This window comes from Coffea arabica, chromosome 6e (assembly GCF_036785885.1).
Source record: "Coffea arabica cultivar ET-39 chromosome 6e, Coffea Arabica ET-39 HiFi, whole genome shotgun sequence".
Taxonomy (NCBI): Eukaryota; Viridiplantae; Streptophyta; class Magnoliopsida; order Gentianales; family Rubiaceae; genus Coffea; species Coffea arabica.
In genome coordinates this window covers 12775554-12895524 of record NC_092321.1, presented here as the reverse complement: position 1 = coordinate 12895524, position 119971 = coordinate 12775554, and the positions used below count along the sequence as shown (strand labels likewise).

Genomic DNA, 119971 nt, shown 5'->3' with positions numbered 1-119971 from the left:
TTATTTATTTTTTGTGTTTTTATTTGTGATAATTGGTGCACATTTGGATTGTATCTATTTATGTTTATAATGAATTTATGAAAACTTGTGGTGAATTATGATATTTTAATTATATTTATCATTCCATGTTTTGTGTATAACTTTTAGAAAATTTATTATTATCATAACTTAAATTAAGTTATGTTGGTAAAGTTCAAGTGTAGAATGAAACCTGCTTAGTACTTAACACTTAAAAAAAAAAAAAAAAAAAACAGTGAACCTTTGAACCGGCCGGTTGGACCGGTCGGACCGGTCGAACCGCGAACCGGCCACCTCTCCGGTTCACTGATCGGTCCGAGTTTAAAAACATTGACCAAAACCCCCCACTCGCTCTTATTCTATATATGTTGATGAAGAAGGTCCTAGTTACAACGACTTTTATACATGAAGATAGAAGAAAAGTCAACCACTGCAGTGACTCAACCGGCAATCACCATGCAGGATAGGAGAAAGGTCAAGACTTCTTCTAATATATTATTATAAACCACTGCCTATCAATGGACGTTTCATACAATAATATATGCGGAATTCACATTGATATAAAATGATCCGCGGTCCATATTAGCCCATGGTTCGTGACCGAATGTCCTTTTCTTCTTTTTTTTTTTTGATTAATTTTTTTTACACTGACAATATATACACTGTCAACGTTAAATAAATAACAAATATACATATTTTGAATTTAAAATTTAACTTTTGCACATATATTATAAATCTAACGATGATAATATATACACTATCAATTTACGTAAGATTTACTTTTTTTTTTTTTTTTTTGGTTACGGAGCATCCTAATTGAAATTCCCTTATATTGATTGGGTTCTAACTTCTGAGTAGTTAGTTAGAACCGGGATGTTGGCTAAAGACAAATCACAATAAATTGACTATAAATATATGATAATAATTGTTATCTTGTCATTCTCAAGCAGGATGGAAAGTGGAGTTGCATAATATTGCAACAGCAGACGGGGGATCAGTGGTTTAACGGATACAAATGGTTCTCGTTCCTGACCTCTCAATTACAGATGAAACATCTAATTACCAACTAATATCTGCTTCGTTGTCCTCGTGAAAGCTATTGGCTTATTTTATACAAACAAAAAAAAAGTTATTACAGGTGCATCTTTATGTCATCCTTTACTTGTTGAAATTCGTTTCCAACTCAAGAAATAGGATAGCAAACAAAATGTTACAAGAGTAGAGGTGCAATTTTTTTATTTTTTTATTTTTTTACGTTCACTTTCGCTTTGAACAATTTTGCGAGAAAATAGCATCTTTAAAGTCTCTAACGATTGCTTCTAAGATTTAACCTAGTAAGTAGAGATATAGGTCAAATGTCATCTAGTGACCAAAATTGAGATTTCAGGAGTTAAAAATCTTGAGTTCAGCTCCACTTTTCCCCTCTCTATTAAAAAAATTTTTTTCTTAAAAAACAGGATAACTATGAGGCCTTGGGTTTCACTTTTAGACCCTCTCCTTTCCTCTATTTCCCTTGTAAGGTTTTTTAGTTTCCCTTGAAAAAAAGACAACAAAAAAGAAAGTCACTGAACGCTTTAGATGAGTTTTTTTATTTGTGCTATCAGGGACTATTGTCGAGCCCACCTAGTAACAAAAATGAAGTTACGAACGGTTTCAATTTCTACAAAAAAAAAAAAAAAAAAAGGGGGGAAAATCGTTCAATCAGCAATCAATTATTGCAAGAGACATGTTTCACATCTCTCAGTTCTCAGCCTGTCCATAATGGTGGTAGTTACATCATCAATCCGCATTAAATTGATATCAAATGTGAGACATGTATGTGTACCTTTCATCACTGGAAAGTTCCATTTTGATATTAGAAGGAAATACAAGAAAAACAAAATTAAAGAAAATGTGTTTTTACAATATATTAGATTAAAGTTCTCGTCTTCCACTCTTTTTTTTTTAAAAATTTATTACTTGTGCATTGTTGTTCAACTGTAACTGATGTAACTAAGGCCTTGTTTGGATTGTATTTTTTTAAATTTTTTGTTAAAAAATTACTATAACGATTTGATATATGTGAGATAAAAAAGTGATTGATAAACGTGTTTACGGAAAACGTAATAATTTTTCTTTGAAAAATTACTGTTCAAACAAATTTTTAAATATGCCAAAATAGCTCTCTGTAAGCCAAATTGGTTTGATGCGTGGCACATAACGTGCTCATTCATCAACAGCTTGATCGAAGGAGATGAAAAATAAGTACGCATTGGAAAAAGAAAAGAAAAAAAACAAAAACATCAATAATGTTTGTGATTATTATCGGTCTGAGCGTAAACAAGTTTATGATATGACGTTTGGGGCCATATTCAGTAGTGGGCTTTGGTTGACGTGGGTCAAATTGAATTAAATATGAACTACTAGTATTAGTGGTCCACGTCATGTTGCTTTTGTGGTCCTATGATACGTCCAATGTCTCTGACGGGTGAAAGTGATGTTTTACCTAAAAGTCCGTGATGGTGCGGTAATTGTGGTGGGGGAAAACATCAAAAAATGCGTCAGTGGAGTTTTGTCTATATATACACATATATATATATATATTTAAGTGACTAAAATTAGCCCCAATTCAATTCATTTTTGGGGACTATTATAGCTTCTGATAAATAGTTTAGAGACTGACTATTTTGACCTTTTGCTCAAGCGCCTTGTTTGGATTGCTTGTTTCCGTCGGAAAATATTATCGTTTTCCGTTATCACATTTCCCTATTACCTTTTTCCCTCACATATATCAAATCGCTACAGTAATTTTTCCATGAAAAATGTTGGAAAATGCAATCCAAACACAACCTTAGAATAGAGGGTGTCTGCAATTAAATGCTAAGTGTAACAATTAGCACTCAATTCCATCCCTCCTCTGCTATAAAACATTAGTTAATATAAGTACTCAATTGACGACGCCTGATAGATCACCCATTGTTTTATTTCATCACCCATTATTTTATTTCACAAGCACAAATTGGGTGATGCGAGAAGAGAAAGAGGAGATGAGTTGGGTGATACGCAGAAATATAAAGACTGGACTGGACCAACCAGCTAGCTGTGACCTAGGTGTTGATTGCATAATAGGTAATGCGGGCAATGTCTTCATATTTGTCAGGTTGATTATCGGTGTAATCCCTTTGTCGGAGTTGCATGTAATCATCATAGAGAAACCCTCTGTATTTGGGTGGCTCTCCAACCTCTGTAGTGAATTGTGGCAGTGGTTCCACCCATTTGTCCGGCTTCAGGCTGTAGAAAAATGCAAACGAGTCGCGTTCTGTGCCTTCAGTTCTGAACACCCGATGAGTTGCACTTTTGAGTCTATTATTGCTCAGTACCTTCACAAGTCCACCAGACAATCAATCAGAGAACTGACAAACAAAACTTGGGAGTGTGGGATAAAATATACTATATGAATGCGATTTTGTGTTCCATTCTATGGCTTTGTGTGCAGTCATAAATGACTTGGAATATGATGCCCATTTGTGGGTACATCACATCTCACAAGAAATACAACAATCTATATAAGATGCACTAAATTTTGTAAGAAGTACAACATTAAATCATAACAGCAAACTTGTAGTACTAGATAATAATTGTTGCAATCCACAAGAAATTCATACAAGTTATCCATCCAAGTGCAAGAATTGATGACTTACCTGAAGAATATCACCTATGTTCACGACTAATTTTTCGTCATCAGGTATCACGGGTATCCATTGACCATTGTTCAGAACTTGCAGCCCCCCGACATGATCCTGATAGACAAAGGTTATAAGATTGACATCTTCGTGCGGGTATCTCCCAATATTTGCCAAGTTTTCGGCCGCAGGGTAATGCAAGCCTAGTAAAAAGTCACTATTCCTATCATCGTTGTACTCCTTGAGGAAATTAGGAGGGAGGCCCGAAGCCGAATTGATAATTTCCTCTATTGCGGAGGCTAATTTCACGAGGTAGGGAAAAATCTCCTCCAATACTTGCCTAAGAAATGACGAGAATAAAAACATATTAACAACGCAGTTACCATCATAAAGCACAGCACAAACGCGGTCTAGTTAAGAAAGAAACTTTCCATTGTTCTTGAAAAACTTGTGATCTATATATATATATATATATTTGCAGGCAACAAGTTTGAGTACTGAGAAGCATACTTGAATTCAGGAAAATCTTTGGGGTAGACGTTCAAGCGGCCTGGAGCAACAGTCAAAAAGTCCTCATGCCCCTCCTTGGTGCCGAATTGTTGGCTTTTGAAATAACCAGGAGATGGCCTTTCATCAACCTGTGGAACGCACTTGAGTTTCTCTTCATCTGGGCGGTCAAAAAATTCCCTGTAGATCCTCCGAGTTTTCTTCAACAGCTCTACTGGAATCCCATGGTTTACAGCTTGGAAAAAACCACATTCTGTACTTGCTTTCCATATTTCCTCCACGACCTTCTTCCTCCCCTTCTCGTCGCCCTCTCTTAAATAAGGACTCATGTCAATGGTTTGCAGAGAAATCACCTTACTAGCCATTTCGAAAGGTACAGGTTGGATTTGGACACCCCTTGTTTTTTGATGCATCAAGGACCTGACCACCTTAGGATTTATATAGAAAGCCAGGTCTCAGGAGGATAGGTTATGAGTACTTTTATTGACCCAGTGGAAGGCCAGATAGACAGGACGCCACCGACAAGATTGTACAATATATAATTGCATAATATTTACACATCATCATCGATAGCATGTGGCTTCGTGAAAATTTGGGTTGAGACTTTGGATTGGAGGTGTAATAGAAAACATCTGTGTTTGGATTTTAATTTTTTTGGAGTTTTTTACAAAATGTACTGTAGCAATTTGATATATATGAAATAAAAGGATGATTGAAAAATGTGTTTACAAAAAATATAGAGATTTTTTTTGATGAAAAATCCCTTTCCAAACAAGGCCTAGGATGTAGTCAGAAATCGTTGATGCAAAGCAAAATTTTGTGTTTGGATTGCATTTTCCGTCATTTTTCATGGAAAAATTACTGTAGCGATTTGATATATGTGAGGGAAAAAGGTGATAGGGAAATGTGATCACGGAAAATGACAATATTCTCCGACGGAAACAAGCAATCCAAGCATGGCCTTCTAGACAAGTTTTTCCTACTATTGCTTTCACTCTGCTGCTTTCCAATGGTTGACATATTTAAATCATGCAAGTTTTAGAAATTAAGTAGTTTTAGAATTATATTTTTTATTTGGTAATTAGATTAGAATTGGTGTCAAGATACACTGGGAATGTGTTTAGATGTTAGTATGGACATAAGTTACATGATTTTATTCGTCACTTGCAGAGTCATATATTTGTAGTAGAGGAAAATCGGTCTATTGATAGAATACATTTTCTAATTACTCCAACACTTTTAGTTCCTTCGTACTGTTCTTATCGTGATTTATCTTCAAGGTTTGCGGTTGCATCTTTTGTGACTGATCAACCGTGTTTTAGTTTTCCTTCATTAAGTTGAGTGGCTCATCGGAGGAAAATCTTTCGTTTGACTTTTCCTTTATTGAGTGATGCTATTCAAAGTTTCATGGCTTGACTAAAAAATTTGTGTTTGGATAGAGTATTATTTAAAATATTATTGGGAATAATTACTGTAGCACTTTTTGTAATGTGATGTATGTGAGATAAAAAATAGTTAAAAATTTGATAATGTTTCGTTTTACTTTTCCTTCACTGAGTGATACTTGTCAAGGTTCCATGGCTTGACTAAAAGATCAGGAAAAAGAAAAAGGTTTTGGCTGCTTGATTTTTTGTGCTAGTAAGTAATATTAAAACCCTAGGTTCAAATGTTTGATTTTGGAATGTTTGATTTTGGAGTGTTTTTTGGCGGCTGGAAGGTGTACAAAATTTATAATAAAGGAGTCTGTATCATAAAAAATATAGAAAAGTTGAAATAAAGTACTCTGTCTGTTGGAAAATTACATCACGAGAGTTGGAATTGAGATACTCATTCATTGATAAACAATTAGAAAAAATTTGACTCTAATTGATCAGGGTCTATAAAAGATCTTGAGATGCTCCGTCAACAGTGTTGATGTAAACAGTGTTGACAGAGACAATAAGAAAAATTCTATTAAATAATTGCGTAGTGCAGTGATAGAGGAAGTTTGCCCTACCCACCAAATAGTGGTCGTTGAATCTGCAATGAAGTTTGATTGAGGTAAAAGTCCGGTAGGCGGTCCCGTTTGGATTGCATTTTTCGTCATTTTTCATGGAAAAATTACTGTAGTGATTTGATGTATGTGAGGAAAAAAGGTAATAGGGAAATGTGTTCACGGAAAATGACGAAATTTTTCTACGGAAAACAGCAATCCAAGCAAGGCCTTAGGAAAGTCAAGAAATTCAAACAGGGAAGATATTTAAATTTTGTGAAGGTAAATAACGCCTTATTTGGTAACGTAATTTAGCACTTAAACTTAATGCATACAGATCTTAATATATTCAGACGCGTTTGATAACAAAAAATTGAACATTTGAATTAATTAAGTGCAACTGAAATTTCTAAACAAAACATATTCCTAAAAATAAGTGATAAGTTATTCACTTATCACTAAATGTGATATACACAAATACACAAATGTATTTGATATAATATTTAATAATTCAATAATTTAATGAATTCGGATTTCAGATTTCAGTTTTATCAAACGCATCCTAAGTTTATTTGTTAGTTGCCATGTATAGAGATTTTGTCGAAGAAAGTATATATATTTATTGGAATGAAGATTTGAATAATTTGGTTGATTTTATTGGCGGGATGGATAAGTTTATTAAGAATTGTGAAATTGCAAAATTTTGTGGCGAAAATTATTGACAAAAGAAAAGATATATTGATTTGTTGTTTTTTGAAAATTGTCCGGCTCTCTGATTTTTTTATGTGGAAAACATGTGGTCTATACGGAGGAATTCAAACGTGGTGGCTATAATGACGAACACGTCACTGAATTCTTTGATCAAGTCTAATGACAACAAAATTGGATTAGTTCAATCCATTGTCGCATGTGAAGAAGAAGATGGGGAATAACAATGAAAAGCCAAAACACAAGATGCTCAAGAAGCCAAATTGGTTTTTCAGTTCCCCATCTGCACCCCTTAGGAGATGATTAATTTTTATGGGTTCGTCCAAGTCCAACTGCTACCGTTCCCAAGGTACACCCGTGAAGCGGCGGTGCTTTTGGTGTTAGTCAGGATTTCACAAAAATAAAAATAAAAAAGTCTTCAGTCTTAGGATTTCGGAAACATTTTATAAACTAAAATTCGAAAAGTGTCAAAACTTAGAATAGAGAGCGTATGCAATTGAATGAAAAGCGTGACAACATGTGGTACTCGATTCCATCCTTTCTCTGATATAAAATTAATTAAAAAAAAAATGATACTGAATCGATACCCAATAAATTACCCATTTTTTGTTGCATTACTTGGGGAAAAAACGGGGGGGAAAATATTAAATAAAGACTGGACCGGAGCATCTTCGCGCAAGGACAAACGGACAAAAATGGAAATACCAGCCAGCTAGCTACAGGACAAAAATGGTGATTTAATAATAGGCAACAGGCACGACCCCAAAAACACACGTACAGAAAACGTAGTCGTTTTGTTTTCTAGTGTCACGTGGGGGCAAGGTGCAACCGGACTGGAAAGATGCAGTGCCAAGCGGCCCACACCAATCGTGGCTGCAAATAAATGCAAAAGAATTGAAAGGAGGAGGCTGTCGAAGTGATGTTGACGGGGGAGAACAATATGCAGAGAATTTTTGGAAATTAATTATGCAGAGATGTCGTTTTCAAATAAAATTGATATTTTGATGATGCATCAGTTATTGATTTCGTCCTCGCTGCAGACACAAATTATTCTCCCATTTTTTGCAGCAGCATTTCAAGTTGTGTGATTTTTTTTTTTTTTTTTTTTGTCGACACAGGGGTGTCCGGGTCAATCCTTACGGGGCCCGACTAATCCCCTGCGGCCCGGGCCCGGCGCCCCAACCCGGTCCGAACACGTTAAGTGCGCGGAGGAATCCAGCGTAGTGGAGACTCGAACTTGTGACCTCAAGGGTCACTGGTGAGAGGCGCTGCCGCTAGACCATTCACGATTGGATAATTGCCAGTTGGGGCGCTCTTAGAGTAACTTAGAGTAGATAATTGACAACTGATAAAAAAAAAGAATAAATCTTATATACATTGACGGTGCATACACTATCACGATTGCTGGTCTTAGCATATCTTCAAATTTTCAATTTAGCATGCATGCCTTTAGTTATAGGAATAGATTTCTGTTCATATTTCATACGCATTTATTCAAAATCAGATTTTGTAATATGTCGTTTGCAATTTTTTTTTTCGAAAATGATAATAATTGCCGCTGGACCATTCACGATTGGATAATTGCCAGTTGGGGCGCTCTTAGAGTAACTTAGAGTAGATAATTGACAACTGATAACAAAAAAGAATAAATCTTATATACATTGACGGTGCATACACTATCACGATTGCTGGTCTTAGCATATCTTCAAATTTTCAATTTAGCATGCATGCCTTTAGTTATAGGAATAGATTTCTGTTCATATTTCATACGCATTTATTCAAAATCAGATTTTGTAATATGTCGTTTGCAATTTTTTTTTTCGAAAATGATAATAATTGTATAATCTATTTTATCTTAAATTAGAGGAGAGGAGGAGTTTAAAAAAATTTGTGTTAGAAGTTAGCAAATATACAGACTTCATTAGACTAAAGGAGTACTTTTACACCACCCTTAAATTTAAACCCTTACCTACAGTCTAATGAGAGAATTAAGACCCCCTCCTTGGTGGCAAGCTCAGTGGTTTATGCCGTCTGCAATAGGTCTTTAGAATTTCCTGTTTATTGGTACTCAAAGCTTTGTCCATAAACGTCCGCCTATATCCAAATACATTTCGATCTGTATACATACTTTTGCGTTTTCTTTCTTTTTTTCGCCCCTATTTCAAATGCATATTTTAGATATCTTCGAAGTTGCATGATTTGAGAAATTAACAGATCACATCGGAAAGAGAAATTAAACAGATTTTATACGAGAAGCAGCCTGCCCAAGGTTGGCAACGTGTAGTTAAATCACATGTACTGATATCTGTTTATTCATTTTCCATATTTGTTTCTAGTTTATTAGTCAGATGAAGCGTTCTTCGAAACAGGTGTCTTAAAAGTACTTGACAAGATTCAAGCATTAACATTTTTTTTTTTTATTTTCCCGTGATCCACGCGTCGGCTTGATTTTCCCCTTCTTCTTCTAACGTTGGTAGAAGAGGAAAAGTTGGGTAGAAAGGGAGGGGTAAAAAAAAATGCTTGCACCATTTTGGTTACTGTTCTGAAGTAATTGACTTGTCTGTGGTTAACCACATGAACAATAGTTAATAGTCCAAATTTACCATAAGAGATCGAATGGTTCGTTGAAAAATTGCATTGAACCGATCACTATTGGACCCTTATGGCCAATCATGGGATAAGTATAATAATATATCATCAAATGGGTTATGACAAATTTTCCACAAGCAACAGGTTTTGTTTTGGCCGAGTTTAATACTACTTTAACTGTGTATACGATTTAGTCATAATCTTCCTTATTACAAGATTTAAGTACGATCCTGATCTGTCTTTTCCATTTATTTTGTGCTTAATTGTCAACTTCGACTGGCTGTCCTTGAGTACTAGCTGTCATCACATGCGCCAGCGTCTGATTCCGAATACTGGTTTGGGGAGTTCAATTCTAATACCAATCCAATGGGTATAAACCGCTTTACCATTCTCAAGAAGCTTCATGGGTATTGCAGATAAAGTGTTCATATTTTCGTGGTGGATGCTCCTAGCCCCTAGGTAGGATTTCCATGTGATCATATATTATATTATAGATAAGGGATAATATCATAAACCTGCCTTGAAATTTTTCTTAATATCACTTGACATTCCTAAAATTTTAGAAATATCACCTACCTCTTCTAATAATTATAAAAATACTATATTAACCCTCATTTGACACATAATTCACAGCATATCCAATAAATAGAGTTAAAAATTTTTAAATAAAGAGAAACAATGATAGGGTGCATTTCAGTGGGTTATTTCACTAATATTCCATAGTTGTTTGGACTAAATATTGCACTATTTGATAGATTCTACTTAGGTTTTGTGCTTGGTGTTAATTGCAAAAATTGGTGAAAAAAATGTGCTGAAAATCAATTGCAAAAGACTTTTTAACAGTTAGGCACGGGCACGTTTAATTCCAGCCTTCAAGTTCGAATTCTCGGAATTTATTGCACGTGAGGTGAGAGGCTTCCAAAAAGGCATGAAGTAATAGGCTACAAATTAGAAAGCTAGTAGTAGGCTATAAAATATGAGGGACTTTTAGAATGATTTTTCCATTCAGAATTGTGGCAGTGGTCGTCCGGCAGGCTTGAGGCTGTAGAGAAATCCAAACGAGTGGCGCGGTCTTTTCCTTTCATTCTTTTCACCCCATGATTTGCACATTTGAAATTGTGACAGAAGAAAATTGAAAACGAGTGACGGTCCGTTCCTTTCATTTCCTTTCTTGATCTCCTGCATACAATTTTTTCTAGGGGTGAAGTCATTCTTCCTAATTACCAGCATCATTGTCCAGAAAATATTCACACCCTCTTTTTTTCTTTGGTCTAATTTTGGAACTTCATTGAATTTATTGTATAAAGAAAGAAAAACTTCGATGTATATTAGGATTTATTGTCCAATGACATTTACCTCAACCAAATCTACAAGATATAAAAGTACCAAGCGTGGGTACTGTTTCAATTGCAATTGATTGTGGATCGGTTATTGGTGTAATATTGGCCAATTCAAGGGACATTTTGTTAGGTTAATGGCTGCTGAGTTGTCAAATTTGTCGGGGATTGCATGGTGCCACATTGGACCGGTTATTGGTGCAATATTGGCCAATTTAAGGAACTAATCATTCCTAATTAGAATTAGAAATATATGATATAGAATCAAATAATATAAATATATATATAGAAGTATAAAAAAAAAAAAAAGAATTCCAAATGTCATTTGAATTCAAAAATGAAAAACTTAACTAATTTAACTATACTAAAACTATTTACTATCTAATAGTAGATGATAATTAGAATTTAATCGAGTGATAAAAAAATTGAAATTCTATATCGCTACATTGATCGTTGTGCTCTATAATATTCAATAATTTACTTGAAATTCTATTTTATTCTCTTCTAGATCCATATCGATTATGAATAGATAAGAAGTAATAGTGTTACTAACTCTGATTCTAATAGTTTATGGAATTCCTATCCCTATAAAATGGATATTATATGAGCCCAAAAAAATAGGATAACTCATAAAAGAAATCATAACATATGAACGGAACAATAAAAAATAAAACAAAATAATCCTTACCAAATTATCAGCAAAAACATACAACACATATTTAGGCATAACAAACCATAAAGCCCACGCTTTTATAGCAGCAAAAACAAAAACTAATTATTATCCATTTAGGCATAACAAACCTAATACAATTAATTATCTCTCCTGTAAGTATATCTACTCTAGATTCAATGGCAGATATATCATAATTATAGACAAATATGCATATGAATTTCCATTTGAAAACCATTACATGCATATTGGATTATGAGTAGAACCCTAAAATTATAAATGGTAAGCTTAAACCTGGGCATTGGCGTGGCACCCGAAAACTAGTTGTAGTTTAGGGTACACTAACTGTTGCTTTTGAAACAATTGAGAAATTAGTCAGTTAGAAGATCAATCAAATATGAAGTAACTTATGCTGATTCCTGAACTTGTACAATTAGTTAATACTTTGACTACTACTCTTAAGTAATGTGAAGCAACTAGTTTCCGCACAAAAGAAGGAACATTTTGCAAGAAAAATTACAGCAAAATCACGAATTTATTACATTATTTGGGAACTAATTTCAATACAGAGAAAGTAAGCAAAGAATCCCAATTTGAATATAATCATTTTACACAAATCCTCTGTATTTGGGTGATGCTCCAATCTCTCCAGTGAACTTTGGCAATGGCTCAACCCATTTATCCCCTGTGTCAGATTAAGGGAAGATGCTGAAGAGTAACGGCCTTTGCACTTTGTTCTCAACACCTTGCGAGTTGCACTCTTAAACTTGTCATTGCTCAATACCTTCTCCACATCAATGATGATAAGAACATTATAAAGTGTTAAAAAGGAATGAGAAAACTTGATAATGATTAATTAGTATTTTAGTATGGAGACATTTAGACGCATTCATGTTTTACAGTGCCAGAGTAGACAAAATTAAGGGTAAATTACACTTTAACCTCTTGCGAGTTAGCTTTTTTTTTTTGGCCTCACTTTTTCATAGTTTCAAAAATTATACATACTTCGCTAGCTAACGGTTTGTTTTAAATTGTGAAAATGTCGAAAGTACTCGGTATCAAAGATGGAAATTATTTGTTAACTACAGGTGATTATGTATACATTTTAAAAATTATAAAAAAAATTGCGTGGAAAAACACGGCTAAAGATCAAATTCTGGTTATTTAAGTTTTTAAGTAGAAGTAATTTTGATATTTTAGGTAGTTTCATTAGAGATGACTATTTCTACTGTTTTGATACGTTAAATCAAACTACGAACAAATTATGTAGTGTAACTTTTGAAATTATGAAAAAATTACGTGAAAAAAGATTAAATCACATGAGCATAAGGGGTCATTTATCGAAAAACTAATGACTTTATTATTTTTATTAGTATAACATACTCGAATGACATCGCCTACGCTGACTACAATTTTGTCTTCTACGGGCTGGGATCCATTGCACATCTCGGAAAAGTTGCAGGCCTCCAATGTCATCCTGATAGAGTAATGTTAGGCAATTTACATCTAATTTTTCGTCTCCTTTTTTCTTATCTCCTTTGCTTTTCCTGGTATGAAAAGATATCAAAGCATATCCAGAATCAGAAATTGGACTATGGTAGCCGCCAGCCATGATTCATTTTAGTAGAGGGCAGTATCAACTTCATGAACAGTTGAATGCTTAACTTGTACGTACCAGGACATCCAATCCGACTCCTTTAAGAGAATCTTAGCGGCTACTGGCTAGCTATCATTCGTCCAAAGGTCCAAAATGAATGTCTTTATTCTTGTGCAGAATTCCGTCACTTCTCAAAGTTTTGATAAGAGGTTAACGTTAATGGAACTTTGTGCCATCAGCTAAGAAACTGGGTGAAGAAGGTTTCAACAATGGTAACTGAAGATTAATGTGATCGTACACGACGACAATAATCAAAGTTAGCAATCTGTGATTCCCGTGCTTACCGCTTACTATCTTATTGTTTGTTACTCCAACTCCTTGAAAGAGTCTGAAAAGTGAAAAGTAAAAGAAGCTAACTTTCCAAGCTCTGGGTGGGAAGGGAACTAAGCTCAATATTTACATATTTGGCGATTGGACATTTTGGATCACCCAAGTTTGATATTCATGATGCAGATTATGGGCGGGGAAGGTCAGCAATGGTACGAGACCATTTGCATTTTAAGGACTAATGTCCTTTGAAAAGTGCAGGAAATCAGAGCGGGGAGTGGAGGTTGGGCTGGTTTTGCCAAAGATTAAATGAATGCTTTTGCAGCCATCTTCAATGATGGCCTCAGGGATTTAGACTCTGTAATCTTCTGAAAATTCTATTATAACAAGTCCCTGCAACACAACTTTAAGGTAGCTGTACATTTGTTTCCATTGAATACTCTTAAAACACTTGAAAGATGAGAAGTCATCAGTAATTGTCTTTTCTACCATGGAGCAGTTGAGATTCTCTAGGACAAACTTGCCTAATGTCCAAACATTAGGTAGTGTAAGTTCAAACCATAAGACATCAATAAGATAAGGGGTCAAATGTCAAAATTGGTAAATGTCTATTAAACTGAAAGAAGTCTACAAATGGCAGCCATATCTTAAACTTGAAACTTAAAATGGCTGGTAGCTAAATTTGTAGAAAAATCTCAAATAAAGCCAAAGCTATAATTTGCCCTACTACAGTTTTCTACGTTAGTGTCTCTCTATGTCTAAGATTTCAAGTGCCGATTTCACGACCGGCAAACTACTATATCTTCACATTTACAAACAACGTATAATTTCAGTCGCATGCAATCATTGAAAATCATGATGATTACATGTTAAAAGGATACTAGCCATTCAGCCATGGGAAAAGCAGGGTATCACGGAATTTACCAAAAATGTAACTCAAGATGGAAATCTACAAGCTCTATCTCGGAAGCAACGCTACTGCGGTTAGTATATATATGGTGGAAATAAAAGCTTCACCAGCCAACCGGAAGTAAGTTTAGATTCAAATTCTCCTCAAAGTTTGGTCAAATAGTTAAGATTCGAAAAAAACCTGCACAAGGGGAATTAAAGTGGGAACACAAGATGGCATAAGTAATTAGGCTAGTATAGACAGTACGTTTAATAATTAGAAACAATAAACAGACTTCTTTTCTTCTTGGCGGTACATTTTCATTAAACTTGCAAAGGAATATCCATCATTGAGTTGATTTAACATCAGATTGATGCCAAGACCTCAAAGTAACATTCTTCCACACTTGTGTGGTTTGAGGCAGTTCTATAAAATTAAGAGACTTTAATGAACATAGCGACCCTCCCAAATAAATTCAAGTCAAGAAGAAATCTAGTAACAGAAAAGTACTAAGCGACACGTTACAGGTTATTTGCACTTCTCCTTCAGCTTTTCTGGAGTAAATAAACCAAGCAGAAAGAAACAGGTTTGATGAAAGGGAGGCAACCACTAACGAATTCCTAGACAATACTCGGCACAGCAATCTCCACACTTGCACAAGAGAGAAATAAACTAGATCTAAAATGGTTCAAGAAGCTGGAGAATATTAGCATATCGCAAAATAACACAAGCAGAAAGGATCAAGAATTTCTAGGCTAAAGTTGAAGATCAACACCCAACCCCCAGAAAGCACATGAAGAAAAGACCAACACAAATAAATCACTAATCATGAGCAAATATATGATGTCTGTACATGGAATGGAACTTCAAAACTTCAGAATCCAGATAGCAAAATCAAGGGAAAAAAGGAACAAGTGGACCATGTGCGGATAAATATTTTTGGATCTTTACTAGGGCAGAAGGGGAGGGATGGTAGAGACAGAGAGAATATTATTCTAACAGATAAGCTCACCACTGAATCTGAAATGAGAGCACCACATGTCTATCAGATTAAATATCTAATGTCGGTGCACATCTCTTTAAAACTGACATTATTATATAGAGTTGTTACTGTCTTACAATTTGTGACAGCAACCCTTCCGTTTATTTATTATACCATTAGAGATAATCTATGCCCATCTTCTTTCCGGCCCTGACATGAAGGGGGAGTCAAGGGAGAGAAAAAGACTTGCATATGATAAATGAAGCAATTCTCCAAAGAGGAACTAAACATGGTTGAAAATGCTTGTAACTTGTTTTCAGTTAAATCAATATAAACCATCAAAGCAACAGAGATCAGAGGATGATAAAGTTCATATCTTCATACCTTTGAGCTAGCACTCCGTTGCTCCACAAGAAAGATTTCACACTAAGACAGTACAGAAAAATTCCTGTTGCATTAAGTTTCATAACCTTCACGAATTAGCACATCTGCAATCTTCTTTCTGGCCTCACTGCACAAGAAATCAGGATCCTTTCCTTCGATGGGTGGGTGAATGACAACTTTAATTCCTCCTGGGTTTAGTCGACTCTCCATTCCTGCAGGCATTATCTTGCCTGTTCCAATAAGAGTAACTGGAATCACGGGCACTCCAGTTTTCACAGCAACACTGAATGCACCTTTCTATAAAACACCAGAATGAGAATGGCATTATAGCTCGGAATGTTTGCATACCTGAGACTAATTAGCAAACTTGGGTAATAAAAAAATGGAGAAAAAGATATATATAAGATTCATTCCAAGTGTCTAACATTCAAAAGGTGAAAGCTCTAATTCTGTCATACTCACTATTACTAATTAAAGAAGCAAAGTACCTCATCTATCTAAATGCAAATATATCATTCCACAATCAACATGACCAGAATCTCTAAAAGGGATGCTTATAGTATTGTGCTTTTCTATAGAAGCAGCAGAAATTTCTAAAATGCAGCTCACCTTAAAAGTGCCTAATTTCCCGTCCTTACTCCGAGTTCCCTCAGGAAAGAAGAAAACAGATGCTCCTTTCTTAACAAGATCCATGCATCTCTTAAGACAATCCTGATGTCACAAACTAATTGATCAGTGTGCCAAAATTGCAAGTTTTAAATCAAATTAACGGAAAACAAAAATGGAAAGACAATATAACTTCAAAACCAGGAGTAAACAAACAACAGTTCTATCAAAAATAGCAGAGCTAACTCCAAGAACATTAGTTATAAGCAGAAGGAAAAACAGACCAGTTGACTTCTGCTGTCCAAGCGCTTCAAAGGAATAGTGCCCAGGAAATACATTGCCCATCCAATAATGGGAAAGAGAAAAATAGAAGTTTTGCTTATAAATTTGAAGCTTTTCCCAAGAGTAAGCAGAGTATATATGTCTAAAAAACTCTGATGATTGGACACATATACAGCAGGAGCATCCTTGGCAGGAAGATTATGCAAACCCTCGAATTCAATCTTCAAAAACGGAGAAATAGTCAAGAGTGCTCAGACTTTAGCAATGAGGTGCTGTGCTTTACGACGATACTTATCAAATAAGAGCACAAAAGGATGTGCAACCACCATCAGCACAAACAAAAAAATGGCAACAAAAGAAGTTACAGCATAAAAGCAAATTCCTCTGAATTTTGAGATTGCTTGAGATTCTGCAACCAAAAACAAAAGAATGAAGAAAAAAAGGTTAAAGTTGAAAAAAAAAAAAAATATAACAGAAGACGTTGAAAGTATACCTGATAGTGGATAGGAAGCACTAGCAGAACCACTGGCAGAAATATCAGATCTAATGATGCATCTTGACAATTTACACCTATCTGAAACACATTCATCATATACTCCACAAAACTTCTCGACAGGGCAAAAAGATAACCGAGATGCATGAGCACACCTTCTTTTACTTGTAAAATCATCTGTAAAAATTTAGTATGAAAATAGACAAATTATTAGATCTTCAATGCCCAAAGTTCAGTTTTATTGCAAAGAAAGAATGCCGAAGAGATGGTAAAGAAAGGATGGAAAGTACGATAACCGGACTTTGTTATGAACAAAAAAGAATGATATCACATCTACACATATGCACAAACATAAATATATATACCTTGAAAATGATATGTAAGGCAGTGGATACGATCTCTAAAAGTCAAAGCACAGGCAGAGAGACAGAAGCAGACAGGACACTCAAAATTATAAGAATACTACTGTAATGACGAACTTACTACATGCTTAATATCTCTACATTCATACTTTCAGCAATTTCTTTACTCTCCAACGAGCCATATTTCTATAGATAATTAAATTTTTAGGGAAAGCCCCAGGTGATATGTGATACAGAAATCAAATTTTATATCTAGTTACAAGCAAAATGTTTCGTACTCATGATTTTTTAATATTTTGAGCCAGTATTACTCTATAGAAACAGCAAGTACTCTTCACAAAAACCTTAGTACTCACTTTCACTGCTCCATGACTAATGCCTCACAAAGAATATAACTTTCAGAAGAAACCCTTATAATAGTTCAAGATTTCATCCAGATATGCATGGGAAACTCAGTACAATCATTGGTTCAATACATGACCGAGACTTTCAGAGTGAAGACATCATTTTGGGCAAAAATGACGTTGCAATCTAATATATTTCCTATTTCCCAATTCACCATCCAATTTCAAACATTCCCCAATTAAACAATAAAGTTTTAAAAGTTTGACTAGGTTTGCTATCACCATCCATCTCCCAGTCAAATTTTCCAAGAGGTTGGATCAAAATCAACTTTATAGCTCTTATGGAATTTATGATTTATCATAAACAAGAGTTTGCAAGATGTTTCCAGCTAGACACAAGCAAAAAGATCAAGTATGACAACTTCATGAAATTTATCTTATTCGGATGCAAAATCTAAACTCAGACTTTAGTCTGACAAATAACACAAAGTAACTCAATTAATGATTCTTAGGTAATTTAATTCAAAGATGCAGCTGAATAGCAAATTGAATGAAACTATCATGTTGTATTCCAACAGGGGACTATCATGAATTTATATGGTAAAAATTAAAATGGAAACCTTATTGCAAGCTGCTTTTCAACTTATTGCAGTGTATTTGTTATACAATTCATATAATAATAATTAAATCAGCTGTAAAAGCAAAGAATACTGTACTATTCAGACAAAATATTTTCAAATAGGAAGATAAAGGTGTCACTGCAAATTTCAAGAACTTGACAGCAAAATCCACTGACAAGAAAAGAAAGAGTAGAAAAAGCCTTGGCAGCTCACACAAATTAACAAAAGAAAATCAACATTATTGAAACTGACATCATAAATAATCAATAAGTAACACGACAAGGCTGTTAATTTAGGGAACAGAAACACAGTCACGACATACATCAATCAAGAAGATGCATTACAGAACGTGAAAGTAATAGTTAAGGAGTGTTTGACAATTATGTATGTCCAGAATGAACTTACATATGTTTGAAATTCTCCAAGTAGAATGTTTGAGAGGAAAAAGACCAAAGCGGAATCTATCATGAGCATTTGACTTCTGTAGATGAATGCAGTTAAGACAGTCAAAAATCTCATTGACAGCAGTATCTTTGCGTGGCAGGAAATTGGGTTTCTAAATAGCATTAGCACCTTGTAGTAGTCATAGAAATGAGAAGTTATACATTTACCTTTTGAATGAAATATAGAGATTGCATTTGCCAATAAATTGCATAAAGAATCAAACAGGATTTAAAGCAGAGATCCTCTCTCTCTCTCTCTCTCTCTCTCTCTCTCTCTCACACACACACACACACACAAAACACAAAGCCCAAAGCAGAGATCCTCTTTAATTTTGAAATTGGCAGACATCCAAGTCAGTCGAACAAAAGGCTTGCTCTAAAAGATGGATTAGTATTAAAAATCCCGTGTGCCTTATCAATATGTCATTTATAAGGTGCCATTTAAAGAGTAAGTGCTTTCTGGTTCCAGCTGGGAGTAAATGTGACCGGATATAGTAAATTAAAGTGACAGCACAGCCACCATAGCAGCAGTGCACAAAGCCTTTGGCAGGCTCCACAGACAAAATAATTCTAATGTTGGCCAAGGCACGAGGACCCTTAGTTCACATCATATCATATGTTTGACATAGTCCACATGCTCTCCAATAGGAAAAACAAAAGGCCATGGAACATGTTACTTTGATTCTACATTTACAAACAATTTTAATCTTCTCCGTGTAGGCATTCAAATTTATAACTATCACATGTATAGGACAAGGGTTTGGTCATCAAACAAGCTGAATCAGATTTTACAAAAGAGAAAATAAAGGTGTTCTTCTATATTTCTTCCACATTCTCTCCAATAGAAGAGCACTCAGAGATAAAAGAATGAGGAAGGATCACAAACAAATTCAAGTGAACTTGGTTTGCAGGGCTAAAGTGCTACTAATCAATCCAAAACTTATGCAAATACCAGATTCAAATATTTCAAAATGTAAAAGGTATTCCATAAACTATTTCCACGTTAGGACAAATGACAGAAAAGTTACTTTTTTGGCCTCTGACAGTATTAATCTTCATTATTAGAATTGTTAATTTTGAATGGAATCTTGTTACCTAGACTTCTGAGGTCATAATGCAGTCAAATGCATGTCACAACAACGATCCCTCAAGTTCAATGTGGACAACACGCCTGACAAAATTGCAACTATTACGCTTCCATCATCGTTACCCGACAATATGCTGAAAATCCAGTCTTGAGAGCTCTACTAAATTCTAAAAACCACAAAACTGGTAGAATCAAACCTTATTGGCTAAATTTGAAGCACAACATTAAATATTAATCTCTAATTCTTACCAAGAAAACAGAAATCAAATGCTACATGACTAGCAAAACATAACTTCTACTTCAATTGGGAAACTTCTATCTCCAAATTCAATTTGAGAAATCAACCACCAAGCCGCCTAAGGGAGCAAGCGTCATGTCATATTAGCATTCAAAAAGCCAACGCCAACTAAATTTGTAATAATCAATGTCTAACAACTCATATTTTCATCTCTAACCAATGTATATATATACACATGTATACATATGTGTGTGTGTGTGTGTGTGTATTCACTTCCACAAATTAACATTTTTCGTTTCCTCTCAAATAATTAGTAGTAAGCATAATAATCAGCCTTTAACCCCTTCCTCATTAGCTATCTCCCCCACAGAATAGAATACATATATAGCTATCTAAACATGGGCAAAAACAATGGATTCCAATTAAAATGATTACAACACCAATAAGTGTGTGCTTGCGTGTGTGTATGTGTGTACACAGAAAAGATGCAAAATTGATGGACGAGGAATTACAGGGCGAACAGAGGTGCAGAGGAAAAACCCAGCTGGTTTTTGACCTGGAAAGAAAAAAAAAGAGCAGAAGCAAAGCCGCAAAGACAATCAAACACAAAAATTATAGAAAGAGTTGAACATATATTCACTGTATATACAACACACAGAAAAATGTGAAGTGGGGAAGGAAGGGGGCTTACGGAAATGGTGGAGTGGAGGGGAAGGATGGAACTGGAAATTAGCGAACTTGGATGAGGAAGACTGGTATGAGACTACCATTGTCCCTTTCCTTTGCACTCTCTCTCACACACACACAGTAAAGCAGCTATCTTTTTTTTTTTTTGTCAAAACAGTAAAGCAGCTATCTGAATGCGAGGTTTTGGGTAATTGATGAAATCTATGCAGCAGAGGAATAGATTATGAGAAGAGAACAGGGGTAGTGGAATAGTAGACCTTTCGAACTTGGGACATGACGAAACTGACAATACTAGCTAGCTCCAATGTGTTTATTCTCTAATTTTTTTTTTATGCCTAATGTATTTATTCATTGTATACTATACTAGTATTGTTACTATGAAATACTCCCTCCATCTCACCCTTTTATTTTTGTATTTATGTATCTAATCATTTTACTCAATTCTATTTGTACATAATAGTATAATAAACAACTACATCGTTAATTTCACCACAAACCAATGAAAATTTGAAACGACATAGATATCTTCTCATTGTCACCTTTTTTTCTCTGGAAAAGAAAATATTGAGTAGTGTAATTGATTGTAAATTTCATTCTTGTAAATGCAAAAATACTTACATATATAATTGTCAATCCTTTCGTTAAAAATTGCGGATCGCATTCATAACCTTTCCTTATAGTGATGAATTTTTTTTTTAATAGTGAAGGTATTTAGGAACGAATTATTGATAAATATTTCGATATGATAATTTGTTTCGGAAAAAAAAAGTTAATAGTTAACTCGGTTAATCTACAGCAGTACTCAACTCTTATAAAATTTTATTTTCAAGTTAGTGTACCTATTGCAACTCTCTAATTTTGCAAAAGCATGACGTGAGATTCAATGATTAACACTAATCATTCATGGCGATCGAATGTCGAGGTGAATGTGGTATACAAATGAGATTAACACATGAGATATAATATAACATATCTAATTTTGCTAAAGCACATTTTTCAATTTTTTTTATAATATATACATCACATCACAGAATATGTCATAGTATAATTCTAAAATTCATACAAATAATCCTCCTTTCTACAAACACGCATATGCAAGATTTAAGACTACCAAGATGGACAATACAAAAGAAGAAGGTGAGTGTAGGGAGATACGTGTAAAGTTGGTATGAATCAGTTTGATGCGGAAGCGTAGCATAGTGTGTAATAAGTCCCTAAATAGAACTATTCTACCGCTTTCCTGGATAAAAATCACTCGATCTTGCAATGTTTTTCGGATGTTACATTTGGTGCCAATTGTCGAAATTGTTCTTCCTGCAATTATGGTTTTCCACTTGTCCAAAAGATGAATACGTTTTATCCTCTATTTATTCTTCACACCTTGGCTTGGCATCCATCTTATTATTTTTGCCCAAGACAACAAAACCACATGCACATTTGCTAGAGGTGAAGAGCTAGAGAAAAAGTTTTCACGCAATGGCAGGAAATCCGGGAATCAATAATCAATCAGGGAGATTCCAGGCACCTCCACCACGGGGTCAGCAAGCCATGACGGCAGCTGGGGTAGCCACACCCATTCTGGGGCAACCGACCGCCGAGGCGGGGGCAGGGGCAGGGGCAAGCCAGGCATCACCAAAGATACCTTCGGCACAGCATAGTTCAGAGGTACTCCATCAGACAAGAAAGTTGCCCTATTGTCCAGCCAGAATGGCTATGGCTGGTTTTGCATGTGTTGCTACGTTGGCTTATTTTACGCTGTTTTCCCACAAGAAGCCCGAAGCCACTGCTCTTGACGTTGCCAGAGTTACTACTGGAACTGCTACTCCTGAAAACACCCGTCCTCGTACCTGAAAAGATCTTCATGATCACAGATATGATGCCTTAAAATTTAACTTGCTCCAGAGGATTTATTCCTGCTCCATCTGGCTTCATGAGACCAGATTGTTATTTTTGATTTTTTTACAGGAGTTCTTTAATTTGTTTGAGTGGAATGTAGATTGGGATCATTGCAATAAATGTCTTTATTTGCATGATAGTTTTGCTAAGACATCATAGTGTGCTGCTGATACAGATTTGCCTTCTCTCAAGTGACCTGAATAATTTTAAGGCTCTAAAGAGTTAAACGAGCACTACTATCTCTATACTGAATCATTAATGAGCACTATTATATCTTTCATTCCAACTGTATTAACACTACAGCACAATGGTATACACATTAAATGTCTCATATACACCGAGTATGAAATTTGAGAAAATTGAAACCTGATTCCTCTCATATTCATCAAATATAAATGATGCATGCAACTGCAAATCTATATAGCACCCCAACTGATATCACATCATGGATCCGGGGCTGAGCAAGATCTTACTGTTTCCAAATTCTAGACCAGCCAAAGAAAAGGCCGAAAGGCTATCTGACACTTTTCATCAAGCAAATCTTTCAGCTGAACAGGAATACTCTGCAGGAGAGATGTCAGTGCACCAAGTCTTTTGTTCCTTTAGAAGAGCAGGGCAACAATAACTCTCAGATAGCCAAGCTTTCTGCTCTGATTTTGGAAACTTGCCTTCATCTGCTGAAATACTGTAACGAAATGTATCTCAACTTCATACCACCGAGTGAAGATCAAGGGCGTATGATTTCCTTCTCATTTTTTCTTAAAATGCAATTACTAGTTCTATTTCTGAAATGGATATAATTAAAAATCAAACGACCATTTCAGCTTCTTTAGCGTCTTTAGGAATTCCAATATCCAACCTCATCGTGGGTTTGTAGTGTTCAGGCACAGCAGCACCGGCCTGTATGCATATTTCTACAACAGCAGGGGCTTGACCATAGAAATTTCTAAGCTCTCGTGCTAGAGGCTTATTGACGTCAGGAACATGCCACACATATCTTGGAGGTATCAAGTCATCAAGAACAGCTGTCTGCCATCCATGCTGCCCATTACGTTGCTGATGCTTGTAAGCTCCACAAACTTGGGCCTTGTGTCCACTAGGACCCACATGCACTTCTGGACAATATCCACAAACCCTCACAGGATACATCTTCATCAGCCTCTTGGCCCCTTTCCTCATTTTTTCCCATGCTTGAAGTGTTTCCTCAGCCAGCACAGCAATTTCTTCTGCACTAGAAGGGGGATTAATTTCTCCATCAGGTATTTCAGTCAATATTCGTGGCATGGGAGCTTCTGTCTCAGGGTCTGGCAAGTCACTTTCATCTGCATCAATGAACTCACTTTTCCCAATTCGTATGATTGGTTTTCTTCTTCGTTTTGTAGGATATTCAGGCAAATCAACCCCTGCCTGAATGCAGAGCTCCACTAGTGCAGGGATTCTGGGGATCGAGAATCTCTCATCGTGTGTGATACGCCTTTGCAGACGATCATAGAGGTGGTATGCTTCAATTGGCACCAGTATATCTTCAATTACTGCATCTCCCCACTCATGCTCTCCCTTACGAATTGAGGCTGTTGGTCCTTTGCATGATCTGAATGGATGACCAAACTGTCCCACATGGATTTCATTGCACCACCTGCATTAGTTTTGACATATTCTAACTCAAAAAGTTTGCAGGAAAAAGTTTGAAGGTGCATTATATAAGAGATAAATTTTCCAAAAACATCTTGACTTGTAGGACTCAATGGTCTCAAGAAATGTCAATAGCAAATTAAGATAGTCATTGTGAATGAAACATAAGGATAATATGGGATCAAATTCACAAATTGTATGAAGGAAATAAAAAGGCAAGCTTCAGACTATTAGACATTCAAATTATTGGAGTAATATTTATGCAGTTCTAAAAAGGCCAGTAATATGCTAGATGACAGACATGAATAAGTGGCAATTAGGCAGAACATTACTTGCAACCTTGAACGGGCACCACTTTCAACAACTTCTTGAGATTGTTAATCAACGTTATTCTTGCATTTAGCACACTGTAAGCAAGGGGAGTTAGGCTCTTAACAACCAAGCCATTTTTCGGAGGGGGAATTGGTCTTCTTGGTTGGCCTTTGCTGTTCTTGAACCTTTCCCTGGCAGCTCTCCTCAACTCAACTATTGGAACAGGGAAGGGCTTCTTCTCCTTCTTTGAATAGGAGCGAGGTAGATCTGCATTTTGAGGATGATCACATCTGATCACCGCGGCTTTGCATTGACCCAGGTTCTCTGATGGGCGTCTACCTCTTAACTCGGGGGCAACTGGGCTGCAGGCAAGCTGCAACCAACAAATGTACGCACTCTAAGGTATTAGTTTCAAGGTATAGACTCATCAGAGAAAAACACTCAAGGAGCAATCAACTCAAAGTTAGAGCAGTTTTAGTTATTCTCAAATTCAAGGGAGTCTGAAAAATGGTAACTGCCGGTCATGTGAAGAAGCAGTGTTGATTCAAAAATTGATCAAGTTCGTCCACCACCTAAGTCTTTATAAGATACCAGGGTAGTTTTGACTAATTAACTTGCCACCAAGGAAGACATTTTTCCAAGCTAGACAATTGATGAAACTCGAGGAATTATACCAGTTACTAGTTATCATTTCTTCAAAGGACAATAATTTCATACAGCACAAACAGGACCAGCAACAATTAGATGAAATGACTTAAAGTTTTGAATTAGAGGTTGCCACTTGCTTCCCTTGAGACATAATTCAAATACAGCATTAACTAATTTAAAAAGATGCCGAGATAAGAAAGGAGAAGTACATAACGTATAACTAGCAGTCATCCTACCAAATCAAGAAGTAAATGGATTCATGACTCAGTTCTAGTAAGAATAAGTATTCTCTACCTCACTCCCAATTTGATAAAGATGAGTACAGTTTCTCTCTAACTTTGACAAGTACAAACAGCCCCTGTACCATACAAACTTTTAACATTTACGTGAAGGATGAAAAACTGCAGCTTTAGAACTCTTCATTCAATCATCAAGTCATACCAATATGCAACTCTACATCTAAAATGTTCAGCAGATGATATACCTTGATTCAAAGTGAGACACCAGGAACTATCACTCAAAGTATGAAACTTATACAAGAGTCTTGCTTCTCTTGTTTTGAATCGTAGAGTTGAGTAGTTCCTGTGTATAACCTTCTAGTCTCCACTCTATAATGACATCATTATAATTAACCCAAAAATCTACCGTTACTAGCGCATCTACTTACAGAACTACTAATTTGGCCACACTCAACAATAATCCTTATTGAATATTAAAGACTGTAAGGATTACTCATTTCCACCATTTTTAACTGGGATTACAAGTAAATAGCCTGCAGTTTAAGATTCTTATACAAAAGGGAAACATGTGAAGAAACATAAACAAAAGAAAAAGGCATAAACATTATCTCCCAAAGCAGTTATCTCTGTATAGACATGCCCACTTTCCGAACATTATGGACAAGGGGTATCCTTAACAAGGCAATAAGTGACACCATAAGGCAGCTTAGTCTGAATTCTACACATACCTTCAAATTGAGCTTTACTTAAAGAAGGGTCATCAACAAGAAATTGGCTCGGTTCACCTTCAAGTCTTTATAGACAAAACTAACCAAATGCAGGGCAAAAGGCGTTGCAACTTGTGAGTTATAGTAGCATACCTTCAGGGAATCAAGTGAACTGAGAACCCGCTGAGGTTTATTTTCCAAAAGTTGTAATCTTGGAGAAACATTCTTCAGTTTAGCATGCCACAAAAGTGCAGTTCCAAACTGGGAGTTTACACTCCCCCAAGCCATTCCTGAAATCAGATGAATATGGTCGATTTATCATCTAGATTGTCAAAACAACAGAGCAAAAATCTGATAAAACAAAAAATGAAACTAACCAATCCCTCCAAAATTTACCAAAATATCTGCAACAGTTTTCTTTGAATTCTTTTACATAAATATTAGTGGAAGCTGACTGAGGTTAAAAGCGGATAACCAATCCCTCCAAAATTTACCAAAATCTCTGCAACAGTTTTCTTTCAATTCTTTTATATAACATTAGTAGGAACAGACTGAGGCTAAAAGCGGGGTCGGTTTGTGGATGGCCTTGGTGGGTAGTGGGAACTTGAGAAGTGAGAAGAGGAGCATCGGGATTTTGGAGATGATGGTTGGGAGACTTCAATCCTTTTGAGTTAATTGCATCATTTCTTCTAATTTTGACAAAAATATGGATTAAGCCCTGAAGTTTTTAAATTACTGGATTAGCACATTGAAGTTTGAAGTTACTAGCCTTTTCAATTCGAGAGAAGTAGGATTGGCAACGGGCTGGGCTTGGAGCGAGGGATGGGAATTGCCCATTACGTCTCCCCACCCACGGCCCGCCCCGCTTCCCCGTAGAGTTATCCGTAAGGTTAATAAAAAATTATCATATAATTTTATTATAGTTAAATTTTAATAAATAATTAAGTATTAAAATATCAATACATCATCAAATCATTATCTATTGTAATTTCACAATTAAAATTCAAAAAAAAAACTATTTGAATACAATCCAATATGATGAAACAAATACAACTAAAGTAATCAAATTTTCACTTTTGAAATTAACACAATCACTAAGTCATTATTGTATTTTTTTAAGAAAAAAAGTGTTATTGTATTAAGTATTATTAGAAATTTAGGATAAATGTATTAGTAAATTTAGTATAACTAATTACTAATTTCTATTAGTAGACATGTATAATTATTAGTATAATTGATAATATCAATTATATTACATATACTAATATATATTATATAATACTTATAACTAATAATTATTATAAGTTTGTACCTAATTAAATTAAATATTATATATATACATAAAATATATATATATATATATATATAATGGGTGGCGGGCAAGGGATGGGGCGGGGGTATACTCTCCTACCCCCCCTTCCCAATTCCTACCCCATTTCTTAACGGGGAAAAAAGTCCCCCCGCCCCATTGGCCCCTCGCGGCAGACAAAAATGGTGATCCTAATTTCTAGGCCAAATCTTATTTCTGTAACCAAAGTTTCAGAATAAGGATAGAAGCAGGACTTAGAGAACCTATTCTAACTGATGGAGTTTTTTTTTCCCCTTCTTTTCTAACTAATAGAGTTGTCTATGTAGTAGAAAATTTGTTTATCGAAAAATTAGAAAGTATAAGATGAATGTTAAACATATGTGTGTCTATATGTGTGTGTGTTTATCAAATGATTAATCACGATTCCACTCTTTTTCAGACACGATATATTTTATTCTACACTTACTCCTACTGTATACTAGAGAAAAGGAGGATTCAAAGGGATCAAAGGAAGAATTCGGAGAAGGTTGAACTACCACCGAACCAATCAAATATGTGAGCACCATGGTGAAATTTTCGAAAAATCCTGGGATTTTTAAAATGCAAGTTAAGGCCCTTGACCTACACCCATTGAATGTGTACTTTTTATATAAAACGGAAGAATAGGTGTGAATAAATTCCAAATCGTGAATAACATTTAATAGTACTAATTAGAACTGTTGACGTACAACATACCATACTGAAACCTCAAAATGGATTTGTTAGTGCAAATAATTGAAGTCAAATTACATTTGCGATCATGTTTCTTTGTTTTGATGTGTCTTCTAAAACAAAATGCAAATAATATGATGTGGAATATTAGGTTGAGGTAAGATTACCTAATGGTAAATTATAATCATCTCCTTACCTTGTTTATTAGTAGTTTAAAGTAAATACATTGCAGAGTAAAGATTAAACTCAATTAAGGTAGAAAGAATACTATTATACTCGGATATCTTTGCCTTTTGATCTGAGAAATGACCCTATTTCAATGCTTTTTTTTTTTTGGATAAAATCCAAAAAAGCAATTTCATTAACAAATTGTTGGAAAGTGTCCGGCATGAATTGATCTGCATCACTATCCTAATGACAAGTTAAACATGCAATAGAAATTACAGATTTGCACCGCAACACTACCTTAATGGTAGGTTAAATATGCACTAAAAATTACATATTTGCAATTTGATAGATACAACAAATCCGAAAAATTATGAACAAATCTGAAAGATACAAGAAATTTCAAAGTTGTATAAATTGTTGCAACTTCCTTCTGTGCATGCTGCAATTGCTAAATCTACTAATAAATGGTCTTAAGGTCCACTAATGATGATGAAATCAGTTGACATAAATTCAAAATTCAAAAAAAATTTTAAATCTGACAATCAGATCTGAAATAAAATACAGATCTAACCACAAACAAAAAAAATCTCCATAAGAATCTAGAATAGAAAATTCGCACTAGAAATCCCTAGGATAAACAAAAAACTCTCGCTAAGAAAACTTACGAGAGACTTTACTAAAAAATCAAAATAAAATGAAATGAAATTCATGGGGTCTCCTTCCTTAAAGGAAGGCCTTTGAAAATAAAAGAAGAAATAGAGAAAAATTGGAGAGGAGGAGAAGTAGAGAGAAGTTGTTGAATCATAATTATGACCTCTTTCTATGCTCATTTCCTTCTTATATTAGCTTCGAGATGAAGCATTTATAATCAGGATTCTGCATATTAGCAAATTGTCCTCAAGATTTTGGTTAGTGTACATTAATGTTTTGTTTCTTCATATATTGAAAACGGCCACTGAATTCACTGTTCAATACGTAACTTAAAACCTCCATCATAATTGGTTATATGATTTTTTTTCTCCCTGCTACATATCTTCTAAACTACTAGAAATTTTGAAGCGGAAGCGGAACAGCATCAATGATGGACCTCCGAAAGAAGAGGCAACAAAATCAATTATATTTCATGTTTCCCCGATGAATTTTGTGGACGATCTTTGGACAAGTACATTCAAATCTAATGATGTATATTATGCATAATGCACATATGTCCTTGGAAAATTGAACTAATTTGGACTTATCAATGCTAAATTAAAGTGACTGAAAACACTGGAAAATACCAGAAACTCCCACCTCTTGTTCTATTTCTTCTTCTTTTTTCCTCTTGTTTTCATACAAGTCAACATTTCAGGAAGTTGATAGTACATTCTTTCCTTTTTCAATTCCATTTTACAGAAAACAAATTCGTCTGACCTACTTTAGGTAATTAATTTCAATTTCTTAAAATTTTCCTGGATTAATTTTTGCTGCAACCTAGTAAGAAAAGTACATATAGCTCATTGATGGAAATTAATAGAAAAAAAGAAAAGAGAAGACAACCGCAATATTCATTATCATACATCAGAAATCAAACGACTGAAACAAAGTTTGCCCTAAAACAACCTAAAACGAAAACAAATCAAGAAAAGAGTACCATAGTCAACATGATGCATGGTCCTAAACACAACCACAAACGACCCAAATTCCATCATGATCACTAAGCCATTGCAAACACAAATATCAAACTTGCAGCCATCAAAGCAAGCCATCCCATGAATCCAAGCTTGAGGGCATGACCAGCACCGGTGGCCGCAGCAGGAGCCGGAGCATGTTGCAAGGTTGATGGAGAAGGAGCCGGGGCAGGAGAGTGGCTCCCTGCTGAAGTATGATTAGCAGCCAGGACTCGAACGATCAGCTTCTCCCCTTTCTCACAGTGTCCATCAGCTCCACTGATGAAGTAGAATGGCCCTGATCGATCCAGCTGAATCTTGGTGTTCCCATCATGGAATTCTTTAACAGGGTTCCCTCTGCTACAGCCGTTGTAGTCTGACTCCACCACCTCTAACACTGAATCGCTGTTTTTATCGTACTCCAATACTGTTCACGACAAGAATGTAATGAAAAAAATTTAGCCAAAAAAAAGAAGAACGCGACAATTTTATTCCCATCATAAATGAAAAAGTAAAAGCAATTCATGGGCTTTAATTTTATTTGTTTATTTTTTTTTTTGTAGAATACGAGGATGGGAGTTACGAGTTGGAAACGTAATAAACTTGGGATTCGAGGAAGACGACAAATGTGTACTCAAGATACTTACAAAAGTTGGTGTAGGAAAAAAACCAATTTGGGAAATGACAAAAGGCGAAGATGGAACTTCAAGAAATGAACAAAATCCTAGTGTTCGATTCTGTAACCGTCAGAATTTTTTTTGCTTCTAAGCTTCTTTGGTGCCAAGAAAAAATAGAAAAATGCATAAAGGAAATTAACGGAAGCAGACGATTATGGGAATGGTACAGCTGGACAAAAATGGAAGAACATCCAACAAAAGTGTTACTAGTTAAAACATGTGCAGACCGGAAACAAGCAAGAAAATGAGAAGATAAGACGAAAAAAATTGTGAGACTGGAACAAGTACTAACTCCAAGAGATGAAAAAAGAAATCCTAATCCTTGAACGGGAAATTTCGAGAATCATTTCTAGTCAAACCTTCTTTAATTTAATGCCAAGAAGAATACCAAAAAAAAAAAAAAAAAATAGTGGGAAGTACGAGAAAATATACAAGTTATATATCTTGTAACAATTCAACAGGAGAAGCGATAGAAAATAGTCGATGAAAACTGATGGAAGCAGAAAAAAATGGGAGTTTCATACAACAATAATGGAAAAGCATGCAACAAAAGAGTTACTCATGTAAACATAATCAGATTGGAAACAAGCAAGGAAATGAACAAATAAGATAGGAAATATAGGGATTGAAAAGTTTTTAGAGTAAGTAGGATAAGAAGGGATCACATATTTACCGAGATAGTCTCCAATTTGGAAGCGATTTTTTTCAGCCCATTTGTTGTATTCATCAGGATAAGAAGGGATCTTCCAAGAACCTCCTTTGCCGCCAACCAGAAACTCTCTGGCTTCAGACAAAGAGAAGAGGAAGAAGACAAGGGCAAAACATGGAAAGACAGTTTTGAGTGAAGAAGCCATTTAAGAAATCAGGAGAGAAGAAACGTTTCTGAAAATACCAAGTAATACTAGTAATGTAACAACAATGCCAAGTGCTGAGAAATCCTAGTTAATGGAGCTGTATTGTATAGGGATTTGTTCTTTGGCTTTTGGTTTGGGGGCTCTTTTATATCAGTAACTAGGTTGGCCTTGGGATTTGCTTTGGAAAATCCGAAGCAATTAAGTATTGGCACGTGAGGAACAACACAAGCTTTCAAACTTGATACATACAACTGATATTCCTAGGATTCGCCTTATTTTTGGGGTCAAAAAATAGTACTAATTGAAATTTGACCACCTTCCATTATTCCTTCTTTAAACTCAGTAGATAATGCAGGTGGAAATTTTGGTCGGTTGGGACAGTAAATGTTAAAAGTTAAATGAGGAATTATTCTCATACAGTGAGGCTGCTAATTCTGTTATTTGCTTGTGGAACTCCAATCCAATCAAATCTGTATATTTGTGGTTTTTGTTATCTTGACATCTGTTTTTTTTTTGGGGGATAAAATTGTTATCTTGAGACAACTTGAAGTAACCACTTGGCAGGAAATCAGCAATTAAGATGCGTTCCCCAACGTTCGAACTTCAGTTCAAACAGCAAACTGATTAAGATAAACATTTGAATTCATAAAATCGCTCTTTTTTGGGACGTGAAACAATAGTGCCGAAAAGAAATAATTATGGAGTGCAGCTACTGGCTAGAGTAGCATCAATTAATCAATCTGCTTCTTCTTCTTCATTGTATTCCACCATTCCTACACACACACACACACACACACTTTTGTACTTTTGTCCATTTTTGTATAATTATTCTTTTTTTTTTTTTTATAATTGAGTGTGTTTGGTTGGTAATAGACTAGCAGTAAATTATTTGAAATAATTACTGTGATGTGATATATATAAAATAAAAAATGATTGAGAAGATAAAGAGATATATTCAAAAAATATGTTTATGACGCATGCAAGTAATACCTATCTAGGTACAATTAATGTTTGATATATAATACTAATATTTTTATTATTATATTCGTGATGACATTTACGTATATGTAACAAAATATTTCAAGTATACTAATGTAATTATATATACTATCAAATAACAAATATGCCAAGAGGAAATAACACAACTGATGTGCCCCATGTCCGAGGTGGAAGAGGAGCCAAGCTTAACATACACACTTAATTGCTGGTGATGAGCTTTGTCCTTTTGAGCCTTCAAACCTGGTTCCAGGTCTTCATAATTCAAACCTGCCTTCCACTAAAAACGGATTGGAATTTGGAACCCTCATTTCTTCCTTTTTCTCAGCCTCAATAGCACAGCATCCTTTACCATCCTCATCACCATTCCTTTTTTTTTTTATTATTATTACTACCTCCATCTAATCAACCCTTAATCGCTAGCACGGGCAAAAGCAGGTTTTCACTCTTTTAGCTAATATTATTGGCTTCGGCCTTTTCCTTAAAACTGAAAAAATATGCCATCAAATTCACTGTTGAGTGGAGTGTATGTAGACCTTAGGCTCTTTTTTTTTTTTTTTCTTTTTTGGTTGATAAATTTTGCAAAACACTTGCTTCACTGTTTCGAGTAACTGGTCCAAATACGAACGAAAGATGGGAGGTGCATCTACAAACAGTGCATGGAATACCGGGTGCATCATAAGCGTAAATATTTTGAGTATAGAATTTAGTTCATATCCCTTTTGATAATTTTAATCGTTAACTATTGTAATATTCTAATTTTTTTCCAACAAACGACAATACAGGGAATAATCTAACTATAGCTCAACGCACAATCTAACTATAACTCAACGCACACCAAAGAGAGTCTCTCTCACTCAACCTAAGGGGGATAATCTAACTATTGTAATATTCTAATCATTTTCTTAAATTTGCCTGAAATCAAAGATTATGAGAACCAAATTTGCTTTCCTCGAAACATTAGAGATCAAATATTGCAAACAAAACAACATTTTTCTCCCCATATGGTAAAATATTAATTAGATAACCTCGAGAAACACAGCTGTCCGTGACCACTCTAGTCCAGAGAGTGCTTGGTTTGCAAGCGTACGATCTCACTTGACATAAACATACATGACGTCATGTAGTATAAGATTAAGAGCGAGGAACAACAAAATAGGCCTAAATTATTCGCTACAAACAAACAGGTAATCAGAGCGAGACAGAATTACCTAAAACTTGGATTTGCTTGAACAAACTCCAGTCTCCAGTATCAAAGATAACAAAGCAGCAGTGAGTGAGCTCGCAGGAGGGAGGGGACAGAACGAGTTGTGGCAGGAAATACAAAATGCTCATTGACAGAGGGAAACCCATATTAAATACTAATAAGCCAAAGATAGGGAGCGAAGAACACAACACACTTCCATCATTTTAGTAGGGTCTTCACGATGGACTTAACATTAAGCTTCTTCAAATCCGTGTAAGATTGCCCGCAACCCACAAACATGACGGGTGATCCAGAAATGTAGACCATTGAAAGTGCAGCTCCGACCTACACCATGTTACAGCAAATAAATCCAAACATGAAGAGCCACAAAGACAATCTGAAGTACATCAACAATAAGTATTAAATATTAAAACCTCGAGCTCTCTACTTAAAACCAACAGCAGAAGTATGTACCTTATCGTCAATAGTATCAAACTTGGTGAGCAAAATCCCATCAATCAGTTGGGGATTTGGAGATGGTGAAAGGTCAGCAAGTTTCTGCAAAGATCAACATGATTAGTCAATATCTAAATGTCTGCACAAATTTCCTCAAAGGTCTTTTATCTGATTATGTGAGGCTCATTTTCAAATAGAAGAAACACACCTGATTAAACTTGGACAATTGATCTACAGCATCATTCCCAACCAATGCCTCACCAACAAACAGTATCAGATCAGGATTGTTGACATAGATAAGCTTTGAGAGTGCTCGCATCAGTGGCTCATTATCCTGTAAAGCATGAAACATAGCCATTACTGAAACAGCAGTTTACTATCTAATTTTTTCATTTCTCCACGAGGAAAGGAGCAGTGTCTGAAGAAGACATTTGCTTCTCACGCACAAACTACCTACCCACACCAGACAAGCGCTCAGCCATAAAGAGCACAAAACAGAAGCAACAAAGTCACTGCCATGTTGGTATAGTGTCAGTCTCAACACTTCAAAAAAAAAAAAAAAAATTTCTTGTGGTGAAATTTAAAACCTTCAAAAATATCTACATGCCCCACTTACATTGCGTCTTTCTTTTGCTCTTATTTTGTGTTCCCGTGACTCCTTCATTTTGAAAAAGTGTAAAGCTCTCTATGAACAAGAGAGTTATAATCCAGTTCCCTAAAAACCAATAGCCCATATCCTAGAAAAGAAAAACTATTACACATACTTGCTCCTTTTCAAATCATAAGTCCTGTTCAAGGATCTGATGACACTGAAACAACTTCTCTTATTATGACAAACAATGGAAAAGGTCTACCGAATAATGATAAAAACACAAACTTGCCATAATAGTTACAGAACCATCTGCTATTGTTGCAATGAGAATTTTATAGATATGTGAGGCAAATTCCCATTCCCACCTCCCTCCACTTATATTTCACCAAAGTTTGTCAAAACACACAGAGGAGTATATATGTGCTAATCTTCCACAGTATTTTTGGACATAATTCTGTACTACTACGAGAACATCATCTCAATAAACCAAAGCACAAAAACAAGGATGTCATCCAGTTCACATCCTATTCACAAACGTATGGAATTCAGACAACTGCAAAAGATAAAAGTCACAAGTTCAGAGGAAGCTACTCATAGTAAACACACATATTCTAATACTTTTCCTTTCAAAAATTTCCTTATTATCTAAATTGTGTTCTTCAAGAGGAAGAAATGAAAATAATAGATAATGTCAGTTTGATTGGAGGCTTTAACATTTGATCATGTAATAAAGCTTTACCTGCATCCGACCAGCAGTATCAACAAGAACCACGTCTGAACCATTTCGAGTGGCCTCTTGTACTGCTTCCTTAGCCACAATTGCAGGATCTTTCTCATACCCCTTTTCAAATATTGGGATCTGATAACAAAGTTAAACACAAATCAGTTACCATTCTAAAACTTCAATCAGATCTCAGATAACAACAGTTCAAATTTGACAATAGAAATGAGAAGGGCCAAAAGTAGCCCCTACAACATACCTGGAGTCTACGGGCATGAGTTCGGAGTTGCTCAACTGCTCCTGAACGGAAGGTGTCACATGCTGCCATCATTACACTGACCTTATGCTGCAGAAGCCAGTAAGCAACCTGTAAAAAAAAGGTAAAAAGCCATGTAAGATACACAGGCCAATACAGCCAAAAACTATCTACAGCAGAGTATCCATAAAATTCACCTTAGCAAGATTGGTTGACTTCCCCACTCCATTGACTCCGACAAAAACAACCACATAAGGTTTGCCTTGGTCCTTGGCAGCATGAACATCCCTCATAATGTCAATGGAGCGTCTAGGAGTCAAAATACGAACAAGAGCCTCTTCCATTGCAGCCTATTTCAACAATTGTAATCAATGCTATTACTTTTTATGGCCACGATAAATAGTAAAAACAAAATTAAGGGCCCTGGGGGCATCAACAAGTAACTCATTCTCTCTTCTCTCCCCAAATGATCTGTCTGTTAATTTACCCAGTTTATGTTTCAGGGGGTATTGACCTAGCATCTAATTGCACAATGGGGCTAAGTTGAGAATACCTGCACAGTTGAGGAAATTCTTGTAAAAGATGCAAGCTTTTTACCCTCAAGACTTGCCGCAACTGATTCACACAACTTTTCAGCTATTTCCTCAGCCTGTAAAGAAACCAGTAACAAGCACATTCAGCGATATATACCAGAGCAGGATTAAGCTGAATAAAACATCACTTTGAAGAAAGATTAAACACACTAACGGAAAAGATAAGTAGGAAAAATAATGGAAAGAGAGAAATATATGCATACCACATTCTTGGTCATTAGCCTATCCTTGAGAGCCTTCAAAGCAGGTTCCAGGTCGGCCTTATCCAGACTTGCCTTCCCAGCAATGCTGAGTTCAAAAGAATAAAAAAAATCAATTTGGATATCCTAACAGCTAATTAAATTAACAAAATGGAAATTCCAACAAATTTACAATGACGGCATCCTCCAGATGAATAAAGCATGACAAATAATTTTACCACATCGACTTCTCTACTTCCTATGTTGTGTTTTTTCTTTCTTATGTTCCTCTAATAAAGTCCTCCATACTTCAATTGAATATTACAAATGCAATGCTAGCTTGTAGAGAAGCACAAGCATCTGGAATAATATTTAAGGCACAGAAAATGATTAAACAGGAGGCAGAAATTACCTATTGAACATGGTTGAGAACCATCCTTTCTTCTTTGTCTCGATCTTCGCATTCTTTCCCAACTCCTCCTCTTCATCACTATCACTATCACTACTAATAATCTCCTCTCTGTCCATCATACTCTCACCATGCTCCACTGCCACAACAGGAACTTTATCAGTCCCATTCTCACTCACTGGATCAGTAAAATCCAACTTTGACACTGGAGGTGAGTCATTCCAGACTCGTGGTTTTTTCTTTAGTTCCTCCTTGGGAGCCTTACTAACAGCGGCAGTGTTAGTTTTCTTTCCACCTTTACCTCCACGCATCTTCTGGAGCTTGTCCTTATCAAAAGCCCCAGTATTGGAACTCCTATTTTCCTTACCATTAACACCACTTGCTACAGTAACTTCCCCATTTGAAACATGTTCACCATTGGTGTGCCCATTTTCATACACATAACTTTTTGTTTTATTGCCATCCTTGTCACCATTTCCATCATCACAGCTCTTTTTTTGATTTCCTCCATCCACACCACCCTTTTGTCCAAGCCCTTGCTTCTTACCCAAATTAGCATTAATAGCCTTCACAGGTTGCTTTGATTTTTTCATTTTCTCAGCAAGATCCTCTGCCTCCTTCTTAAGCTGCTGAAACGTATCATCAAAATCATTGTACACCATTCTTGTTGGTTCATAAATTTTCGAGAACTCATCCTTGACCATTTCAAGTAAATCATCCACATAGAGGAGATGGAGAATACGCTGATACACAGCAACGAACACAAGCCCGAGTTCATTATGGAACGACCATTTAAGTGTGTATGCAGCACCAGGTGCATCATAACTGTATGATGCAGAACCCGAGCGCTCCTCCAATAGGCAAGACCTAATCAGGGTCTCAATTGGCGAGCCCCTGAGAGCATTTCCGAGCTCCCTACATGTCCAGAGGATCAATCCCCCTCTAGTAAATATCAGCAATTGTTCCAACATGTTTCGATTCTATAATCCTCCTATTCCTGCAAAAAAGATTAAAAATAAAATGAGGATCTGCTATGCTCTAATGAATAAGCATCTACGAAGAATCGAACCTAAGAACTCATGATCATAAAAGGACATGGAATTAAGGCAAGCACCGATCTCAATTTTGAAATATCAAGTCTTTCCGGCCAAAATTCCTAAGTAAAGTAACAAAAATTCAATTGAGTTACGAGACAAAAATATCCATCAAACAAATGATAAAAAATATATATCTCTCTATTCGATTATGATGTTGCCCCCAATATTAACTACGCGAAAACGATCAAAGATTAGCAAAAATTGCAAATTCAAGGTGGCATAATTTTGTAGGGATAATAACGGAGGATATCTCCGATGCACTCAATTCGTGATCTGGGTCGGGTATCCGGGTAATCATGGGTTGGATCAAGCCTTAATCAAATTAAATTGCACAACAAATCACTAACATTTGAAAACCCTATAATTCAAATGGAAACCAGCTAATTTACGAACCATACCTAGATCAGGAATTTAAGATTAAGATGGAAGGAAAAAAGGAAAGGAAAGGAAAGGGAAAGGGAAAAGAAAAAGAAAAAAGTACCTGATTTTGCTGTGAATCTGGCTAGGGGCTTTGGAACTAAAAAGAGAAGAGGGAAAGGAAATGGGAAAAGGTACAAGAAGATGCAGACAATATACGAGCAGTGCGTTTTGAAACCAACTGCTTGCGGTGGGCTGCCGGGTGGATTCGTTCTGACCCGCACCCGCGAAAGACGAAACGTGGCGATTGACGAGTCCCATTTGTTTTTATTACGGTTACTGTTGCGTTAAGCTCTTGCGGTGAAAACTGAGAGGCAAAGCAAAGGTAAGAAAGTTTTCTTTGTGTTTGGACAACAAATTATTTACACAAAATTATCTACTCGTATTATTAACACATTTTTCAACTATTTTTTTTATTATCTCGCATGTATTATATTAAAAAATATTATAATTTTTTTTAAAATTATCTCAAATAATCTCCTGTCCAAACACAATATTTTTCGTCTCGTTGACATATAATGTTGGACTTTTTTCCTCTATTGAACAATAAAATAAATTGTTAAATTAGGTCATGAAGATTGAGATTCCGAAAAATTAGAGATTTTAAGTTCTAATTTCCACTTCACTTCTTAAATTCCTCCTCTACTAAAAAATAAAATAATTATGGACTGATGTGACAATTACTCATTAAATTTTCTATAGTATATATAGTACGTTGTCTTTTTAGACTGTGAAAGATCAAGCAGTTTTTGTTCCTTCAGGCTTCAACCACCCCCCCCCCCCCCCCACTCCCGAAAAAATCAAATAGTTTCTATTAGTATATTGCAGTAAAATAAGAGTAACAAAATTAAGAAAATCACATTCAAAATTGTCTTATTACTCTTAGAAAAATTCTATATTAAGCGACATATGATTTAAACAACAAAAATAAACTAATGAACAACCCACCTTTTTAATTTAATTTTAGGAATTCTCATACTTGTGTCTAACGTTTGATTTACAGCCCTTTTTTTTTATAGGTAGACTCGATTGACACCTTTTCACTCTCTTATATTACTACTTAAGACTTGTATTATTGGGAGGAATTCTTATTGTTAGACTCGATTGAGACTTTCTCACTTTCTTGTAGTAATACTTGTATTTTTTATTTTTTTTTTTTTTTTTTTTGCTGACGGAGTGGATGTCCGGGTCAATTCTTACGGGGCCTACTAATCCCACTCCGGCCCGGGAGGAGAGGCCCCGTCCCCCCGAACACGGTAACCACGGGACTCGAACCCTTGCGGGAACTGGACACCAGCTCTTAAGGAGACTTGCTGAGACCAACCGAGCTGCCCATGAGGGGCTTGTAGTACTACTTGTATTGTTGGGAGGATGAAAATGACATTCACTATGATATAATGAACCACTAAATTGGCAACTCCTAGCTCCATTAACTTTTTTCTGTTTTTCTACTGCTACAAACAAGAAATTTGAAACAAAAAAATTAGTTTATTACAAAGGTCTGACTAACAAAACCATTGTGCTCCATTCTTCTAAATTTTGTTGTAGTATAGGCTTCAAAATTTTCACTGTAGAAAGTTTAGCTAGACTCATCCAAAATTATATGCAACTTCCAAGCCAGTTAAGATAAAGCCGTTACACTGACAATATATATGTAACCTCTCCTCTTCAAGAATATATAAAAGTTGGTAAGATGGTCTTAACTTTTAACACAAATACTTGCTATCCAAAATAGTAAGGGAATTTGAGAAATTGCAATGGACAGCAACAGATAATCTCTCTTGGAGGAGTGCTTGTAATCCACTCTTTTCACCTCTGAAATCAGAATTCTCTTCATGGTCTTTACCAAGAACACTCCCATGCAGAAGCTCTCCCACAAGGTAATTGCACAAAAAAGATGATCCCAAATGATCCTAGAAATGATAACTACAGATGCTGCTGTAAAAATGTATCCACCATAAGCAACCAAGTCGAGCAATGGAATATCTCCTCCACCTCCTAGAGAATGCAATGCGGCACCGAGCAGTAGAACTTGCAATATCCAACAGAGTAATGCAGTTGTAAAATGCACTCCCAAAGCTTCAGGGCTAAACCTACAGTTTAAACAAGGGTTCATCTTAATATCAAAACTCAAAATTTAATGTCACTGCAATTTTTTTTGTTAAAAAGTAATGAATTTATCCGCCAAATCAAATACCATCACAAATTGACTTGAGAGGTATAGTCTTGTCATATGTTTGATGAGGCATCAAAACTTTGGTCTGACGATATATATCATTTTTGTACTAATATCTCTTTCTTTGCAAAGCAAAATAGTGCTAGTCTAATAGTTGGGGTGGAAAGCTGACTATGACTCACTTCCCATTGATGCCCAAAAAGAAGCCAGCAAGAACCATGCAAGTGCCAAATGCCATCATGGGGATGTATAGATCAGGCGCATTAATATCACAATATGGAGGTTTGTACAAAATTTCACCTCCTCCAACCATCTCAGTTGCTCTTATCCAATGTCCCTGTATTCACAATGCAAGGTGGCCAAACAATTAAATTCATCATGCAAGCACTTTGGAAGTATAAATGAATCAAGAAAACATCCCAAGTCATTTTGTTTCAAGGAAGGAGAAAGGAATAATCTCACCTCACTGAAATATGAACATATTTTTCTACATACCTTGTGCAGAAAAGGAAAGAGAATCATCTTGATTTTATTGTTCACGTAGTCATCGTTCACTTCAAAATAGTATTGGGGATTTGAGAGGTGTCTGCTGACAAAATTGCTTTGAAGAAATGATGAACTTGACCCAAAGATTTTCTCGCCATACGCACCAAATTCATGTTTCACTAGATTGTTTCCTGCTTCAACGAAGACATTTCCAATTGGATTTATGTGCTCGGAGGTCAAGTGTCCAAGCAATATGGTATTGGTATTACTACTGGAACTTGATTTTCCATACATTGCTAGAACAAAAAAAATATGCAAGCAGTCTGCTCAAGAATCTAAGCCAACAACAGCTAGCTCCAAAATCTCTACTTCTCAGGTTTCTTTTCTTCCCAAGTTCTTTCTTTTTTTTTTGTTTTTTCGATCTTTTATTTGGACATGATAATGTGGATGGGTACGAAACTCAAGGACACTGGTATATCCAGGTTCTGAGAATTCTGAATCTTGACCCACTGGAAATGAAATAAATATTAAATTCGTTGATTGATTATGTTGCATGTGTGGATGATCGATGAGGCTACGCTTCTGGCTATATGGACTGCGCACAGGTGTAGCGTGACCATTCTATAGTCCATACCAATTTACTTTTGGAAGATTTCTTGATTAATTGAGATCTTAATAAGCACTAAAAGATACAAAACAAAGATTGTATCTATAGAAAGTTAATACTTTTAAGAACCAGCAAATGGAGATGAAAATGGGATTTCAAGAAATTGTACAGAAAATTTATCATTCTGCCTTAAAGAGAGACTAATTGATAACGAGTCCATATGACATGTCGAGCATGTTACGATCCAGTATAGAAGTTTCCATGACGCTTGTGCGAGAACCCACTAGGCCAACTCTGTGTATCATTGATTAGGATCTGTCGATCCTGGTTCAAATGGATAGAGGGTTATCTTTTTCTGGATTTCTTTTTAATGGGTCCGTATACTTAAATATGTATTTTGGGTTTTAAATTTTTACAAAGGTAAAATTAATTAAAAAAAATGTATAAATGCAAGGAATGGAGGGTAGTAATTATTAGTGTGTGTGTGTATATATGGTAGGTTATATAGAATTGAAGTATGCTAACGAGTGCTCCATTGAACACGGTTAGAAAATCATTTTTTTTAATCTCTCATATTACCGATAGATTGAAGATTTGTAGTTTTTTTTATTTAATCTTTCAAACCCTCTTCATGCTCTTGTCATCCCCAACTGTTAGGTACAATGGCAAAAACTCTAGCAACCCTACCCTAGCCATCGGGACCGACCCGACCCCAATGGTTGGAATTGTAATTAAAATCCATTTTCGTTTTGGCAAAGCTTTTCCTTCTAAATTCTTAACAAGTTCTCTTGGCTATTAGCAAACCAAGAAAGATAACAGCCAAAATCTGATTTGAGCTCTATGGCTTCTCCTCAGTGGTCAGGGGTTTGATTTCTATCTCTATCAGATTTGTAAATATTATCGCAATTTGACAGGACGGCAGGTAGGTGGAGCTCAGGAGGAGCAGTAGGAGGCGTTCCTCCTTATAATAGAATAGGATATCCTTTCGCTTAAAACTACTCCTTGTAATAGAATAGGATTTAAAAAATAATAATAATAATAGAGATATTTTCCTTTGACATATGTTACGCTGTAAACTGTGGCTCCTTCGCTACGATTATTGCAATTACTAACCCATTGATGGTTTCCTCTAGAATTCATAAACCAAGAAGAGAACCCGGGGTTGAACCTGGGATTCCATGCCAACTTTGGCCGAGAAATCATCCATTGCTACAGCGGATGTCCTTAATATTTATGTTGTGAATACATATATTTATATTAATTTGTGTGGTATAGCATTAAATTAAATAAAGGGAGAGAATGGTAGCCTTATGCATCTTTGTCATTACAAAACTTGCTTAATGTATAAATTCGCACATGTATAGAAAAAACTTATTTTACGGTATTAATTATTAACAACTGCGACTTAACAAATTCCCATTACCTTTTTTTTATCCCGTTATGCTTTATAACTCTAATGTTGGAATTTAATTCTATATCTATTTATACTTTTAACCTATAGAATTTTTTGTGTAAGTTATACGCTTATGCTAACCTCCTCTCTAATTTTTGTAAAAGCTAGGAATGTTCTCTTTCAATTTCAAAGTAACATAGACCTTTTTATCAACCAATGCATTCCATCCAAGCAGCTTTTTAAAGAGTTTTCAGTTTACAATTTTACCCCCTACCTTTCTTGTTCGTCTTCTTCATGTCTAGCAAAAGAAAATTATTCAATATAGAATTTTAATTCTTCCCAAAAGGAAGGAAAGTAGAAAAAGAAAGCTTTATTCATGTAGTTTGAGGCCCTTCAATATTTGGGATTTCATTTTAGGTTTTGTATTTACACCTATTAAACTAAAGAGATACGCATTAATATCCGTTCCTATAATGGATTCGAATAAAACGAAGTGTTTTCAACCATAAATGTATCAAATCCTCTTAATCCAAGGTGTATCTCAACCCATATAAACATGAATATTAGATTATAGAATTAAGACATCAATTTCTTGACAAATGTAATGCATAAAAAAGCATTGTGAATTTATTTTTTTTCAATGTCAAATCTTAACTACAAAGGGGAAGGAGGAAAGGCTAGGGTTTCAAAATCAAATTAGGGACTTCCAATTACTGGTCTAATCTCCCTATCAGTTAAATCGGTATTAAAAATTTGAATTTACTCTTCACAATACAACCACTTAATCTAAAAAATAAAAGATAAAATCGATGGAGGGCCAATTTAAATGACTATATATACAATTAGTGTCATTAATTTTTTTTTTAAACCATAAGTTTGTAAGAAAAGAAAAACTAATGCCAGCCTCTCTTCTTAATTTCTTTTGAAATAATTACTTATTACTTTTAATAGCATTTGGGGACATTGAAGTGAATTTATGATAAAACTAGGTAATATTCTTCACTTGATTAGGAGTATGGCAAGTTTTTTATGTTGTCTAACTAACAAACAGGAGAGGTGGTTCGGTCAAGGAGACCTTGATCTAGTTGTTAAAATGGTTAAAATAAAGACCCTAGAACTTAGAAATTCTAATTTCTTAGTTCAAAGCCCTCTTTCTAAAAAGAGTAGTCCTTGTTATGATATGACGCTTGTGCGAGAGCCCACTAGGCCAACTCTGTGTATCATTGATTAGGATCTTTAGATCCTGGTTCAAATGGATAGAGGGTGGGTTATCTTTTCTGGATTTCTTTTTAATTGGTCTGTATACTTAAATATGTATTATAGGTGTTAAATTTTTACAAAGGTAAAATTAATTTAAAAAAATGTATAAATGCAAGGAATGGAGGGTAGTAATTATTAGTGTGTGTATATATGGTAGGTTGGATAGAATTGAAGTATGCTAACGAATGCTCCATTGAACATGGTTAGAAAATCATTTTTTTTAATCTCTCATATTACCGATAGATTGAAGATTTGTAATTTTTTTTTAATCTTTCAAACCCTCTTCATGCTCTTGTCATTCCCAACTGTTAGGTACGGTGCAAAAAACTCTAGCAACCCTCCCCTAGGGATGGCAATGGGGATGGGTGACCAAGGGCACCGGTCCCACGGGGGGTTAATGGGGAGGGTGTTGGGGCGGGGGGAAAAGCTTAGAAACGGGGCAGGGGGCGGGGGAGTGTACCCCCGCCCCACCACCCGCTTTTCTCCCCCGCCCCGCCACCCGCTTTAAAAAAATAAATAAATATAATTTAATTAGTTACAAACTTATGATAATGATATTATTAGTTATATGTATTATATAATGTCTATTAGTATATATAATATAATTGATATTATTAATTATACTAATAATTATATATGTGTACTAATACAAATTATTAATTGGTTATACTAAATTTACTAATACATTTATACTAAATCCCTAATTACACTTAATACAATAATATTTTTTTCTTAAAAAAAGCACAAGTACAATAATGAATTAGTGATTGTATTTGTGCCAAAAGTGAAAACTTGACTACTTTAGTTATATTTATTTCATCATGTTGGATTGTATTCAAATATTTTTTGTTTGATTGTTTTTATAAGTTTCAATTGTAAAATTATAATTAATAATAATTTGATGATGTGTTAATATTTTAGTACTTGATTATTTGCTAAATTTTAACCATATTAAAATTATATAACAAATTTTTATTAGCCCCACGGGGGCACCCGCAGGGGAAGCGGGGCGGGGGATGGGGCGGGGGCGGGGGGAGTTTGTAGGCAGCATCCCCCGCCCCGTTGCCATCCCTACCCTCCCCTAGCCATTGGGACCGAGTCGACCCCAATGGTTGGAATTGTAATTAAAATCCATTTTCGTTTTGGCAATGCCTTTCCTTCTAAATTCTTAACAAGTTCTCTTGGCTATTAGCAAATCAAGAAAGATAACAGCCAAAATCTGATTTGAGCTCTATGGCTTCTCCTCAGTGGTCAGGCTTTGATTTCTATTTCTATCAGGTTTGTAAATATTATTGCAATTTGACAAGACAGCAGGTCGGTGGAGCTCAGGATCAGGTGGAGGCGTTCCTCCTTATAATAGAATAGGATATCCTTTCGCTTAAAACTCCTCCTTGTAATAGAATAGGATTTAAAAACCCATTGATGGTTTCCTCTAATCTTCTAGAATTCATAAACATGTGAAATTAACCAAGAAGAGAACCCGGGGTTGAACCTGGGATTCCATGCCAACTGTGGCAGAGAAATCATCCATTGCTACAGCGAATGTCCTTAATATTTATGTTGTGAATACATATATTTATATTAATTTGTGTGGTATAGCATTAAATAAAGGGAGAGAATGGTAGCCTTATGCATCTTTGTCATTACAAAACTTGCTTAATGTATAAATTCGCACATGTATAGAAAAAACTTATTTTACGGTATTAATTAACAACTGTGACTTAACAAATTCCCATTACTTTTTTTTTTATCCCGTTATGCTTTATAACTCTAATGTTGGAATTTAATTCTATATCTATTTATACTTTTAACCTATAGAATTTTTTGTGTAAGTTATACGCTTATGCTAACCTCCTCTCTAATTTTTGTAAAAGCTAGGAATGTTCTCTTTCAATTTCAAAGTAACATAGACCTTTTTATCAACCAATGCATTCCATCCAAGCAGCTTTTTAAAGAGTTTTCAGTTTACAATTTTACCCCCTACCTTTCTTGTTCATCTTCTTCATGTCTAGCAAAAGAAAATTATTCAATATAGAATTTTAATTCTTCCCAAAAGGAAGGAAAGTAGAAAAAGAAAGCTTTATTCATGTAGTTTGAGGCCCTTCAATATTTGGGATTTCATTTTAGGTTTTGTATTTACACCTATTAAACTAAAGAGATATGCATCCATATCCGTTCCTATAATGGATTCGAATAAAACGAAGTGTTTTCAACCATACATGTATCAAATCCTCTTAATCCAAGGTGTATCTCAACCCATATAAACATGAATATTAGATTATAGAATTAAGACATCAATTTCGTGACAAATGTAATGCATAAAAAAGCATTGTGAATTTATTTTTTTTCAATGTCAAATCTTAACTACAAAGGGGAAGGAGGAAAGGCTAGGGTTTCAAAATCAAATTAGGGACTTCCAATTACTGGTCTAATCTCCCTATCAGTTAAATCGGTATTAAAAATTTGAATTTACTCTTCACAATACAACCACTTAATCTAAAAATAAAAGATAAAATCGATGGAGGGCCAATTTAAATGACTATATATACAATTAGTGTCATTAATTTTTTTTTAAACCATAAGTTTTTAAGAAAAGAAAAACTAATGCCAGCCTCTCTTCTTAATTTCTTTTGAAATAATTACTTATTACTTTTAATAGCATTTGGGGACATTGAAGTGAATTTATGATAAAACTAGCTAATATTCTTCACTTGATTAGGAGTATGGCAAGTTTTTTATGTTGTCTAACAAACAGGAGAGGTGGTTCGGTCAAGGAGACCTTGATCTAGTTATTAAAATGGTTAAAGTAAAGACCCTAGAACTTTGAAATTCTAATTTCTTAGTTCAAAGCCCTCTTTCTAAAAAGAGTAGTCCTCGTTATTCTAAAATCGAGAGTGGAGGCCTTTAACCTCTGCAATAACCAATTACCCAACTTTTTATGAATTGTTGGGCGAACTCTTCGTACATACCTGGAACGCGAAGTCCATTTGACTAGGAAGCTAATTTTGAAAGACTATGAGCCCTAATGGAAAACTCAGAAATTCAAGAAAGTTTTGGTGGCAAAGTCAACCTCGTGCTATAAATATGCAGCGCAACAGCAAAGCAAGCTTGGAAACTGTCCACCCAAGAAAACACACAAAAGTGATCAGCCTTTCGGACCTTCGGTATTGCTAAACAAACCAGAAAGCCGAATAGCTTTTAGGCCATCAAATTACACCACCATTTGAAGCTACACTATTTATTCTATCATGCAACAGAATCGAGTATCCTTTTCAGAACTTCAAGATGTTCAAACTTCAAAGATTCAGGGTAAAGACTACCTAGTACGAATATGTAATGTGATACCATTTAAAGAACCAAAAAAAAAAAGGGAAATTTTTACCATACAGTATTTTAAAGCTAAGGAACTTGGACTCATTCCACATTTCTTGAGATACGAGCAAAATGACATTAAGAATATCAAACTACCCAACTGTGCGCAGCATTGAAGAGAAGTCACTGCTAACTTTATCAACATGCCAGCCGGGGCACAGAAAGGTATTTACTTATTGGCTAAAAGATTATACTACTTGGATCCTATCTTGTACAAAGTATTCTCATTGCAAACTACTAAAAAAGTAACTTGGAATTATAAGCTGGTCAAATTCGCCGGTGCCGTAGCAGCTGGGAAATTAACGTGCCTCTATATCTCTGGGATCGTCCAATGATTCTTCTACAATTGAATATGCAGTATACGCTGTAGAGATCAACTGATCAAGGGGCACATGCATGCCATCTATTAGACTAAGCATTTTTTAGAGTATATCCACTCCACTCGATCTTATGCCGTCAATGAATAAGGTTCTATTAGTTGTTACGCGTTTGATATATCCGCCATCCATATTTTGCTTTTGCAGAATTTGTTTTTAATTTTTTGGAGCACTTGAATGGGAGTTTCTAATAAATGTGGATTTGATATGATCGAAGGCTTCAAATCTGCTCCGTTAATGTTTCTTTAGGTTAAAAACCATGTATATCATGTTAAATACTTGAAGGAAAATGCTAGATGTGCAGCACATTTATGACGAGTGTCATGGTATTATTTCTACACTAATATTTAAAAAAGTCTTTTTCTAGTCCTAAAATAAGTATAAAAAGGGGGGGGGGGGTTAATGGTAAAATTCTAACATTATTACCTATCTCTGAATTGCGTATATTTTTCTAATATTATAGGCAAGACAACCCTAATCCCACCTCTTATTCGGTATCTTTTGAGTACATAATACGGTAGCCCTTTAAAATATTTGAAGGACATTATAAATTATTGTCAAATCTTGGTGTGATTCTGATAGACTTGAAATTAATGAACCATAATATTCGCTGAATGTTAACAATAACAACTTTAACTCCTAAGGAACTCTCTTCTCGAACTTCTCTCTACTTCTTCTCCTTTCTTTAATAAGAGAAAATCATTCAAAAAGTCACCAACATTTTATCAAATTCATTATTTTATCTTTCGCTTTAAAAATGTTAATTTACGTCACTTAAAAATTCAAATTAATAAAATTTAGTCATAACTTAAGTTTTCAATCACTTATTAATATGAAATCACTATGTGTCTCACATGAGTCATTTTTTATGTACCAAAAAGTCAGATCTCATTTTTTTTAGTAACAAATGAATATGAATTGGGTCAAATTCCACATTTTTAGGAAAAAATGAATACGGTCCGGATCAAATTTTACTTTTTTTAGGGGTAAAAATGAATATAGGTTGCACTAGTTGTTTAATTACAAATGAGATCTAACTTTTTTGCCCCTAAAAGAATAACCATATATGGATCATGCAATAGATTCAAGGTAAATAATGGTCAAAAACTTATGCCGGAACCAAAATTTACCGATTTGATTTTGTTTGGACGTAAATTTACTATTCTAAAAGTGAAGGACAAAAAATTTCTTTTGATGAAATGTAAAGGACGTTTTAAATGATTTTTCCTTCTAATAAAATCTCTTCTAAGTTTTCTTAGCAAGTTTTTTGTTTCTCATAGGGATTCCAATGAGAATTTTCTGTTCTTCTAAGTATTCCTATGTATTTTTTTTGGATCTTAGATCTATCTCGACAGATCTCATTATTATTATTAGAACTTAAAACTGTTGATTAATAAATCTAGCGATTATTAGAACTTAAAATTGTTGATTAATAAATCTAGCGCTTGCAACATATATAGAAGGGAGATGCAGCAATTTATTTTTTTAATATAAGTGGGAAGTCTCGAACCCGAAAATTCACATTGATACTTCCTCCACTATATTATCTAACCCGTCCCTCCTTCCAAACTGCAGCAATTTATCTGTTAGAAGATAACTTTGAAATTTCTTATATTTTTTAGATCTGCTCATAATTTTTTGGATCTATTGTATTTGTTAAATTACAGATATGTAATTTGTAATACACATTGGCAATAGATCAAATTGTGCGGGACGATTTTCAATAATTTGTTAATGACATTTGCTTTTTATATAAAAAAAATTGCTGCCCCCCGCGGGTAGTCCGATTGGTTCCGTAACTTGGTAGTTACCAGCAAATCTCATGATCGATCCCTATGTGCTATTTCGCTCTGTATCCTTGGGGCAAGATTCTACACGATTTTAAGGGATTAGTTTGGCTGAAAGGTTGGAATACCCTTAAATGAAAAAATAAAATAAAATTGCCGAATGCTCATCAGAAGTGCGATTTGTTTTAGTAGTCGGTATAAAGTAAATTATTATTAGTAGAAGGGCTTCTCTAGACTCTAATCCTTACTATCAAGGTAAATTTAATGTACAAGGAAGCGTGGGCATCCCGCACGATAGGTTAGTATCACGTCTGGAAAAAAGCACCAAATACAAACCGCTCCACCCAAAACCTACCAGTTCCAGGTTGACTTATTGTGACAAATATCAACAATGTCATGGTCAATCTTATGCTTTTTTTTTTTTTTTATTGGGTTGAAGGAGGACAATCTTATGCTACTTGCAACAAGAAAGAATTGATAAAAACATCTATCAATGCGGATTTATACAGCAACCGCTTCATTCATCAGTGTGGAGTCAAGTATTATAAACATATGGGTAGAGGTCAAAAGTGTGTGTAGTTTTTGAACATCATTCCCTATACCATCCTTGGATCTAATAATGAACATGGGATCTTATCATCTTAAAAAGCCAAAAGAGAAGTTTCCAGGACCATTCCATTGAAGTTTTCTTTTCAAAGCAATAAATTGTGATGCTCATGCTGTGTGGAAGCATACGTATCGCGATCGAATCACATAAAAGAATGGATAAATCAGGAAACAAAATCTCGGAAATCTTGCCCAGATTCCAACTATTCCATTGGCATTTCGTAGTTTCTTTTTCCTTTGCATATTTTTGATACACCAAAAATGGAAGAAGGAAGACAAGACTCAACAAGGACAACTGAACACAGTGGAATACTTAGCAACGACTCAAGCATCTGAACTTGACATGTTATCATAGCTTAGAAGGCCAAGATTGCAATACTAAATTTTGAAGGGCTTGATTAGGGCATTTGCACATTCTTGAGGCTTTGTTAAAATTGACACAAGAAATATATGAATGGAAACTTAAATTAATGTCAGAGTTCTTGAAGGATCCCATTTATTCTTTCAGCTTTATCGCAATAACAGCAGAATACCAAAGTTAATTTCCAGTTTTGATGGGAAACGAAATGATTCACCTGTGCCTCACAAATATAAACAATGTAGACTTCAAATTTCAAAATGTTGCAGCCTGCTTGCTCAAATTACTTAGATTTAAATTACAAATTATGGATGTATTGATGGCCTTCCTTCCACTTGGTTGCCAAATCCATTGTCAAAGCATGCAAGTTTCTAATGAATTGGTAGGGATCAGATGTTGCAGCAGCTTGGAAAAGCTATCCGGCCTACTAGCTCTTAGCAAATACAAATGAAACTATATCAAATACATTGCCAAAAACAGAACCAAGTATTGATAAGTAGCCATCCGCAGATACTTAAAAATTTGAAGCAGCCCTTATGTTTTGCACACAATTTGGAAGAAAAAGGTCAAGCTAAAGAACCCAAATTATCCATAATGCAGCTTTAATAAGACATGGACAAGTATGATAACTGGAGTTTTAGAATCTTGCACGGTCCAAATTGCATCAGAGTGACATTATTATTATTGTTTTTTTATGGAATAACAAAACGGTCTTTCCTTGCATATTCTATATTACTTGATTAGTTTAGAGTCTACTAATTTTATTCTATATTACTCAATTTTATTCTACTATAGAATGAAATAATTGAAACCCAAATCAAAACTAATATAGTGAGTAAAATCTAACATTTTTATTTCATTCAAAGATTCTTCAATCCTTCATCAAACAATAGATGTATATATATTATTAATTTTGATACCCATTCTTGTCCCTAGTATCCATTTACCGAACACCTCCTAAATAAACCTCCACACATCCATTTCTTGATGTTTTTAACCTTCCCTCCTCAATCAATTGGACCACATTCACCTCACCTCACCCTCCCATCCCCTTGCGTTGAAACTTTTAGTTGGCACAAATTAAGTTAAGTGTAGGTAGAATTCCAATCTAGGCTCATTCTGCTCATCTAGGACCAGCTCATCTCTCTTTCTCTCTCTCCCACACAACAGTGAGAGGGAGATGCAAGGAAGGAGGGCCACAACTCTGAGCTGTCTGCAGAAGAAGTAATGTAGCTACATTAAGGATCTATACAACCCCTAGCAACCTATTTTTTTTTCTGCTCATCATCAGTAGTTTCTTCACTCAAACATATCTATATATTTTCAATAAATGACTAAATTCTTCCCCTATAATTGGTGGACATGAAACTTTCCTTATAAATATAAATATAAGGATTTAGAGGTAGCGGTGGTCACAGTGGAGGGTGCAATGGCAGCCCAGATGACTCTAATGCTACTGAGCTTTTTGAGTTTTCTAGTATCAATTTATGGTACAATGGCTCTGAAAAAAGAGCAACAAGAAATGGATCGCATCTTAGAACTTCCGGGGCAGCCACCAGTTTCGTTTTCTCAGTTTTCAGGTTATGTTCCAGTGAATGAAGACCATGGGAGGGCTCTTTTCTATTGGTTGACAGAAGCTACTTCCAGTCCTGAGAAGAAGCCCCTCGTTCTCTGGCTCAATGGAGGTCAGTTCATTCTCACTTTTTTCAACCCCAAAAGAAACCCTGCAAGAAAAGGAAACACTAAGGCAATTAGGAATTAGATCCATCTTTTGTGCATTACATTGATCTGTAACGTTCTTATTACTGAAAGTGAAAAAAGTAAAATGTGTTTTCTGAACTTCAAAATCATGGGAAAAATTGCAAAGTCTATAAACTCAAATGAATTAGGTCCCGTGCATTCTGGCATGGAATTTGGATTTTGGGACGTTAATTAAACAGTTCTCACATGCATGCATAAACATTTAGCTTGGACTTCTTTTTTTTTTTTTTTTGACATGTCTCCTAGGAAAAATGCTTTTTATCTTAATGATAAAAGTTTTCCCTCAAAATGGAAACCACCAAAAAAGAAAAAGAAAATAATACTTGGAGGGAAGCATAATTCCTTTCTAAAATTGTGTTTTGGAGTCAAAACCAAAAGTATGGATATTAGTAGAAGTGATAAAGAAAGCCAAACAAATTAAATACAATGCAAAGAGAGGGAGACAATAATAGTAGATGGGAGCAAGTAAACTAATTTTGAAAGACTAATAATTTAGTAATGATTAGATTGGCCAGTAGGTCATTTATTTGGATTTGGTTTGTCTCTTGGCCATGCCATTCTTTCCAAAGCCTTAAGAAGCTCATACGTAATATCCCAAAACTCGAAGAAGAATTAATAATTGTCCTAGCCCCACTCTTGTTCTTAACTCCTAGTCAATTTCTCGACTACAAGAACCCCACCAACACCAACCACAACTCCCTTCTTCCCTCTTCCCCAGCACCAAAAAACACCAAAATAAAAAAATAAAGCCCACTGAATTTTCTTCCATAAGCTAGCAGTTAATGTCTGGGCTCAAATTACAATTCAAACGTTAATGCAAAACCTAGTTTCCAATGAAGTAAAAAATACATTACTGTTGATAGTACCAAAAAGGGGAGAACCCTTTTGGGTGCTCGTGATTTCTCTGTGTCTCCTTCTCTTTTAGGTGTTTATTCCTTCTATTTCTGAAACTTTTTCTTTGTTTGGATTTGCTCAGAAAGCTCAAAAGTTCTGTATGTGGCCTCAGTTTTTTCGTGTCTATCTTTTTGTTAATACATCAACGATAAGGAAACAAAATCGAAAACCACCTCACCAAAAAGTTGAACAACTTTCCCTGTAGCTGTACCATAGCTTTCATCTACAAGCAAGTGGCAACCAAGCTGTCCTGTTCCCAACCAATAAAGGATCCTAAGGGTCAAAAAAAGAAATCTTGGTCCATCCAGTTTATGGAGCCACGCGCGAAGCGCACTTGCTTACTTGCTTAGATCTAAGTTTTGTAAATAAATTCCCATGACAATTTACAAGTTTTGTAAAAAATGACTCTTAAAATTTTGTATTTTTTTTGGTTAGCCTGAAAATTAAGATAGAGTACGTACATGGTCTGTTAGAAATGCAAAAAAACATTCAAAAAGCTCACTGTTTATGTTCATTCTTGCAAGCACGCCTGTTCAGAAGCTAACAAGGTTAAAAATATGACAGCGATGATGACGGTCAGGACATGTCTGAGATATTCTGAACAAAAGATGGAACGACAGGAGTTACTGTCATTGTTATACGTAGTAAACAATGAAATTTAACTTTAGGGAAAAGGTTAGAAGTTAGAACTAGAAGTAGAATATTGCAACTAGTATCTATCACTGTCTTGTGTGTTTAATAAGTGAAGTTGACTGATCAGGAGCAAAAACGATGGAAAATATTAATGATTATGTTCAATGGGTAGGTGAGTTACTGCAGATTATTATGAAGATGGAATTGAATGTGCTTCCCATAAGGATGCATTGATGTTATGATATCATGTGTTCATTTCTTTCAAGAAACTGCTTATTCATCCAATTCACGCAAATGACCATATGTTTTAACTTGCTGAAAGGTTATGCTATGAAAGTATAATAGATGCATGAAAAATCTTATCCATTTCTGAAAAGATGTAACGTTTAACCATGATCTTTGCATTTATCTGTGTAAGACTAAGACATAATTTTTTTTTTGTACTGTTGATAGATGCCTTATGCCTGTTCTTGCATATGATTTGTGTACCAAAACTGAAAACTTGTGTCCGGAATAGTGGAATGGGCATGGTCAAACCTGGTAACCCGAAAATCTTAGACCATGAACTCAAAGTCAACTCTTGACTTTAAAAAAAAAAAGGACTGGATTTTGAAAACTTATGTGTTAGCTGCACTTCTGCACCCCTACTTAATTATTTGCATCCATGGATAGTATATAAAATAACAACCAACTTTTCTTGCTTTAACCTGAGAAATGCATTGACATTTCAGGACCGGGATGTTCATCTGTGGCTTATGGGGCATCAGAGGAAATAGGGCCATTTCGAATTAGCAAAACTGCTTCATCTCTCTACCTGAACAAACATTCGTGGAATAGAGGTGACCATAGACAGCGTTGACCTAGCTATGTAAACTTGAATAAGCACAATTTATTTATTGATATTCTTGTTGTTTATGCAATTTTAGAGGCAAATATTCTCTTCTTGGAATCACCTGCTGGTGTTGGTTTCTCATATACCAACACAAGTTCTGATCTCAAGGACTCGGGAGATAAAAGGACAGGTATGCACCAATTTGTTTTCTTTTTCTTTTTCTTTTTTTCTCTTTTTTAAGTTAATTTGATTCTAGTATATTGCCCCTCCTCAATAGAGTAAAAATTTTTGTCAGTCCAATTTGCAAATTGCTTGCTTAGAATTCTCCAAACTTTGTCTCAGCTCAGGATGCTCTAATTTTCCTTCTACGATGGATGTCAAGATTTCCTCAGTACAAAGATAGAGACTTTTACCTCTCTGGCGAGAGTTATGCAGGTACATAATGCATGGAAACACTCAAAGGATTTTCTCTGCTTCTTGTCTTCTTTTTCTTTTTTTTTTTAAGCTCTTACAACTTCTTTTTTTTTTTTATCTTTTCTTCTTAAATAAAGCAGATGGTAACTAGATAACATTTTTTCACCTAATTGATATGTCTTTTGCTCACTTAGGCCATTATGTACCCCAGTTGGCTTTGAAAATAGCTGAATACAACAAAGGAGCTTCCCATCCAATCATCAATCTTAAAGGAATCATGGTGAGTCATTTCTTTTGCCTAATCAAAACTAGGCTTGATCATGATTAATTGTTGTTCCAAATCAATTGGAAATTTCAGGGTTTTATATACCTTCTCCATGCAGGTTGGAAATGCTGTGACCGATAACTACTATGACAACCTTGGAACAGTTTCATATTGGTGGAGCCATTCCATCATATCTGACAGAACTTACAAATCCATCCTCAAATCATGTAACTTCTCATCAGAAAAGTCTTCTCAGAAGTGTGATGATGCAGTAAATTATGCCATGAATCATGAATTCGGCAACATTGATCAGTACAGTATTTATGCGCCTGCTTGTAAGGCCTCGACCGCGAATAATACCGTGAAATTACTCAGGCTCAAGAACAGCCTTATACATAGAAAAATTTCGGGATACGATCCGTGTACTGAGAACTATGCAGAGAAATACTACAATCGACCAGATGTTCAGAAAGCCATGCATGCAAATTCTACAGCAATTCCATACAAATGGACTGCTTGCAGGTAAAAACATTCCATCTTTGAGTACAGCCTTGCTCCTTAGTATCAAATGGATCCAAATATGAATTGTTTTGCTAATCTCTCTCTCTCTCTCTCTCTCTCTCTCTCTCTCTCAAGGATGACACCGAATCCATTGAAATGTTGGTTGCTAGTGGTAGCCTACATTCCTCTGACTTTTTCATTTATTTGTGGGGGCAGTGATGTACTAATAAGGAACTGGAAGGACACTGAATTTTCAATCCTGCCCACCTACAAGAAGTTGATAGCTGCTGGCCTAAGAATTTGGGTGTTCAGGTACGAGTCTGCAAAATTTACTGGTCAAAAGTTTTGAAAACTTTTAGAGCTTTTCTTATTAGGTATGGAACCATCCAGTGTCATATTTATTGAGACGGTCAGTAATGCTAGGCATTAATCTACTGTCTCAATAAATTGTCATAATGCAGTAGGAAAGGAACTGGGGTCACTATTCCAACCTCAATAATTCGGACATTATGACCACTTGATTTTACTGAATTATTTGAAGGCAACTTAGGCAAGTTTTTTTTTTTTTTTTTTCTTGTCTAGGATAAAAATGTGTGAAGTCTATCTTCATCATCTTTTCCTCGTCCCAGTGTGATTATTTATTTCTGTAGCCTTTGATTCTTTGAATGAAGAAAACCAAGCAAAACATGCCACCAATAATAGTGCAAAATTTATCTTGACTGCCATTTTCTCAATGCAGTGGTGACACGGACTCAGTGGTGCCTGTCACAGCCACAAGATTCTCCTTGAACCATCTGAATCTCAAAATCAAAACTAAATGGTATCCTTGGTACCTGGGTGGTCAGGTAGGATTTTACAATTCATGCAGACTTACACATGTACTCAATGTTTCCACACAACATTGATTGATAATTTTTGCACCCAAAACTAAGATACACACACACATATTTTTTCATGCAGTATAGGAATTTTTTCTTTTTATACAAGTGAGTATAGATACATGACACGTAAATTTTCCTTTTACGTATGTCATGAATTTATAGAATTTTATGTATAAACATTAACAGTGTAGGAAACATTTAACATCTTGAAATTTGCAACTAATGCCTTTGAGAAAATTTTCTCTACAGGTAGGAGGCTGGACAGAGGTATATAGAGGACTAACCTTTGCCACAATTAGAGGAGCTGGCCATGAAATCCCTTTGCTTCAGCCCCAGAGAGCATTAGTTCTTTTCCAATCATTCTTGGCAGGCAAAGCTTTGCCAAGATCTTGAACCTTCTGCTCATATACACCGCAAAGGCTCGAATATATAGTTATAAATAGCTCGGAGAAGTTCAGATGCTCAAGCCTTTGGTCCTGATAAATTATATGTCCACATGGAAGGTTGTGGGAGAATCAACTAAAATAGGAATCATTCGTTTCAATATGTACCAAATTAAATGGCTATATTTGTTTATCATAGTTGAGAAATTTGATTCTGTCTCGAAAAAGAAAACCTTTTCTCTACTACACGAAAATTAATTGTACTACGTGAAGAATATGCCACCACGATAAGGGATGGCACTGGGAACGGGTGCTTGCTCCGCGAAGGGAGGAATGGAGTGGGGATGGGGTGTTCCCTCGTTCTGCCCCTCGCCTATATTTTAATATAGTATAATATGTATGTATAATATGAAATAAATGCTATGTTATTATTATATAAATATATTGTATGAAATAAGTAACATGTTATGTTTTTATGATAAAATGATGTACTTTTTTTTATGAAAACTTTAAAAGAATGATTAATAAAACTATTATTAGATCTATATAAATTGAAAAAAATAAAGTAAATAAAAAATAATAATAATAATAGTGGGACTGGAAGGGACGGTACACACGCGGCGGTGGTGAGGTAGGAGTGGGGGCGGGAGGAACTTTTATAGAGTTAGCCAACTCAGCCCTTGTTTGCGCTTCTCACTACGCAGAAAATATTTTGGGCTAGGCTGGCTTTTGAGGGTATCCGACCTCATTTTTCAATGGGCTGCACCCAGTTTTAATCCATTAATATCTATGGGCTCCAATTCTCCTTGATTTGTCCGAGCTGAAGGAACGACAATTTGCAAGTCAAACGAATGTTTCTGCTGGTCAAGATTTCATGTTGAACTTTTGTTCACTTGGAAAAAGGACTTGAAGAATACAGGAAATCAATCAGGAACAAGCTTCAAGTTTTCAGGAAAAATATCTAACAACTTAACCCGGAAAAAGAGAAAGCAAAAGATTTGAAGGCTAAAAGGGGTCGAGGGAGTGAAGAAATGGATAGTGGTCTACCATCTTTTGGAAACAATTGCAGTAATTACTACATTTCAATGTCCCTCTTTCTCCACACATACCTCTCTTACTAAATGGATATTCCAAATATGGGGCAACGTAAATTCCAAACCAAGACATAATCGTCATAATTGTCCATGTAAACTTCTGCAAATTGTCACAAAAAACATGAAAAAATTCTTTCAGTTGAAGAAAATTTCTATAACATGAGAAAATTATTCTGTTTGCACCTAATTCTCCTACACATTCCCTTGGCCAAAAATGATAGATCATGTTATGTAGTCAATATTGGGAAAATGGCATCAGGTTGTCTACCTACTTTCTCCTCTATTGTACAACGTTGAAGTTCCTCGATTGATACCTCTGCTGGATTATTGCTTCAGCCCCTCACTGAGACCTGGTGGCATGCCCAAGCTCTGAGCAAGATCACTCATCCTATCCTTCATGGCCTGTAAAATTAGCAGGACAAACTTTATCTCAAACCAAAATAAGAGGATTTCTAGGCTTTTCCTTGCTGACATTAGAAGGGGATTCTCACCAACACACTCTTCTGATGCGCATCTTTATATGCCTCAGTAATCAAAAGACCAAGTTTCTGCACAAGAGAGAGAGAAAGAAAGTAAGAATTACTGTGCTCACTCCCCGAGACAATCAAGAACTTTTTCGAGGTTGGCGAAAGAACGGTGACAAACAAACCTTAATAACACACACACACGACAAAATCAGAGTGCACTGAAAATAATGCAAGAGCTTTTTGTGCTTTAATAAAATCAAAGCGTTCAAAGGGGAAGAGCATTTTATTTAAACACCTGGTTTTATCGTCATTCCCATCTTAATGCCCATTTCTTAATTCGCACAAGTCATTAACAATTTTATGAAAATTTAGGTGGTTGTATTACTACTTTTAATTGTTGCAAACTTATCAGCCGCAAACATACGAGCTTAGGGACCTTATTATATATAGGAGTGGTCTGCTATACTCCTTCGAAAGGGGCCTCTAGGTTGTTAGGGAAAAGGATGCTACTTTCTTCCTCAAGGTGTCCATTGTGTAATGGTTGTTGTTAGGGCCAAAAAACAACCAAAATAAAAATAAAAAAAAGACATATTATCCTTTGTACATGTCTTATCAGCTTCACATGTAGCGATGAAGAAATTGGTCACATTAGCATCATTGCTCAAAGAACCACAGGGAAAAGAAAAGAATCATATTGTCTTTTACACTTGGCCAGAGTACAAAAGCAGCATTTTTCTAACATAGGATGTGTCATCTACAAAGACAACAAGAATGCCAACAAAACAATGATCCTATAAAGATGAGATTTTCATTGGTACATGCACCACAAACAATGCCAAATGCATCTGCATCTTTGAAAAACTTCTCAAGGAGAAAGGGCAAAAATATAAAGCCAGTGGAATGCATCTTAGTAAAATACACACTAGACACTCCCATAGACATTGGGCAGCTCAATGAAACACTAAAAGGTATGATTCACTGAAGCATCAAAATTTACTACAAATAGGAAAATATGATTTGTGTGTGTCAAGAGAATATAAGTATTCTTGTAGATAATAAATTAGTAAGGGTATTCTTGTAAATAGTTTGTTAGGTTTGTACTCCTATAAATACTAGTTGGTCACTCATAATACGGTGACTAGATGTTTTCCTCCCAAAATACCAGTTGACATGGTATCAGAGCAAAAGTCCTAGGGTTAGGGTTAAACATCTAGCAAAAGTCTTGACGCGATACTGTTCATCGCGCACTGTTCACGCGGTACTGTTCATCGCGATACTGTTCACCCCGGTACTATTCACGCGCACTGTTCACGGCGCACTGTTTATAGCGAATTTTGATTGCTGTTTTGTTTGAAGTGCTATTCGCTATGGTTGAAAGTTTTGCTAATGGGGTTACCACTGATCAAGTTAAATCAAGTTCTTCAGCACATAGGTCCCAGAAAACTGTTATTATATCCGAGGAAGATTATGTTAAATTCTTACAGTACCAAACTACAAGTCACGCATCTCTTCCCTCTGCTTCTTTAGCACAAAAAGGTAATGACTCATGGATTATTGACTCCGGGGCTACTGATCATATGTCAGGTACCTCTAAAATTTTTTCTAATTTTCAAGAGTCTACTCCCTTTCCTCATGTTACTTTAGCTGATGGATCTACCACTAAAGTTAAAGGACTAGGCACTGTAGAAATTAATCCATCACTTCCGCTGTCTTCTGTTCTTTACGTACCCAATTTACCATTTAATCTAATGTCTGTTAGTAAGCTCACTAAATTTCTACAGTGTACAGTTACTTTTTCTCCTGATTCCGTTGTCATTCAGGATTTGAAGACAAAGAGGACGATTGGTGGAGGGCATGAGCATAATGGTCTTTACTTTCTCAACTTTAATGGTCCGATAGCATGTCCTGCTACTGTTTCTCCTCTTGAAATTCACTGTCGTTTAGGTCATCCGTCTTTACAAAATTTGAAAAAGTTGGTTCCTACTTTGAATCAATTATCTTCGTTAGAATGTGAGTCTTGTCAGTTAGGAAAGCATCATCGTGTTTCTTTTGCTCCTAAAGTCAATAAACGGGTTTCTGAACCCTTTTTGTTAGTTCATTCTGATGTTTGGGGTCCTAGTCGAGTCACTTCAAAGTTAGGTTTTAAATATTTTGTAGTCTTTGTTGATGATTTTTCCAGAGTTACATGGCTTTATTTAATGAAAGATCGTTCAGAATTATATTCCATTTTTTGTGCATTTGTTACAGAAATAAAGAATCAATTTGGTGTGCCTGTGCGTATACTTCGCAGTGATAATGCGAAAGAATATTTTTCCACTCCTTTTAATACCTTTATGACTAAGTCTGGTATTATTCATCAGTCCTCTTGTCCTCACACTCCACAACAGAATGGAGTTGCTGAAAGGAAAATTGGACATTTAATCGAAATTGCTCGAACACTGTTGTTGCACATGAATGTGCCCAAACAATTTTGGAGTGATGCAGTTCTAACTGCATGTTATTTAATTAATCGCATGCCATCTAATATTCTTGAAGGTCAATTACCTCACTCCATTCTTTTTCCTCATGAACCTGTGTTTAAATTGCCTCCTCGTATTTTTGGATGTGTCTGCTTTGTTCATCAGCTTGCTCCCGGGGTGGATAAATTAGATTCTCGTGCTATTAAGTGTATTTTCTTAGGATATGCACGAGCGCAAAAAGGGTATAGATGTTACAGTCCAGTTTTAAATCGATTTTTTACTTGTGCTGATGTTACTTTCTTTGAATCCACTCCGTATTTTATCAAACAAAGTATGTCTTGTGAGTTAGACCAGTGTCCCTCTTTTTCCTCTCCTGTTTTAGACCAGTTGTTCAGGGGGAGAATCCGCGGTTGGTTTGTCGTTTGAAAAAATCCTTATATGGATTGAAACAGTCTCCGAGGGCTTGGTTTGGCCGGTTTAGTAGTGTTGTCATGGAGTTCGGTCTGACAAGATGTGGAGTAGATCACTCTGTATTTTATCGGCATTCTAATGCTGGTAAAATTTTATTAGTTGTTTATGTGGATGACATTGTGATTACAGGTGATGATGTTGTGGGGATTCAGAAACTTAAATCCAATCTGCAGGCAAACTTTCAGACAAAGGATTTAGGTCATCTACAGTATTTTCTGGGTATTGAGGTAGCTCGGTCTAAATATGGGATTTATTTATGTCAAAGAAAATATGTACTCGATATGTTGAGTGAAGTTGGGATGTTAGGTTGCCGACCTGTGGATACTCCTATGGATCCAAATGTGAAATTAGCAGGAGATCAAGGTGCATTACTTGATGATCCTAAGCAATATCGAAGACTTGTGGGTAAATTAAATTATCTCACTGTAACGAGACCTGACATTTCGTTTGCAGTGAGTGTTGTGAGTCAATTTCTTGATACCCCTCGTACTAGTCATTGGGATGCTGTTATACGGATTCTCAGATATCTTAAGAGTGCTCCTGGAAAAGGGTTGCTGTATCAAAATCATGGACACACTGATATTGAAGGATATAGTGATGCAGATTGGGCTGGTTCTGCCTCAGATCGAAGATCGACTACAGGATATTGTGTGTTTGTTGGTGGTAATTTAGTGTCGTGGAAGAGTAAGAAGCAAACAGTTGTATCCAGATCAAGTGCAGAATCTGAATACCGCGCTATGGCTCACACTGTGTGTGAGTTGGTTTGGTTGAAGAGCATATTACTGGAACTTGGGTTTGAGCATAAACAGCCTATGAATTTAGTGTGTGATAATCAGGCGGCTGTTCATATTGCGTCTAATCCAGTGTTTCATGAAAGGACAAAACATATTGAAGTTGATTGTCATTTCATTCGAGAGAAATTGCTTGACGGGGTCATCAAGACATCTCATGTACCGTCTGTAGATCAATTGGCTGATGTGTTTACCAAGAGTTTAGGGGGTTCTAGGGTGAAATACATTTGTAACAAGTTGGGTGCTTATGATATATATGCTCCAACTTGAGGGGGAGTGTCAAGAGAATATAAGTATTCTTGTAGATAATAAATTAGTAAGGGTATTCTTGTAAATAGTTTGTTAGGTTTGTACTCCTATAAATACTAGTTGGTCACTCATAATACGGTGACTAGATGTTTTCCTCCCAAAATACCAGTTGACAGTGTGCATATCTTCCTTTTGATAAGTTCAATGAAGAACATGCATTGTGTAGATACATTAGGAGCTAAGAAGAGAAGAGCTTATTATGAGACAACTAAATGATGAGAACAAGTCCAGTATGTATACTCACTTCGGGTCCTAACTCCATTGCAGCCTCTGTGATTTCAGTGCGTACAGGATGCTGGTTTCCTGATAAAGTTACCTGAAAAAATTCAGATTAAATGAGAAAGTTAAATCAGAGGAAATATTTATAGAATGCTCGTCCAGACAAGATGGAAGTAAACTTCTTGACACGAGAGATGAAGACGTTAATGGACCCATAGATCATATTACGGCATAATTTAGTGTGGTACACAGATCAGATCCAGGTCCAAACACCCACTTCTGGAAATGCATTCAATCACTGATCCATCCTTAAAAAGGTAGATCAGGACATATATGCATCATCTCTCATCTTCATTTAACACAACCACTGTATTACAGGATTTTTGGAGCTCCTAGGAAAGTTATAATAAGATTCTAAAGGTCTCTACATCCATTTTTACCCTATAAGTGACTTAGATTTGACATATGTATGCGATGATATATGTAAAGCTTAGTGGATGAATATGATTCATATAATCTATAATGCTTGCGAAATATAACATAGTCTCTAACCTACGCATTAAGCATCTACATGTCGACAATGTCAGATCTTCGTTGAATCAGAAAAAGAAGAGCCAGGCTTGATCGATTTAATAAACTGAATGACTGGTTCCGGAGAAGCAGGTATACTTAGAACTTTACTTAGATACCCTAAACAGATCCATATCAGATCCACCAGTAAAGGGAAGTTCTATGTAAAATTGTCCTGATTACACCAGTCACGGGTCCAATGAAAATATCAAAGTGAGAGAAAGGGGTGGGTAGATGACCATAACAATTTGTGTAGGTTATGCTGTTGAGTCCATGGTATTTCTAACACTCAGGCGCAGTGCAGTAAAAACACCCTAGCATATTTCCACATACTAGAAAGCATTTGGATTGGTTAATAAAGGCAATTTGCAGCACTGTCTTAATATGTCCAATTACATGAGAAAAGTCATAGACACATTTAAACACCTCCATTAATGTGCCTCGTGCAACTATATTTTGTCTAAACACACGCTCAAAAAGAACAGAAGCATTGCACAGCATGTAAATGTCAACCATATGATGGTGTTATACAAGCTAAGATAATAATTAGTGCAAAGTTCCAGAGGAATCCCATTCAATTAGTATTGGACAGAAGAAAAGAACAACCAGCCATTTGGACAAAAAATCAATCACAACCCTAAAGAAAAACCAAGGGAACAGATATCAAATTGACCTACTTGTCCTTGTTTTAGTTCATTAAAACAGATAATAAAGTAGATATTTCACCTACTTGGTTCAGCCAATGTTGATAAGGAAGTAACTGTTCTGTCTAAGAAATCTAAGTATAATTTGTAGCTACGGCTAGATAAGTTTTCCTATATGTGCAACCTTTCCATAAAATTGACTTTCATATTATATGTGACTAGTTATAGTAACTACAGATAGCTTTCAATTTGCGGAATAAACTTAGAGCTTTTGCAGTAACTATTTGTATAAAAATCTTTCGTCTTCATAGGTAACTTTAGCTAAAACTCTCCAGGCCAGCTGAATGGAACTCCAGACTTCTACACTATTGTTTTAAGTCATATCACATGGCTGACTCTCTAGTAAATACGTGAATATCAAGCAACACATTTCCTTCATGATCTTTCGTCCTTAAAAGTCGTGCTAGTTTCTGACACCATATTATTCTCCTCTACCCACTTTTTCATGTTTTAGACTGCATTTATTCTCACGTCAACTTGAGCCTTCAGTCATGGATCTATGAAGCAATTTTTGGTAAAGGTCTAAAACTGTAACTCCATCTGTAAAAATTTGTTTTATACATATCATTTCTTTCTTTTTTTGGTTTTTTTTTTGGTGGGTGGGGGGGGGGGCAGGAGAGGGGGAGGTTGGCGGGGGCTGGAGTAACTTTTTGGTTTTACTAACCAGACACTGGATGTGGTTATGTAATACTTGCTCACTGTCCTTTATGCATATATCAGATTCTACAAATTCAACTGATCAGGTACTATCAGATGAAAAGGCAATTGGAAGGCAACATACCTTCACAAGCTCACCCTCACAATAACCATCAAATTCTGCTCTGCAAAAGAGAACCAAGAGTAGGAAAAGTGAAGTTTCAGAATGAATGCATTTGCATGTTGCAAATTGAGGTTATATAAAATAAAAACTTACGCTGCAAGTTCTTTCTGCACACGTACTGCTTCAACTTGAACAACCATTTGGGCCTTCTTCACAGTCTCATACAAATTTTGCATGTTTCCTAGAATTCCTGCCTAAGATTAAATTAAGCCAAACTTTACTTTCAACAAATAAATAAGTATACTTTGTTTAGACAAAGTATATCAAATGCACCAACTTAATCATGATAGAAAATTTGAGGAAATGCTCAATTGCATCCATTGCTTGCAGCACATAATAACTATCACTTGTCAATGTTCTCCGTAAACCAGATTACATTTCTGGTAGTTTCCCTTTATCTATTTCATGATTCTGGATGCTTGAACCCATTGTAATAAGCAAAAACTGAATTTATCACCCAGAACCGACAAGAAAGAAATACAACAACCAAATTGTAGTCATAAGTTTGCATGCCCGCAAATGGTGAAATAGTTTGAAAACAGAATATTTAGAGAAAATGACTAAAGAGCAGAACAAACTATATGTTTCAATAGTCAAAGATCACAATATAGCCAAAATAAGATAGAAACTCGTCCCAAACCTTTGATGGAGCATCATCACCCTTCTCATTACTGTCCTTTTTTCCTCCAAACAGACCACAAATTTGAAGTTTTCTTTGAGGTTTCTTCTGAGAGCCAGTCTGAGATAAGTTCCACGTGCTAATAACATTTGTTTCTGTGTTTATTTTGTCTGAAAAGTTAATGACAGGACAATATCAGAGAGAACCTATTGACATGTAATTTGGTAAATGCATGCGCAGACCTAACTGAAACAAATAATGCATAAGAAGAATAACCGATAAAAACCAAGTAATGAATGTAACCACCCTTATAGGAATTATTAACTTCTTCATAAGAATAATCAAGTACGTGTTGTTCTGCACTTTCAAGCAATCTCTACTCAAGGACAACACATATTTCTTTGTGATGCTGTAGTAAATGAGACCAACAAAAACCAAAACTACGTTCCTGGAATTCGACATAACTCCAATCACTTCTAGGTTTACAAAATTAATCCTAAGAATAAATATTCTCCTAGAAAATAAGTTAGTTATTTGAATACATGCATTAATTAACTACAAGCACATGCAGTTTTAAGCTCATTTGGAGAGATGATTTGAGCAGATTTCTCATTGCTGGGGGCAATGAGACAGCCGACACAACACCAGACAAATTGTCAATGTCATTTCCAGAGAGAAATGGCGAACAGGAGTGAGAAGCTTCATAACTATCAGTTGCTAATACTTATTTTCTACCATATAACAAGCTATGATAAATCAACACATGAAAGATGGAGAAAAACAACATCTTAGAAAAGCTTTAAAAGAGTAGTTAGTCGTTCACATAGAGGTCCAATATTTTTCCATAGTTATTTCAGATCAAAAGTCTTTTGAGAAGCCTTCAAAAGGGGCTAACAAGAACAAGTTAAACTCAAGCACAAAAAAGAAGTTCTCCTGAGAATCGGTCACAGGTCACATCAAAGCCTGCCCAAATGTGTAAAGTAAAGCAAGAACTCAGAAATCCATTACATTCACATGTTCATGGTGAAAGTAAATAACATGGTGCTTGTTACCCCAACTAACTACAAGCGATGGTGTTAATAAAGAGGGACAACTGGGGGCAGCTATTTAAAGACTCAAATAGTAGCAATTCTTCCTTAAGAAGAAAATCGGAAGCCCCTTCAAAAATGTGGATATATCTCCCAAGTTGTGCCAACTGCCAATTTTACGTATACTGATTAGCTTAATTTTCATAAATGACTGACAAATCCCCTTATGACAAAGTAGTCTAGGCTGATATCTGGAAATTCTCAAAGTACAAAACAATGATCATAAAAGCACTAAACCATTTCCAAAGACTACTCTAGTTTCTCAATAAAATCATGACAACAACCAACACTAATTTGTTTCCAAAGACTACTCTATACTCTATCCTCCTAATAAATTTGCAAAGGCTTCAAAATCAAATGTACAAGCCAAAAGAAAAGCAGCATTAGCATTTGCAGAACTTAGTTTCCTTCTAAGGATTGCCAAACCAAATGTGCCTATATTTCTTATTCTTCATCTTCTAGTGCATGGGGTTACTCCAAGAATTTAAAAACACTACAGTCAGGCAACTGGTTTGAACTTCAATACATCCAATGAAATCCAGTGTACCAATAGCACCCAAAAATTCCAAGAAAATGCCCATATAGCAAGTAACTAAACCAACAAACATTAGCACAATCAAATTGCAACTATACCCAAATTTTGATTGAAATTCACGATATCTACTAACTTTTGCAGTAACCCTTTTGATAAAATCAGCAAATGAACACAACCCAAGTTGATATATCCTCTTTTAATTAGCTAAACAGCATCAAAAAGTTGATTTCTTTCCACAGATTCACGGTGGATTCCCACCATCATACAAGTACATAAAACACCAAGAAAACACCAGAGAGAGAGAGAGAGATAGAAGGAGAGAGATTACATAAGGAAGATGAGGAAAGCATAGGCTTTGTGAAGTCTGGAGGAGAAGAGAATTGAGAAGTGAGGGCAGCCATTGAAGCCATAGCTTAAGCACTCCAGACAGAGATGGAGACGGTGGTGGCCTGGTCGTGCGAAGAGGATAGACTTCTCTTTTATTTGCTTTTTGGTTGTAGTTTTTTTTTTAAATTGGGAAAAAAGATATGTTTTAATGGATAATTGGATACTATCATATTATTAGGGTTAATTACATTTACCTCCCTGAGGTTTGGCCAAACTACCAAACAAACCCTGAGGTTTGACCAAATAACAGATATCCCTTTTAAGTAACGTCTGTTAAATATTTTGGATGGAATTGGTGTAAAGACTAAATGCCCAACTGGTATCAACTGGACTAATATATTTTTTTCAATTTCATGAGGAAAGAATTTGACAATACCTAAATACCGTTTTCTACTTTTAAGAAATCCATTTAATTCTTTTTAATTTTATATTAATCTTCTTCCTCACTAAATTTTAAAATATTTTAAAGTAGCTGCCATGGAAGCGGCAGTTCCCTGCCATAACTGCCACCTCCACCTCCGGCTATCACCACTGAATAGCGAAATCTTGCCAAAGTTATAGGATGAGTTCAATTTTTAGAGCGGATCATAATTTGAACCTTAAGTATCGCAAAAATTGATTAAAAAGTTACCAAATAAGAGTAATCAATTGTGGCCTTCTTCTCCACTGGCACCCAAATCTATCAGAATTCATGAACTTCACAGGAAAATAATGCCCACGAAAAACAAACCAACCTATAGCTATAGAAGGAGACGTCAATGATTCCCTAATCAAAAGCCAAATACCAAAAACCTCAAAACTCACTTCATTAAAAATCCCTGAAAATTGAAAACCCATTTTCCTTTCAAACCACAAATTCCTAAACTAGAATTGTCATAGAGGGTATAACATAAAAAATGACTCTAAACTAGAATTTGGACCTTGATTCGAAGCAAAACTTGTCATCCTATACACCACTGCTGCAGTAAAACAATGGAGTCATGGGAAAAGTCAGTATGGACTAGGATCTTATCTCCCCATCTATTTTTCTGGAAACCTCCCAATCACGAACCCATCACCAGGCAATCTCCAAATAGCTAGATGCTTTGTTCGAGTCACCTTATCACTAGTATCAGAAGGTAATTCATGGAGGCGGAAGCTAGGAGAGGATCCAGTTGAGTAGAATATGCGTTCAAAGGCCATTTTGCAGGCCGGGTTAGGAAGACGGAGTTTTGTATTGGCAAAATTTTCCAGGGGATTTTTTTTTTCTAGATTTTGTTTCACTCCTTTCTTTTTTTCCTTGCCGTTTTTTCTATTCGTTCCTTCTTTTTGACAAATTTTTGTTAATTTGCCCCTTTTCTTTTAACAATTGCGGTTTCAAAATATAGCATTACGACAGTCTTTTTTTTTCTCCCTTTAAAGTGCAGCAATTCTATTAGTATACCATAGAGAAATGGAAAAAGAAAACGCTTTTTTATTACTTCGAAAATAAAGAAGTTAAGAGTTTGTCTTGATAAATGGGCACCAGAAGGATGTATTTGGGTTAACACAATAGCTTTGTGCTTACATTAGCAGATTCTCTAACACCTTAGGACGTTAGGAAGGTTTTTGACAAACATTTGTTTATTGCAAGGGGTGGATTGTTATTTTGCCAAACCTCAAGGTTCAGTTGGTAATTTGGCCAAACCTAAAGGGAGGTAAATGTAATTAACCCATCATATTATTAGTACGATGAATTTCTGGTCTTTTCAAATTTATCTTTCTTATGAAAATATCTTTTTCAAGAAATTAGAGCTCCAATAAAAAAAAAAATTTGTTGAAAGGGGAAATTAACTCATGGAAGAAGGTTACGGGCGACTATATGATTTTGGTTTTTTTATGATTTAATAAATATGACAAGAAATAATTTATTTTTAAAACTTTTATTTCCTTGTTAATGGTTAAACTATGAATCTAGCTTGACAGTTATAATATTTGTAAGTTATAGGCATTGAATAAAAAGGTCCACATTGTGTTAGAACAATACAAAATACGAAATCAAATTCCACAAGAGAGCTAGATGTTTCACCATCATATAACATATGCAAAAAAAAAAAAATTTATTAGTTTGTAGTAATCCCTCAAATATAGACTCTCCTTTTAAGTTCTTAAATATAAAAGTTGTTGGATTGGAAACTTTTCAAAAGAAGCAACATGCATTTCACAAATGATTATAAGTGGATCTGAATTATTTCCTATTATATATTGTGATTTTTCTTGTTGGCTTGCCAATTCAATTCGACATTTAAACTTAATGAATTTAAATCTTAATATGTTCAGACTCGTTTGATAATAAAAAATTGAACATTTGAATTAATTAAATGACACTGAATTTTTTAGACAAAATTTGCTCTAAAAAATAAATGATGAAATTATTCACTTATCAGTTAATGTGATATATAGTTAAATGTATCAAATTTAGTACTTAACAATTCAATAATTTAATGGATTTAGATTTCAGATTTTATATTTCAGTTTTCAAACATTTGTTTTATCAAACGCACCAAGGAACAAGGTGTTTTATCTGCTTTATATAATAAAATCATTGATGCAAATAGACAATTTTCTAGAGCTGTAGTTTTCAAATTGAGAAAATGACCAGTTTCATCCCTTATATTTTATAAAAATATTTTTTTTGTTTCTCACTTTTTAAATGAAGCAAATGCATCACTGACACTTAAAAATTGAAGCCATTACATCCCTGATGTCAATTTTCAATATGAATCCGGTCATCTAGCAATCCAATTACAAATTTGGGGAGTATAATTGATAGATAATTTGGTTAACTCAATTTGATATTCATATGAAATTTAATGAACCCAAAAAGAAAAACTAAAAAATTATAACATAAAAAAGAAGGATTAGTCTTTTCTACATTGTCATTGTATATACTGACGGTCTAGATACCTATCACATCATTTCAATTCAAATTTAAACACCAAACTTTGTATGTATGGTGTACATCTAAACTCACCAGTGTATATAATAACGGTGCATGAAAAGATTTATCAAAAAAGAAATCCTACTATTTTAAGACAAAGAACGGCCTTTTCATGTTATAATTTTTTAACCTTTTCCCTTTTTTGATTCAATAAACGCCATGTGAATGTGATGAAATTGACCGAAGGATTTATTAATTCTATCCCCAAAATTTATTACCAAGTTATTGGATAGTTTGATTCAGATTGAAAGTTAGACGTAGAAGTGTAATAGTTTCAATTTTTAAATGTCAGGAATGAATTTGCTTCGTTTTAAAAGTAAAAGATGAAAAGAATATTTTTGTAAAATGTGAGGAATGAAATAGGCCATTTTTCCTTTCAAATTTATGACCAGATATTATAAAAATGACTTACATTGCTTGATCCTGGTAATTGAATTTCAATTACTTAGACTAACATTGTTTATGCAGTGCCCTCTATTCCATGTGGAAGACGTCAAAATCGCTTGGTTCATGTAACCAAAGCTGTTTGATCAGTAAATAGGTTAAAGCCAAACAATTCAGAATCTTTCTACAAGAACAGATATTAATATGTCTGTACTAAAAGGAGCTATAAAGTATAGCATCTTTCAAGAAGGATATCTTCCACAGTATTTCAGATTTCAGCTCTGTTGACTGTTTCCTTCTATTCTTTGAAAGGCAAAGGAACGTTCAGCAGCAGACCTACTCAGTCCATGAATATCTTCCAGGACTTTGCTAGAATTGAACCATTCCAGTCCTTTGCTTGGATTATTACAGTTTTGTAGCCGGCTTGAATCTCTGGTGCATGTGTCGTTATGTGTCTTTTCTTTTTATATCTAAATACAAAATTGTAGATTTTCCAAGCTCATAGAATTGTCATCATGTTTTCACTCGTCAGTGTGCCGATTTGCTATCTTTGTCTTATTGATGCAATTGTATAAACGTACTATTTAAGGTAAGTCAGAGTTAAAATGGAAAGATAAAAGCTACAAAATGGGTATCTTAACCTTTTTCCTGTTAATCTAAAAATCTCTTTGAATATAGTCTACCCTATTTTGCAGTTTGAAACAATTTTAAACTGAAGTCTGAAATTTGAAATTTAAAATTTAAATTTAGTAAATTATTAAATTGTTAAGTACTAAAAAAACGATACATTTAAGTATATATCACATTAAGTGATAAGTGAAAAGCTCATCACTTATTTTTTGAAGTAAGTTTTACCTAGAAAATTCAGTATCACTCAATTAATTCAGATGTTCAATTTTTATTATCAAATGCTTCTGAACATATTAAGATCTAAATTCATTAAACATAAGTGCAAAATCAGATTATCAAACAGGACATAAGTGTTAAATTAGATTATCATACGGAATCTAAGTTTCAGACTACCTACTTGGAAATGGTTGGTTTTGTCAAGGATGGACCAACCTATGATCCTATAGATTTCTTTCTTCCAGCTAAACATTGCAATCAAATCCCAGAAATTGTTGTGCAGTTCATTGCCAACCACCAACTTGCCCTACTTACGTACGCTGTTTTGACAAATTCCAGCTTCTTTGCTCATCTGCACGAGTCTTATAAAGAAGAAGACAAGAAGTATGAAAAAGTTATGAAGTTCGTCATACTCATTCCTGTACTCATGTTATGGGCTACAAAATGAAAATGGAAGACAACTTGAAAATGCTTTGTTCCTCGTGCACAATGGTCGGATTTGTACTCGCGCTCTTGAATAAGTTGATTTTAGTCCCCTTTGAGTTCAAGTCACGAATTTTTTTTTTTATTGTTTTCATGTTTACTTGCTTCTGAGTTCTAACTTTAGCCTTTTAACTTCTCCCAAATCAAAAGGTGAAGTTTAATATGTTGCTCCTTTTGTTCGTTTTCCATTTTCCCTTGTGACACATCTTTTGCTTTTTTTTTTTTTAAAAAAAAAAATCCTTTTATTATATTAGAAAACCATCCAAACCCCAGTGTCTCCTATCTTTTAAACAAAATTTGTTTCAATAGCTGCAGAAAACTTATAAGAGTCAAGATGGCTATGCTGGTGCTACTTGAATTCAACAAGTTGACTTGAATTATGGTTCTATCGCCAAAGACAAGGGAAGGATCGGCCATCTCCGTCCATTCTCATTTCCTCAGAACTGAATTCTTCTTCCTCATGAAACGGAGATTGTGGTGATAAACTGGCAATGCTAATCAAAATTTTCCCTGTAACAATTTTCCCATCTGAAAAGGACACCAATTTTGATGAGACTTTTCTTCTCCATGCATGACACCTAAGAAAAAGGAAAGAAAGGCTTGTAGAGAAGAGATTTATTTATTTATTCACACACATCCCACTAATCACTCGAAACAAAACACTAATCAATCCATAAACCAACAGCAATAAAGAAAGAAAAGCCCCTTCAATCAAATTGACCTTGTTGTCAATCTCTCTGCTGGTGCTTGGTGCTTGGTGCTAACTCTCCCAGGACACATATGTCCTAATCACATGCCAAGTTTGATTGAACAAAAATAATTAATCGTGCCATTAGCAGAACGCCACCAAATGGGCAACTACAAATAGACCTGTCTCCCCACTCTCCAGTCACCGGTCTCCACCTCTTCTTTCTCACACCCACGCACGCACACTTCCATAAAGGACAATAAATCCACAAAAGCAGATAGGACTTGAGGACAGAGGAGTGGAATAATGAAAGTGGCAAGGAGGTGGTCTGGTAAGGGGGCTGAGGTGTACTGCTCTGTGTGTGTGACCGACAAAATTGTTACAGGAGAATTCCACAGCTTTATTTCTTTTTTTGCATTTCTGCTCAGCAGCTTCTTGGATGCCACCCCCACCTCAACCCACTTAAAAGCTATCAAAGTATCAATCACCCAATACAAATACAGTAGTTACTGTGTGTGTATATATACATACACACACACACACAGACGCATATGGAAGTTTCTACTTCTACTTCCATGGTGGTCATGCATGCTGGATGAATTGTGCAATTGCATTTAGTAAATAAATTGCAGTTGATCTTCCATACATTTTGGTAGCACAAATAATATATATTTAGGTGGGCTGGAAATGGAGTGCACTATTAGTAACTAATAGAAGAAGTGGTGAGACTGCTAAATTTACATCATGAGATAGGATCCATAGTGGGATCTGGTGAATATCTTTAACTTCAACCTCTGCCTGCCTGCCTGCCTGCCTAGAAGAATTACGAGTATCGAATTTTTTGTAGCATCTATCTAGGCAGGTGGGTGAAGGTGGGGACTCAAGATTGTTTGATGCCACAAGAATTTGAGTAAGTTAGGTATGGTAAATGGGATTTGGTGTTTCACATAAGAAAAGAAAGGATCATACAGTAAGGAGTACTATAATATGGCAATTAGCAGGTCATCTGTGAGACATGTAAGGGGGGGGGGGGGGGGGACAAGGAAGTTACCAATAGGTTTGGCATCTGTAGGTAAGGTAAGAGCAAAACTTAAACTTGATTGCTGCTCATGGTTTCTTCAATAGCAGACTAAAGGGGCACAAACAGCCCAAGTTGTGGATATTGACTCGTTCAATTCAAAGAAGATCGGCATTTTGGTACATGGTGACTCGTGCAAACAAGAAAGTGACCACAGGAGGGGCAAAAGTGACATTTCACAACAACCTGACCCAAGCTATAATATTGTGGAAAAGGCATCACCATCAAAGCAGCCATCCCACAATGCCAAAGCCTACAAACAAGGTACTACCAACAACAACTGCAACACATCAGGAAATACAGCATCCTCCATTCTCTCTCTTACTCCTGCTTTTTCAGCACCCACCTTCTCATCATCTCAGCCCTCATTCTTTTCTTTTCTTCTCCCTCATAAAAGGGGAAAGGAAAAATAAAAAAAAACAAAGAACTGTCAAGCCTAAATATTTATAGAGGGGGGAGACATCAGATCAGATAATAACAAGGCCTGCTCTTTCCCATCCATATCCTATTCCTATGTCCTCAGCAGGAGGGGCAAAAATATAGAAGGAAGATGGAAAAGAGAGAAGAAAACTCCATATAAACAAAGAAAGAAAGAAGAGTCCACACAACCACAGCCACACCACCCACCCATTCTTCCTTCTCTTCTCTCTCATCCCAGTAATGGCCCAGCTGGACCAAAATTTATGTGTGTGTTGAAGAAAAACCCAAAAAGGAGAGAGAATGGGAAAACAATGAAAGAAAGAAAGAAAGAAAGAGGAGATGTCTTCAAATGTCCTCCAACCAAATCCACCTCACCTCACCTCACCTCATGCTCCTAAATACACAATTCACATTTCCCATTTCACACACAACACACACCTCCTTAAAGCTATTACGTTGCCAGAAATACCCTTCTGCAACCCCCCAAAAAATCCCCATCTTCATCACTAGTTCACTGTCTCTCATCAAAAGAACACACACCCAAAAAATGATCATACTTCTACTACTACTCCTACTACTTCTACTAAAGTATACATCATTTTTCCCGAATTATGTGGGCTTTTTGGGCTTTGTCTTGGTCAGAGCTTATTCACAGAGAAAACAGCAAACCAAGCCAGAACCTTCTCACCCTCCTATCATCAATACCCCCCTCCCTTTCTCCCTATTTTATGTCTTTAGCTTACCTTTCTTTCCTTCCTTACACGAGTTGTGTAGTATCATTTCCTTTCTTTTGTCCTTATCTCTTGCTAGTTACTACTACTTCTCCTTTCTTTTCTTCCTTGGTCTCATAAATATTCTTTGTTTCATCTTTAACCGTCTAGCCTCTTTCTGGGCTATACATATTTCTCGCCACAGCTTCCGTGGTTCAATTGATCATTTTCAAGATCAGAACTTTTTCTCTGGCAGAGGGTTGTTTTGAAATTCTCTGTGATCTGATGTCTAAGAAGGCGAAAAGGGTTGCAGGAGAAACATCCCTTCCTCCATATGGTGGTGGTGGTATCTATGAGGACCCCAAGACCAGGCTGAAACATCAGGCTCTCTTGCAGGACTATCAGGACTTGCAGAAGGTTAACTACTTTATTCCTTTTATTTCGTGGATTTTTGTTGTTTGTGTTAGAGATCTATGGAGTTCTGTTACATATGTTTGTGGGTTTTATCTGTGGTGGTTTGATCTGATTTTTGTGGGAATTGTTGGGGCCATATATCCCTTTTCATGATTTTTGTTCTGTTGATGGTTTACTGGTTTGATCAGTATCCTTGGAAATCCCTGTTTTGAGATTCTTGGAGCTGTGCATACCTTGTGACGTTTTTTCTGATTGGAAGAAGTGAGGGTGGTGGAAATGGTTTTGCTGGGGCTTGATGTGTTGTCTCTTGCCGTATAGCTCAGTTTGTACTTTTGTTGAGTTTTTGCCTCCTTACAGACTTTCTTTGTTAGGAGGTGGATTGTGGGCTAATTCATGGTTTTTCCGTGATGTTTATGGCCATCTTATTTGTATTTGTCCTCCCTTTAGGACAAATGGCTAAGTTTATTAGTGTTCTTGATACTTATCCCCCCTTGGTTCTCAGTGTGGTTGTGTCTAGCTAATGAATTGTATGCGTCTTCTGTCATGTTATATTTTAAGTCCTTGCGGTTTTTCCTCTTTGTTACCGCAAAGGGATGCTTTGGTGATGTTTTGATGTCCATGAGAGATTTGAGCAAACCCGCCCCAATCCTCTCCCCAATAAAAAAATCACACGCACACATCTCCCCAAAAAAAAAAAAAAAAAAAAAACCTCTTCTCCTCTTGGTTGGCGCGCTTGTTAGTTATATTACTGATGCTCTGCTGCGTATTTTTCTTGTTCTACCCATTGGCTAGAGTTGTTGGGCTTATAGCTATTATAATCTTTTTGTGGAGATTTTCAGTATGTTGTCCTTAATGTCGGTCTTGATTTAACTGGTTTGCTGCAAGTTTCTCTGAAAAGATCAAGTTAATTTATGGTCCTTTTCAGTCCACTTCTATGTCTGTTGGCTGAGGACTAAAATCATGTACTTCTTGTCTTACAGGATACAGATGACCTGAGAAACAAATTTGACGCTGCAAAACAAAGGAAGCTGAGATTAATGGCTGAAGTTCGGTATGCTTTTTTTTTTTTAATGTTAATTCTTGCTTTTTTCTTTTTGTGGGAATTTGGTTTTCATAACGTGTTATGCATTTCTCTTTAGTTTTGATTTACTTTTTCATACATGTAATGACCAATCTGCTAGAATAGCATGCTGATTAAGTTGCTCTAAGAGCGATTGCGTGGCTTGAGTTTGATATCAATCTTCCAATTAGACTCAGATAAACACACTTGTACTGGAGGAGACTAGACTAAGGCAATTATGTTTTCCATAATCATCTACCCTCATGCATTATTCTTTGGTTGATTAGGCCTAATATAGGTTACCTAATCTCCTAATGCATACATGTGGACACTTTTCTAGTTGTCCTTGTACTAATGCGCTTAATGTTGCGTGTATTTGGCAAATAGTAATTAGCTATCTTATGTGGATTTCTATTTAAAATGACAGGTTTTTACGACGGAGACACAAGTATCTATTGAAGATGAAGTTGTCGAACCGCTTGCAAGAACCGCCATTGAATGTAGAGAAGCAACACAACTTGAATGGTAAGGGTCGCATTTCGCAGAAGAGGGAAACTGCTTTGTTTAAGTTGCCTCCTCTTCCAAAACCCAAACCCAAAGGAAAGACGCACTCTGGGAAGGAAGCCGCTATGAGAAATATCACTCCAATACTTGATTTGAACCGTAGGCAGACATTAGATAGTGGAAAGGAAGCTAACCTTCGTAGTTCAACTCCAGTTTCAGAGTTGAACCTCAGAAAAAGGATAGCCAGTGGCACAGAAGCTTTAGTTCCAAACTCGGAAGCAGCAATCAACTTGAACAAAATCCAAAAAATGCAGGTGGCAAATGATGTTACTGCCTTTGCAAGCAGAAGACAGCTATTTGATTTGAATCAGGATACCAGTCTTATTAATGGCACTAGTCTTGGTGATAAAGAAGCTACAATTTGTAGTCGAGCTCCAACCTTTGACTTGAATGAGATATCGGTAAATAATGTGTGACTGCATTCACTTAACTACAACTTCCAAATGGTATCTATGACATTTTCTAACGGGCTTACTTCGGCTTGATTTTGCAGACCGAGGAAGAAGAACCACAGAATAATTACGAACCTTCAAATGGGGAGAGTAAGGTAGGTTCGATGAGAGGTGGAAATGAAGAGCAGTCTAATGACCTCAAGTTATCTGTGTGTAGAAATGTTGGGGAAGGTTCATCTCGAATTGGGAAGCGAAAAATCTCGTGGCAAGACCCTGTTGCTTTGAGGGTTTGAATGCTCGGCTTGTGAAATACTGTAGAAGATCAACATAGCATTAGCTAGTGGGCTTAGGAAAATCTTGCCCTGCTGCAATAGCCAATATGGAAAATAGCAGCAAGGCTCTTAGACAATGTAGTTATGTTTTCCTCCTCTGTAAAGGAAAATTAGTTTTACATACAGATACCTGTCATGTATGTCATATATATGTGTAATAGATGCTACAGATGGATTATGATAAGGCGATATATGGCTTTTGCTTAGATTTTGTAAAATGTCCGTTGCTGGTTTGACTGAGGAACCAAGGAAAGTTTTGAGTCTTGCTTAATCTAGTTCCAGAAGGTGTCCAGATTTACCTCCTCGTTCTCTATTCCTTTCTGGTACATCAACTCTGGAAATCGAAGAAAATTAAGGTCTTGCTTTCCTTTTCTTGTAGCCTTTTTGCTTTACGTGAAAACTCTAGCCTTTGATGAAATACATGTATGAGTTGCTTTCATAGCGAACGCGCGATTCATGAAGATAAAGTACTCGTCATGCAACACCCGTGCAAAGGAAATATATATAAATACAAATACATTCTTTTCAACTATATATTAGTGACCAGTGCTTGCAAAGGTTTAGGCATTTTTCTATTCCCACTTTCTCTGCTTTGCCTGGTTGGCGAATAAACAAATTGGTAGCGTCTCTTCTACCTGCAACAGGTTCCAAATCCTTCAATCTGTCCATATGCGTGCGGTGAGAGGATTTGTGCTGATCCAATTTTTGGCCGTACAAATTTTGGGGACGGGTACAAACTTGGGAAAACCTGCACAATGCATTGAGTCAGCAAATTAAGCCCAACTCAAAAGGGTGTACGGTTGCTGCTACTACTTGCTACTTAGGGGGGGAAATATGTGATCTTGATCCCATTCAATGGATCTCTGTAAATTTAAGCAAAAACATTCAGGTGATACGTATATATTCCATGGCAAAAATGAAATCTACAGGTATGTTTCAAACTGAGATTAAAAGTCTGCCAAAATTGTTTCTTGCTTGCGAGCAACTTGTTCGAGTCAAGTCGACTGCTTACCAATGGATCAAGCCAAGAAGTTTCAAAGAAAGAAGGGTAGGTCTGGTCAATTGGTCAAAGTCTTGCAGCTTTGGCCACCGGTAAAATCTTTCGTTTCTCTTCTTGAACTGCATTCCATGGTTGGAAAGGATTCTTCACCAAAAAAATCTCTACGTGAACACATTTTTTAATCACCTTTTTATCTCATATATATCAAATCGCTACTGTATTTTTTATAAAATCTCCAAAAAATTACAATCCAAACGCGACCTGATTGTTGCTGCGCTGCTTACCTTTAGAGCGTTAGTTAAATGCTCATAGAAAAGTAAGCGCCCACATCCCCAACAAAAAGCAGAAAACAAATCATTTTCGAGTTTTTGATTGATTTTGAAGTTGTCATCTTTGGCTTTGACTGATTGCCATCCTTTAATTTCATTCAACATCAGGGTATTTTCGTTGTTTTACAATGGTTTAGCGGATAAGAATATGAGGCTTTCGTTCCAGTGTTTTAAGCAAATGAAACCACACATACATACCAGGCTAGTCGTGCAGTTTGAATCAGTACTGCAGAATTTTTAGTTTTAGCGAGGCACATCGGGGTTAGGTGCTGAAGTTTGTATCTGTTTGAAATTCGTTGAGAACCTCTTGCTCAGTTACATCATCACACGGACGCTGAAATAATGCAAGGATGAAGAAGAGTTCCCAAGCCTGAGAATGGGACTCTGTTTGAGTTAGTGATTTGTTCACGAACAAGTTTTTCAAATACAAATATTATAGCTGCACAGTTCTAAAAATATCTAATTCATACAAAATTTAAATACAATTAAAAAACAAATAATCAAGATAAAAAAAATTTACCACCTTCATCTTCTTCCATCCACAACCTATTATCGCCACATATCACCACCCTACCCTCCCCTCCTCCCTCGTCATTGCCGCCCTCCCTCTCTTTCCTACCCTCATCTTTAGAGAAGCACAATTTGGTTGCAGCGAGACCAAAGGGGGATGGGAGGCGGGAGAAGGAAGGAGAAGGGAGGAAAGAGAGAAGAGGAGGAAGGAAGAAGGGGAAGAAAGAAAGATAGGGAGGAGAGAGGAGAAAGGAGCAATGGGCGGCAGTGACAACCACCGGTATTATTTTCAATTTTTTAAAAAATACTTTAAAAAATTGTAAAATATATCTTTAAAATAATAAATTATTTATAATAAAATTTTTTCATATATAATTCCTGAAGTACAATTTTTTTAAAAAAATACTTTCAAAGATATCTAATTCATACAGAAAGGCTCTAGGGATCGGAACACCAACAGTTGGGAAAAAAGAAAAGAAATAGAAAAAAGGTTTATGTACAAGTCTTTCAATGTCGGAATGCGAATAGTTTTCGAGTGCAGCCATCAAATTTCAACGTTCAATGCACTTTTAAGAATCCGTGCATTCAGTAACTAATTGAAGGGGAGACCCAAACGTGCAGCGGTGAAGTTTCCAAACCACTGCTTCATCGTTGATTGGTCATTGCCATGTCGTATAGTCCTGTAGTCACCCTACCTCATTCCTCACTTTTGGTTTTGGATAAGAAAAGGACGGTGAGTTACTGTAATACTTTCGCACCAAAAAGGCAAAAAAGAAAAAAGAAAAAGGTTATTGCTATAGTACTTAAATGCTCACATGTTGCTACTATTGAACTTTGTGGCTTTGGCTTCCAACTTTGACTTTGTGTTTGTGGCCTAATAATGGAAAATTGGAACATGCATCTCTATATATATATATATACTGATATACACTAATCTAAATATTTCATTCGAGGAGCGAGGGATGGATTAGATGATAAGAAAATATAAATAAGAAATTTTGAATTTGAGATCTCATACTTATATTAAAAAAATAATAAATAAAAAATACCCGTCATAATAACCCTAATTAGCATTGAATTAGTATTATGGTATCCACCTCAGAACAATAAATTTCGTACTCATTGAGCTGTTATACAAGGAAGGCAAATCTTTTACATCGTAGTAAGTACAATATTTTCGTTTGGCAAACAAAAAATTAAAAGATTATTGCGTAATACGAATCCAACTTCTTTCCTCTCGCACGTTTTCTCTACTTCTAACAACAGGATATGCATGTGTACGTTGCTTATTGTCTTTCTCACTTGCAGTGGTAGAGTCTGGCATACACGTTCGCCGGCTTCTCTGCCGGAACAAAACCCCCAACCCGTTCAGAAAATGAGGCTCCGATACTACTGATAGCGGCAGTCTCAATTTCTGAACGCCACCTACCTCCCGCCAGAGGCGCGTGTCTCAAACTCCCCCTGAAGTACACGTGTTCCGCCTCTCAATTTTCTCACTTTCCCCCATAAAAGAAACAATTTAAAAGCTCCCCCCCACTTAAATTCTCCAGTCCCTTCAGTTTTAAGTAAAGCACAGAGAGAAATAGGTAGTGGTAAGTGCAAAATGGAATTCAAATATAGAGCTGTGGATGAACCACCGCCACCTCCGCCGCCGCAGCCGTATTACAGACACCCGACGGCGTCGTCCTCGGGCTACAGTTACTTCACTGAACAAGCCATCAGAGGTCCTTTTTTTCCTTTTCGTTTCTTTTCTTTTTTCCATTTTTTTGCTGGTAAAAAACTGTTCTTTGACTGGATTGATTCATTTCTGTAACTGGATTGACTTGTTTGCATGTGGTAAATCTGAATAATTGATTCACTTTTGAGATTAACTTATTGGATTGTTTTTACTGCTCCTGCATTTGCTCTGCATTTATAGTTCGCTGTAGAAAATCTGAAATTTTGATATTGGATTTGTCATGGTTCGTGTTCCTAGACCCAATGCATGCCGCTTGTTAGAGTGGAGAGATTTTTCTTTTCTTTTTTTCTCACACAAAAATTTGGTTTTTATACCCAGCAACTTGTTAACAATGTAAAACTGGCCTTCTAGAAGTTCAATTTTGGCCAAAAGCTGTGGAGAGAGAGAGAGGATCTTTGGAGCAAGCAAGGAATTTTGGAATTGGCTTTCGACATACTTTTAGCCTTTTTCTCTAAAATCTAATTTCTGAAAAGTTTTGGTCGCGATGCAGAGTTTAAACTTAAATTTTACTGATCTGTTTCTCCTCTTTTTTTTTTTTTTGCTTCTGTGTGTTTCAGCGGGCTATAGAATTCCAAGCTCTGGAAGGGCCAATGAGTATTTCAATTCTGGCCCTGGATGGGCCAATGGTTGTTTTAATGCGGATTTTGGACAAGTAAATGAGTACATTAGGAATCGACTCGATGTCCGTGAGGCAATTCAGAGAGAACTTGAGAAGGAGCGGATTAGGGAAGAAATCATTGCGGCGGAGAGACAAGCACTGGAGGCTGAAGTAAGGAGGGAGATGATGATGGAGAGAGAATTAGCCATTCGGGCCAGAAGAGGGCTAGTTGATCCATTTGATAGGTTTTCGTTTCCATTTGGAGGTGCGATGGAGTTTCAGCCTAGAGATGTTTTGTTTCTGCATAATAAAGGGCAGTCGTTAGAGGAGAGAATTGCAATGTCCCTAGAAGAGAGGCTAGGAATGAGGGAGAGACATGAGACTGGGAGACTTGGGATGGTGCCGCTTCAGCATGGAAGCATAGAGCCAAAGATTAAAGAGTTTATGTCATCTCCAGCAGACGTTAAAAAAGACAAAATTGTTATACTGGTCAGTATGTAGTTTTCTATTTCTCACACTTGGATCTGGTTAAGTGGTAAGATTGTTCACCTGCATTTGGATCACAACATTTTTAGAGCTTCAAGGCATGTTCTATCATTACCATTTGATTGTGGTTATAGTCATAAATTGTTTGTATGCTCCGTTTTGTAGAGTATCAAGGTCTGGTTTTTGTTAGTCTTATTAAACAGGGTTTTGTATGTCTAGCCATAAATGCCCATGCAATTGTTTTACTTTCTTCCAACGGAATTTGAGGTTGATGTTATATGTGAGCTTTGGTCCACAAAAAAGGTTGCATGTCTTTTTGGGTGATGTGGCTGATAATTGGAGATCATTTTCCGTGGTGGATTGAAGAACTTCAGTCAGATTGTTTATCAAGCTTTAAAAGAACTTCTCTGACTCACTATTTTGAATGATCTACAGACTTTTTACCATCTCTTCTTGAAATTCAACTTTTGTTATGACAAACATTGGAGAAAGATGTTATTTGCTGGTTACACCCCCTGTAGAAAAGGAGTGCCACCTACTTATTGCTTTTCCTAAAAAACTTGCTGATTATCTCCATTATAACAGATACTGTGTTAAGGTCTTTCAAAATACTGGGGGGATATTCTGCACCTGTTCTGTGCACCGGGGAGGGAGGGTGTTAACCAATTGTTAGACTTTCACATAGATAGTTTCTGTTTTGCACATCATTATCTTGTTGACGTTGTCCTTAGCTGGTCCTGGCTTGCAAATGTCCTTCCATTTTATAATTTCTTTTTGTTTCTATTATTGGTTATGGTTCTCTGTTCTTTGCCTTTGATACTTGTCTCATTTGCCTTGGTGGTAACTGTGTAGTGTTCTCATTGGATTTGGCTGGGAGCAACTCTTCCTTTTGGTGTCGTGAATTCTGATCTATCAAGTTCTTATTGTTTCTGTTTTCATTTAGTACACTCATTTGAAGTTCTGTGTTGTAATTTATGTTCAATAATAAACAAACCCCAAGTTGTATGACTACAGATGATCCAAGGATTTCTTAAAGACAGGATTAAGAACTTTCATTCTAATTGTTGGGTTTGGATTTAATTGGATTCTACTTGTAAATCACGAGCTCAATCTGATATGTTTTACAAGCTGAATCCATCAACTATCAGATCTTGCCCTCCTTGATTAGGATGTTGGTTGTGAATCCTTTTGAGAGAATTTCTTTGGTCATCTTTATATCATACGTTTGGGATTTGAAAGTTTGTTCTTTTGCAATTTAACCATTTGTTATCTTTCTTGATTTTATTGATAAATTCACAGACATGTCATTAGCATTTTGAAATTCATAAATATATGGTCTTGGAGTCATGGGGTGGCATTACAGGTTCTGGGAAGAGCTGCTTTTCAAAGTTAAAATGAAGAGCTATTGGCATTTTTAACTGTAAATAGGTATAGAATTCGGGAGTTCAATGTAATTTACCCCTGTTGGTAATTCACAGTTTGGGGGCGAGAGTGCCATCGCCAGTCGAGGCTGACGTGATCAACTGATCTCAACCATGCATACCTGGTCAATACATTCATGGTTTAGATCAGGAAGTCTCATCACTCATGATTGTCTATTGCACTTTGGCCTTCTGGGATCAGGATAATCAAGCGTTAATAAACGACATTTAAAGTGGAGACTATATCCAAAATCATGCTAGGATATAATGTGTTTTACCAATGAGACTGGTTACAAGCCACCCAACTCTGGAGAGAAATTGAGACTGGGAATTCAATACAGTCGTTGTTGGAAGCTATGTTTCTTGTCATCATGTGACTTTTAGATTTAGAAACTGGTTTAGGCTGTAATGGCATGACTATGCTTACTGGCATTTTTTAGATAAGTGAATGGAGCTAAAGCTGGCAGCTAAAATAGTACTCGGAATTAACTAAAATAGATCAGGGCCTGGCCTGCTTAGGAAAACAACTTCTGTTCTGTGCCCCTAGTCCTCTCTCTCTCTCTCTCTCTCTCTCTCTCTCTCTAGCATGTATAAGTGGTGTTACTCTATTCAAATAGAGCAGATCAAGTCTTTTTGTTCAAAGCTAGATGGCCAATGGATGGTACACATTTTGCCAGAACACTTGGTTTGATCTAAACTAATAATTGTTGTTCTTGTCATTTCCCTTTGTACTTAACAGTTATGGACTTGATTATGGATTTTTTGAGCTCTCTACACAGGCTAAACCTGATGCATCACTTTTGGGAGCAAAGCGGAAAGCTGTTCCACCGGAAGAAGAGGGTGCAGGTGACCTCTCAGGTGGAGTTTCAAAGAAGAAAGTGGAGGAGGAATGGAGTTGTGCGCTTTGTCAGGTTAGTGCCACAAGTGAGCGGGGCCTGAATGATCACATCCAAGGAAAGAAACACAAGTCCAAAGAAGCTGCTTTGAGGGCGCAGAGGAATGGTAATAATATTGGCATCGGCACATTCCCCAAGAAAGACATCAAGCCTTCAGTGGAAGTTGCTCATAAGATCAGCTCAGAGATGGGACTGAAATCAAGGGGAGAACTGTCGCAGTTTAATCAAACTAGGGAATCTTCGCTTCAGATTAATTCAAGTACAGAACGGACAAAAGAAAATAATGTGTCAATTTCGGAAGAAAGTGATAAGACAGACAATACAAGGAAGAAAAACTTGGGAGTTCAGAAAGCCCCCAACAAAGGGCAAAAGAAGAAGAAAATATGCACATTTTGGTGTGAGATGTGCCAAGTAGGAGCCTACAATGAAAGTGTGATGGAAGCACATAGAAAGGGGAAGAAGCATATGACCCGGCTTCAAGAAGCTGATGAAGCTACCATAGGAGATAATATAAATAATGAAGATGCTGATGGGGCTGTGTTAGGAAGATGATTATCAGGCAGCGAGAAGACATGATAATGGTCTTGACTGTTATATTTCAGGTTAACCTTCTGCATAAATATCTAGCTGCTGAAATTGTTGGAGAGATGCAACCTGATTTCCAAAGGCAGTAATTCCAGTTACTGTTCCCGCCCCGACAACCCCCCTCCCCTCCCCCCAAAAACCCCATCCCCGGTCATGGCTGCAATTCAAATGTCTGTAACTTTAGCTTGTGTAATTTTGCCTAATGTAGCATATTTGCCATGCTGTTGAGATTTAGCTGTAAATAACTTCTAAGATTTCAGAAACCCCAGATTGGTTGAAATAAGAAACATAACTAGTAGCTAGGTGTGTTTGGATTGCCATTTTTCAAGTAAAAATTGTTACGTTTTTCGTGAACACATTTTGCAATCACCTTTTTTCCTCATATATATACAAATCGTTACAGACTTACAGTAATTTTTTTTATAAAAAATTCAGAAAAATGCAATCCAAACAAGGTAGACCAGTGGTGCCTAATTGTTTCAGAAATCTGCACAAATTAAGAGCATATGGTGCCTTTCCCCAGAAAAATATCTCATTTGGATTGCTATTTTTTTATAGTTTTTATAGAAAAATGTATCGCAACAATTTAATGTATGTGATGAAAAAAAAAAGTGATTAGAAAATGGGGTTATGATATATGTAAAAAAAAATTTTGAGAAAAAAGTCATTCCAAACAAGTAGAATAAACAAATGTAACTTTCTTTCCATTTCCAGCAGCCTTTGCGAAGAAAAGAAAGGATAAAAACACAAACCCAACGCTCTCCAATCTCCAACTTAAACTATTTCTTCCATCCAAACGAACTGAATTATTTTTACCCATTAAGCAAAGATGTAGTTATTTGAATAGAAGAGCAAATTGTAAATTCGACATGCTACATACCTTTTCTTTTCTCTACTCTCCTAGTTTGGGAGTTTAGGTTAGAAAAGAAAAAACAAAAAAAAAAAGCGAAATAATAAGTTATGAAAGAAAAGTATGGAAGAAAAGAGAAGAGATTTTGATATTGTTTGGAAGTTTTCAGAAGGAAATGAAATGATTTTGAATATATATGTCAATAAAATTTCAACCTTGTTCTCAACTGATTTTCAAAACTTGATTTTAAATTTTGAATTTGAAAAAATTATCTTATTGTGTTCTCAATTGCTTTTTATATTTTTATTTTAGAATTTTTAAGTCTAAAAAAACAAAAAATTAGAAACATTTATTTTGGTACTTTTTGTAGGTTGATGATGCTAGCACTCCTCAAAAAGCTGGAGCCACTCCATAATAAGATTTTTCATGACAAAACTATCGTCAAAGATAATTAAATGACCGCGCACTCCTATAAAACTGATTTGGTAATCTCCTTCAGTAGCAGAGAATTCCCTCCCTGGCAACTCTTTGCCTCTTTCCTTTTCTCAAATCGAGACTTCTAGTCACCAAATTATTACCTTTACTCAACAATTTGGTAGATAAGCTCTCTTTTGGCTTTGAAGAATCAATATCATCGTTTACTTTTGCAAAACCAAACTAAGAACCAAGTAATTTTGTAACTAATAGAGCACATAATTACAGTGACAACAACAATGCACTAGGCAAAAGGAATATGAAAACAAAGCAAGAAAAATAATTTCAAGGAGATTGGCAGTGAATTCTTCTTGCTTATGTTTGAACTTTCACTGAGGTTGTTATCTCGTCTCTCCTCTTTTTTTTTTTTTTTTTTTTTTGTCAATTTTGTCTTGTCTTTCTTTACTTGCTCTAAAAATTAAGGTTTGATTATGTTACAACATAAGTAATGCCACATCAAATATTGCGAATGTGGGCTCTGTTTGGGCTCACCAAGGCTGACCTTTTTTCCATTTTTTATAACGACTATTTGACCGCATTTGTTACACTTTACTAAGTCAAAATGTGATCCGGGAATTTCTTATTTCCTTGATTAATCATCAATGCATACCCCAAAACTTTGAATTTTTCTCCTATATCTTGAACCCCAAAGCAGAATTAATCCCCACACCATTTCCTCCAACTCTTTACGGCAGCAGGAATCAGCTATCAGGATGGCATCTAGATGTGAAGTCTTCTTAGAGATCCTCATCGCAATATTTATCCCACCACTCGGTGTTTGCCTAAGAGATGGCTGCTGCAGTGTAAGCTACACACGCTCTCTCCCACGCACCCTCTAAGCAAATCCTGTCAAAATGCTAGCTAGGGTTTCGAACAAGATCAATAATGATACTTCCTAAAGATTGATGATTATACTTCAATTCACACATATACGACACCACTTCCAGTTTTTTAAAATCCTTAATATTTTCTTCATATATACATCACTGCTTTCAATGAACATCGTATATATATATTGGGCTTGTTATCGATTGGTTGTTTTAACTGATTATACATTCTGATTTTGAATAATTAGTTTTTTTGCGATGTTTTTGGTTGCTTTTATATTCTGATCATAGATTTTTCTTTTATAAAATGATTAAAGAACAAAAATCACCTAAAAAGTAGCTTGTGCTGATTCCATAATCAGTTTTTATGATTATAGATTCTGTAAAATCTAAATCAACCGATAAGAGAACAAGGCCGCCACATTCATTGTCCCGGATGGTGGAGTATTTGATTAGCGTAATTAATTATTGTTGAAACCCTTTATCCAAATTCCAATTTCACATGCACAAAGAGATGAATTAATTTCTTTGGACAGACAAATAGATGAGTAATAATTACTGATGAACGTTTGTGAATCTGTGGCAGTGCGAGTTCTTCATATGCTTGGTCCTGACGCTTTTAGGTTACATTCCGGGCATTATCTACGCTGTCTACGCCATAGTGGTTAGAGGTTCCCACCCGGACGATCAATGGCGTCCTCTCACTGCATAGTCCTCTCTCCATAATATTTCACATTTTCCATTTCCCTTCCTATTTTTCTACTTCCATATTAGAATTCTTGCACCCATATACTTATTCAGTAATTTTGATATTTCTATTAATCTATGCATTCGTAACTCGAACCAAGTTGTAATAGCCCAATTCAATTTGTGGAGAACCAATAAATATCTGCTGTCTTGTGATGCCTTGATATTGATCACTGTGAAATTTTTTTCAGCACTAAATAGTGTCCTTTTTTTTTTTTTTTTTATATTCACCGAGAGATTATGAGAAGAGTTACATATGTATTAGTGAGTCTACCTCTTGAGGGAGCTGCCATGATCTTTCATATCAAAACTATGCTAAAGACGCCATTAGAGGGCACTGTTTAATGCCTGTGGAGGATTCAAATTGTAAGAGAGCAAATTGTTTCAGCTTGGATTTAAGAATTTTTCAAAAATTAATTTTTTAAATACTATTAAAATTTTTAAAAGGTACTCTAAAAAATAGTTTAAATTTTTTTAATGTTTAAAAAATATTCCAAAATATATTCAAAAAACTCTTCTACTCTTAAATATCTCAAAACATACTATAAAAACTCTGCTACAGTAAAATTTTTCAAAAACAGCTGATCTAAACGGAGCCAAAAAGTTCTTTCAAAAGAAAAGAAAAATCAATAAGAAAAAGTCGTGTACTAGAATTATGTGCTCTTAGTGCATAATTGCAAGCGTTATAGAGAAGAAGAAAAGATAAATAGAAAAATTACTTGACCAAAGAAGTTCTCAATTTTCATGTGTTTTTTTTTTTAAATTTTATAGAAATCTTCATGAATTCCTACTAGTACTACACAAGTAAACTATGCTCATTCCATTTTTATTATTTTTTATTATTTTTAAGTTTGAGTTTCGGGGGGCTCGAGTTCTATCTCCTCTCCCAACTTCTTAAATCTCTCTTCACGGGTACTAAAAAAAATAATTTTAAAAATGATGGGAAAAAGGATGCATTACGCAGTGTGGCTTATCCAGTTCATTTGTCATATTTCTCCATCAATACATTTGTCATGTTTCTCCATTAATGATAGTGGGTGTTGAGTGTTGACCGCAAGTTTTTTTTTTTTTTAAAAAAAAAAAAAAAAAAAAGAAGGAGAAGAAAAGAATCCCCAAAAATTTTGATAAATCCACCTTTTTCTATTCCTTTCCCCCAATTCAATCTTCCAGGAACGCGCAAAACAAGTAAAAAAGGAAAAAGAAAAATATCGCTTCGTCTGGATAAACAACGATCAGGCTGAAGAATGGTGTCCAGATGTGAAATCTGCTGCGAGATTATACTGGCGATCCTCCTTCCCCCTCTCGGCATTTGTCTCCGGCATGGCTGCTGCACTGTAAGCCTCGTCCTTCTTCTTCTTCATTTTACCTAGATTAGATGCTCAATTTAATTAATTCTTGTCTCTTTTTTTTTTTTTCAATTCTTGGGTGAATTTTGGGCAGGTAGAGTTCTTTATCTGCTTAGTATTGACGATGCTCGGGTACGTTCCGGGAATAATCTATGCTCTCTACGCAATTCTCTTCATCGATCGGGATATGTCCCGCGGCGAGTACTATGAGCCCCTTGCCTAGCACTGCTCCGTGGAATTTGGCTTTCCAATTTAAACCAATTATGAATTTTTATGCCGATGTTCATGTGGTTATTGTTCCCTGAGTCTCTGGATTTTCCTATTTCAATTGTTCAAGAGTTTATTAACGCATGCGCTTTACTTGTAATGTTGTAGAATTGTAAACCTTGTTTTGTCGATATATCAAAATTTTTCAATTTTCAGTCGAAAGTTGCTGTTTTCTTAGGAGGTATTGGCGTTGTTGATCCTATCCATGTACTTAAGAAATGCTTATACAATGGTGGCATTGTTGGACTGGTCTATTGAATATTGCCACAGGATTGATCATCATGATAACAATGGGAGTTTCGTTTTTACATTTCCATCTGTATTTTTCTTGCTTTTTGCTTACTTTGATCCAAAGCTGTAAATGTAGATCGATTCTGGCATCTGGGTGTCATTTTCTTTTGAAGGGAGGTGGTTTGGGGGTTGGAGGGTGGGCGGATTGAAGCTTTGAGTTAGCTATGCTATTAGGTGATTGAGAAACTAACAATAGGCATTAGAATTCAGGAAGTTGAAACCCAAAACACTTCTTTCTGCAAGAAAAGCCTGCAGGTCAAATCCTGATTTGCATGGCCTTCTCTCTTCCGTTTCTGCTTCCCCCTCGTTATGGTGTCGATATATGAAGCTAGGTTATACCTTTCTGTTTACCAATGACATCTGCATGTTGAACATGTGAATGGCCTTGTTAACTTGCTTTTGGAGTGATTAGGAAATGTTGCATATTTGTGTTGAAATTTCGTGGTACATCGTTTAATGTATAACCCGGATGTCACACAAATCAGTTTTAGTTTGTCTATAATGTTGCACTGCTTCTCCCCCGCGTCTTTGCTCTATTTGCCTCTTATGCCCATCCAACATTTTAACACCCCATAACAAAGACCTTGTAAGACTAGACTTCAAAATCGAAAGGCATAAGAAGATGACGCGACACATGAAAATGCCCTCCCTCTCTCAACGCATTTATATGATTTGAGGCATTACCTACTAATGCAAATAGCATCGTTAACCCAAGCTTTTTATACAGCAAATTTGCTATTGTTTCGGGTTAATTTGATTTAGTCACCATACATGAGAGATATATAAATAGTTTCCCAACACGCTTTTATGAGGATAAATATTGAGTATCCATTAATCGTCGAGATTTATTTACCAAAAAAACATGAAAAGTAAGCAAATATTTGAATTTAATTACTACATCTCTAATCCTTAACTCATCTTTAAGTCAACGCAATGTCTTTATGCCCTACGATTAGGATTACTGGATTAGGCTTCGAACACGTTGAAATTTCTTGTACGTAGATTGTGGGGAAAAAACACATAAAAGCATATTTGGGCCTTATTTACGGCCTGAATCTAGTATTTTCTCAACTGTGGCCGGCCCAATGATACGTAATCATTCCTGTGCATTTACAAATAGCACATTGGAATTTATTTTATGCAACTGGTTTATGGTGTGGTAAAATACTAAAAGCAATTGATTTGTGTAATATCCTGATTTTGCCCTTGTGTGATTTAATTGATATCAAGATGGTTAGTAGTTCTTGTTACTTAGGGATTATATATGGTCTTTCAACTTTCAAGCGATCCATGAACAATTTTTTAATTTTTTAATTTTTTTTGAAACATGCTCCATGAACATTAATTTTTCCATCGATAATTTTTCTCTTCCAATAGTTTTTGAACATTAATCTCATCCATTTTTCTTTTCACCTTTTTTTAAAGATCATTTTTAGTTACACTAAAGCCTTATGATATGTATACTATATATATAAATGGAGAGGGGGCTTTTTGATATCAAAAAGACTTTATCATTTTATGTTTTTTTAAAAACTATTCTTGATAATTATTCATTATTAATATGTCTTTCTACCAAATAGCATGTATTTTTTATGATTCTAATTTTCAACAAATCTGATAAATCTCACTAATTAGTTTAGCAACTACCGGTTATGGTCATGTTTCACCGCCAAATAATTAATTTGGACATGTTTATACATTTTATGTCAACAAATATATTCAAAAAATTTTACAAATATTCAAAAAATTTTACAAATATTTTTTCTTATTTGCACACAAAGTCACGCATCGCGCGAATCGACCCCTGTAGTATAGTATTTCACGCATCAAAACTCGAAGGGATTTGGCACAACCACCACCGCCAACAGAAGGCAAAATGGACGACAAAGAAGGAGGAACATCCGAGTCGGGACCGAGTCACGACTGGGGCGATATGACTCACGAGTGTCTCGTTAACATCCTTTCCCGCGTATCACTCGAAGACCGATGGCGGGGAGCTATGCTCGTCTGCAAGCCATGGCTGCACGCCTGCAAGGAGCCCTGTCTCAACTCGGTCTTTGACCTCGAAACTCGCTTCGACTCATCCACTGAGTTGCCCCGTTACTGGACTCCCGAGTTCGAACGCAAAATCGATGCCATGCTTCTATCCGTCGTCGCTTGGAGCGATGGATCCCTCACTGAAATCCGCGTCAGACACTGCTCTAACCGCTCTCTCTCTTTAGTTTCTGAAAGGTCTAAACTTTGATGTTTGAATTTTTTTTCTTTCATTTTATGAATTTTCTTTTTCGTTTTCCCTGAATTTTAAGGTGAAAAACGTGTGTGCGTGTTTTTTTGTCGTTAATTTATGTTTAATTTAGTTGTCAATTTGGAATTATGGATTAAGGCTAGCTCACATAATTCTAATCCCAGTTTCGTGCCATAAATTTAGAATGTTTGAATACTAATCGATTTCCCAAAGATCAAATTTAGAGTCTATTTCCTGAATATCTTTTTTTCCCCTTGTCCAACTTCTTCTTTCCTTCCCTCGCTCCCGCTGGTGAAGAAGCCCCAACAAGCATGTTTGGTGCTCTTGTCAATTTTTTCAAACTCACCGATGTCAAGCCTGAGGACAATAGTTGTTTGGAGGTGTAGCTTGTGAACAAGAGAAAAGAAATGAGAAGTCAATTTCCTACAAATCAGAATTTTCTAAGCGATGGATTTGTTTTATGCACACGATTGATAATTTTTTCTTATATTATGGAATACAATGTCCACGTATGTGTCAATTATTCTGTTATTAATTGTGGTTTTGAGTTATTCTTTTGAAATGGATGAGAATTCAGCTCTAGGTTCGAGAAACATTTGAAAGTTCATCAATGGAATCCTCTAAAAGTACTACATGATGTGGGTTTGGGGTTAGATAGAATGGTTCATTTTAGGGGGTTTCTTGATGAATAGGATGAAAACTCAGTTGAATTTGGGTCTGATTTGGTGGGTACAAAATGACAAATTGAAAATCAGGATCACTTGGTTGAATGGTTCCAAAGAGAATGAAGAATTTCTTCCAAGGATTTTTTTTCCTACTTCCCTGTTTCGATCTTGCTTTTCTTATGGCTGCCTTCAGATTCATTTATCTCGATGAACCATGTTTTTAAAACCTGATTGCCCGGCTTCATTGGCATTTGAATTTAATGACTAATGCTTATTAGGGTAATGTTGTTTGGATTTGAAAAAAAATGTTAAAGGGGCGCGATGCAAAATGGGAATATGAGCATAATTCTGGGCTATTCATCCTAATAAGGCAATTGTACTGCTAAATTTACTCAAAAAAGAGTGGGTTGCCTCTTTATCTATCAAGTATTGATTTGCGGCCTTTTCAAAAACTATACATTTCTATTTATTAGTTGACTAGGATGTATGTTGTACTTGAGGTTCATTGTTGGTAGAAGACCAAGAGCAATAAAATTGCTTTACTGGTGGTTTACAATTTGTGCATTTTGCCACTTAATTTTATTTACCTCTATAATAGTCATGGCAAGTCTAAATGGCAATTCTGAATTCTGTCAATGTTGAGGGGTGTGCATCTTATATTTTTATTGACGTTTGAAACGATTCAGTTCCATTGTCTGTCTCCCAGGTGCCCCAATCTTCAAGTTCTTTCCATTAAGAGCTCTCCTCATGTTACAGATGAAGTTATTGCTAAAATAGCTTCTGGCTGCCCCAACCTTAGGGAACTTGATATTAGCTATTGCTATGAAATATCTCATGAATCTATGGCACTTATAGGAAGGCACTGCCCGAAGTTGCAGGTTTTCAGGCGGAATTTGATGAATTGGTTGGATCCTTCTCAACATCATGGTATTGTACCTGGTGAGTATCTGGATGCTTGTCCTCAAGATGGGGATGCAGATGCTACTGCAATTGGGAAATTTATGCCTCATCTCCTGCATCTCGAACTTCGGTTTTCCAAATTGACGGCCAAAGGTCTTGTTTTGATATCCGAAGGGTGTTCGGATCTTGAATATCTGGATTTATCTGGATGTGCAAATGTAACTAGTCGTGATATAGCAAATGCATCTTCCAGTTTGAAGAATTTGAAAACCATAAAAAGGCCTAACTTCTACATTCCTAGGTCTGTTTTCCATGTTGAAAGGTATGGCCATTGGAGATTATATGACGAACGCTTCCAGACCGATGCATTTCGTATTTGATGTTGGAAATTGTAAACACTGATAAATCATCTGTAATACGCATTTCGTATTCGATCTATTGTCTAGGTATTTGATCAAATATCTTCTATGTAGTTAACGCATTTTATTTCTGCCCCTGTCATCAACTTTGAGTAGATACTTGTGGTTACCGCCAGGCTTCGGTTTTTGCTTCTGTGCATGGGGCTTGCCCGATGATGGCAGTGTACGCTGCATACTGTTATTTGTAGTAAAACAGACGTGCTCATGCACATCACGGCGTAGATTCCTTGCGTGACAGTGGAGGGTGCGGGGGCATGAAAATAAACAATTTGAAATAGAAAAAGTTTATTTGCAACCGGACTAGGTAAAATAATAAAGGATGAATAAAATAATAAACATGAAACAGTTCTAGTTAAAATAATAAAGGATGAATACGTATTCAGAAGCAATGAATCGAATTGCTAAATGTTAATGGCGGAGAAGGATGGTGCTGTTAATGTTACGAGTTAAAAAATTAGACGCATAAGCAATGAAAATTTGATCCAAGTTCGACTTGGTATCCACGCATAATATACATGTTCATATCCTTTTGAGTGTGCAAGTGTATGTGCAAATATTCTGCGTAAATATGTGTATACCTCTATATGGATATATGTGCTAATTCAAATGTTTGAGTATTAGCTATACACATATTTACACATATTTCGAATGAATTCTTGCACCCATATAATACTTACTCAGTAATTTTGATATTTCTATTAATCTATCTATGCATTCGTAACTCGAACCAAGTTGTAATAGCCCAATTCAATTTGTGGAGAACCAATAAATATCTGCTGTCTTCTGATGCCTTGATATTGATCACTGTGAAATTTTTTCAGCACTAAATAGTGTCCTTTTTTTTTTTTTTATATATATATATATTTAGATTCACGGAGAGATTATGAGAAGAGTTACATGTGTATTAGTGAGTCTACCTCTGCCATGATCTTTCATATCAAAACTATGCTAAAGACGCCATTAGAGGGCATTGTTTAATGCCTGTGGAGGATTCAAATTGTAAGAGAGCAAATTGTTTTTATTATGTTAGTATGAGACACCATGGCTCTGCTTGGATTTAAGAATTTTTCAAAAATTAGTTTTTTAAATACTATTAAAATTTTTAAAAAGCACTCTAAAAAATCGTTTAAATTTTTTTTAATGTTTAAAAAATATCCCACAATATATTCTAATTAAAAACTCTTCTACTCTTAAATATATCAAAACATACTATAAAAACTCTGCTACAGTAAAATTTTTCAAAAAACAGCTAATCTAAACGGAGCCAAAAAGTTCTTTCAAAAGAAAAGAAAAATCAATAAGAAAAAGTCGTGTGCTAGAATTATGTGATCTTAGTGCATAATTGCAAGCGTTATGGAGTAGAAGAAAAGATAAATAGAAAAATTACTTGACCAAAGAAGTTCTCAATTTTCATGTGTTTTTTTTAAAAATTTTTATAAAAATCTTCATGAATTCCTACTAGCACTACACAAGTAAACTATGCTCATTCCATTTTTATTATTATTTTTTTATTTTTAAGTTTGAGTTTCGGGGGCTCGAATTCTATCTCCTCTCCCAACTTCTTAAATCTCTCTTCACGAGTACTAAAAAAAATAATTTAAAAAATGATGGGAAAAAAGATGCATTACGCAGTGTGGCTTATGCACCAGCTCATTTGTCATATTTCTCCATCAATACATTTGTCATGTTTCTCCATTAATGATAGTGGGTGTTGACCGCAAGGTTTTTTTTTTTTTTTTTTCCTAAAAAAAAGGAAAAAGAAGGAGAAGAAAAGAATCCCCAAAAATTTTGATGTTAAATTGTTAAACAAAAGGAGACAGCGATCAAATAAAGAAAGATGTTAAATTGTTAATAACCTGACCGTAGTACAAGTAATGATTCTTGCTGCAGAATGGTAAAACGAACTCAGAAAAATATATCAATGTCAAATAATTGAACAGAACATAAACCTATAAACAAGGCAGCAAATAGCCAAATATCTCCATCTGGAATTGACCCAATTGAACCAAATCGTTACTAAGCAACAAAACTACCAGTACATAAAAGGGATTCTACAAAAGATGAACATTAATACTGCATTTCTTCATCCGATACTATCTATCGACAATATACAAACTCATCAAATGTTTAATAATGCACGCATGCTTATGTGTTTCAGCGACAAAAATCAAGAAAAAAATCTAAAGACCTAAGAGTTTGAACACACTAAAGAGTTGATACCACAACAGGGGTAGATATCAAAGAAATTGAACACACGGAAGCAGTTCTTTGTTTTCTATCTTTTTCAAAAAAATTTAGAAAAAAAAAACCTTTGAAATGAAATAATTAGGGAAAAAAAAGGTAGAGAAAATTGCGCATACCTCACTCTACTACTTTAACTTGAACATCATTCAATTCTCACGCTTGTTCTTCTGGTTCCTTCCCTTCTTGCTCTTCCTGGACTTTGGAAATATAAGGCGCAACATGCCAGCCTTGAATCCTTCTGCAATGGGTTTTAAATCCTTCTCAATCGACTCGTAATCGGGATTCTGGACATCTGGTGAGACCTTCACAAGTTTGATGAGGAGTTGGGTTAACCCCATTAATTCGCGATATGTGTGTCTCAATTTAAAATTTGGGTAATTTTCACTTGCCCATCTGCCAAACAAATGCCAAACACAAGTATAAATATAAAGAACAAAAAAAGGATCAAAAGTGAAATAAAATCTTAAGAAAGTAAGAGACCTTGAAACCCGATGAATGCCTTCTTTGCTATCAGATTCAACTATGAACTTGTCATATCCTAACATTTCCTTATTCTTATCTGCAAACTTAATGCCTCTATGAATAGCTTCAGCCTCAGCCTCATGCGGATTAAATCTTTTCCAAGATTCAATGACTTCAGTCAGACATTGTATCAGCAATATTTCGCCATGTTCATTCCGTATCACGATTCCATAAAATATCGTCCCCGTCTTCGGGTCAAATCCAGCAATAACTGAAACTATAGTGCACCTAAAAAAGAAAAAAAAAATCAATCTTATAACATGGACAACTATGATAAATGTTAAAAGCATTAGAAACATTACAACTTACCTTTCATTGGGCAAAGGCCAAGTACACGCAATCGGTGGATCTTCACTGAAACATCCGTCCACGATATGCAAGTTCCTTCTATGAACTTCTTCAACTATCCAAATGCGTTTCTCAACCTCTGTGTTGATTAACAGTCTAGAAAAATCCATCCAAGTCACTTCTTTCTTTTTGGCAACTTTCGATCTGGACTCATATTCATGAATGAGAGGACTATATAATTCCTTAATTTTTTCCAAAGGGATCTGATCCTATATGTGAATATAGCAAGTAAAAAGTGTTAGATTATAAGAAATACCAAGTAGACATTAAGGACCATGAGAAGATATGATTTCTCAATTTCTTAGTCAAATTAATTGTTTACCTCACTAAGAGTATTATTTCTGTCATGTGGAGGATACACGAAAAGTTCCTTGTGATCATGTATGGTAGAGAAATCGGATGTATGGTGCATCCGCCTTTGATATACAAAAGGGTAGACAGACACCTTTGTTGTAAAATTCACAATTAGTTAACGAAATTATCGCCACACACATGTATAACCCAACAAGATATAATTAGATTTGAGTAGAAATATTCCACATACAAAAATAAAATAAATAAATAAATGCATTCAATCAAAGTTGGAAAACGTCTAATCTCCAAAATAAAAGCAGTATAAACACAAGGAACAAAAATTAGGTGAAAGCCAAGCCACTTGCAGGTATGCAGGATTATTTCAAATAGCCGAACTAATTTCTTGTGTTGTACAGGCTGGTAGAAAGATCATCAATGCGAACTAAGGATTAAAGGTTATATACTGGACATAAAACACAACTTTGCACAGCATTGGAGAATGAAAATATGACATAAGACTAAATCATTTGTGGTTGTCATCACCAAATATCCCCATACTTAACTATAAATTCCAGTAATTAACAAAGTTAAAAAGCCAAAATATCAGTTAAATCAGATGGTAGTCAATGGCTCAAAGTCACTCACCACAAATGTGGTAAATGAGTTGAGATAGTAGTAATCTTGCAAGTCTTATACTTGTTGGAAAAAGTTCTGACTTATGTACAAGTTATGGCTCTGTCAGCCTTTGAAAATCATGAAGCAGCTGAACTAGAAGATTGGAGCAACAAAATAGGCACAAAAGTAAAGATACAAAGCTCTCTAGTTTATAGAGCATTTGAAAGCTTTTGGAAAAAGCATTTCTACACTTGTCTATTCTGACAAGGAAAAACTAAGAAGAAATAAGAACCCTCAGTGCTAGGGTAACAGAATGGATGCATGATGACTAAAGGCTCAAAGCATATGTCACACTCAGGCTTCAAGAAGAAGAGGATAAGGAACCAGCTTTGGCGATGGCATAGCCATTAGCCAGTGCGATTCAGAACCAAACAACTATCTTGTTCTCTAGAAGTAAGAATTTTATACACTGTGACTATTATTTCCAAGTTGAAATTCCCCAATCATGTCAAAATTTCCACTCCGACAAATTTAGGTCTCAGGGGCTCTCTTAGTCCATGAATGTCCATCATTATGTTAATTATTACTTTTTTCCTCTCTACTTCTGTAACATTCATGCCATAAAAATACAACAGCCAAAAGATTAAGCTGGACAGTTTTGAATACAAGCATCATACTCACCTAAAGCTACTCCAGCATACCCAACTAATTTTACCTGACCAGAAATTCATAAAAGAGTAGATCCGCTTACCATTCATTTGAACTAGGAAAGACCATAAATGTAAAACAAAAAGTTCATTGCTAAAACATGAAGCATATTAAGGAAAAAGGTCAGACAACCCCAACCTACTTGTAATGGAGCAAGGAAACTATTTAATTAACTCATTGGTAATTCCATACATAGAAAACACAACCATTTATAGAATTCAATTTTTTCCAACCTTTCAAGATAAGCTTTTAGTTGAAAAAATAAGAAGAAAAATAAATTTCCAATCATACAGAATTACAATATGCCATTTGTCGATTAAAATACACAATGTCAGTATTAAAAATTTTGCTGATAAGATCATTTTCAGACAACATATTCGGAAAGATTGAATTATGATATTAATTCCTTTGAGGTTGACAAGAATAAAGATATTATACAGAAGAACTATGAAAAACATGTATCTAGGACATGCGGTTTCTTCTAGAAATACTGTGAGGTGAAAAGTATGAGAACTTTTTTCTAAAGAAACATGTACCTAACAGATTGTGTTTCTTCTAGGACTTTTGTCAGCAATGACTATGAGGATATGTTTCCTCCAATTAGGTCCCCTCTCTCTCTTTCTCTCTCTCTCTCTCTCACTCACACACACACACACACTCTCTATCTCCCCCCAGGATTACTGTGAGCTGCAAAATAGGAGAGCTTTTTTCAAAAGAAAAATGTATCTGACAGATTGTGTTTTCTAGGAATACTATCAGCAGCAAAACTCGAGTATATTTCTCCTCTAATTTGAATCCCTCTCTAACAGGCCTTTCTGTCTGTCTGTCTCTCTCTCTCCCCCCCCCCTCCTCCCAGGTCCTCCAGGGCTACTATCAGCCACAAAATGTGAGGATTATAATTTTTACTTTTTCTCCAGAGAAACATATATCAGGCAGACAGTGTTTCTCCTATCAGGTCCTCTCTCTCTTCCCCCCTCCCCCCCCTCCCCCGGCGAGTCCCCTCACTGTACAACTACATTTTCAAATACAAAAATGATTTTTTTCTTGGGAGAAACATGTATCTGGCAGATAGTGTTTCTCCTATTAGGTCCTCTCTCTTCACCCTCTGCTTCTCCCACGCCTTCAAGTGGAAAAAACTGTCTATTAAGTAGAATTGTAATCCTAGGAATGTTTCATAAAGCGGAAAAATGTGATAGGCTCTGTAGAATTGCGTTCACCTTGTATCAGACAAAGTTTCATGATTAACCAAAGCGATGATGTTCATCACTGCATAAGTATCGAGAAGTTTTCTAGCATAATAAAACTGGGGAAAAAAACTGAAATTGGTTGCTTATTAGAATAAAATGCAGAAGATTATAGCAAAGAAACTTTTTCAAGTACATTGGATTTTATTCTTTAAGATAAATGGCAGAAATGGCTATATAACAGCACCAGAAAAAGCATTTGAAAAATGAAAGAAAAACAGCAAATTGGAGAATACATAATCTACCTTGGAGATATGTTCTGGATTTGCAAAACGTAGGTTCTGAGCATGAAGCATCTGGCGTTGGGTCATCAACATGTTTTTCTCCTTTAATAGAACAAACCATAACTTCTGAGGATCATCCCATGATTTAAGGCACAATTCAGAAGCTTTCCAGCCCCTACCTATATGATAAAATCAACAGTTATTTTGAACACACAACTGACAAGAAAGGAGTGGTAACAATATGTTCCATGAACATAAGTTTAACAAAATGCCATGGGCTGCACATACACCATAGAGCAGAATACAACCTTTTCATTTATTAACCAAGAAAAAACAAGGTCCATAAGCTATATGCAGTAACTCAGATGGAGCAACCAGCAAGAAAAGAAAGTACAACTGATTTACAATACCTAAAAATTTATTAATTTGAGGATAATCATCTAACAAAAAAAGATAGCAAGACCAAACAAACATGGGTGTACAATTATCTCATGCCATATCTCTCTGGAAAACAAAGGGTGCTTTCTAGAACTCAAGTTTCCACATATCCTGCTATATCATAGACCTTAACTGGTTGGAAAAAGTATGAAGCAACATAGAGTTGTAATAAGAAGAAATATTTGCTGCTGTCTTTTTTATCTGTATAGGTTTACTTTGCTGAAATAAGCTATCTTAATTTAATAAAATAAACAAGAACTCAAAAATAGCTCCTTATCAAAATTATTTTAGCATCTGTATAAGAATGATTCCGAAAATAGAACATACCATTATCGAGGAAAAAAGTAAAAAGGGAAAAAAATTCCTAGTCATAAATGCTAGGTCATGCTCAAGGCTGTTTCTAAATGTTGTTTGACATCCAAAGCATCAGAAGCACCATTTTAAGAGGTTGTCACTGCAATCCTCAAAGGAATTGTCAAAGCTTAAGACAGATCAGCTGAATTATTACACCTCCAGAACACAATGCAAAAAAAGAGATCCTTTTCACTTCTGACATTAAATACTTAAGCTTAGATACTACAAGGAGATGCTATTCAAACCACAAAGTATTTGTAGAATTTAAGACTGTACCAGTACTTTATTTCCACGGTCAATTTCGGGCTCCAACTTATTAACTTCAGTTTCTTCAATTACATGAAAACCAAAGAACTTCACGATATGATAGAGAGAAGACGTGTTTATACCATATACAACAGGCTTGTCGTCATCTGAACTTCTGTCAGCCTCGAAGAAATCCTCAAGAGGGTTATGTTTAGTCCTAGCAGTGGAAGCAGCAGCTGCAGCTGCAGAAGATGCGGATGAAGTGTCAGCCTTGACTGCAGCAAAAAGCGCCCTACCAATTGCTCTGATTGCAGACATTGTCTGGATTGCTCTCTGCAAACATGAGCAAATGAAATAAAAGAACCATTGAAATTAACAAAGAAATTAAAGCCCAAAACTAAAAAAAGAATTAAAAAAACATTTTCCCCGTTCAAAATCAATTGAAAAAACATAAACATAAAAGAAGAACAAAGTGGGATTGCAGCAGTGCTAAAACTTATACAAAGAAAAAGACCAAGGGATCGAAGCAGTCTAAAAATTTTTCTAAATCCAAAATCTCACTATTTTAGTAAGAACATGGCGGATTAAGAACCCAAAATTCTTAGAAGAGCCTATCGTTAATTAATCGAACAGGTGGTGCGCAAGAAACTTAACGCATATGAGCAACAATTATGCGGATTACTGAATTTCGGCTCTTAAAATGGGCAACGCTTCAACACCCCAAGACTAATTACCACAAAAAAATAAAGAAAAAATAAAGAAAAAACAATGAAAAAATTACCGTTAGTTCTTGCTCAGTAAGACTAGAGAAAGATCCGGACGAACCAGCTGAAATGATTTTCTGTTTCTTGTTCTTGGAAACTTGGCGCCTAACGTTGGAAATTTGGGCTGATCCAGGTTTTACAATCACATATTGGGCCCCTTAATGTTGCAGTTCAGCCCAGAAAAAAAAGGCCCGAAAATTACAATACCAAATTGAATATCCAGAGGGGTCTTCTTCTTTATTTTCTTTTATCATCCTTTTTTTATTACTTTTTCCCCCCTTTATTTTGTACATGGGATAGCCGTTTTCAGGATTGGAGTCTTAAGGTTTTTAAAATGGGAATCCTACCTAGGGTTCCTTTTGGAAGTCATAGGATTAAACCATAGATGGATCATAGAATCGTAAGTTCCTACTAAAAAATATGAAAAAAAATTAACATTTTATTTATTTATAAGCTTATTGTTCATGAAAGTTGAAAAAATGTGCAAATAGATGCAGAAAATGTGATGGTAGTTAGAAAAAATAAATTTCTTCAGCTAAAATGTATGTATTCTAGCATTATATGCTAATTGATAAACATTCAATTTTCGGAATTTATTTTATTTTTAGACTACAAATATGAAAAATAAATATCATTGATATGAATTCATGACATATAAGGCTACGAATTTTAAATTCGTAAGAATTATCTTAGTTTATATAATATGCACTTGATTCTACAAAATTCTATTCATTTGACTATAGTTTTACAAACTCCAAGAATCTTACTTAGATTGGGATCAAATTTATAAAATTGGATTGTTGAATCACAGGACTATAATAACGCGATTTGAAATTTAGCAACTGTATGGTTTTGATCCAATTTCATCAATAGTTTATATAATATGCACTTGGTATTGCATACATTTAGAACATGGACAGCACAGCCAACAGTATGCAAGCAAACTATATCCTATAATATGGGAATTCGAGTCAGTTTTCCAAGCACACTCTACCAAAAGCTCTACATTTTTTGGGTCCAAACATCTCAGTCACTAAGAAGCATCTTCACCCGCCAGCTAATTACATATAGGGGTGCCTATCAAGCTCTATAAGCTGGGCCTCACTTTGGGAAGCCTAAGTTCAACTCAAAAAATAAATGGGGCTTTCAGGATTTTGAACTTTCGGACTTGAACCTAGGTTAGAAAGTTCAAACTCGACTCATCATTTTATATGAACTTCGGGTTCATATCGGATTTGACCCAAACTCATAATTAAATATATAATTATAAATAATATATTAATATTTATAAATTTGTATATAAATGATTGATATTTTAATGTTATAATGTATAATTCTACATTATATATACCACTTAATATGAAATTACATGTATTATATATATATAATTATACATGTAAATAGGTCGGGCCTTAATCAAGTTTGAACCTAGTAAAGCCCAATCTCAGCTCATTTAATTTGGGCCCTATTTTGTGCCAAACTCAGCCCAAGCCTATTAAACATAAGGCTCATAGGGCCTTGTTGCGGGCTGAATGAACTGGGCTCGAGCTAGCCCAAGCCCATTGACAGCCCTAATTGCACATTAAAGTCTACTTATTAGTGGACAAGTTTGGATGGATCAATATAATTTGATTGTGATTAACACCTCTAATCAGGACTTTGGCCCCATTCTAAAATTGCTGACATTTTGTTTAGCTTTTGAGAAGGTAACTACACGATTTAAAACTCACTAGGTTTAGCTATTGTATCCCCACTAAACATTTTCAAACAAAGAGAAATGGTGAAGTCCCTTTCTCTAATCTATTTTCTACTACAGTTATTTCCATCCAAAATAAAGAATAGGCAAAAAAAGAGCTTATAATGCAAGGATCTAAATTACAGAAGTTTGAAAAATGCCAGGGACTTTAATAGCAATTTTCACATATTAAAAGCTGGCAGGCATTTTAAAATAATAATAATAAATAAAACTCAGCAGATTAAAGAATTCATGAACTATTACTACTTAATAAACAAAAATCCTACAGGCTGTAATTACAAAAGTTCGGCAACATTATATGTCATGGAGAAAGCAGAAGACGGGAAACAGCAATAAAGTGCCTCCCATCATCATATCCAGTGAACTGTCAATAATCTTTCTCCCACTATGAAGACAACAATAGCAGACATACATATAATATCATAGTTAATGATATGCACCTAAAATTCGTACCAACCATTTATCTAAAATGCATGGCGGTGTTTGCTCTCAACTATTAATCAAGCCAGCCATGATATCATTAGAGATTAAAGTTTGGAGTCAATACACAAGATGTGCCATTTTCAGAAACCCATAATCATTTTTCTTATAGCAATCCTGGTTCAATTAACCAATAACAAAATACTAGAAGCTATCCAGACTTCAGGCAACACGTGTCTTAAACAAAATTCTAGCTGAAACGCATCCAAGCCCGTGACACTGACACGGAGCATAATAAGTTACAGACTCTACTCACATTCCAGCCCCCTGCCGAAACTAACTTCTAGTTTTTCTAGTCAACAGATTGACTTTTGCAATTTAGTAAAGTAACTCCACAGGAAACCACAAAAGCCGGCAACTCTTGTGGTTCCTGAGGACCTTAATAAACCACCCAAATCCCCCTCCCAATTTCGATGTCCGAAACTAACTTCTAGTTAAGGATTCAATTTTTAGTACTTGGAGACTAAACAACATCGCGTCATATATCCTAACTGCCTACTCTTTTTCTTATGTCTGTTCCAAGCAGCTAATACCATAATCAGATACTAGCTTAAAGTCCTCCCCCAAGCCCCTAAATGCAATGCGAAACTAAATAGCATAGACTCTTTTCATGTTCCCTGTCCCAATGTGAAACTAACTTTTAGTTAAAGGATTCAATAGTTGACTGCCAGCAGAGTGAAGATGACTCGAGAATATATTTCCTCACAAGAATTTGTGACTTGCTGTATGGCATAGATGGAACTCCCAACATTTCAGCAATGACAAGAATGCATTAATACAACAAAAAATTACAAACATGGTACTGATGCAGAGTAATCAATAAGTGTAGTGCTAGGGAGATCAATCTTAACAATGCCAAACATACCTTCTCGAGGCAGAAGGCAAATCATACCCTTCGTGCCTTTGCTATTTCGATCATGACACACTGTTCAGCAATGGACAGCAAAAGTCACCTAGCAGATTCACGTAACTCATCGTTCTGCATAAACCAAGCTGCAAGAAAGTTGATGTCACTTTAAGGAAAATACAAGCTCAAAGAGTTACAATACACAGAGTAACTACTGGTGCTTTAACTTATCATCAATAAGAGGCGGCTTTCAACTTTCAATTGCTAAAAGGATTTGGTGATAGAGGTAAGACACAAGAACAGTCCTTGAACAAAAGCACAAGGTAGAGGACACAAGAAATAGATAAAGGGGGAAAAAAAGGATGCTCTCAATGCCTGTAGAGTGGTAAAATTAAAACAGTTTCTGCCTAATATTTGATGCTTAAAAACTAAGTCCACAAAAGACATTCAAGAAAAAGAAAGCTGCAAACAGGAAAAGATTGCATGTAAGTTGAACCTACTTGTTTAGTACTCATTTCTGATCATATATCATGCGTCTCCTAACATTCTATGCACCATTACGGTCACGTTCCAGGTCCTCCCAAAGAAACCATTGTGCATATTCTACTGCTTGAAGGTGCAACAAGTTAAAAGAGTTCAATAGCTTGAATAAGTAAAGTGGAGTTACTCAATTTCTATCTTAAAAAAAAATTGCTAACATCCTTACCTCTTCTTCTTTTTCTTAGTAGCCAGATCATATTTCAAACTTACTTCGGTGGTGATTACTGATTAACATATCCTACTGCTTTTCTACTATTCATTCATTCAGTTAAACAACTAAAAGTGTGAAAGAAAGAAGAAAATATTTCATAAAAATAATAAGATTCCATTTGGCTTTGCATGTATCTAATGCATTTGAGGTCTAGTATGATTTGGTTTTTCTGAGGTAGGAAGACAGTAACCTAAAACAATAAGGTACGACTATGCTTACTCAAATTAAAACTTAAAAAGTTCAGAAAAAGTAAAAGCATATAAAGTGAATAGCAGACTAACTGCACTCCTTTCATTACAAAGGTGAGGAAACACAAACTACTCTGTATTTATCATCATTTAACCTCTGTTTTCAAACTCGGACCGGACCGGCCGGTCGAACCGGGAACCGGCCAGGTAGCCGGTCAGAGTCACATTAAAAAACCAGAAAATTAAAATCCGGTCAAAGCCGGTCAAAAACCGGGTTTGACCGGGAAAAAACCGGTTTTTCCGGTTCAACAGTAATTTTTTTTTAAAAAATTCAAACTTTTTAATATTATGTTTTGACCCCCTAAATTGTTAAAACTTATTGATATACCTCAAATATTTGATACTTTATAAATATTGTCCTAAAATTTGATGTTATTTTTCAATTAAATTCATAATTTTAATTCTAAACTTATTAATATTTATTAAATAATATAAATTGCTACTTGATTGTTCTAATTTCTTTGTATTTTCTTGTTAAATATATTTGAAACATCAAATATATATGGATATACCCTTATTAATATCAATATATTATTAGATATTATATATATAATATTTTAATTTTTAAATAATTTTTATTTATGACGTCATCCGGTTCGACCCCTATCGACCCCCGGTCGAACCCATTGACCCCTGACCTCGGCCGAGTCGCTATCCGGTCCGGTTCTGAAAACATAGCATTTAACAAGGCAGAGGCAGAAGATAAGAACAGGTTTAATAAAAACAGTAGCATATATATTTAATTGTAGATCACATGTTTATTTAGAAGGGGAATTCAGAAGAGGCTTGACCTGCCCGCTCAATCCTACACAGCCACAAGAGAGGCATGAAAGAAAGAACCATGACTAAAGAAAATAAACTTAAGCAGCTTGCGAATCCTCATGCATGTCACCAGTTAGCCTTTTAACCTTTGGGCGTTGCAGCAAGCAGAAACACAGAAGTCTCAGTGGCTGATCGCCTCAAGTTGTAGGGGTGGATCAGTGGTCGAAATATCTGCCTCAACTTCTGAGGTGCATGTGCAGCAAATGCTTTCCCCCTTTCATTGCTCAGAGGCAGTTTGATTGTGACTAGCCCTGGGGAACACTCTAGGTATTTACCATAAATATGCCTTCCCAACAGTATAATGAATTCTGACGGTTCAAATGTCACCCGAAGAAGAAGAAGAAGAAGTACACAAACACATACAGAAAAAGAAACATGGCAAAAGAAACGCATAAAGAAGCCATATATATATATGGCAGAAAAGAGCAGCTAGAAAGATCAATACAATAGTTGATAAGAAGCAACACAGCAAAGATTTGAAGCTTCATTCGAAGAAAGGACCCAATGGCACATCAACCGGAACCATACGGTGGAGGAGAGAGATTCTAATTTCTAGTAGACCTGAACGTAATGTGGATAGCAGTGAAGATTAAGCCAAAAAGATCCTTCTCTTCTTTTCTTAAAACTAGTAGAATACAGAATGCATCTGAAATTCATATCAAAGTCCCTATCTTATCAAATTTCGGGGAAACTTCTCTATCTACTGAAGGCTACACCTCTCCCACGAGGCATACTACCATCTACCCTGAAGAAACTAATGATACAGTAAGTAGAATGAATGGCCATGATCAATACAAGCTCATAAAGGTAAACATAGGCTGAGTGCTCTTTCTCACTCTGACAGAAGGTGCTCTCATAAACTGCCATAGAGTCCATGCTCTGGTATTCATCTTTCTTCAACAACCAGAGAAAATCAACGTAAGAAAGAATTCAATTCATTGCAGCACCGGAAGAAGCAGAACTGTGACAGCACAAAAGCAGGATCCTGGAGCTGAATAACTCAAAATGCAATCTGACTATCACAAAAGACAAAAACAACTGACTAAATTAGCACTCTTTGATATTTCTCTCTTGGTCTACTGAATTCTCAATTCGCCCAAGCACTTCTTGAACGGGATGAACTTAACTCAATATCTACCACCAACCCACGCGGGCTCAGTGAACTACTAGGCAATACTGTATCTGTATTGTAAATTAGAAAGGAAGTGAAAAGATTCCGCATCTCAATGTGAATAAGACTATGAACTAGAGTGATTTAATAGTCCAAGTTGTTCTCTCTCCAATCTCCAAATGTATATGTAAACAAACGTGGAGATAAATATGTCTGAGAGTGAGGGAACTTATTACTGAACTTCCTTTTTCTCGGATAAGTTTGTGAAAGATTTTACACGAGAATATTCATTGCTGATGGTTTCTTTTAGAACTTTGTTAAGCTTGGTCAAGAACTTTCAGGTTTCGACAATTCCGGTTGAGACCCCAAGCATTGAGAAAAACGTATAATCGCTGTAGTACTAGATCAGGAACCATGAAGTTAACCTAAACAGAATAGCTATCTCTCTATTGTCAATGGAGGCAGAGAACACACCCCGGCCATCAGCATTCTCTCGAGGTTATCCACGTCCCAAAAGAATTTACTTGCAAAACAAGCATAAGAATGGTTAGGAACTAATCTTGATGTCCCGATGTGACCTAAAGACCACATAAGTGATCTTCTACACACATTTGGGCTGCTATAATAATACCAGTCCGGTATCAAGTGGGATATGTCTGTTGATTCTCCTCACAACCGTCAAAATACTCGTCACGCCTTTGGAGTGCAGCATCTAGAGAAGGAAAACGCTCCACAGCATCCGTAGGAGACATCTGACACGTTGATAATGCACCTGCGCAGCTTTTTAATGCAAGTTTTCTTAATCCCGGATCGTGGTTGCCTGCAGGGAAAATAAACGCGATTATTTACTGTTACTAATTCAATCAGCTCTCCTTTATAAACAGTGTCAAATTAGGGTGGGTGGTTATGTAAATTACTGTTTCGGACTATAGCCAGTCCATGAACTGGTGCCGGATCGATACAATCGCAAAGTCCTTCAAGCTTCTAACGGCGCGGTGGATTTGAATGACGAAAATGAACCAAGCATCACCTCTGTTGCACCCAAAAAAGAAAAACGCATGAAATATAAACAAATGAATAAGCAAAGAGACCAAACAAACTCGGAATACCCCCAAAATTGCCATATTTTGTTTCAAGGGATCTAACATATGCCATCAAGGTCATGAGCTTCTGTATCACTTCTTCCGCAGAATCTCACCTCATAGGACAAAGCATGTCCAGATGTTGTCCAAATGGGTCAATTTTTATATGGGATATGAAGACTCCATCTGGTCCCATTTGCTGTACCAAAACCGTCAACTTGGGGTGAAATCAGAGATCACCATCATCCAACTCTCACGTGCTCACAAAACAACCAAACCCCCCATTCATGCACCACAAATACAACGTAATTAGTTAAGGTGGGTGAGGTTAGTTCGACTCCTTTAATGATAAGTAACCAACTTCTGAACTATGATTCAGAAAAAAAATTCATTGAGAACACATCATGCCGGTGAAACCAGGAACTCATGCCAGGTCAAAGGGAAAAGAGCCGAAACCGCTTTGCCGAACTGGGGAGAGATAGCAAGAAAGAAAGATAGGTTTTTCATTTCTCTCTTTTTTGTTTTTGCCCTTTTTGCGGCTGAGGGAAGAGTAATACTTGTTACTGATGAGTTCACCAGCATAAAAGATTGCCGAATTTTTTTTTTCGGAATAGTAATGCAATTTTTTATAAAACTTTTGCAAGAATGTGCGGAAAACAAATTTTTTTTTTTTTTTTTTTGGGGACAGGTAATACCACATTTAATGCAGAATTTATCATTTAGCAATCAATTGAAACGGAAGACCCCACAAAACCGTAGCCATAAGAGGGGACCAGTAAGGCACGACACGGAATGAGTCAGGGACCAGTAAGACACGGAATCAGTCAGTCCCGTACTTTAAGGTGAGCGGCGGGGAAACTTCCAAATTCAACAACGTGATATCACTTTTGCTGGAAACCCTAGCAATTATTTAAACGGAATAATATCATATACCTCCCTTGAGATTTCTCCTAATATCATCTGGTACCCCTAAAGTTTTAAAAAATACTTACCTCCCCTAATAATTACAAAAAGATTATATTAACCTTCATTTGAAACACAATTCACATATCAAACAAATGGAGCTAAAAATAAAAAAAGGAAACAAAAGTCACTTTCTTCTCTTTTTATTTTCTCCAATATTCTCTCTTACTCATTTTTTGGATGACTATGTAATTTTCTATTTATAAATTATAATCAATTAAATTTTGTTATCATTTAATTTTTATAATTGTGATAGAGTGGGGTATAATTTATTTGCTTATTTTGAGTTATTTTTGAATGATCAGTATAATTTAAAAGTTTTGGACACAAATTGAGAAGAAGTTGGAAAAAAAAGATAGAGTTCATAAGAAATTAGTTTTGAGTAGAAGAGTTATATTAGTCAATTGTATTTCTTTACAAATATTTTTTTTATTTTTCAAATATATATTTTTATGGATTACAACATCATGATATGGTAGTACTACTAGAAATTATTTTTTAAATGATGATTTTCTTGAAGTAAATAAAGTGATCTAGGAGCATTTTTATTTAGTAATTAGAAGGGTAATTTAGGATTTTTAAAAATTTTGTTACACAAATAAACAAAAGTAAGGGAGGTAATTGATTTTTTAAAACCTTAGGAGCGTCAAATGATATTAAGAGAAATCTCAGGGGAGGTTTCTGGTATTATTCCTATTTAAAAGTTTGAACACCTGGCACCAATTGTTCTCTGGCAGGACCATTATCGATTTAATTTTTATAATTGCAGCAAATGAGCAATAACTATAACAACTCCAGAAAAATTAAATTTTTTTTAAAAAAAAATAAAGAAAAACGACTCCGGAATTTTGAGAACAAAAAAAAAAACTTATATGCTACTAGAGAAGATTTCTTCCTTTTTTTTACTAGAAACTGGATTTAAGGAAGGATTTCTAACATTATGCTGCTTTTGTACTCGCACCCATTCCACTAAGATGCTCCAAGAGATGTACTTTGGAATAAAAGTTCGGGATAATTGCAAAAAGCTTCCCTAAAACATTTTAAGAACTACTTAGCACTTGTAAAGTTTCAAAAATAACACTTATCTCCTCTACTCCTAAAATTATTTTTTTATTGTAAAACTATCTACACATTTTAAAACATATGATTAAAAACCATAGAAGATAATTTCATTTTTCAATTGTCATTTTCTTGTGGTCCTTTAATTTTTATAGCAAATAAATTTAATCCCTTGATTTTTTGAAAACTTAACCAATATGGTATTTTAAGGGTGAATGACAAATTGTTAATGAAGTTGAAAGATTTTATAACATTTTTCGTGTCCCCTGGGCAAGAAAATTAAAAAACTCAAAGATTTTCAATAATTTAAAAACCTTGTAAAATTAATAAAAAATATGCTTCAATGAAAAAAATTACCTTTTACACCTTGAAAACAAATTAACTAATTTTTAAGTATAATTTAAGCAATTAATCTTTTTCTAGTTTTCAAATCATCTATCTAGACAAAATCACACAGTATTAGAATGTTCAAAAAGTTATAAACTTCTTATGAAACGCCTTAAATTCAACCCAAATACTTTACATAAAGAAATTAATCTTTTTTTATAACTTAAAAAACTTGTAAAATCACCAAAAAAATTAAAATGAAGAAAATAGTTCTTTTATTTAAATTTTGGAAACACCTCAAATAAGTTTGTAAACATAAATATAAACACTTTGTCTTTTTCTAGATTTCAAGCAGTGGATCTAGGAATACTTGAAATTTTAAGAATTCTAAAAATTTATAAAACTCCTTAAATTTATTGAAAATGCTCTACAGCAAAGAAGTTAACTTTTATGTGGCTTGAAAATGCCTTGAACAAGCTTTTAAGGAGAAATTTTTTGTACCTTAAAAACACGTCTTTCTTATGACAGAAGCTACCATATTTTGTTCCATTGGAATTCTACATTCCAACTATTTTTTTTAATTTCAAGTTTTTATTAATGCTAGTGATAGAGACTAGGGCTGCAAACAAACCGAGCCACTCGCGAGCGAGTCAAGCTGGAGTCGAATTCGAGCTCAAGATATTAAGCTCATTAGGCTCGTGAGTTCGAGTATATATATATACTCCATCCGTCCCACTTTGATAGTCCCGTTTTCCTTTTTCGCCTGTCCCAAATTGTAGTCCACTTTCCAATTGAAGAATGTAGTTGTATTTTAATTTTCCTAAAATACCCTTATTCAATGTAAGTTGTTGTTACTATAAACTTACTCCATTTAATGAGAGTTGATTCTTTTTTTACCATCAATTCAAGTTCCCACAAAGTTGTACCATATTTAATGTGAGGATATTTTAGGAAAATAGCAATCTAAATTTACTTTTCCAACAAAGTTAACTACTTTTTCTTAAACTGTGTGAAAAAAGAAATGGGACTATCAAAGTCGGACGGAGGGAGTATTATTTTTTATTTTTTATTTTAAGTATATATTTTTTTATTTTAAGTATATATATTATTTTAATAGTAAAATTACATATATATCCTTAATATTTTATTATTTATTAAGAAAAAATATTATTTTATTTATTTTTTAAAAATAAAATAATTATTTTTATTTTTTTCGAGTTTGAGCTCGAGTTCGAGTTCACTAAAATTAAGTCAAGACTCGACTTGATTAGACCAAAACTCGACTTGACTCGATTCGATTCGTTTGCAGTCCTAACAGAGACACATCCATGTGCGTGCATGAGAAAAAAAATGATATTAACAAAAAAAACCCAAAAAAAAATAAAGGAAAGAAGGAAATATGAGGAGAAAGAAGATTAAGAATGATGACAATTCGTGGGTACAATATGAGAAAAAATTCATTAAAAAAAAGAGGAAAGGATCATGATGCAGAAAGATGTGTAATTACTTGATCCTATAGAATAATTACAACGCAATAATATATGATAGTAACTGGGAATCAAATCTCCGGGTAGAAAAACAATATATTAAATCATGGATGATATAGAACAAAATTTCAAACTGGGAAAAATGCAGGAAAGGGAGAAAACGTACTTGTAGTTTTTTCTAAAGACAACAACGATGAGAAGTGTATTTGTAGATTTTGAAGGCAATAACAGTGATGTACTTCGGAGTGGTTGAAATACAATCAGGTAAACGTCTAACTGTGGATAATATGTGAAGAAATCAAAACAATCGTCGCACACATATGCAAGGAGAATCTTTCGCTGTTCAAACTCGTTGTTGGCTACTTTTATGCAACCCCGATAGAGTGACATTAATGCGCCAAGTATTTCCAGGGTATGGAGGCGAATGATTTCTGTTCGAGATATGGTCGAACAATTTTTTGCAATCTTGGATGTGCAGGGAAATCAGCGGCCGGTCTGGATTCTCAAATCCTTGCGTCTTTTCATAATTTCCTCAATTTGCGTCCATTCTGATAGCAAATCAGTAATAGACCAGATAACTAGAAGCAATGACTATGAATTCAGCATTGCAACTATTCTGGAAGATGTGCAGGAACTTAGAACACATTTTGAAAGTTGTAGGTTTGTGTTTATACCTAGATCAGAAAATGAAATCAGCCATGCTCTAGCCCAATTTGCTGTTAAGCTAGTGTATGATATTGAATGGGAACAAGATTTCCCAATTTGGCTGATGGATTTAGTGAGAAAGGAAATAAGGGTAGTAGCCCCTTTTTGTAATTAAATCTTATATTATCAAGTGGTTATCATATATAAATCTATTATCGTTTGTGGGAAAAAAGAAGGTAGGCCTATCAACGGGTTAGGTCCGAGCCAGAATTCATTATTTCGGACCCAGATCCGACTCGTTTACCTAACGAGTCTTCTACTATATGTTTCGGATCTAGGTAGGGTCTGCCCGAAAAAAATCTATCGAAGCTAACAATTTTTAACAAAAATGAGAGATTACCCTGAAAAATGAGAGATTACACTAAATAATATTATTAGAAACCTCAATGGAGGTTTTAGATATTACCCTAAAAAATAAAGGCTCCCTTTTAGCCCCACTAGTGAAGTATTGGTGTGTGAGTGAGAAAAGAAGTAAGCTGGAGAGCGACAAAGAATAGTAGGAAAAAATTAATTAAAAAGAAGAAAAAAGAGTTATTAGTGCATAATGGATCAAATGAAATTCGGTGAGAATATGTATATAATTGATTAATTGAAGGTAATTTTGACATTTGTGTAAAAATCGCTCTAACAAAAAGATTGTGATGAGAATTCAAGATCTTGGTGTAGTTTCTCTTACTATATGAAAACCCGAAAAAACTCACTGCTTACCCCCTGGTAACAGCGGACTAACAAGTAACAAACCAATCAGTTCAATGGCCGCTTCAAAACCCTCGTATTGCTTTATTCTTTGTATCAACTTTGCTGTTCTCTTGGCACTTCATGAATGTACGTACACATTTTGCTTAATCTCTAGTTGCACAATTAGGGAAATTGTTCAAAACGTCTCTTTCATTTTACAAAATAACTTTTTTCGTCCCTCACTTTTAAAATGTACTTTTACGTCCCTTACAAATTCACATTGGTCAAATTTGATCTCTATCTAAGTTTTCGACTAATTTTTTGTCAGAATCCACCACGTACCTTACACGTGATTATTTTTTAAGAGCAAAATTATTAAATCAAAAATTACATAATCTGATCCATAATCCCTCACATTTCACAAAATGAATTTTTCATCTCTCCTATTTTACAAAATAAATTTTTTCATCTTTTATTGATCATATGTACGAATAATTTTTTTTAAAAACTCATGTATATATTTATTTGATTTCACCTGAATAATACGAATAGCATGTAATACATCTCTATTTAATTTCACCTAAACGTACTGTTCGGGTGAAATTAAAATAGATATATACAAGAGTTTAAAAAAATTATTAGTTTTTTACTCATGTTCATTTTCTTTCACTCAAAAATTGAAAATAAAAAAGACATTTAATTCAAAAAAATTATCAAGTATTTATATAGAATTAAAATTGGACAGAAAAAATAAACAAAGAAAAAGTATGACAAAAAGAAGTAAGTGATTGATACTTTCAAATTATCACAAGGTAAGAAATTCAACTGTTGGTTTTAAAAATGGCGAGTTAAAATTTTAAATTTAAACAGCAATTTATTAGCATGACTATAGAATTTGACTTAGGAACGATTAATTGATGACCTTATTATATAACTCAATAAATGAATTATTACCAAAATAGAAAAGGTTACAAATATTGAATAGATTCACATGGTAAAATCAAATAGATATTATATATATATATGGGTTTAAAATAAAATTATTAGATTTAAACTCATGCATATATGTATTGAATAGCATATGTACAATTATAATTAGTCTATTTAAGTGAAATCAAATAGAGATATATTACATACTTTCGTACTGTTTAAGTGAAGTCAAATAGATATATACATAGATTTAAAAAAACTATTCATACACATGGTCAATGAGGGATGAAAAAATTTATTTTGTAAAATGTGAGAGATGAAAAAATTATTTTGTAAAATGTGATGGACAAAATAATTCATTTTGCAAAATATAAGGGACTATAGATGGATTATGTAAATTTTAATTTGATAATTTTATCTTTAAAAATTGATCACATGCAAGGCATGTGATAAATTCCAATAAAACACTAGTCGAAAATTTAGGTAGGGACCAAATTTGATCAATGTGAATTTATAAGGGATGTAAAAGTACACTTTTAAAAGTAAGAAACGAAAAAAGTTATTTTACAAAATATAAAGAATGTTTTGAACAATTTTTCTGCTCAATTATTATTAATGAAAAAACAAAGTCACATACTGCTATTTGTTTTGACATTTTCAGTTCGCTACTTAACTATTATTAATGAAAAAACAAAGTCACATGAAAAAAGTTATTTTACAAAATATAAAGAATGTTTTGAACAATTTTTCTGCTCAATTATTATTAATGAAAAAACAAAGTCACATACTGGTATTTGTTTTGACATTTTCAGTTCGCTACTTAACTACTACGTTACACTTCTAATACTCAACTAAAATTTTGCCCGTGCCTTAGTACAGTTTTTTTTTATTTATTGTGAATTTATAAAAATATGAATAATTTAAATATAAAAATTAACAATAGTTCTACACGTTCATTCATATTAATTTAAAAAATTAATGTATTTTAAATTTTTAATTATTTACTAATTTTTAAAAAAATTTATATACTTTCACTATAATGTGATAGTATACATCAAATGTGCTCCACGTCCAAAATTTGGTAGATATTCTTTCTTATAGATATTTTTTTAGATAATTTAAATTTCTATAATGACTATAAATCTAGAATTATATATTCATACTTAATTAAGTAGAAAAATATCCATTAATCCATTTTTCTTCATCAATAAATATTCAATTTTCAATAATATTGGTAAATCTATTGGTGTAACAGTTAATTCTCTTTTTTAAACTAAGTTAATTCAAAATTAAGAAGAGATGATGAATAATTTGAATACTAATCAATGATATGGTAGTGAAAGGAAGTGATTTATAGGATATGTAAAATTTCAATAATTGTTCAAAAAGGTTTTATTATACTTCCATATAATAATTTGGTAGAAAACAGATATAGTCAAGATAAGATTAGTTACTTTTTAAAATTGTTTTAAAATTAAAAATAATTTTAAACATATAATATAATCATTGTAATAATTTGATAGAAAGCATATATCATTAAAATAAGATAAGTTATTTTTTAGAGTTATTTTAAAATTAGAGATAATTTTTAAACACATGATATAATCCCAATAGGATTCAATATGGATAAAACTCAAGTGATCCATAACTCGTTAATTCTCTTCAATTAGACATGTCATATAGGAGTGAAAAATATTATGATTAAAATAGCTACTTTCATATATATATATATATAGTAACATGGGTCATAAGTAATGACTAATACTATTTCTTTTGTCTTGTTTTGGATCTTCTGGTCACTTTCCACAGGCAAAGATTTAAGCAATGAGAAAGAACAGAAAATTGCAGCTACAGCCACAGATATCATAGCAAACATCAACATAAGCAGTTGCATAAAGAGAGTAGATAAAAGGAAGACCCAATGGTGCTGCTGCTTCAACGACTGCTACGATACTTTAGAAGACTGAAAATGATTGCTCTTGCCAAAACCCGTAAGAAGTGAATTCACATCTTGTGTTTGAAAATCAACAAACATGAATAACATGATCCCGTAGTCTAAAATATTCCTTTACAATTGCAACAAATCTGATCTTATTTGTCTATAATTCTTTACATCATCTCTGCACCAGACATTTGCCAGTGTGAACGAACAAGCAATCATCAATAACCAACCAAATCACCCTTATTCTTCAAAAACTACAGCAAGAGCAAAAAGAAGGGATATGCATTCTTTAGCACTGTAATTTTTCTTTTTAAGAAGGTCTTTTAAGTGGGTTAAGTGATCAAAACGGTACGGAATCAAGTGAGAGAGCCGCAAAAAATCAAGAAATAAAGTGATTAACACCCTAAATTAAATGATTCTTCTAAAGGCTCTTCTGAAGTCTAAAACCAGCTCTATACCATCTTCAAGACAAATTTGTGCGTCAACCAATAAAACTGTTAAGGTCATTGGATGGCGTATTTTGAATCTCATTCATAAAGGGTAACCTTTGCCTCTTTGCCTAATTAGATCCTGTTAAGGTCATTTAATTTTTTAAAGAATATTCTCTCTAATTTTCAGAGGTTCACCTTGGCGCTCGTGCATAAGTGAGAGGGCTTTTTCTTTTTCTGTTATTGGTTACGTACGGGTGCAACCGTGCAAGTGAGTGCTTTTTCTTTTTCTGTTATTGGTTACACACGGGTGCCTTGCAAACGCGTCCAAAAGGACAAGAGTTCCAACTTATCTGACAAAGGGAAAAGCCTTGAGAGCCTTCCCTTAACCACTGGTGGTTGCACTTCAACTTGATTATTATTATTATTATTATTATAATATAAAATCAGGCAGGATGTCGCACCGCACAAATGACTTAAAATGTATCTGCCATTTATCCACAACAAATGGATTACCATGACTAACGTAAAATCAGTTTACTCAAAAGTGGTTTGGATACCAAATTTTTCAAATAATATTTCGCTTGCATTATAAATATATTTTTTAACCCACCTTTTTAATATTTTTAACCACCTTTTTATCTCATATACATCAAATTACAAAAAGTGCTATAATAATTATTTTGAATAATATTCTAAATAATACACCATTATTTCAAATATGAAATAATTACTGTAACACTTTTTATGATATGATGTATGTGAAATAAAAAAATGATTGAAAATATAGAAATGTAGGCCGAGAAATGTGTTTATGATATAAACAAAATATTATTTAAACAAATTAACTATCCAAACACATGCACTGTGTTTGAAATAAAAAGTGGATCAAGAAATATGTTTATGGCTGAAAAGGATGATGGGACCCACTAGAACCACAAAACAACCAGCAGCCAAACCGGTTAGGAAGATTAATTGGTTGAGGGATCAAATCCCTTTGCTAGTATCAAAGAATTCATCATTATTAGCGAGTGCTTTAGTGCATTCGTTTGGTGCAGGGCATTACAAATAGTATTAGACCGAATCCCGCGTGGTCTTTGCGCGAGGTGAATCTGAGTCAATGAATTATGATTCTGACTATATAAGAAAATACAATGGGCTAAATGCCACGTTCGATAGAGGGCATGCAAGGAATTAAGTGCCATGTTTGATGGACTATGTGAGGAAGTGCAAGGTGAATCAAAGTCAGTGGGTTATGGTAACCTCTAGAATCTGAAGGGCTAAATGCCATATCAGATGGGAGTTACCTCTAAAACTTGTACGTACCATATCTAGAATGCCACATCAGACGAGGTCACCTCTAAAATCCGACTATGCGATGGGGGCCACTCGACTATGTGAGGAAG

The 119971-nt window shown here is 35.2% G+C and overlaps 13 protein-coding genes and 2 long non-coding RNA genes across 27 annotated transcripts; 6 read left to right on the top strand and 9 right to left on the bottom strand.

Moving 5' to 3' along the window:
- Window positions 1-2833: 2833 nt before the first annotated feature.
- On the bottom strand, window positions 2834-4696 carry LOC113695640 (flavonol synthase/flavanone 3-hydroxylase-like). Its single transcript, XM_027214764.2, has 3 exons — window positions 4191-4696; window positions 3699-4020; window positions 2834-3377 (listed from the first exon to the last, which is right to left on the bottom strand). The coding sequence occupies exons 1-3, from the start codon at window positions 4598-4600 to the stop codon at window positions 3105-3107; spliced, it is 1005 nt and encodes a 334-aa protein (XP_027070565.1). The 5' UTR covers window positions 4601-4696; the 3' UTR covers window positions 2834-3104.
- A 9280-nt stretch (window positions 4697-13976) lies between these two features.
- On the bottom strand, window positions 13977-21113 carry LOC113694936 (1-acyl-sn-glycerol-3-phosphate acyltransferase BAT2, chloroplastic). The gene is given in 8 exon segments (XM_027213855.2): window positions 13977-14477; window positions 15643-15939; window positions 16252-16353; window positions 16533-16939; window positions 17024-17200; window positions 18755-18830; window positions 20630-20673; window positions 20809-21113. Coding segments are annotated over 7 exon segments (1110 nt in total). The 5' UTR covers window positions 20888-21113; the 3' UTR covers window positions 13977-14477; window positions 15643-15714.
- A 1830-nt stretch (window positions 21114-22943) lies between these two features.
- Window positions 22944-26984, bottom strand: LOC113694578 (APO protein 2, chloroplastic). 2 transcript variants are annotated; one of them, XM_027213418.2, is made up of 4 exons: window positions 26616-26984; window positions 26392-26528; window positions 24665-25017; window positions 22944-24336 (listed from the first exon to the last, which is right to left on the bottom strand). In XM_027213418.2, exons 2-4 carry the CDS (start codon window positions 26524-26526, stop codon window positions 23508-23510), a joined length of 1317 nt encoding a protein of 438 aa, XP_027069219.1. In that variant the 5' UTR covers window positions 26527-26528; window positions 26616-26984; the 3' UTR covers window positions 22944-23507. The 2 variants fall into 2 exon arrangements, with proteins under 2 accessions (XP_027069219.1, XP_027069218.1); XM_027213417.2 differs by having other exon boundaries at window positions 26635-26984.
- Window positions 26985-29951: 2967 nt separating this feature from the next.
- Window positions 29952-31768, bottom strand: LOC140010008 (early nodulin-like protein 14). Its single transcript, XM_072056378.1, has 2 exons — window positions 31423-31768; window positions 29952-30499 (listed from the first exon to the last, which is right to left on the bottom strand). Exons 1-2 carry the CDS (start codon window positions 31601-31603, stop codon window positions 30120-30122), a joined length of 561 nt encoding a protein of 186 aa, XP_071912479.1. The 5' UTR covers window positions 31604-31768; the 3' UTR covers window positions 29952-30119.
- A 2038-nt stretch (window positions 31769-33806) lies between these two features.
- On the bottom strand, window positions 33807-38709 carry LOC113694858 (uncharacterized). The gene is made up of 10 exons (XM_027213757.2): window positions 38570-38709; window positions 36995-37988; window positions 36607-36691; window positions 36364-36459; window positions 36008-36160; window positions 35814-35921; window positions 35573-35692; window positions 34450-34575; window positions 34260-34343; window positions 33807-34130 (listed from the first exon to the last, which is right to left on the bottom strand). Exons 2-10 carry the CDS (start codon window positions 37960-37962, stop codon window positions 34005-34007), a joined length of 1866 nt encoding a protein of 621 aa, XP_027069558.2. The 5' UTR covers window positions 37963-37988; window positions 38570-38709; the 3' UTR covers window positions 33807-34004.
- Window positions 38710-40204: 1495 nt separating this feature from the next.
- Window positions 40205-41461, bottom strand: LOC140009735 (uncharacterized). The gene is made up of 3 exons (XM_072056021.1): window positions 41177-41461; window positions 40864-41018; window positions 40205-40598 (listed from the first exon to the last, which is right to left on the bottom strand). Exons 1-3 carry the CDS (start codon window positions 41459-41461, stop codon window positions 40205-40207), a joined length of 834 nt encoding a protein of 277 aa, XP_071912122.1.
- A 10895-nt stretch (window positions 41462-52356) lies between these two features.
- On the top strand, window positions 52357-57501 carry LOC140009521 (serine carboxypeptidase 24-like). Of its 2 annotated transcripts, none has more exons than XM_072055317.1 (9): window positions 52357-52612; window positions 54947-55054; window positions 55142-55237; window positions 55390-55482; window positions 55656-55741; window positions 55845-56248; window positions 56444-56539; window positions 56967-57072; window positions 57358-57501. In XM_072055317.1, exons 1-9 carry the CDS (start codon window positions 52357-52359, stop codon window positions 57499-57501), a joined length of 1389 nt encoding a protein of 462 aa, XP_071911418.1. The 2 variants fall into 2 exon arrangements, with proteins under 2 accessions (XP_071911418.1, XP_071911417.1); XM_072055316.1 differs by having other exon boundaries at window positions 56363-56539.
- An 833-nt stretch (window positions 57502-58334) lies between these two features.
- Window positions 58335-68153, bottom strand: LOC140004066 (nucleoid-associated protein At2g24020, chloroplastic-like). Of its 2 annotated transcripts, XR_011816950.1 has the most exons (8): window positions 67966-68153; window positions 66036-66184; window positions 65489-65589; window positions 65357-65396; window positions 63327-63398; window positions 59077-59133; window positions 58854-58987; window positions 58335-58685 (listed from the first exon to the last, which is right to left on the bottom strand). XR_011816950.1 is itself a non-coding variant. In XM_072055315.1 (7 exons), exons 1-7 carry the CDS (start codon window positions 68045-68047, stop codon window positions 58910-58912), a joined length of 579 nt encoding a protein of 192 aa, XP_071911416.1. In that variant the 5' UTR covers window positions 68048-68153; the 3' UTR covers window positions 58693-58909. The 2 variants fall into 2 exon arrangements, 1 of the variants encoding a protein (XP_071911416.1); XM_072055315.1 differs by lacking the exon at window positions 58335-58685 and having other exon boundaries at window positions 58693-58987.
- Window positions 68154-74689: 6536 nt separating this feature from the next.
- Window positions 74690-78560, top strand: LOC113697282 (uncharacterized). The gene is made up of 4 exons (XM_027216837.2): window positions 74690-76009; window positions 76987-77057; window positions 77494-78031; window positions 78124-78560. Exons 1-4 carry the CDS (start codon window positions 75878-75880, stop codon window positions 78313-78315), a joined length of 933 nt encoding a protein of 310 aa, XP_027072638.1. The 5' UTR covers window positions 74690-75877; the 3' UTR covers window positions 78316-78560.
- Window positions 78561-78825: 265 nt separating this feature from the next.
- LOC113697284 (uncharacterized) lies at window positions 78826-80507 on the bottom strand. Its single transcript, XR_003449827.2, has 3 exons — window positions 80207-80507; window positions 79882-80053; window positions 78826-79102 (listed from the first exon to the last, which is right to left on the bottom strand). It is a non-coding gene; the product is annotated as an uncharacterized lncRNA (long non-coding RNA).
- An 897-nt stretch (window positions 80508-81404) lies between these two features.
- LOC113697281 (uncharacterized) lies at window positions 81405-86271 on the top strand. Its single transcript, XM_027216836.2, has 3 exons — window positions 81405-81917; window positions 82489-83018; window positions 85216-86271. Exons 1-3 carry the CDS (start codon window positions 81797-81799, stop codon window positions 85882-85884), a joined length of 1320 nt encoding a protein of 439 aa, XP_027072637.1. The 5' UTR covers window positions 81405-81796; the 3' UTR covers window positions 85885-86271.
- A 1639-nt stretch (window positions 86272-87910) lies between these two features.
- On the top strand, window positions 87911-88954 carry LOC113695087 (hydrophobic protein RCI2A-like). The gene is made up of 2 exons (XM_027214048.2): window positions 87911-88044; window positions 88655-88954. Exons 1-2 carry the CDS (start codon window positions 87955-87957, stop codon window positions 88778-88780), a joined length of 216 nt encoding a protein of 71 aa, XP_027069849.1. The 5' UTR covers window positions 87911-87954; the 3' UTR covers window positions 88781-88954.
- A 722-nt stretch (window positions 88955-89676) lies between these two features.
- On the top strand, window positions 89677-90738 carry LOC113695043 (uncharacterized). The gene is made up of 2 exons (XR_011816948.1): window positions 89677-90149; window positions 90256-90738. It is a non-coding gene; the product is annotated as an uncharacterized lncRNA (long non-coding RNA).
- Window positions 90739-92520: 1782 nt separating this feature from the next.
- Window positions 92521-95019, top strand: LOC113694781 (F-box protein SKIP1). Its single transcript, XM_027213645.2, has 2 exons — window positions 92521-92951; window positions 94336-95019. Exons 1-2 carry the CDS (start codon window positions 92596-92598, stop codon window positions 94907-94909), a joined length of 930 nt encoding a protein of 309 aa, XP_027069446.1. The 5' UTR covers window positions 92521-92595; the 3' UTR covers window positions 94910-95019.
- A 1897-nt stretch (window positions 95020-96916) lies between these two features.
- LOC113697493 (uncharacterized) lies at window positions 96917-110629 on the bottom strand. 10 transcript variants are annotated; one of them, XM_027217135.2, is made up of 9 exons: window positions 109882-110628; window positions 106533-109784; window positions 106051-106178; window positions 102329-102427; window positions 101169-101326; window positions 98385-98507; window positions 98024-98271; window positions 97673-97942; window positions 96917-97585 (listed from the first exon to the last, which is right to left on the bottom strand). In XM_027217135.2, exons 3-9 carry the CDS (start codon window positions 106073-106075, stop codon window positions 97339-97341), a joined length of 1170 nt encoding a protein of 389 aa, XP_027072936.1. In that variant the 5' UTR covers window positions 106076-106178; window positions 106533-109784; window positions 109882-110628; the 3' UTR covers window positions 96917-97338. The 10 variants fall into 10 exon arrangements, with proteins under 10 accessions (XP_027072936.1, XP_071911414.1, XP_027072933.1 ...); XM_072055313.1 differs by having other exon boundaries at window positions 107823-109784; XM_027217132.2 differs by having other exon boundaries at window positions 102329-102518; window positions 109882-110626.
- Between the last annotated feature and the right edge of the window lie 9342 nt (window positions 110630-119971).

Excerpts from the sequence above, each read along its gene's own strand:
- LOC113695640 (XM_027214764.2), bottom strand. The coding sequence starts at position 4,600 with ATGCATCAAAAAACAAGGGGTGTCCAAATCCAACCTGTACCTTTCGAA. Across the intron at positions 4,021-4,190 it reads AAAGATTTTCCTGAATTCAA|GCAAGTATTGGAGGAGATTT; the intron begins GTATGCTTCTCA and ends GTCATTTCTTAG. Across the intron at positions 3,378-3,698 it reads ACATAGGTGATATTCTTCAG|GTACTGAGCAATAATAGACT; the intron begins GTAAGTCATCAA and ends GGACTTGTGAAG.
- LOC113694578 (XM_027213418.2), bottom strand. The coding sequence starts at position 26,526 with ATGGCTTGGGGGAGTGTAAACTCCCAGTTTGGAACTGCACTTTTGTGG. Across the intron at positions 25,018-26,391 it reads GTTCACTTGATTCCCTGAAG|CTTGCCTGCAGCCCAGTTGC; the intron begins GTATGCTACTAT and ends TGTTGGTTGCAG. Across the intron at positions 24,337-24,664 it reads GTGCCCGTTCAAGGTTGCAA|GTGGTGCAATGAAATCCATG; the intron begins GTAATGTTCTGC and ends AAACTAATGCAG.
- LOC140010008 (XM_072056378.1), bottom strand. The coding sequence starts at position 31,603 with ATGGCTTCTTCACTCAAAACTGTCTTTCCATGTTTTGCCCTTGTCTTC. Across the intron at positions 30,500-31,422 it reads CCAAATTGGAGACTATCTCG|TATTGGAGTACGATAAAAAC; the intron begins GTAAATATGTGA and ends TGTCGTGAACAG.
- LOC113694858 (XM_027213757.2), bottom strand. The coding sequence starts at position 37,962 with ATGTTGGAACAATTGCTGATATTTACTAGAGGGGGATTGATCCTCTGG. Across the intron at positions 34,576-35,572 it reads ATACTGCTGGTCGGATGCAG|GATAATGAGCCACTGATGCG; the intron begins GTAAAGCTTTAT and ends CATGCTTTACAG. Across the intron at positions 34,344-34,449 it reads AATTGTCCAAGTTTAATCAG|AAACTTGCTGACCTTTCACC; the intron begins GTGTGTTTCTTC and ends TGATCTTTGCAG.
- LOC140009735 (XM_072056021.1), bottom strand. The coding sequence starts at position 41,461 with ATGTATGGAAAATCAAGTTCCAGTAGTAATACCAATACCATATTGCTT. Across the intron at positions 41,019-41,176 it reads TCTTTCCTTTTCTGCACAAG|GGACATTGGATAAGAGCAAC; the intron begins GTATGTAGAAAA and ends TTGTGAATACAG. Across the intron at positions 40,599-40,863 it reads TTTTTGGGCATCAATGGGAA|GTTTAGCCCTGAAGCTTTGG; the intron begins GTGAGTCATAGT and ends TTTAAACTGTAG.
- LOC140009521 (XM_072055316.1), top strand. The coding sequence starts at position 52,357 with ATGGCAGCCCAGATGACTCTAATGCTACTGAGCTTTTTGAGTTTTCTA. Across the intron at positions 55,742-55,844 it reads TCAATCTTAAAGGAATCATG|GTTGGAAATGCTGTGACCGA; the intron begins GTGAGTCATTTC and ends TTCTCCATGCAG. Across the intron at positions 56,249-56,362 it reads TACAAATGGACTGCTTGCAG|GATGACACCGAATCCATTGA; the intron begins GTAAAAACATTC and ends CTCTCTCTCAAG.
- LOC140004066 (XM_072055315.1), bottom strand. The coding sequence starts at position 68,047 with ATGGCTTCAATGGCTGCCCTCACTTCTCAATTCTCTTCTCCTCCAGAC. Across the intron at positions 66,185-67,965 it reads GCTTTCCTCATCTTCCTTAT|ACAAAATAAACACAGAAACA; the intron begins GTAATCTCTCTC and ends TTAACTTTTCAG. Across the intron at positions 58,988-59,076 it reads CGCATCAGAAGAGTGTGTTG|GCCATGAAGGATAGGATGAG; the intron begins GTGAGAATCCCC and ends CTAATTTTACAG.
- LOC113697282 (XM_027216837.2), top strand. The coding sequence starts at position 75,878 with ATGTCTAAGAAGGCGAAAAGGGTTGCAGGAGAAACATCCCTTCCTCCA. Across the intron at positions 76,010-76,986 it reads ACTATCAGGACTTGCAGAAG|GATACAGATGACCTGAGAAA; the intron begins GTTAACTACTTT and ends CTTGTCTTACAG. Across the intron at positions 77,058-77,493 it reads AGATTAATGGCTGAAGTTCG|GTTTTTACGACGGAGACACA; the intron begins GTATGCTTTTTT and ends TTAAAATGACAG.
- LOC113697281 (XM_027216836.2), top strand. The coding sequence starts at position 81,797 with ATGGAATTCAAATATAGAGCTGTGGATGAACCACCGCCACCTCCGCCG. Across the intron at positions 81,918-82,488 it reads CACTGAACAAGCCATCAGAG|CGGGCTATAGAATTCCAAGC; the intron begins GTCCTTTTTTTC and ends TGTGTGTTTCAG. Across the intron at positions 83,019-85,215 it reads AAGACAAAATTGTTATACTG|GCTAAACCTGATGCATCACT; the intron begins GTCAGTATGTAG and ends CTCTCTACACAG.
- LOC113695087 (XM_027214048.2), top strand. The coding sequence starts at position 87,955 with ATGGCATCTAGATGTGAAGTCTTCTTAGAGATCCTCATCGCAATATTT. Across the intron at positions 88,045-88,654 it reads TAAGAGATGGCTGCTGCAGT|TGCGAGTTCTTCATATGCTT; the intron begins GTAAGCTACACA and ends AATCTGTGGCAG.
- LOC113694781 (XM_027213645.2), top strand. The coding sequence starts at position 92,596 with ATGGACGACAAAGAAGGAGGAACATCCGAGTCGGGACCGAGTCACGAC. Across the intron at positions 92,952-94,335 it reads CTCTCTTTAGTTTCTGAAAG|GTGCCCCAATCTTCAAGTTC; the intron begins GTCTAAACTTTG and ends TCTGTCTCCCAG.
- LOC113697493 (XM_027217132.2), bottom strand. The coding sequence starts at position 102,503 with ATGTCTGCAATCAGAGCAATTGGTAGGGCGCTTTTTGCTGCAGTCAAG. Across the intron at positions 101,327-102,328 it reads CGACAAGCCTGTTGTATATG|GTAGGGGCTGGAAAGCTTCT; the intron begins GTATAAACACGT and ends TTTATCATATAG. Across the intron at positions 98,508-101,168 it reads ATCCAGAACATATCTCCAAG|GTGTCTGTCTACCCTTTTGT; the intron begins GTAGATTATGTA and ends TTTACAACAAAG.